The 144,179-nt window shown below is 41.3% G+C and overlaps 2 protein-coding genes and 1 pseudogene across 3 annotated transcripts; all 3 read right to left on the bottom strand.

Annotated features, from left to right (window-relative positions):
- Positions 1-9,153: 9,153 nt before the first annotated feature.
- On the bottom strand, positions 9,154-66,815 carry LOC145821294 (peroxidase 22.3-like; annotated as a pseudogene).
- Positions 66,816-75,048: 8,233 nt separating this feature from the next.
- Positions 75,049-79,621, bottom strand: LOC145822310 (uncharacterized). 2 transcript variants are annotated; one of them, XM_082918990.1, is made up of 6 exons: positions 79,120-79,286; positions 78,430-78,479; positions 78,100-78,330; positions 76,456-76,520; positions 76,289-76,339; positions 75,049-75,495 (listed from the first exon to the last, which is right to left on the bottom strand). In XM_082918990.1, exons 3-5 carry the CDS (start codon positions 78,301-78,303, stop codon positions 76,309-76,311), a joined length of 300 nt encoding a protein of 99 aa, XP_082775116.1. In that variant the 5' UTR covers positions 78,304-78,330; positions 78,430-78,479; positions 79,120-79,286; the 3' UTR covers positions 75,049-75,495; positions 76,289-76,308. The 2 variants fall into 2 exon arrangements, with proteins under 2 accessions (XP_082775116.1, XP_082775115.1); XM_082918989.1 differs by lacking the exon at positions 78,430-78,479 and having other exon boundaries at positions 79,120-79,621.
- A 47,835-nt stretch (positions 79,622-127,456) lies between these two features.
- LOC145820910 (uncharacterized) lies at positions 127,457-128,399 on the bottom strand. Its single transcript, XM_082917587.1, has 3 exons — positions 128,196-128,399; positions 128,016-128,114; positions 127,457-127,800 (listed from the first exon to the last, which is right to left on the bottom strand). Exons 1-3 carry the CDS (start codon positions 128,298-128,300, stop codon positions 127,462-127,464), a joined length of 543 nt encoding a protein of 180 aa, XP_082773713.1. The 5' UTR covers positions 128,301-128,399; the 3' UTR covers positions 127,457-127,461.
- Positions 128,400-144,179: the final 15,780 nt, after the last annotated feature.

Here is a 144,179-nt window from a genome sequence, read left to right on the forward strand (position 1 = left end):
GTCAGCGCTAAGTCAGTATACCTCATGAACAAACTCCAGCACATCCCTGGGATGGGACTAGGAAGAAGTGGCTGGAAGGGCATTGCAGTATCGGCCGAAGTGTCGCACAACCCATATATCTTTGGTTTGGGTTATCTGCGCACCAAAGAGGACTGGATAAGGAAAGACAAGGAGATGGCTGGGAGTGCCAAAGCAAAGTAGGCGGGAAAACCTTATGAGTTAATGCACCGACCCATCAGGGTACCCTAAACGGACGCTTTGTCCGGGAGGGGGAGGATTTTCCATTCTGCGGCTTCCCAGAGCCATGGTTGAACGCGGAGAAGCGTCGCTTGCCAGGGTTTGAGATCTTCTTTGACCTGCAGTTATCCGGGGATGATGTTATCGAGGAGCAGACAGACCCACCAGCTGAGGTTGAGTAGTGGATTCTGAGAACACTGAGATGGAAATGAGGGCAGCACTGGCTTGTCTACTTTCAGATCCTCCGATCGTACAGAAGTGCTTGGGGGATAACTTCTCGGTGTCTATGATAGGGAATGAAACGGCTGCGAGCCCACCTTCAAACATTTTGGATGCATCCATCGCACCCTCCCTTATCTGGCAATATGAGGAGGGATTTTTATCAAGCAGCACCGGGTCAAGTAGTGAGCCAGAATCTGATTCCACCGAATCTGTGGAGTCGAAATTAGGTTCCAGCTCGTCTGAGTCTGAGTCCGATATTCCTGGGGGTGACAACCCAGATGCCACAGTCCTGTCTAGGTCGTCTTTTTCTTTCTCTTTTGAGTCTGTTGTAACAGAGGAATCAGACAATTTAGAAGTGATTAATGAGAATAGAATGGCTGTGATTTCTGAGTACTTTTATGTGCCTTTGATTTATTGTATTAATCAGGACTTTCAAAATTTTGATGAAAACGACGAGGAAGAAATTCCTCCGGTTTTACAACGATTAATTGATCAAGAACATGAGAGATTTATTAAACCCTTGGTTGATGAAATCACTACAGTTAATGTTCGTACTGAGAAGGACCCGCGGCTGGTCCAGATCGGGTCCACGTTGTCTTCGGAGGATCACGAGCACTTAGTCGCTTCATTAAAAGATTTCAAAGATGTTTTCGCGTGGTCCTACGAAGACATGCCTGGAATCGATCCTGAGATTGTACAGCACCGGATCCCTCTTGACCCAGAGGCCCGACCGGTTAAACAGAAACTCAAAAGGATTCGTCTGGACTGGGTCCTCAAGATTAAAGAAGAGGTCACCAAGCAAATTGACGCAGGGTTCCTGCTGGTATCTGAGTACCCAACTTGGTTGGCCAACATCGTTCCAGTGCCAAAGAAGGATATCAGAATCTGGGTATGTGTGGATTTTAGAGATTTGAACAAAGCCAGTCCGAAGGACGACTTTCCTTTGCCGCATATCGATGAGTTAGTGGACTTCACAGCGGGGCGAGCATTGCTCTCATTTATGGATGGCTTTTCAGGCTACAACTAGATTGTAATGGCACCAGAAGACCGGGAGAAGACTGCTTTTACCACCCCGTGGGGGACCTACTATTATAGAGTGATGCCATTTGGGCTGAAGAATGCTAGAGCTACATATCAACGGGTCGCGACAATATTGCACGACATGATCCACAAGGAGGTTGAGGTGTACGTGGACGACATGATTGTCAAGTCCAAAGAAAAAGAGGGCCACTACACCGCCTTGCAAAAGTTTTTCCAAAGGATCAAGGAATTTCGGTTGCGGTTGAATCCTCAGAAATGTACTTTTGGTGTTACAGCAGGGAAAATACTGGGGTTCTTGATCGCACAGAGAGGTATCGAAGTCGACCCTTCCAAAATCAAGGCCATCTTAGAAATGCCACCACCAAGGACTGAAAAGGAGGTGCAAGGCTTTCTGGGTAAAGTGCAATTCATAAGACGGTTCATCGCAAAATTAACCTTGACTTGTGAATCACTTTTTGGTCTCCTGAAGAAAGGAACGAAGTTCTAATGGGACGGTCGATGCCAAGCTGCTTTTGAACAGATCAAGCAATACTTATAGAACCCACCTATGTTGTCACCACCTGAGCCAGGGAAACCGTTGATTTTGTACCTTTCAGTAACTGAAACTACAATGGGCTGCATGCTCGCACAAGAGTCCGAGGACAAAGTGGAAAAAGCTATCTACTACCTGAGCAAGAAGATGTTGGATTACGAGACCAGCTACACTCCACTCGAGAAGGCTTGCTTGGCCTTGGTATGGGCTACCAAGAAGCTGTGACACCACCTGTTAGCTCACTCTGTAATGTTGGTTTCAAGATTAGATCCCATCAAATATCTCTTCGAGAAACCAACACTTATGGGTAGGCTAGCCCGTTGGTTGCTTCTGCTTTCCGAATTTGATCTAAAGTATGTGACTCGCAAGTTAGTAAAGAGGAGAGCGGTAGCAGAGTTCCTAGCCGATCACCCAGTTGAGGGGGATGAAGCAGTTGAGTACTTACTCCCAGACGAGGCTATCTTGCATATCGAAGATGAGTTTTGGACGATGTACTTTAACGGAGTGTCAAACCAGTACGGGTATGGGATAGGAGTGTTGCTGATAGCGCCCAGCAATTCCTGTATACCTCTAGCATTCAAACTCCGGTTCAAAGTCTCGAACAATGAGGCAGAGTATGAAGCATGCATTGCTGGTTTAGAAGCCGCCCTAGTACTAGGGGCAAAACGGTTAGACGTCATCGGGGACTCGAACCTTGTTGTGTCTCAAGGAAAAGGAGATTGGAAAGTCAAAGAAGAAAAGATGAGAATCTACCACCAGACCTTGGACTTGCTGATTCCTCGGTTTGAGAAACTGAACTTCGCTCATCTGTTAAGAGAAAACAACAGGTTCGCGGATTCATTAGCGACTCTATCTTCTATGATAGACATACCTTTTAGAGTCCGGATGCGTCCGATCATCATTGACCAGAAGTTTGCACCGGCCTATGAGTCGATTGCTGCCATAAAAGAGGTTCAAGATGAGAATCCCTGGTATTACGATGTCTGGAACTTCTTGGAGAAAGAAGCGTATCCACCAGGGGCAAATGCCAAAGACAAGAGGGCAATTCGAAGAATGGCTGCTCAGTTCATCATCTGCGGAGGAAAACTGTATAAGAGAGGTTATCTGGGAATGCATAGGCTGTGTGTTGAGGCTGAAGAGTCGAAGCGCCTAATGGAGGCCATCCATGGAGGAGAGTGCGGAGAGCATATGAACGGGGTGATACTAGCCCAAAAAATCCTCAGACATGGTTACTACTGGTCAACCATGGAGGAGGATTGTATTAGTTTGGTCCGACGATGCCACAAGTGTCAGGTCCATGCAAACCGCATGAACATCCCGTCGTCGAAGCTGTACAATATGACTTCGCCATGGCCATTTTCAGTTTAGGGAATCGATGTGATCGGGGCTGTCACTCCGAAGGGGTCTAATGGGCATGAGTTCATTCTGGTCGCGATAGACTATTTCATAAATTGGGTTGAGGCCCAATCTTATGCGGTGTTGAAGGCTTCACATGTTGCGAAGTTCATCTGGAACAACATCATTTGTCGCTATGGGGTCCCAAACGAGATTATTTCAGATAACGGTTCCCACTTCAATAAAGAAGTGATTGACTTGTTAGAAAAATACAACGTGGCTTTTCGTAAGTCATCCACATATCGGCCACAGACCAATGGAGCAGTTGAGGCTGCCAACAAGAACATCAAACACATTTTGCAGAAGATGGTGGAAACCTACCGGGACTGGCCAGATAAGTTGCCATTTGCTCTATGGGGCTACCGGACTTCAATTTGAACTTCTACTGGGGTGACTCCGTATTCTTTGGTTTATGGGATGGAGGCCGTTCTACCTATCGAAATTGAGGTTCCGTCATTATGAGTACTGGCTGAGTGCCAGATAGCTGAGGCAGATTGGCAGCAGAGCAGGTTTGAAGAACTCATGCTCTTTGATGAGAGAAGGTTAAAAGCACTGTACCATGTTCAAGGTTATCAACGACGAATTGCCAGGGCTTTCAACAAGAAGGTTAAGTCTAGGAATTTGAAGGAAGGAGATTTGGTGCTTAAAGACAACCGAGCTCCCATCCATGACCCCAAGGGCAAGTTCAGACCCAATTGGACTGGTCCCTACATCATTAAGTCTATTTGGTCGGGTGGAGCTGTCGTTCTGATGGACCTAGATGGCCTAGAGTTCTCCCAACCGATCAACATGGACAAGTTGAAGAAATATTTTCCCTGAGTGACTCGCTAGGCCGAAAACCCGAAAGGGCGACCTAGGCAAAAGTTAGAGCACATAAAATTTGAAATTATAAAAACTGAGCTTGCAAGGCTGAAAACCTGCAAAGGGCGGCCTTAGCAAAAGTTAGAGCATAAAAGGTGAGGGTTAATACACGAGAGAACCGAAGCCGAACTACGTAAGGCTTGATTCCCATCTTTGGGATACGTAGGCAACTTCATTCCGAAGTCCAGCCATAAACACTTCCCTGATCAACTTTGTCTATGAGATCGCCTTGGTCATCTTTGTCTATTCAGTATTCAAAAGCTCGGTCGTGATCTCCAGTTGCTGGGATCTGGGGTTGTGCATCTCAATGACAGATCTCAGGCGCGTCCAGTTCTGATCCATATCGAAAATGGTTTTGAAAAGTTTTAATAAAAGTTGATTTTGTTTAAATTAATCTTTTTACAACTTAGACCATTTTTGGACCAAACGGAAAATTTTCAGTACCCACAACCTTCAATTTTATTTATTTCAATACAGAGTCCTCCTACTCTTGATTACAAAATTGAAGTTACTTTTTATTACATTCATAAAGAATACTTGAAAGTTCTGATTAAAAGCAAATAAATTCGGGGCATTGTCAGGTGTTCTTGCGTCCCCTCCCAGAGCTGATCGAAGCTGGTCGAAGCCTCTGATGCCAAGCTGGGCCCGATCTGTGCCTCTTCATTGAGCCAATCTAAGCACTCATCAGAGAGGGTGCACCTGAAAGTGGAAGTAGGGGCCTGAAGCTCTCTCATCCTCCATGCCGTGGCATACCGAGCAAGCAGTGCGCCTCGGATCGGAAATGCAGCTGGGTACTCTATCCCCTCCGCCGGGCGAATCTGATCATAGACAAACTGGCGCTGGAACCGGAAAGGAAAATAGAACACGTAGTGTGTCAGGCCAATCAACTGAATCCCGGGTTGGCGAGACATACTGTAGCTCATTGCCGATAGATTGAGCCAAGGACAACGCCAAGCAGCACGGTCTGCGGACAAACTGCACATCCAGTCGAACCACCATCCCTCATCAAGGGCACCGACTAGACGTCACCGGAAGAAGTAGCCGTGAGCTGAGTATGCTGGGCAAGTGTCTGCAACCTGTAACTTGTCCATCAACCACACCTGGGGAGGGATGGAAAATGAGAGAATAAAGAATAGAGAGGTGTACGTTGAGAGAAAAGTGAGAAAAGGGTTTTGAGAGAAAAATCGAGCCCGAGAGCCGAGTTATGTGAGCAATATATATCTAAGATAGGGTGGGAAACATTACCTGCAGTAGTAGTGGACTCCCCGCGAATCTGGTCGTCTCCCGGCAATGGAAAGTGTCCAAGCCCATCAATGTCTCGGCCAGTGTCATGGCAATGCAGCTCTTGCCCTCTTTTAGGCCTTGGGTAACTTCGATCAAACGAGTACTAAACCCTTCCAAGCCTGGGGCAAGCAAGAAATGGGACAGCATGCACAAGCAGAGCGCATGTCACTGAAAGCCCTGCCAATGATGGTCACCACGGTCACCGGTATCGGGAAATCGACAAATCAAACTCGGAATGTCTAGCATTCCCTCACAAATCAATGACCGAGCGTCATGCATAGTGAGCCCACACATTCGTCCTAAGGCTTGTGCATGGCCGAAGCGAAGCTGGGGGCAAGACTTCTTCGTTGCGCTCGGATTCCATCAAAGCTTGGAAGTCTTCAAAGGTAAGACACATCTCTTGCCCGCCAAAACTAAAGACATGTGTTACTGGGTTCCAAAACCTTGCCGCAACATGGAGAAACGGAAGGTGCAGCGGAGTGCGACTCAGCATGAATAGTGCATTTATGCCGAAGCCTCGGAAGTTCAAATTTTCCGAGCCGTCTAAGGTAGCAATCCAAGTTGTGAAATTTTGGATGCGAAATACCTCCATTTTGATGTAAAACTGAGATGGAATGAGAGAATCACGAAGCTGGAACTTTTATGGAGGATAAGGCACTGTTTGGGGGACAAGTGTCAAAAATCTGGAGGTCATCATGCCAACTGGTCGGCCGACCACTTTTTCTGGTCGGCCAGCCAGTTTTTCTGGTCGGTTGACCATATAACTGGTTTACTGAGCAAAAAACTGGTTGGCCAGCCACTTTTGGTGGTCGGCCATGGAGAAAAACTGGTTTTTGGCCTTTTCCTAGTCTCTAGAAGAGAGCTCCTAGCCTTTCCACATGTTGGGAGTGTTGAAGGTCCGAGTTTACCTCTGTTTCGGATACGTTTTGTCGCCCCGTTTGTCCGAAATGCATTTGCTTATCGAGTTGTTAAGTTTTTCTTATCGAGTTGTTAAGTTTTACCGAGTTGTCGAGTTTTGTTCATCGAATTGTTGCCCTATGTTTATCAATAATTGTTGAAGTTTGCTTATCGAGTTGTAAACTTGCTAAGGTTTTGTTGTTTCTTAGTGAGTTAAGCTGTTTAGTTTGCTATGTTGGCTCATTACCTGACTTGGCGATGTATAATGCTCCATTTCCATTCAATCTCATTTTTGTGCAAAATGATGCGATGCGATGCTAAGAATGCAAAACACAATACTTTTTGAACAAAAAACTTTTCATTCCGTCATAGCTTCTTTTGTTACAACATTTTTACAACAGGGTACAAGTTTTAAAGAAAATAAAACTACCTAAAGCTGATGTGCTACAACTACTAGTAAAAATAAAATAAAATAAAATAAACCAAGAACATCTGCATCAGTGCTGTCAGGCTCAAGATCGGGAGACTCTCTCCATCCTCTTTGGCTGAGCAGCCTCTGCACCACCTCCACTAGCACCATCATCCGAATTAGAGCTGTCGTCCTTGGAACCCTCCCTGACATCACCTCCACTCTCAGAACCGGGGCTAGAGTTCTCCTCTCTGCCTGCGGATGTCTCCAACTGAGGAAGCGCAGACTCCTTATCCTCGCTAGACTCCTCATCATCTCTGATAGGCACTCCATGCCTGCCTCGGCTGCAAGTCAAGTCCCCTCTCCCAGCTCCTCGAGAAGGCTTGGATGGCCCAGCCTATAGCGGTGCATCTAAAAAAAAAAAAAAACAACAACAACAACAAAAGAGGGCAATTTGAATACATCAGCCAAAGTATGTATATCAGATGCAGATGCGGGAATGCTATGTCGGGTGCGTGCTTGTAGATATAGTATGTGAATGTGGTGTGTTAGATGTGCTCTACATATGCAGTCAACCAATGTAATGAAATGTTCAATTGCAGTCTGTCACTAGAAGTATGATAAATGCAAGGAAATTGAAAAGTACCGAGACGCCGGTGATGAACAACTGTGTCTCCCTCCGCGGGACCATGCTCTCGAGTGAGGCCACCACTCCGAGTAACCCCTTAGTGTACCCTCTGGGAGGCCGCAGATGTAAGTGCAAGTCATCAGTGAATGAATGAATGTCTAAACAGCTGAGTGATAAATCAAAACTGTAAAGCATACTGGTGGCGAGTCAGGGTCATTGGCGTATCAATGATCAGGCAATGGAGGCTCCATTGGAATCGGGTAGGATGTCCCATACCGCCAGCCTGTCAGCTCGGTCGAAAGATCCGGCCACCCAGCACACTGATAATTCGGGGGGATCTCTCTAGCCCCACTCCTCGATGTGTCGGCCCTGCTAGTCGAAGGGGTATCTGCAGCCCGGACTCGACTCGATGATGGCACGCCAGCAGCCCTCCTCGTGGAAACATAGACACCTGTCAGTGGAGGCATCAAGTATGTATGGTGGTAGGTCGCGTAATCTCCCTCCTCCAACAACAGAACTGCATCAGTACCCAACATAAGCTCCTCGACCTCCCGGGGAGTGAGTCTCTCAGTGGAGCGCATGTCCTCTAGAGGTGCTGAGGGGATACCCTGATCAGGGTTGCCCATCGTCTGACGCATGAAGCGATCCCCCAGAAACCAGGCCCTACCAACGGGCCCCTCAAATAAAGTCCTGTATCGAGAAGAGGCCCACACCCCAGGGAATCGGAACCGGGCATTTCCTGAAAAGGGTGCCTAGGGCTGCCAAGAGATCTGCAGATAACAAGTGCATAAACTGATTAGATGTCGTAAATATCCAAGATGAACCAAAACTGAAAACATAACGAACTGAGAGTTTTGGATTACCTCTGTCGGCCATACATTATCAAAGAACTGTCGGAGATAGGGCAAAGTCTCCCGAGCCCTCGGCCGACACCGACCCTCAAATCTGTGAGAGTAGAGGATCTTAAGAGGTGCCTCCACCTCGAGCTCAGGGGCCAGCGTCGGGAAGTATGCATAAACCTATAGCTGTGAAAGGCAAGACAGCGACTATCAAAACACAGAATATATTGAAAATACTGAATGCCGAGTACAGAATGTGAATACAGAAAATACAGAATGTTGAGTGTAGAATGCAGAGTACAGAATGTAATGTGTGCCGTGTGTGCAGTGTATAGATAATGAAAAGTGAAAATGTAAATCAAGAGGACAGAATGTACCTCCCAAGCTCTCCAGTAGCTACCTACTATGTTCCCTCGCCCGCGGGAGGTCGCGCTCATATAACAGTAAAGGGTAGTGAGGCCGGTGCCAACCCAATCATACTGGTTGACCTGTGATAGGTCTACCAAAGCACTGAGCAATTAAAGTCCAACTGTGTTCCCCCTGTCGGAGAACAAAGTGGTCCCGATAAGGAACATCAAAAAACCCCGGGCATACTACTCTATCTCCTCAACAGTCTCGGGCAAAGTCCTCCTAAATCGCTCGAAAAACCAAGTGTACCTAACCCTACCTGATGATCTGTCTCTCGGCGAGCGGGCTCCCAGCAGATGAATCCAAGCCGCCTCCCACTCGCCCATGTCTACGTCATAAGGGACCGGTCGGCCGGCCACGTCAAGGCCCGTCAACATAGAGAAGTCATGTGGGGTCATCGTCATGTCCCAGTAGCTGAAAAGTGGAATGAGTTGGTGGTGTCCCACCATCTCTCCACAAGTGCTCCTATGAGGGTCCTACTCGCCGGATAACGTGATATCCCCGCGAAGAAAGGCCCAAATCCTGCCTCATCCACGATGTGACGTACAGCATCTAGGAGCTCCGTATACCACTCTCTAGCAAGGATTGACCCATAGCCCCGTGTGGAACGGGAAGATGCCTGCATTCAGAATGGACAGATGTATTCAGATTCAGGATGAAATGTATGAGCTGTGTACAAACGAAGTGAATGAGCTGTGGGTTCAGAAATGAAACGAGCTATGTGCCTGAGAATGAGCAGTGTACCCGGAAAAGAGCTGTGTGCCTAAAAATATGCTGTGCGCCTGAAAATGAGCTGTGCGCCCGAGAATGAGCTGTGTGCCCGAAAATGTGTTGTGTGCCTGAAAATGAGCTGCGTGCCCAAAGAATGAGCTATGTGCCCAAAAATGTGTTGTGTGCCCGAGATAAACTGTGTGGTCAAGATGAACCGTGTGTTCAGAGTGAGCTGTATGCCAAATTAATAGAATATTGTGCTGTGAGCTGTGTGCCAAGTCAACATCATATCCTAAGTAAACTGCGTGCCAAATCAATATTGTGCTATTTGTAAGCCATATGCCAGGATAAGCAGAAGTACTGTGCATATGAATGTGTTCAAAACGAGCAGATAAAATACATTGCAAAGGCATGAAATGCGCAGGAAATGCAGAATACATTACAGAAAACGTAAAAGGAAGTATGTACCTCTTGCGCGTGGTGAGATAGATGAGACTCTGGCTCCCGTAGCAGTAGGTCCGCGGGTGCTCGCCGTGTGAAGTCGGTAAAATGATAGAACGTGGTAGGAGGTAGGACGTGCTCCTGAGGGTGGTACCTCTCCGGGTCGAAAGACCGAATCCTCGGAGGCAATAACCTCTATCGTGATGAAAATGATCCGCCATCCGAAGGAATCTATAAAAAATGAGCAAAAATGAGCGAAATGAGCCAAAATTACAAATAGTCAACAAAAGGCAACTCTCGGGAAAGGAAAAAGTCAACAAAAGTCAACCCCCAAGAAAATGTGCCAAACTTCGAGACAAACATACCTCAAGTGGAAAAAATGGAGAAAGAAGCTCTGAGATTAAATTTTAATCGGTTCAAAGTGAAGAGAATCGAAAGTTTTCACGAAACAACTTCGCGTGGGGCATTGGAAAACGCGTATAAACAGCAGATCTGAGAGAGAAAAGGGTCTAGGGAGCAAGAGAAGCTGATTTTAGCATTGGAGGTGTGAGCAAAAGTGTTTTGGACAAGTGAACTTAAAAATCCGGCCTTAAAAGACTAAACTGCCCCGAATTTCTGTAAATTGGTCGGCCTACCAGTTTTTCTGGTCGGCCAACTACTTTGGCGAGAAAAAGTTGATCGGCCACTAGCCTAGGTGGTCGGCCATCCTCCTGGATGGTCTCCAAGGTCCCTTTGTTCTCCCTGTGTATTTTGGTGATGATTGGAGTTCTTGGCTCCCGAGAAAGTACAAGAAAAGTACACTTTCCGATGCGAAATTGTCTCCGTGGGAACTTCAAATTCAATTCTTCGATGCGTGGTCCATCGTTACTCGTCAAGAACAAGGTGTATCCTTTTTGAATACTTTGTGACCACTCCGGGAGGTAAATCGGAGGTTCCGGTTAAATCGCTCGCGTTAAGGCTTGTATTTCCTTATTCAGCATTATGTTTCGAGCATACTATTGAAGTGGCACTTCTCTCACATTGTCAGGCACCCTTTCCTCTCTGGCATTTGTTATGCAAACTTTAAGCGTGTAGTTATGCACGTCTCGTTGCATTGTTACGCACACCATTCGTCGCACTGTTATGCATGTTTCTCTCGTATTGATAGACAGGCTTTGTTTGTGTTGTCACGTACATTGTCTCGCATAGTTATGCGTCACACTTAGGTTGCATTGTCATGCACCCCTTCTCGTATTGTTATGTGTCACACTTAGGTTGCATTGTCATGCACCCCTTCTCGCATTGTTATGCGTCACACTTAGGTTGGATTGTCATGCACCCCTTCTCGCATTGTTATGCGTCACACTTAGGTTGCATTGTCATGCACCCCTTCTCGCATTGTTATGCGTCACATTTAGGTTGCATTGTCATACACCCCTTCTCGTATTGTTATGCGTCACACTTAGGTCGCATTGTCATGCACCCCTTCTCGCATTGTTATGCGTCACACTTAGGTTCCATTGTCATGCACCCCTTCACGCATTGTTATGCGTCACACTTAGGTGGTATTGTCATGCACCCTTTCTCGCATTGTTATGCGTCACACTTAGGTCGCATTGTCATGCACCCCTTCTCGCATTGTTATGCGTCACACTTAAGTTGCGTTGTCATGCATCCCTTCTCGCATTGTTATGCGTCACACTTAGGTCGCATTGTCATGCACCCCTTCTCGCATTGTCATACACCCCTTCTCGCATTGTTATGCATCACACTTAGGTTGCATTGTCATGCATCCCTTCTCGTATTGTTATGCGTCACACTTAGGTTGCATTGTCATGCACCCCTTCTCACATTGTTATGCGTCACACTTAGGTGGCATTGTCATGAACCCCTTTCTCGCATTGTTATGCGTCACACTTTGGTCGCATTGTCATGCATCCTTTCTCGCATTGTTATGTGTCCCACTTAGGTTGCATTGTCATGCACCCCTTCTCGCATTGTTATGCATCGCACTTAGGTTGCATTGTCATGCACCCCTTCTCGCATTGTTATGCGTCCCACTTAGGTTGCATTGTCATGCACCCCTTTCTCGCATTGTTATGCGTCACACTTAGGTCGCATTGTCATGCACCCCTTCTCGCATTGTTATGCGTCACACTTAGGTCGCATGGTCATGCACCCCTTCTCGCATTGTTTTGCATCACACTTAGGTTGCATTGTCTTGCATCCCTTCTGCATTGTTATGCGTCACACTTAGGTTGCATTATGATGCACCCCTTCCGCATTGATATGCGTCACACTTAGGTTGCATTGTCCCGCATCCCTTTCGCGTTGTTATGCGTCACACCTTGGTTACATTGTCTTGCATCCCTTCCGCATTGTGATGCGTCACACCTAGGTTGCATTGTCTTGCATCTCTACCGCATTGTTATGCGTCACATTTAGGTTGCATTGTTATGCACCCCTTCCGCATTGTTATGCGTCACACCTAGGTTGCATTGTCTTGCATCCCTTCCGCATTGTTACGCGTCATACTTAGGTCGCATTGTCATGCACCCCTTCTCGCATTGTTATGCGTCACACTTAGGTTGCTTTGTCATGCACCCCTTCTCGCAATGTTATGCGTCACACTTAGGTTGCATTGTCATGCACCCCTTCCCGTATTGTTATGTGTCACACTTAGGTTGCACTGTCATGCACCCACACTTCGCTTGCGTCGTCACATACTTTTCTTTTGCATTGCCATGCATATCTCTACCGAATATTGTACCTGTTGAGTTTCTTTCTTTTACAGGCATGATATTGTATTTACGGTTCATTTGAAGCTGGTGCGACCAGACGAACCGGATGGTATTGTATTCTCTGTGTGAAATGTAGCGAGAATTGCGTAATTCTCTTACATTCTTTTCTGCATTTAATGTAGTTCGATTTGTTTTTGTTTGCTTAAGCTATCGCATTTATTGTGTATAATTGCTTCATTACAATTTTCTTTGCATGATCATAAGTTATGTTCGGCCTTATGCATGTCTCTTGCATTTTGCCCCTGCATGCGGGCACATCTCTTTTCTTATCTCGCCTGTTAGTCCAAGTGTTCGGCCTTGTCAAAAATGGGTCGTCTCTGGGTTTTAACATTCACTCCCGTCACTTATAACTTTCGAGTTCTGTCAAAGAGGGGCAACTGTAGACACCCCATTTTGACCGACCTTAAGACTCAGACATCATCGATTGAGTGCTCGGTGATCGTGCATGTTGTGCTCGTTTCGAGGTTTCAGAGTTCTTGGCTGGGAGCCTCACCTTCAGATCTTGGGACCCTTTGTACTTTAACTCGGTCCGCGGACCAAGTTTTGTTTTCTCTTCCTGGAGGGAGGGAGAGGTCTTGTAGACCATCTCTCAGTGGTCGTAGACTACTTTTCATGGTCGTAGGCCACTGTTCCCGTTTGGATACTAGTTTCCGGTTTTCAGAGCCGTCGGCCATGTGCCTCGGTTTGGGACTGCTTAACATTCTCCGTTTGGCACGTTTTTTGGAACACACCTTGTTTCCTCTGTCTAGAGGGACACTGTGGTCTGGGAGACCACTTTTGTAGTCATACGTCACTTTTTGTGCTCAACAGCCAAATTTCGAGGCCTCCGGCCGCACGTCTTGCCTCATGAACTCTCGTTTTGCATCCATGCTGGTTCGTTCTTGGCACGAACCTTGTTTTCCTTGTTTGGAAGTGGTACAAGGGTGGGAAACTAGCTTTTTTTCTTGGAGACCACTTTTCTCCCCACTAGCCAATTTTCTGGTCGGGAAACTGGTTTTCTTGGTCTTTGGGCCACATTTTTTGGTTTTTCATCCCACCATTGGCTTGTTTTCAGTGTGAAGACCACCATATCCCCTAGCCGACCACTTTTTTTTTGGGAAACAACATTGGGTGGTCGGCCCCTTTCCCCCTGTTTTGTCAGACTGTGTGGATGCCAGCTGTGCCAGCTGGAGGGCACAGACAGTATCCTCTATATACATCTATAGAGGGATTGCATCCATGTTTAGCTTCTCCAACAAGCTTGAACCTTTGTTTTTTCTATAAGAGAGGGGCTCCCTTTCCATTCCAGAGGTTCTGAAAATTTCCTAAGGCACAAACACATATCTCTCTCTATATCTTTATATTTTGAGCCAAAAGTGTGTATTGTTCTTGACGTTAACACCCCAACTCTTAGCCATACATCCTTACCATTGAACTGAGGTTCCCAGAGGTTATTTTTGGAGGTTAAAAGGGTGGTTTTTTGCTGAGGAACTTACTGGTTTTGCTGAGCTTCAAGGGTAATCTCTTTTCTCTCTTTTCAAGTTTTGTCTTGATCACACTCTTAGCCATACTTGCATGCTTATTTGAGCTTTGTTGTCAACTGAAAAAAGCTCCATATTTAAGTTTTTTTCATGTTTGTTTAAGGCCCTTTTGGTGCTAAGGGTCATCTTCCCTCTTACATGCCCTATTTGGCCTTGTTTTGTGCCATGCCATAAGGCCTTTGAGTTAACCCTTGCATGACATTTTAGCCACTGAAATCCAATGGATTTTCAGTGGTTGGTATGTGGTTTTGAGGCCCTAAATCAGAGAGGGGTGACCCTCTCTCTCTTGGTCTTGTTTTCTTGCATTTTTGGCCTATCAAAGGAGCATACGTTTTCATACTTTCAAGGCTCGGTTCAGGCACTTTTTGGTGACTTTTAGGGCCTGCCTAGACTCTGTCTATGGCTGGTTTGGTCACCATGGGTTTGCTTCTTGCATGTGTAAAGTAATCCCTTTTGTGGTTTATCAAAGTAGCATGTCATTCTTGCATGTATTGGTCATATTTCAGTGGGTTTTTGGTCATCATTTGGCATGCCATGACTCTGTTTTCAGCTGGTTTGGTAGCCTCTCACATGCTTCATATGCTTGTAGTGTAAATCATGCTTACTAGCTTAGAATGCATGATGTTTTGGCCCTCTATTCTAGCATATTTTGGCCATGCTCCAACCTGGTTTTGTTTATATTTTGGGCTGCCTTAGCTCTGTTTTCAGGCCTCTTGGTCGAAAGATATTTGCCATGCATACTTGTAATGTAATAGCCTTGACTAGCTTCGAGTTTTGAAGTCCCTTGCATGCTTAACTTGAGGTATTTTCATGTTTTGGCATCATTGAGCATGACATTTCAGAGCATATAGGGCTGTCATACTTCCATGTTTTCCACTCTATAAGTGCCCTCGAGAGTTGTGCTTTTATACCCTATTTTGTGAGCCATTGCATGAGCTTCATTTTTGTGCCTTTCAAGCCATCATCTCAACTTATTTTGCTACTGTTTTGGGCCTGCATATGGTCTACTTGGAGTTGGTTTGGCCATTTGAGCATTGCCTTGCATGCCTATAGTGTAATACACTTCACTAGTTTCGATGCTTAAGCCATTCAACATGCATTACATGAGTTGTTTGCATAATTCGAAGTCATTTTGTATGCCATTTCAGAGCTGAAACATGTGTCATTGCACTCCATATTTCATCCTTTCAAAGCGTTTGGAAAGTTGTGTTTTGTGCCTTAGACTTGGGGCCGTTGCATTGTGCATGATCGTATGTGTTTTGATGCCTTATTTCCATCATCTATTGGCCACTGATTTGGATGTGGCTAGAGCCCATCCATTTTGGTTTAAGTCCATTTTGCATTGAGTATGCCATTATAATTCATAGCATTGAGTATGCCATGTTGTCGCATGATTGATCATTGCCTTGTGCATGCCTTGTTCATCTCATTGTGTATGTTAGTTTCTACGTGCATTGTGTATGCTAAGTGTCATGTGCATTGAGTATGCCATTGTTGGTTCATAGCATTGTGTATGCTAGTTGCATGTTTTCATGTTATCCCTTGCATGTTTGCATGACTTAGTTGCATTACATTAAGATTGCATGCTAAAGTTGCATTGGTGCATGCCTTGTTTGTTGCATTGTGTTTGGAATAGGCGTTAGTCCAAACACGGGAAAGGAGGCACGTTTTATACTCGAAGTGATGAAATGTACCTTGATTCCCGGTCGCCGACACTCTTGACTACCCATGACGGAGTTATTGGCTTTAGGTGCTTGTATGTGCATTCATTTCACATTGAGTCGTGCAATTCGACTCCTCAGCCATCATGCATCGAGTTACGTGATTGGTGGCCCGAGGGTCAAAGACTACACTCCCTTGAGCCTATGCAATAATGGGGAGAGTGGTCGTGCACACATGTGTTGCGAATACTTTGACATCTCTCTCTCTCTCTTGCCTTCTGTTGCAGAAAACCAGAAACCAGGGACAGAAACTGGTCGGCCGACCAGATAAAGTGGCAGGCCGACCACTTTTTCTGGTTTTCACCACAAAAGGTGGTCGACCGGTGGTCTCCAAGGCCAATATCTGGTCGGCAGCCTTCCCACAGGTCCCCTTGGTGGAGTTTCAGCCTTCTGGAGCTTTGTGCAGTGTTCTGAGGTCAATTGCAAAAAGAGGCAAGTCGGGGCATCCCGAGGGATTTCCGAACAAGGCAATTCAAGCATGCACGCATCCTTTGTCATTCAAAGCAGAGCTGGGGCAGTCCATATTCATTTAGTTCGCATGCTCATTTAGATTGCTTACTTAGTTAATGTTGTGTAATAAGTAGTTATAACTTGTTATTCCTTTCGTCGTGTAATAACTAGTTTAATTAGATTAGTTTAGACTAGCTAGCTGGTTCTGTATTATTTATTCGGACCCTCCGTCGAGAGGGCAAATTTTGTAATAAGTATGCGTGTATGTGATGCATGTCTTCCAACCCTCATTTCTTTCTCCCTTTTATTTACCAGCTTACGATGGTTAGTTTTAGGGCATGTTTCAATTAGCATCCTTATGCTCGCATGTTTGCATCCATTTATCTGTCTTGCATGCACCGGGCTTGGCGCATCATACTAACTGCATTGTATTTCAATTCCTATTTGAATACATGTATCAAATTGCATTTCACATGACATTTTAGAATAGCCGATCCTATCTTAGTTGCATTTTGTATGTGTTGCATTAGGCATTCTTGACATAGCTAGGATTATGCATTGATTTCTAACATAACTTTTGTTTTGGCTCGGAGTACTCTGTAAGTGTTTATGCTTTAGCATCCTTGCATGTGTGTGAGTGACTACCATGATAGCATGCTTGCCATGAGGCTAACTGCTTATGTGTTAAACTGCCTGAATGCCTTTGGGTGAAGGTTGGATTGCTTGAATTGAAACAATTCATTGATGCGAGTTTTAACCCCACTTGAGAGTGGCAAATCATGTTTTCTAAGCCCACTCGAGGGTGGCAAATTCACGTCTTAGCCTACTTGCGAGTAGCACCTTCAAACCATTTTCAAACAAACAAACATGAAATGTTTTGTTCCAATTTAGGCGATCTAGTCTATACTTGTGTGTTGTGCGCATCACATAGTAATTATGGGCTAATAACCAGAATAAGAACGCATGCGTTTTCAAAAACAAGATATCATGTCAGTAAAGGCCGATCTTTGATCGGGCGAGCGGGGGTGCTCATTGCATGACCTTCCTCTCTCATACCCAAGTTCCCGAGCTGAGGCAACTTTGGTGATGATGGACATGTGGCCTTAGGCACAAGTCAGGGTTTCCTAAATTTCCCCAAAATAAAACATTTAGGTGGCAGCTCTGTATCTGGCAAAGCAGTCCATGTTTGGCACTTCTTTACGAAAATCAGTTTTCCAAAATGATTTTCCGAATTTGGACTTTTTGGTGATTTATCGGTCTTGCATTGCACTTTGCAGGATTAGATTCAGAACCGTGACATTTGAGTCCGAACTATAGTGAGTCCAATAAACAAAACGGGATTTTGCCGGGACGTTCAGGGACGTCTACTCTCTTCCAGTCATTTCTTTGCCTTTCCTCACCCAGTCCTCTTTGGTGGGCAGATAACCCAAGCCAAAGGTATGCGGGTTGTGCGGCACTTCAGCCGATACAGTAATGCCCTTTCGGCCACTTCTTCCTAGTCCCATCCCAGGGATGTGCTAAAGCTTGTTCATGAGGTATACTGACTGTGCCCTGACATACAACACCTCATCAACAGCCAAGATATTCTGAACAACCCGGGCCTCGGCTAGGGTAAATCCCGACAGGAACACATCCTCCGTGCTGTGCTCGATTTCCAAAACCGGTGTAGACACCTCTAGCGCCGGATGGATTGAAGAATTCTCAAAAACAATAGCCACCCCCTTCCCGTGGGGGTACTTCAACATTTGATGCAGGGTGGAAGAGACCGCCTTCACCTGATGCAGCCACGGCCGCCCTAGGAGTGGATTAAAGGTTGCAGGAACGTCCAAGACGTGAAAGTCAATTTCGTGTTGTCCTGGACCAACCTGAGTCCGAATCTTAACAGTCCCCATCACCTCTCTGCTAGTGTTATCGTAGGCCCTTATCACCTGGGCAGTAGGCACAAAGTCTGAGGGCTTCAAGCCGATTGCATATGCCGTCCTCGATGGGCACATGTTAATGGCGGATCCTATGTCAACAAGAACTACCGGTATCCATTTGTCTCTACACTCAACCGAGATGTAGAGAGGTTTGTTGTGGTTTGCGCCCTCAGGCGGTAGCTCCCTTATCAGTGAAGGTCAACGTCGGGGAAGCTCCTCCCGGAAAAACCAGTCCTACCAGCTGCTCAGGCGTGGTATCTATTGAAAGATTAGCTTTGCCAATAGCAGAAAGGACAGCCTGTCAATGAACTCTTGAAGCCATAAGCAGTCCCTAGATAGAGATGTTTGCTTATATCTTCTTTAGTTGTTTCAGCACAGCCTCCTCTTCGAGTAATTTATCTTTCTGCTTGTCTACCTCCTTGTCCTTTCCAGACGCCTCTGGTTGATCTAAGTGTGGGGACTTAAAATACCGCCCACTCCTAGTCATGTGGTCTACTTCGCTAATGTACCAGGTATCATCCGGCTGATTTTGCCCCCAGTCTTCATCTGTGTGGGCAAGACATAGGTCGTCATCTTCCCACCACATGCCATAGGCAGCCGACAGACACCTGTCCGGTTCCGTTACAACTATTCCTGTGCCCACAACACTTTTCATTCCTATGCTCACAGCACGCTCTGTTCCTGTGAACACAGTACGTTCTGTCCCCGTAGGGGCTTTGTCCTTTCTGACCCTCTCAGAATCTTCGATCCTTTGCCGCTCAAACTGCTTCAGTACAGCTTGCTGTTCGACATCTCCTGTATTCAAATTGCCCGTGTCCCGAGCGAAATTCTTAATACCGGCGCTTTTTGGCGATGTATTCTGATTCCCGGCCCTTCCGGCCACTGTTGATGTCCTTGACCCTAACGGACTCTGCTCTAGCTGGTCGTCAAGCCACCCTGTAGACTCTGTTGACCCATCCAAATCAAACCAGTTGACTATCACATCTCCCAGATCTTGTTCGTTGAAAAACTGAAGGTTAGCAATGTCCGCCACTAATTCTGCCAGGTCATCCAGCCCTTGATTAGGTCCATCCTCCCGTATTACACAGATCTCTGCCCTCACTGGCAATTTCACTCTCGGCCTAGCCTGGCCTACTGATATAATGTAACCGCTCGGGTTGTACATGAAGCTTGTAGACCCCTCCGGCTCTGACTGATCACTCCCATCTATTCCCACAATCGACCCAATTCCATCTTCGATAGCCACCACCACTGTTTCAGGTTGGGTTTGGGACATGTCCAACATGCACAAGTCAGTGCTGTCAGGAATGAACACCTCCGGCTTGGGTAGGTGAGAATGGGTGATATATATGCTAGGGTCGTATGACACAACCCCAGTTTGGATCATATTGATGCGTTTGAGAGGTGGAGCTTGGTTATGTGGTGGAAGAGGATTGGTTGTGACGTTCGGTTTCTCCGGAGGCACAATCACCCTGTTGTCAACGAGATCCTGAATCTCGTGACGCAATCTAAAGCAAAGGTCAGTTTCATGACCATGTTGCTGGTGAAAGGCGCAATACTTGGTTAGGTTATGGGAAGCAGGGAGTCAATCTGGTAGTGGCCGCGGCTCTAGGGGCTTCGAGTGCCCTTTCCTGATCAAAACCCCAAAGCCTTAGACAAAGACATGTATAGTGGGGTGAAGGTTCTTTGGCCTCTGGGTGGAAACTTGGTTGTTTGTGAGCTACTTCCGGACGCGCCGGTGAATGGTGTAGCTGAAAGGGTTCTTGGGGTGGTGGTGGTGACCATACTCACATCTGAAGCTCTGGCAGCTGCAGCACTGCTTGTGCCTGCATTCGTATTGCGGTTGAATTCCCTCTTGGGTTGCTCGCTCTCATGATCAATGAGGCCATGTTTCATAGCGTCCTCGATTTGCACCCCTATCTCATGTAGATCTGCAAAGGTGGGGAGGGGGAGAACGATCATCTTCTGCATAAGCTTGGGCTGAAGGTTGCGCACAACCATCCGAATCTGATCTTTGTCTACAGGCCTGATGGTCTTCATCGAGGCCTTGGCCCTCCATTGGGTCACAAAATCGGAGAAGTTCTCCTTCGGCTCTTGCCTAGTTGTCTCGAGATCATGAGTTGTGACCTCGATCTGTGTATTGTAGGAGTATTGAGCTATGAAGGCCTCGGCCATCTCCTTCCAATTCCTTTTGACGAAGTCCTCCAGTTTTGCATACCAAATAGCCGCTACACCTAACAGGGTCCAGCCAAACAGAGAAAACTTCTGCAATCTGGAGAGGCCTATCGGCCTTAGTATGTCCGAGAACAGCCGCAAATGCACCATAGGATCTCCAAACCCGTCGAAACGGTCTATGTGCGGCATTTTAAACCGATCTGGCAGAGTCACAGCCGAGTCAATGTACCCGTCCTCAATATCTGGAATGGACTTCACACCCTGAGACTTCTTGAACAGCTTTTCAAGCTTGCTCACTTTTAGCGCTGTGGGGTCCACCTCAAACTCAAAGGCGGAATCTGGTAGGTTGGTTGGTGCTTTGGATAGCTGGGGTAGGATTGGGGGCGGAGCCGACCCCGTTGGATCGTTCGTATTATCCTGGATGTTAGCGATCTCCCTGAGTATCGGAACTCTTGGTGGGAAAGGAACCTGGTGCGAAGCAGATGCTCCGGCTTGCTGCGGTGGTTGTTGTTGCTGCAATCTAGCAATCAACTCTGCCTGTTGGGCCATAACCTCGGCCTGGCTTGTGGCAAATTCTGCTTGACGGGCAGCGTCTTGCTGCATGGCTTTCATACTTTCCTGAAGCTGACGCATCATCTCTTCTATTCCTGTCATAGGATGTTGGTCTATCTGAACAACCGGTATATCTGTCCCTGTAGCAGAAACTGAGACCTCAGCCTGACTGTCCACTGGTGGGGTAGACCACTGATCCGACGACCGCTGTACCGATACACTACGCCTTTTTAACCTCCGTCTGGTAACCAGGGGTAAAGAAAGGAGCACTGCTTGTCCGTCTACTAGATCCCTGGATCGATTAAGTCTACGACCTCTAACCCAGAGTGCTCGGGGGATATCTGCTTGGTCAGATGCAATGGTGCTAAACTACCTTACAAAAAGATAAATAAAGCCTAAGAAGGAAATAATGAACAGAAAAACAGACAGCATAATAGCTTAAATAAAGACAACACATAGTTAAAAAATACAAGCTGGACGAACTGTTCTCAACCACTGATCACTGTTCCTAAATCACTGCCCCAAATCTGAATCTGATACCCGCAGGTAAAACTGATTCTTCGAATCTGATGCCCGCAGGCCTAATACCCAGACTTGCAAACTGATACGTGTATTCCTGTAGAGGCCAACTCTAAACGCACATAGCAAGCAAGAGAGACCCAAAACACCCCTATAGAGGGGTAGGGTTTCCCTGTCCTATTTTGTCAGGAGCTAGGGTTTCACTACGTACGCAGCGGTTTCAAACAACCTATACTCGGGTAAGCAACCTGTCCTAGCTTGGAATGGTCACTACAGTTTCCGATAGGCACTAGGTCGAATGGTCAAAAAGGGTGCCCCGGTAAAATCGGGGTTTGTGTTCCCGTCGTGGCAGAGCCCGCAACCGGTCAGCCTTATGGCATGCTTCTCAAAGCAAGCCTCCGGCAAACCGTTCAGGAATAGCATACGTCAAACACGGTGTCCGAGGAGCACCAATGCACATGCAATGCAAAGAAACACATAAGTGTAATCAAAACAAGATATCATGAGTTCAAGTCAAGTTCTCTAAGTCCCCAGTAGAGTCACCAGAAACTGTAGACGTGCCTGAATGTCCCGGGCTCCGGGCACGAAGTGGCGCGAAATCCGTTTTGTTCATTAGGCTTACTATAGTTCGGACTCAAATGTCACGGTTCTGAATCTAGTCTCGCAAAGTGCAATGCAAGACCGATAAATTACCAAAGAGTCCAAATCTGGCAAATCGTTTTGGAAAACTAATTTTTATAAAGAAGTGCCAAACATGGACTGCTTTGCCAGATACAGAGTCGTCACCTAAATATTTTGTTTTTGGGGGAATTTAGGAAACCCTGACTCGTGCCTAAGGCCACGTGTCCGCCATCACCAAAGTTGCCTTAGCTCAGGAACTTGGGTACGAGAGGGGAAGGTCATGCAATGAGCACCCCTGCTTGCCCGATCAAAGATCGGCCTGTACTAAGCATGGTATCTTGTTTTTGAAAACACATGTGTTCTTATTCCTAGTTATTAGCTAGAATTACTATGTGATGCGCACAACACACAAGTATAGACTAGATCGTCTAAGTTGGAACAAAACATCTCACGTTTGTTTGAAAATGGTTTGAAGATGCTACCCGCAAGTAGGCTAAGACGTGGATTTGCCACCCTCAAGTGGGCATGGAAAACATGATTTTGTCACCCTCAAGGGGGCTTAAAACGCACATTCTGATGAATTGTTTCAATTCAAGTAATCCAACCTTCACCCACAGACATTCAGACAGTTATATCACATAAGCAGTTAGCCTCATGGTAAGCATGCTATCTTGGCAACACTCACACTCATGCAAGATGCTAAAGCATAAAAGCTTACCTAGTACTCCGAGCCAAAACAATAGCTAGTTAGTAATTAATGCATAATCCTAGCTATGTTAAGATGGCTAATCCAACACATGTAAAATACAACTAAAAATAGGCTCGGCTATTCTAAAATGGCACATGAAATGCAACTTGATACTTATGTATTCAAATCGGTATTAAAATACAATGCAGTTAGTATGATGCGCCGAGCCCGGACATGCAATACAAATGAATGAATGCAAACATGCTATCATAAGCATGCTAATCAAAACATGACCTAGAACTAACCATCGTAAGTGGTTAAGTAAAAGGGAGAAAGACGTAGGATTGGAAGACATTCACAGACTCACGCACACTTATTACAACAGTTGGCCCTCTCGACGGAGGGTCCGAATAACTAATACAAATCAACTAATTAATTAACTACCCTAGCTAATTAACTATTACAAAACCTTAACTAATTAAGCAAATTAATTAAGTTACAAAACAGACTAAGTATGAAACTAAAGAGGCTGTCACAGCTCCGCCTCCGAATGATTGAATGATGTATGCTCGATCGCCTCGCTCGGAAACCCGTTGCCATGCCTCATGTTGCCTCTGTTTGCACTGTTATGCAACCCTGAAAACTATTCCAACTTCTGTGATGCCTCTGAACCACTCCATGGACACTCTGAGAGTCCATCGGCCAAATGGTATGGCCATCGGCTAGAGAACAATGGCCATTGGCCAATTTTGATGATATCGACCAAAAATATCTAGCCGATCGGCACTTAAGATAGTCGATCGGCCATTTATTCCTGTGGACTGCTCCTTTTGCTGCAGCAGAGGGCAAACAAGGGCATGGCAATACATTTATAAGAAAATGTTGTGCAACTGCACCCCTTCTCATGTTTGGAACTCAAAGGAGTGTAGTGTCCGACCCTCGGGCCATCAATCACGCATTTCGATGCATGATGGCCAAAGAGGCCGAATTGCACAAATCAATATGGGATGAATGCACAAGAAACACATGGATGCCTCACACTCTATCATGTTGGATCAAGAGTGTCAGCGACCGAGGATTGAGCCACGTTTCGTCACTTCAAGTACGAAACGTCCCTCGGTCCTCGTGTTTAGTTTGACACCCCAAACCAAACACAATGCAATGCATGCACACATGGAAAGGCTATGCAATGCATCAAGGCTAATGGCATGCAAACAAACCCAATGCAATATGAGTATGCAAGCAACCATGCAAACAACTCAAGCATGCAACAAGCATTCATCCACGTCATGCAATGCAACTAATATGCAATAGACATGCAACCTAAACATGCAAACATATAATGTGCCAAGCATGCAAAATACAATGCCACCTAAACATGCAAACATGTAACACAATAGGCATGCAACAACATGCAATGCGATAAGCATGCGACAACACACAAACCGCATGACTTATGGACTTATACTGAAAATGGATAGACCTCAGCCGTACCAAAAATAGTGGCCACTAGTGATGAAACAAGATGGAATGAAATGCAAAACAAGCATGCACATGTAATGGCCTATCACCTAGGCATAAGGACATAACTCTCAAACATGAACAAGGAGCGACAAACATGATAATGTGGCAATGCAATAAGCTTTGAAATTATGTGAAAAATGATGCCAAATCAACCAAACAATGCAAGTATAGCATGCAAGAAAACTTAAAACTCGAAACTAGCCAAAGGACTTAAACCAAGGCTATACAAAGCAAGCCCCAAAGGGCTGAGGGCAATCAAAACAGTCCCAAGGCAAGTCAAGATGAGGCCAAAAACAAGCTTGAACCTAGCCCAGACGAGCTAGAACAAGGGTCCAAAAGGCATAAGGCCTGCAGGGTTTACAAGGGGTGTTATACTACACCTATTAAGACCAAACATGGCATGACTTAACTAATAAAAATCAAAGTTATGGCATGTCAAAATAAGTCCAATAATCCACTTAGATGGCATCCCAAAGACCTAAACATCGAGGCATGCACAATGACCCCCTCTTAAGGCATAAAACACAAACCTCCCAATGCATGAAAAAGGTGACAAATGTGAATGCATGGCCACACCATATAGACTGAAATAACATTTCAAATGATGCCAAATCATGGAAAAGGTCCAAGCAATGCATACTAGTGGTTTGGAAACTCAAGGATAGTGAGCTAAAATGCACTATGGCTATACAAAGCATGGCATATATGATCAAGACAACAAAAATCAGAGCTTAAGTATGCCAAAACAAGGCTAAAAGCTTCATGGAGTTGAGCCAAAACATGCAAGAATGATAGTCTAAATGCATGATTGATGTTAAGGCAAATGAGAGGATTACAAGACAAGTGTATGGTGCATGCAAGATGCTATTAAACCAACTTAAAACAGGGGTATATCATGGCATAATAAAACCAAATACTCACTGAAATGGAGCGAAAACAAGCTAAGCAAATATGCTACCATTATGAGCCATAAATACAAGCAAAAGAGAGACAAGGAGAGAGGGGTGTCCCTCTCCTATTCAAGACTCCAAAACCACTTCTCCACCACTAAAAATCCTCTGGATTTCAGTGGTGAGAAGTTCAAAGCAAGATGGTTCCAAAGCTCAAAAAGAAAGGCACCAAACAAGGCCAAACAAGGCCTAAGAGGGGGTAAACAACCCCCAACCAAAAAGTGACCTTAAACAATCATCTGAAGCATGAAAAATCAGAACTTATTGTAGTTTAGAGTTAAGCTTAAAACAATAGTCAAGAGGGTCTAAAAGCTTAAGCCAAAATGGGGTATTAAAAGGTAGAAACTCACCCTTGAAGAACACTTTCAAGAACACAAATCCAGCACCCTTCTCTGAGCTTAAACCACTCCAAGAACTCCAAAACCAACTCCCTAGTACCTCAGTAATAAAAGGATGGTATATTGCTAGGTGTTTGTGTGCAATAGTATGAAGAAATCACACTTTAAGGCACAAACACACACACAAATATAGAGAGAGAGGGAGATATATCTAGAGATATATATATATATATATATAACTTCTATCTCAATTTTGCTGAACCTTTGGAAAGGGAGGGGATGCTCCCCTCTTATAGAATTTCATTTCTCAAGCTTGTTGAACAAGCTTGAGTCTTGAAACAAATCCCTCCATACACGTGTATGGAGGATGGGAATTGTGCCCACCAGCTGTCACAGCTGGCAAAAAATATCTGCAAAAAGCAGATGGAAGGGTCTCGGCTCAAAAATATGGCCGATTGACCAAACAAAGTGTCGATCGACCAAAAGGATTGCCGATCAGCCAAAACTTTTGACCGATGGCAAGAAAACAAGGCCGATGGCATCATGCCTTAGTCGATGGGTAGAGGGGATGGCCGACAAGCCACCCTCTTCCCTCAGAAGCAAAACCACAAGTCCTTGGTCCACAACCAAGTACAAAACAGACAAGTTGAGAGATCCTAAGGCAAGGAGTGCAGCCGGGACCTTCGAGAACTCAAAACGAACACGAGCATGGATGATCATCAAGTGTTCAAACGATGACGTCCGAGTTTTGAGGACGGTCAAAAATGGGATGTCTACAGGGCTCTTTGGGTGGTTCTTGGTTCTGTCGAGGGTCTACTGCAGTGGTGGGTAGGGTACACCTGCAGGAAAAAATAGAGGAGAATTTGGCGTACCATACCACTGGTCACTCTTTGGTCCATTTGGAAGATTAGAAATGAGTGCTTCTTTCAAGCTTCCCAACTAGAGATACAGATGTTGCAGGAACTCATAATCGCAAGGCTTGTAATTTGGTCAAAGTCTTCCAAGGATTTCCACTTCTCCATTAATCAGGTGTGAGGCACTGTCTTCATTTATGAAGTGCATTTGTTGTGAGGTTTTTATAATATTCATGGTAGCAGTGGTTTGCACAGGTCTCATGCTCACATTACCCTCTAGCAGAGTTTTACACACTAAGCTTGGTGAATTGATCTGATCTGTTAGTCTTGGTCTGAATTGATCTGTTAGTCTGCTTTGCTGATGACTAACAATATGCTAAGGTATTGATAATGTTCATGGCAGCAATGGTTTGCACAGGTCTTATGCTCACATTACCCTCTAAGCAGCAGAGTTTTGCACATTGCACTTGGTGAATTGATCTGATCAGTTAGTCTTGGTTTGATCTGGTGAATTGATCTGATCTGTTAGTCTTGGTTGAATTAATCTATTAGTCTACTATGCTGATGACTAAGAATATGCTGATCAACACTATGGTGTGTGAAGAAGCTCTTCTTTTGGTCTGTTTTGCTTTGTTCTACTCAGCTGGGGCTACATTATGGTTGCTTTTTTTGTCAGTTTTGTTTCTTTTGTTTGCTTGTTCGTTTCTCACCAACTGGGGCATAGAGCTTGTGTTAGCACCAAGCTCCTTTTTATTGATGTATTTTACCATACTCTGTATGTTTCATCAATAAAGATTTCTTTTGCCAATCAAAAAAAAAAAAAAAAGAACTCCAAAAATAAAGAGATAGTTGATTTATATAGGTCTCTTCATGATTTTTAGAAAATATAATAAATATGATACGGTAAAATTGGGATTTAAAAAAAGTAAAAAAAAATATATGACATACTCTTCACACTTTTATAATATTAGTAGATAAAAGAGAGACGGTTTATTTATATTTATATAGGATTCTTGAAAGTAGATATATTATTTTTGAGTGTTTAACTCAAAAAATAAAAATATAGTTGGTTTATATAAGGCTCTTCATGATTTTTCAAAAAATATTATAAATTTGAGAAGCTAAAATTAAGATTTAAAAAAAGTAAAAAATATGGCAAACTCTTCACACTTTTATAATAGTAGTAGATAGTAGATAGTAGATAGTAGATAAAAGGGAGACGACTTGTTTATATTTATATAGGACTCTTAGAAGCAGATATATTATTTTTGAGTGTTCAAATCCAAAAATAAAGAGATAGTTGGTTTATACAGGACTCTTCATAATTTTTAAAAAATATAATAAATTTGAAAAGGTAAAATTGAGATTTAAAAAAAGTAAAAAATATGGTAAGCTTTTCATACTTTTATAGTAGTAGTAGATGTCGTACAAAATACTTTTTATACAAAAATCTTATCAATAATGCTAAAAGGACAAATTAATATACCAACAAATATATTAATTAAGATTCAAGAAATGTATTACAAAATCCACCATTTAAAATGAAACTCACTTAATATTGAGGGGAAATTTAGCCAAAATCTCCTAAGCCCAACATATTATTGTGTAAGGGACAGTTCAAAATGTTTTATTTCGTAAACCACTTGAGTAGGAAGCATGTCCTTCATGAATGATAGACTAATATTTTTTTCTTTTTTTCTGGATAATCTTGCCCTGAATATATATTATACAGCAAAAGATGAACGAAACCTTCTTCCCTTCACCGCCTGATCTGGTTGATGATTTCATTTCTAGAGGCTCTTCACTTAGGCCCCGTTTGTTTGGGATTATAGGGAGGAGATTGGGTTTGGTAGTGAGGAAAGGATTGAGAATGTGGTGTTTGTTTTGAGAGATAGGGAGAGGATTAGTAATCCCTTGGTATTAGTAAGGAGGAGGAAGGGGGATTGGTAAGGAGGAGGTAGAGATGGTATTAGAAAAATAGTGAGGGGATTAAAAAAAAAAATTATTTTTTTTATTTTTTATATATTGGGAATTTTTTTTAAACATAATGTTTAATTTTTTATATTTTTTATTTGTTTTATTATTTTATATAAAAAATAATTTAACAGTGAGAGGATTAATAGTGAGGGGATTGATAGTGAACTCACTAACAATCCTCTCACTATGAATCCATTTACTATGAATTTCCTCAATTCTACCTTCTGAAAATAAACGGCCCTTAAATCATACATTTCCTGTCAGGCTTCCACTTACGTTTTGGTGGATAAATAACCTGGTACTCTTCTTTAGCATTTTTAATTCTATCGGGCATCTGAACATGGAATCATGTTGGCCATAAAATAAGCCTGTGATAAACATTGAGATCTTATTGCTTTCATAGGCCGCTATGTACTCTTCTCTGTTGGATAACATTGCACATGTATCATTCTTGTTGATTTGTTGTTAAATTATTGTTAATTTATGTGTGAATTTGTAGTGAAAGAACTCGTAAAGTTTTCATCAATTCATACTCTATTTTTTTGTTACTAATACCTTATTCAAGAAGACAGTAAAATGTTACTCTGACAGTCAGTAGCATTTGATTGTGAAATAAAACAAAATATTACTGTCAAACGGAGTAAAATTTTATTTTAAATCAGAGTAATATTTTACTATAAAACAAAGTAAAAATTTATTATTTAATTCAATTTTGATGGTAAATATTTCTTTAAAGAATTTCATAGTCAATTTGGATATTGTTTGACAAATCTTGATGAAATAATTTTTAAAATACTAATTTTATTAAAAATCGACATGTAGATAAAAAGTTATATCGTTTTTAAGTTTAAAATATTAAATTAGTCATTAAGGATATTTTGGTAATCATAGTATATGCTTGACTTTTCAAGAAATTTTTTTTATTATTATTCTTAATGTATTAAAATTTTATTATGGAGGATTTGATCAAATTTTAGTATGTTTGTTCATTTCATTCTGGATAAGTTTTATGTATAATCAATTTGTTTATGTATCATTTTCTAATTTATTTGTCAAACGGAAGAGTATGTTAAAAAAATGAAAATATTTTTAATTAGGGGAATTTTTTTGTTTTTTACTTTTTTTTTTTTTTTTTGAAAATTATTTTGGATTCCCTCCTCCCTTTCTCATCTGTTTTGATCACCTCTTTTGATTAGCAGCCACGGGCAACTCTCTACCTACAGAGCATTCTCTTTCCCATTCATTAAATGTGTTTTATTAAATGTGTTTTATTTATTTTTTATATATGTTGCAGTGTGTACTAAATATTTTTTTGGGGACAAATTACCAACACTCCATCGAGATTTAATTAAAATACGAATTTCTCTTTTGAAGTTTAAAAAATTATATCCCATTCCTTGAGATTTATATTTACATAACAATTGCACCATCATTTGTCATGTAAATATAATCTTCAGGGACAATTTGTAATTTTCTAAACTTTAGGAAAAAATTCGTATTTTAGTCAAATCTCGAGAGGTGTTGATAATTTACCCATTTTTTTTCCATGTTTAGAGAGAGAGAAAAAAAATGAACAAATCCTAACAATCTTATTAAGAATTAAGAAAAATTATAAATATTTGATACAATTGTTCATCACGTACATTCATTACAAACATTGCCTTGAACAAACAAATCCTCGTAAAAAAAAACAGCGACAATGCTACGTAACTCAAATTTTGTGGCTCAAAAGTGGCTCAAATGATCAAAACGACGTCGTTTTGAGTACAGAACAACATAAAAATGGCCAAAACGACGTCATTTTGGCCATTTGAGCCACTTTTGAGCAACAAAATTTGAACTACGAGACATTTTTCAAACAGTTACATACACCATCTCTTCCTTCTACTTTCTCATGGAAGAGAGAAAGAAATAGAAAAAGAAAAAAAACTTATCCTTTTTTTTGGTTACATCGAAGAAAAGAAAAAAAACCTTATCACCCAACAAATTGTTTTCTTAAATATTTAATGCTATACCATCTAAAAAAAATATTTAATGCTATTTGAAACCCCCCCCCCAAAATAAAAATAATAATAAACACAACTGACTCTAAAAAACTAGTTGACCCATCTGCAGTTTGATCTAATATGGCCTTTCTTCCCAGTTAATGGCTTTATATTACCCATCTTAACCATAGACTTAGCAAAATCATTCCAGAATGACCAAACATCAGTGCTATATCTCTTCACCAACTGATCTGTCTCACCACCATTATACAGTGCTTGATCAGAATGCAAAAGCCCCTTCTTCTTCACCAAGTTGGAGAAATACTTGGTGTCGAAAATGGCAGCTGTTGGGTCCAGAGGAGCTAGGCTTGAGTTCCCATCGTTTTTCGGGCATCTAGATTGGCGATCACGCGCAAAGGTATGGTCGATGTTGGATTCTTCGTAAATATGTTTTTTGAAGCCAAAACACTGTGCAAACCCAATGGAGTGGCCACCAGAGAGAGCTACGAGGTCCTTGGCGTCGAGGCCTTTATTTTTGAAGTTTTCGATGAGTGCGGGGAGGTCCATCAATGGTGAGGGGAGGTCCTTTTCGGCTTTAGTCCTACTGGCCGTGGTTGAGTCTTGTACGAGCAAGAAATAATATTCTCGTATAATTCTGTTGATTAAGTCTATACTCCTCCAAACGTCGTCGCTTTATTCCCTGAAAATACAAATGTGAGCTAGTCGTCGGGTATGTGCCAGATACCTCTCCGATGCCTAAGTCAGCAAAATAGACAAATAGACAAAAGTTCTGTATATTCAAGAATCAAAATTGTGTTACCTCTTCCATAGGTTCTGCTATGAGTTTTTTATAGGTTCCGTGTGGCACAATCCTAGTAGGACTCTTATTCCTCCATGTAGAGTCCTCCTAGGAATCACACTCTTGAAACATAATGCTTATCCTTTAACACCCCACTCACTGCTTAAACCAAGTGAGATGGTTTTACCTCGGTAGTATGACAAAATGACCGAGCTAACATGGCCATGCTAAAGGGGCAGAAATGACCAAGCTCCAACTAGCTCGGTTCTTCCCTTCATTGTTTGTACCTTGGTTTGGTCCATTGAGACTGAGATAACCGCAGTAAGCTTTGACTGAGCTAACGAGAGCAAGGTTCACCATAAGAAGCCCAAATACCTCGGTTTTGAATACCATGACCGAGCTTATTATTACCATACCGACCGTGGTAACCACAAACACAATTGGACCGAGCTATCTGCAAGGTCCTTTCACTCGGCCCTTTTTACCGCGGCCCACAGAACGGCCCACTACCACGCCTTGGCCTAGCTCGGCCCTAGTGCATATAAAAACTTCCCTCTCAATTGTCCCTTAATTCCATCTGCGCAGCATGATTGGGATTATCTATTACCAGCCGAGCTAAAACTTTTAACCTTTCAACCGAGCTAAACTGACACTGGGCTACTAATCCGTCCGGTCAAAACGTCTTTTCAGTCGCTGTAGCTGAATCGCTTTCTATTCCATGGACACATGGAAAACTCTCATTGGCCCAACGTAGTTGTCACGCCGTCTTCGTACTTCGAAAAATTTGAACAGTCCCTCATTTTCTCTTTACTTTATACAAAAGTTTCAAACCTACCATTTCCACTATTCATCTCCTCTCTCTGTTTTGCTTGAGCCTCCATTTTTTTAACCTCAGTACCTGTGAAGCTTGTGTTCTCATCACCATCTTCGTGGTTTCAGAACTGCATCCTTCCGTCTTCAATCCATAAGTAGCTCAATCCTTTATTTCTTTTTGTTTGTTTAGTTTCTGTAGTATATAGCATACTATTCGCATGTTTCTCAAAACATACTGCTTTGGTTTCCACTTTTCTGGGAGAAAACCATGTGATAGAACCACTGTATTCATGAATAAACTGAAGAACGATGCGTTAGATCCAAAATAGAATTCCAACTGAGCTAGGAACCTGTTTGTACTTAAGGTGTGCACCTTGCCGAACTAGATTAAGTTTCAATTCACAAAGAACCTTCTGTTTTGCTTTAACCGAGCTAGGAAACTAATAGGTGTGAGCACTTACCGAACTAGAAAACCTTAACCAAAGACCGGGCTACCACTTGGGCCCAAACCAGCTCTCTTACTTAGTAAAAATCGATCCAAGAATGCTACATCCTAAGCTTCAACTGGGCTACGAACCTCTCGCTCCACTGAACCGAGCTAACGTCCTTTGCTCTAACCGAGCTAAGGACGGATAGTATCCCATGTAGCCAAGCTAGGACTCCATTTATTTTACCTTTGTTTCTTGTAGCACAGTCCAACGATCTGTGCTTAATACTTTTCCTTTTTACTTTGCAGACTGACTTAGGTTAGCCAGGCACCTCTTTGCACGCTCAACCGAGATACTGAAGGTCATCTCAACACCGAACTAAATTATACATAACTTAAGTCCACATGGGGAAGTATAGATTTTTAGTAAACTTTCCAGGGGCTATCGCCGAATTCCGCAAGGACTACAACATCGCCGATGATGTCCACCTTAGTTTAGCCGAACTAGACACCATTCCCTGGAAAAAACCAGGCTTTGTCCTTTTCAACGTCATATCCATTGTAGAAGTCGGACTTTGATTCCCCGTTCAACCACTCCTTTGTGAATTCTTTAGGCAAACAAGAATTTGCCCTACCCAGCTTTCCACCAATTCTTACCGAATAATAAATGACATCGCCGAGCTAAATCGCCGGCTTGGTCTCAACCTCAGTTTAGCCGAGCTATTTCACCAGTACTCTCTAGCCCAAAATGAAGATGGCTGGGTTTATTGTTTAAGAATAAGACGCCGCCGAGAAAAGATAATAAAGAACACCCCAAACAAAGATGTAAATGATGACGATTTTTTCTGGGTTTCGGGCAACTTTGAAGACCAAGAGGCCCAGATCCCGGGCGACTGAATTAACTGGAATAAAGGAGTAGCCGGTATACATACCTCGGCTCACTTTGTGCATTCTTTACTCTGTTTGTAAGTTTTGAACCGCACTAACCGTCGTCTTTTTCTTTTATACAGATTTAAACCATCTAAAGTCGCAGTACAGTTACCCCAACCTAGACGCCCCTCGCGCCGCGCTACGGTACCACAAACGAGGTTGGGCCCAGCTACTCAATTTCGAGCCGACATACCGATACAGTAGTAGGAGGAAGACCAGATTGACAGACTTCTTATTGGAACCCTCACTAGAGCCAGATCCAACACATCCTCAAATCAATCTGATCCCGTTAACTGCAGAACAAGAAATGGCAAAAAAGACAGCAGTAAGGGCCCTCATCACTGAAACAAATCAGGCCGAGGTACCACAAGCCGGCCAGACTCAAGAGGCCGTGGTAGCCCTTCCAACCGCTCAGTCGTCCTCATTTCGGCCAAGCAAGCGTGCTCGCACTTCCTCTACCGTGTCACGCCTTGTCGATGAAAAAGACACTACCACACTTCCCCAATCCACCCAGCTAAGCCCAGAACCAGTACGTTCAAACCGGGCTAGCCCTTCAGAATGGATGCCCAAGGTCATGTACAAGAACCGAACTATCACTGATTCTGACTCAGTGGTCGCAGAAAAAGACAACTCGCTGCTTTTAACCTTGCCAAGAGTGTTTGCCTTCCAGCCGATATGGAGCACCACGACCATCTCACCGAGCTGAAGGCCATTCGCTCGGCAACAAAATCAATGGGGTTGGTAAATTCTCCATTTTCTTGTCCTAATTTGCACATCTATTTGCTCGGTCTTGCCCCAAATTGTTTCTCTCCTTTTGCAAGCCTTACAGAAGAACCACATCACTCATAAGCGCGTGTTGGAACTGCGCAAAACAACAAGGCAGGCCATGGCAGAGGCCAATGCTAAATCGGCTGAGCTAGAAAAGTCCAAGAAGTAAATAGTCGAGCTTCATACCGAGATGGCCCGTCTGACCGGTCTTGTCAGCTCGGCTAAAGCAGATAAGCAAAAGGCTGCGACCGTGCTAAAAGACAAATATCTGTGCGAGCTGGCCAAGCTTGAGAGAAAGAAGGACGCTGAGATCGCTCGGTTGGAGATGAGCGTGGAAGACGCCGAAGACCAGGGTTACAAGGAGGGGGAGGCCACTTACATCCAACAATGCGAAGCTGCGAAAGACATATTCTTCAAATGTGGATGGAAGGCGACTGTGGCGCAGCTCGGTCATAGCCAAGAGACCGAGGTCTTCCTCAACCCTCCTCCTCATTTCATACTGAGCTACATGGTGGAGAATGCTACTGCCATTCAGCAAAAATTTCTTCAAGAAGGGGAGGACGACGAGGATCCTGCTCCTGAAGACAACGTCCAGCTTGGTCGCCAGTCTATCTCTCCCACTCCGGTGGTCTCCATCCCGCCTTCCCCTACTATGACGAAGGCGGTGCCCTCGACCGACCTCAACGATGGTGTGCTTGCCATAACCGAGCTACTTTTGGGTGAAGCCCGGGTTAATTTGGACACCGATCTGGAAGTTCTCTTTGCCTGATTTTGTATTTTTCTTCTTTTGCTATCAATGAAGTTTGTAACCGAGCTAAAAGTCCCACTTCTTGTAACCGACTTGAACTTTGAATGAAATCTTCTTTTGTTCAACTGTTTGTTCAGTTAACTCTATGCTTGTTTTTCTTACTATAAATGCACGAAGTATAACATTTTCTGGCCGAGATACTTATCTCGGTTTTAATTTTGTAATCTGTTTTGCCATACCTGCCAACCTCTTCAGCCTAGATCTTTATTCCAGCTGAAGAGTACTTAAAGTTGGTTATTCTAGCCAACCACTCTTCAGCCTGGATCCTTATCTCAGCTAAGGAATACTTGAAGTTGGTTATTCCAGCCAACCACTCTTCAGCCTAGATCCTTATCTCGGTTGAAGAGTACTAAAAATTGTTTTTTCCAGTCAGCCACTCTTTAGCCTAGATCCTTATCTCGGCTGAAGAGTACTAAGTGTTGGTTTTTCCACCCAACCACTCTTTAGCCTAGATCCTTATCTTGGCTGAAGAGTACTAAGTGTTGATTTTTCCAGCCAACCACTCTTTAGCCTAGATCCTTATCTCGGTTGAAGAGTACTAAGTGTTGGTTTTTTCAGCCAACCTCTTTAACCTAGATCCTAATCGTGGCTGAAGAGAGCTCAAAGTTAGTTATTCCTGCCAACCTACAGTGAAGTGTTTGGTTATTCCTGCCAAACTTCCTACAACCCAGATCCTTATCTCGGCTTAGGAGAAGTAAGTGTTGGTTTTTCTAGCCAACCTCTTCAGCCTAGATCCTGATCGTGGCTGAAGAGAGCTCAAAGTTGGTTATTCCTGCCAACCTAGAGCGAAGTGTTTGGTTATTCCTGCCAAATGTCTTGCAGCCTAGATCCTTATCTCGGCTTAGGAGAAGTAAGTGTTGGTTTTTTCTTCAGCCTAGATCCTGATTGTGGCTGAAGAGAGCTCAAAGTTGGTTATTCATGCCAACCTAGAGCGAAGTATTTGGTTATTCTTGCCAAACGTCCTGCAGCCTAGATCCTTATCTTAGCTTAGGAGAAGTGCTGGTTTTTCCAGCCAACCTCTTCAGCCTTGATCCTGATCTCGGCTGAAGAGAGCTCAAAGTTGGTTATTCCAGCCAACTCTGATTTCATTACCCCTAGCTTACTAAACTACTCTTACAGAAGAAAACGATTTATGTTAAAAAGGAAACTACTTACTTTATTAAAAAAAGAAAAATTACAAATATTTAAAAAAAAGCTAAATATAAAATAGTTTGAGATTGACAGTGTTCTATGGCCTGAGAATGGCCTTGCTGTCTCCATCTTCCAAGTGGTATGCCCATTTTCTTGCTAATCCAACCACTTTGTAAGATCCTTCCCAATTAGGCCCTAACTTGCCATTTTCGGGTATCAAAGTGTTTCCCATTACTTTGCGTAACACCCAATCTCCAATCTTGAATTACCTCGGATGTACTGTCTTGTTATATTTTCTGGATAACTCCTGCTGGTATGAGGCAATGTGAACCAATGCTTTTTCTCTTCTTTCTTCCGCAAGGTCGAGTTCCAAGGCTATAGCTTCTTCATTTAAGTTTGGATCAAAATTTTCACTTCTAATTGTGGGGAGGCCGACTTCCAGTGGGATTACTGCTTCCATGCCATAGGCCAAGGAAAAATGTGTTTCTCCAGTAGACCGCTGAGGTGTGGTACGGTAAGCCCATAAAACATGAGGGAGCTCCTCCGTCCACTTGCCTTTTGCTTTCTCCATCCTTTTCTTCAATCCATCTAAGATGACTTTGTTTGATGCTTCCGCTTGGCCATTTGCTTGGGGGTATGCCGGTGTAGAGTTGTAGAATTCTATCTTGTATTCTTCACAAAAGCCTCTAAAAATTTTGCCATCGAACTGAGTGTCGTTGTCAGATATTAGAGCCTTGGGTATGCCGAACCGAGTGATGATATTCTGCTAGACGAACGTCTTCACATCTTTCTCCTTTATTGATGCGAGTGCTTCTGCCTCCACCCACTTTGTGAAGTAGTCTGTTGCTGCAAGAAAGAACTTTCTGTTGCCGGGTGCCATTGAAAGTGGTCCTACTATGTCCAAGCCCCATATTGCGAAGGACCATGGGCTAGTTAATGGTAGAAGCTCTCTAGCTGGTTGATGTATTTGGTGTGCGAACTTCTGACATTTCTCGCACTTCTTGACATACTTCTCAGAATCTGCTTGCATGTAAGGCCACCAATATCCCTGCGAAATTGCTCTATAGGTCAATAATCTTCCTCCTTGGTGGCTTCTGCATACGCCTTCGTGTATCTCGAACAAGAATGCCTTGACCTTGCTAGGATGGACACATTTCAAGTAGGGTCCTGTGAAGGATTTCTTGTACAAGGCCATTGATAGAGAGAGCCAAAATTGCTGTGACTTTGCTCTTATTTTGTTGGCCTTTTTCTTCTCTTCGGGTAAAATGCCGTCCTTTAAGAACACTATAATGGGATCCATCCATGAAGGGCCTAGTTCGGCACAACATACCTCTGCTACTTCGGGTTCTTCAATACTTGGTCTTGGTAGGAAGTCGATCAGTAATGGATGTGGAATGGATGTATCTGCCATCGAAGCGAAGCTTGCTAGTTCGTCTACTCTGCTGTTTTCTTCTCGGCCAATCTACTCTATTCTCAATACTTCGAACTTCATGATCTCCTTTCTGACTAACTCTTGGTACTTAGCCATCCTTTCATCCTTTGTCTCGTAGTCACCTGAAATTTGGTTTACAACTAGCTGAGAGTCACTGTAAACCATTAGCTCGGTTGTCTTCATGTAGAGTGCTGATTTCAGGCCTGCTAAAAGTGCTTCATATTCCGCCTCCTTGTTTGATGCTGGGAAGCCAAGGTTGACTGATTATTCCACTATTAGGCCATCTGGTGAGATGAGGACTATGCCAAGTCCTGCACCGTTGTAGACGTCCCCGAATGCCCCGGGAGGATGAAGTCCCGTTCTGTTCATTTTGGGGTCACTACAGCTCAGGACTCTAAAAATGTCACGGTTCTAAGTCTGAACCAAAGAGTCCAAATCCGGCACATTGTTTTAAGAAAACAGATTTTTGAAAGAAGTGCCAAACATGGACTGCTTTGCCAGATACAGAGTCGCCACCTAAATATTTTATTTTGGGAAATTTAGGAAACCCTGACTCGGTGCCAAAAGGCCACGTGTCCGTCATCACCAAAGTTGCCTCGGCTCGAGAACTTGGGTACGATTGGGGAAGGTCACTTCGTAAGCACCCCCGCTCGCCCGATCAAAGATCGGCCTCTACTAACCGTGATATCTATTTTTGAAAACTTTGTGTGTTCTTAATCCGGTTATTAGCCTAGGTTACTATGTGATGCACACAGCATATAAGTATAGACTGGGTCGCCCGAATTGGAACAAAACATTTCATGCTTGTTTATTTGAAAATGGTTTGATGATGCTACTCGCAAGTAGGCTAAGACGTGGATTTGCCACCCTCAGGTGGGCTTAGAAAAATGTGATTTTGCCACTATCTAGTGGGCTTAAAACTCACAGTCAATGATTTGTTCCAATTTAAACAACCCGACCTTCACCCACAGGCATTCAGGCAGTTATATCACATAAGCACATAGCCTCATGGTAAGCATGCTATTCATGGCATTCACTCACACGCATGCAAGGATGCTAAAGCATAGAACTTACCGAGTACTCCAAGCCAAAACAAAAACTGTATTAGAAATCATGCATGACCCTAAGTATACAGAAATGCCTAATGCAACACATGCAAAATGCAACTATAGCAGGCTCGACTATTCTAAACATGGCATATGGAATGCTACAGCTAACATGTATTCAATTTGGAATTGAAAGTACAATGCAGTTAGTATGATGCGCCGAGCCCAGTGCATGCAAAACAGATGAATGAATGCAAACATGCTATCATACTGTATGCTAATTGAAATATGCCCTAATCTAACCATCAAAAGCGGATAAATAAAAGGGAGAAAGACGTGGGGTTGGAAGACATACAACACACTCACGCACACTTATTACAGTTGTGCCCCCGCGCAGAGGGTCCGAATAAATATACAGTCCCGAATAAAAGAATATTACAGTCCAAAATATTACAGTCCGAATAATGTACAAATTCCTAATTAATTAATGAATTAACTAAGAAAGCAAGTAAAACTGGCATGCAAGCCAGGGACTGCCTTGCTTCTGATGGATGATGCATGTCCAGATTGTCTTGCGCGGAAATCCACCGGAATGCCCCAATTAGCCTCTGTTTACACCTGTTCTTGAAATGCGTGCCAAGCCCAAAAAGTTGCTGATTCTTCGTTTTGCTGCAACAGAGAGCAGGAAAGGGGCATAGCAATGTATTTGCACAGATATATGCATGTCTCGATCCTCGTGCCACCAATCACGCATACCAAGGCATGATGGCCGAGGAGTCGAAATGCACAACTCAATATAGGATGAATGCACATGAAACTACAGCTAAAACCTAACTCTGTCATGGATAATCCGAAGTGTCGGTGACTGGGGAATTGAGACACATTCCGTCACTCGGAGTACGAAATGTACCTCGTTTCCCATGCCCAGGCTAACTCTTATTCCGGACGTGATGCAATATGCATGATATGCATGAAATGCAACTAAGATACAATCCTAACATATACAATGCTATGGAAATGAAATGCCTCGAAATGCATGCACACGGGCACGCAAACCAAGAAAATGACAGAATGCACTGAAAATGAGATGCCTTGAAATGCGTGCACATGGGCACGTAAACCGAGGCGATGGCGAAATGCGATGAAATGACATGAAAACATGATATGGGCTTATACCAACATGAATGAGCCTCAGCCACACTCACATAGGATGCCGGCAGATAAAAATGGGATGCCTCGAAATGCGTGCACACGGGCACGCAAACCGAGGCGGTGGCAAAATGCGATGTAATGTCATGAAAACATGATATGGGCTTATACCAACATGAGTGAGCCTCAGCCACACTCACATAGGACGCCGGCAGATAAAAAAGGGGTGCCTCGAAATGCGTGCACACGGGCACGCAAACTGAGGCGGTGGCAAAATGCGATGTAATGTCATGAAATGGATAGCAATCATTCTAGTGGAATTTCAGCACTAAAATATGGAGGAAAACAGTCCCGAAATGAGGCGAAATGACATGAAATGCATGGAATTGTCCCTAAATGCGAATTTAGGCGCTCGAAATGGCCTATAGCTATGCCAAACATGCACAACATGGACATGCAATGCAAAGAAAGAAGCTAGACAGTCCCAAAAAAGGCACTTTCACAGTTATAAACATGGCCAAACAGCAAGCATAGGTATGGCAAAAATGGCATGCAAGAATAGGGGCCAAGAGAGGGGTAATGAAGCAAGTGATATAAGCAAAACCCAAAATGAAAAATTTCCTTCTATAACATTGAAGAGGGACTAAAAATATGAATATTTACAGTATATGGCAAACCTCAAATCAGCATACAAACATAATAGAAGTGTGATGCAAAATGAGGCTCAAAAGTGGCTATAACATGAGGTATGCAAAATATTCGCCAAACAGCCAAAGACCCTTAATAAAACATGTAGAATGGACCAAAATAAGCACTTTTTCAGAACTGTAAAATGGCCAAAAACAAAAGCATGATAGGCTAACTAAACATGCAAGAATGGGGAATAAAAGAGAGATATAACATGAAGTGACCTATGGAGGTCCCAAACCATGAAAGGACCTAAATGAAATATGAATAATGGACCAAAATAAGCACCTTTTCAGAACTGTAAAATGGCCAAAAACAAAAGCATGGTAGGCTGCCATTGCATGCAAGAATGGGGAAGAAAAGAGGAGTATAAAGGTAGGTACAACATGGAAGTCTCAAATGGTTTTGAGCCCTTCTTCAATGTTGAAGAGGGGCTCAAAATAAGCCTAATATCAGTTTACAACATGCTCAAAAACAGATTACTCATGGGTCGAAAATAGCATGCAAGATTATGACATATAAGATGATCAATGAAGCAAGTGCATCATGGAGGGCTCAAACAGGGTTGAGCCCTTAATGAAAAGTGAAGATGAGCTCAAAAGAGGGCCCCTTTCAGTTAGGGCCGGAGCTTGAAACAAAAAGAAAGTGGGGCTTACAAATGGATCAAGAAAAAGGGTCAAAAAGGAGAAATGTTACTTACCCTTGAAGACCAAAACTTTTGTTGCTTCTTGGATCAATTTGCAGCTCCTTTTGCCTTTGAGAAGCCTTCCTTGTTGCTGAAAATGAGGTGGTGGTGGTAGAGCTTGGTGGTGTAGAAGAAATGGAGCTTAGGGACTTAGGGTTTTTTTAAGAAAATGAGAGGGATAAAGATGGCTTTGTGTATGGATGCTTGAAGGTGAAGTTTTCTAACCCCAACAAAGGATATATCTTGCTTGCTATATAGGCCAACAAGGGGGTGTAAAGGTGGGGGAAAAGGAGACAAACTTTCCCCCACAAAATATCCCCCAGATAAAGATCTTTTCTGGGGGATAAAGCCCCACAGCTGTAAAGTGCACAGTGCCAAGATTTCGGCCGGCCAGTTACTTTTGCTGCAGGTGGCCGGCCGGCCACACCCCCTAGCCGGCCGGCTAGGGGTCAAAAGGGTCAATCAGATTTTCTGGCCGGCCACCAACTGATGGTGTCCTCCTATGTGTGTACAACACAACCCTGTGGTTAAAAGTCCAAGAAAGTGGGTCCAAGGGGTTCAACATTAGCTCGGAAAAGAGGGGTTCAAAAGGGTCAGGTGAAATTACTGGCCGGCCACCAACTTTTAGGGTCCTCTCATGTGTGTACATCACAAATATGTGGTTCAAAGTTCAGGAAAATGGGCCCAAGGGGTTCAACATTGGTCCGGAGGGAGAGGGTCAAAAGGGTCAAGTGGAATTACTGGCCGGCCATGAACTATTAGGGTCCTCTCATGTGTGTACATCACAAATATGTGGTTCAAAGTTCAGGAAAATGGGCTCAAGGTGTTCAACATTAGCCCGGAAGTGCGAAAAACGGGCGCCGGAGGGCGTCGGAGGATGTATAACTGGTTGCTGCAACAATTGCTAGCCTCCCACCCTTCAGTGACCTTCCTGGTGCTAAAACAGAGGTACCTGCCAAAAATGAACGAAAACCGTTGCAAAATGAAAGTTCCGGGGCCAAAACACGCAGTTCGGGGTCCCGAAAATGGGCTGTTAAGCACCGAAAGTGGCGTTCAGCCACGAAGTGGGTTTCTCAGCCCCCAGTGTCCCTAAAAAGGGAGTAAATAAGATGTATGCCAAAAACCGGAGCAATAGGAGATGGTTAAGCGGTCCCGAACCGAGGCACACGGCCTGACGGCTCCGAAAACCGGAAACCGGACTCCGAAATGGGCAAAATGGCCTACGGCCACCAAATGTAGCCTACGGACATTGAGAGATGGTCTACGGGACCTCTCCCTTCCCTCAAGAAAAGAAACAGAGAAAACCGAGTCTGGTTCGCAAACCGAGACAAGGCACAGAAGAGGGTTCGGAAATCCGGAGGCGGGGCTCGCAGCCAAGACTCTGAAACTTCTGAACGAGCACATTATGCAATATCACCAAGTGCTCAACTGGTGACGTCTGAGTCTCAAGGTCGGTCAAAAATGGGGTGTCTACAACTGTGCTTGTTGGATGCTCCATCCACGAAGAGCTTTCACATCTCTCATACGAATAGCTTCCAGTAAGTGGAGGGGTCGGATGATGTCTTGGGGTCGTGAGTATTGCTAACGTCTTCTTCCAATTCCACATCTATTGTTTACCCCTTACTATCTGATTGTACCAAGTTTTTACTTGTTAATGAGTCTTTTCTTGGTGTAGCATGGTTTGCCTCTTCTTTCCTTTCTTCAATCCGGTATGCCTTGGGATGTGGCTGGGCATCTTGTCTTGGGGGTTGCGCAGCTCCTGCGGCACTCTCCATCCCCTTTTCTGTTGTGCCAGTCAAATCCACTGGGCAAATATGATGATTTCCTGGTGTGAACTCAGCCACAAAGTCTGCCAAAGCTTGGGTTTTTATTGCGGTTCTGGGCTGAAACTTGATATCGAACTGTCCCAATTCTACCGCCTATTTCAAGATTCGCCTAGAAAAGTTCGCCCACTCAAACAAAGCTTTTAGGAGAAAAGCTGTTAGGACGATTACAGTGTGGGCGTGGAAGTAATGCGACAGCTTCCTAGAGGCCATCGTCAATACTAAGGCCAGTTTTTCCAATAGTAAGTACCTGGTTTCTGCGCCCAGCAAGGTCTTGCTAACATAAAAGATGAGCAGGTGTTGGATTCCTTCCGCTCTGACCAACACCGCGCTGACTGCGTGCTGTGAAACTGCCAGGTACAAAAAGAGTTTTTCTCCAGGTATTGGGGTTACTAGTAACGGTGGAGAAGACATGTACTTTTTCAGGTTTTCTAGGGCGCGGTCGCATTCTTCATCCCACTCAAACTTGGCCTTTAGTGTTTGGAAGAATAGTCGACATCTGTCTGACGACCGACTTATGAACCGGTTGAGCGCGGCCGCTAGGCCAGTGAGATGCTGCACTTCTTTGACTGTGTTAGGCCTCTCCAGATCCTAGATTGTTTTGATCTGAGAGGGGTCTGCTTCTATACCTTGGTTGGTCACCAGAAAGCGTAGGAATTTGCTCGATCCTACGCCGAATGCATACTTGGATGCATTTAGGCGTAACTTGTTCTTCTTCAGAATCTGGAACATCTCATCTAGGTCCCTAAGATGGCCCTTCTCATCCTTGCTCTTGACCACCATTTAGGCGTAACTTGTTCTTCTTCAGAATCTGGAACATCTCATCTAGGTCCCTAAGATGGCCCTTCTCATCCTTGCTCTTGACCACCATGTCGTCTATGTAAGCCTCCATTGTTCTGCCTGACAATGGTTCGAACATCTTGGTGAATATCCGCTGGAATGTTGCCCTTGCGTTTTTTAGGCCAAAAGGCATGACCTTGTAACAGTATAATCCTCTAGGCGTTGTAAAGGATGTGACTTCCTGATCTGGTTCATACTTTGCGATCTGATGGTAACCTCTGTACGCATCAAGGAAGCTAAGTCGATTGTGTCCTGCCATTAGGTCTACCAGTTGGTCTATCCGTGGTAGGGGAAAGTTGTCCTTTGGGCATGCCTTGTTGAAAGTTTTGTAGTCCACGCAAACACGCTATTTTCCATTCTTCTTTGGCACCACTACAGTATTGGAGATCCACCTGGGATAGTACACTTCTCTGATAGCTCCTGACTCCAGTAAATTTCCCACTTCTTCCGCCACTATCTCGGCGTGGTGGAGTGCTGATCTGCGAGTGCGCTGTATAATTGGTCTGGCAGTTGGGTGGACGTTCAGTTGGTGACAGATGAAGTTTGGGTCTATGCTAGTCATGTTATACGGTGTCCAGGCAAACACTTCGATGTTAGAGGTTAAGAATTCCATGACCTCTATCCTCTCAGTGTTGGACAAAGACAAGCCAAGCAAAAAGAACTTTTTTGGGTCTTTTTCATCTATACTTACATGTACCAAGTCTTCCACCGCCTTCTGTTCAGCCGCCTTGCCAACATCCACAAACAGTTCATTACTCTCAGGTTCCTCCACCATCTGTACATATCCTTTTGCAGCGCGGTTGCCATTTACTGTGACGAAGCATTGTTTTGACATGATTTGGTCTCCAAAGACCTCTTCAATTACTTCGGCTTCGTTGGGAAGCTGCAATACTTGATGGAAGGTTGAGGCTACTGATCGCATGGCGTGCAACCATATCCTCCCCAAGATTATGTTGTAAGTGGAAGGGACTTTCAACACCCAGAATTCCACCTGTTTTGTCATGGTTCCTACTTTGACTAGGAGGATTGTCTTGCCTACTGGCCATTCTGGCATCGAGTTGAATCCGATTAGGGGAGATGTTGCAAGTGCCAAGTCTTTGTCCTTCGGTTTCAGTTGTTTGAAGGTTTCATAATACATTATCTCACATGAGCTTCCTTGGTCAATCAAAATCCGCTTGACATCGAAACCCTTGACGCGTAGAGTAACAACCAGTGCATCATTGTGAGGGCAATATTTCCTTGCCAAATCTTTGTCTGAAAAAGATATTACATTAGTGGCCTCTGTTCTCCCCTTTTTGATGGTAGGTTGTGCACTTAATACCTCTCTTAAGTGCTCAGCCTTTTTTATCATTCCCCTGAGCTCACATACCTGCTCAGGTTCGAACACTTCATGTATTACGTTAATTACGCCTTGAAGTGGGGCGTCGACTGGCATTCCATCTGGGTAGTTGCGGTTCTGAGGGGCTGGCTGTGTTCTGTCTTCTATGTCTTGGTCCAGGTGGCCAGCTGCCACTAACTCCTCCAACTGTTGCCTCAATGGTGTACAATTTTCAGTGCGGTGCCCCTTTTCATCATAGAAGGTGCACCGTGACCTTTCGTCGTAGTCTTTTTGGGCTTCTCCCAATTTGGCTAGCCATCGGACAAAAGGTTCGTCGCGTATCTCACTAGAATTCGATAGATCGGTTTTTTAAACACCGTGGTAATGGCAGTGCGAACTCTCAACTTCCTTTTGTCTAGGTCCTCTCTGTTAGCTCGCCTGCCTTGCCCATTCTTGCTCGATTGTTCTACCGTGTTGACTTTTGCTGAAGTCTTTTTATCTGGTGTTGCTGTTGTGCCAGATTTCGCTTTAGCACAAGTGCCATCTTCCATCATCTGAATAAGCTGGTGCACTCTTTTTATCAAGGCCTCCATCGTGAAGGGTGGCGTCATAGTAATTGAGTTCCTCAACTTGTTGCCGAGTGGCAGGCCCCGTTTGTATTATGCAATGGCGAGATTTGTGGGACAATCTCCTATCTGGTTGAAAGTTTTCCAGTAACGACTGTTGTAGGATCTCAATGTTTCTTTGTCGCCCATGTCAATGGTGAGTAGCTGATCGATCTCCACTGGTGTTTTGTTGTTCGTTTTAAACCTTGTCACGACCGCCTCTGCCAGTTGTGCCCAGGAGGCGATGCTCCCTTCTGGTAGCCTTTCGAACCAAGTTAGACCTAGGTCGCCTAGGCTAGATGGAAACATGATGCACATTAAAGCCTCGTTTTGCCGGTATACTGCCATAACTTGGCGAAAGTGGCTCAAGTGCACGTAGAGGTCCGTCTTCCCCTCATAAGTGGTGAATTTGGGCTGGTGAAAGCCCGAAGGTTGTGGTGTGTTCTCAATTTCCGGAACGAACGGCGAGCTCTGTAACCTTGCTAACGCTTTATCTGTTGGTTCATAAGCAAGGTGCGGCATTGGCATTCCTACCTTGACGCTGCCATGCGTTCGAGGGGCCAATAGCTGTAGAGCTGAAACTCTGCGCGGGTCGCGTGCCTTGATATCCTTCTTCCATCGTGCCCTTTCTTCAAGCACAGTTCGCAAGTCAGATGATCTGGGCAACTCCATGTGCCTAGATGACGTCTGGTGCGTGCGCGAGGGTCGATGGGTGCTTCTCTCAGTATACGACCTCTCAGTTCTCGTTCTCTCAGACCTGGAGTAACGAGTCCTGGAAGTCCTTGATTGAGTGTCGCCTGTTCTCAGGCTCCTACTCTCTGCCTGCGATGGTGTGGTATGCCTAATACGATCTTCCGAGTGGCGAGGGGGCGTGTTGCTTTTGCGCCCCTCTCCTGTCGCCACCTTTTTTCCTTTTATCTGGGGCTGCATTGACTCCATGTCCGCCGCCATCCTTCGTATCAACTCATCCTGCTCCTTCACGCAATCTTCCAGAACTTGAGGGTCGATCCTCCGCTTCTGTCTTTCAGGACTTTGAGAGCGACGGGGGCCGTTGGCCCCACCTCCCCCACGCATCCCTCCGGGGGTTCTGTCGCTCGGGCTCTAAATCTGCCATGGGAGGGATAGAAGGCAAACCTTCGCACCTCCCACCCCTCTCTGGGGTTTGTCTGTCGATAGCTAATTATGGCAAGTCTTTATTGTGCGCCATTGCTTCCGACTAGAGAGGAAAAACTTGATCAAGAGGTTTTGTTCTTTCTGGAATTCCCACAGACGGCACCAATTGTACGAGCAAGAAATAATGTTCTCATATAATCCTGTTGATCAAGTCTGCGCTCCTCCAAACATTGTCGCTTTACTCCCTGAAAACACAAACGTGAGCTAGCCGGCTGGTGTGTGCTGGATACCTCTCCAATGTCTAAGTCAGCAAAATAGACAAATAGACAAAAGCTCTGTGTATTCGAGAATCAAAATTGTGTTACCTCTTCCATAGGTTCTACTATGAGCTTTTTATAGGTTCCGTGTGGCACAACCCTAGTAGGACTTTTATTTCTCCATGTAGAGTCCTCCTAGGAATCACACTCCTGAAACATAATGCTTATCCTTCAACACCCCCCTCACTGCTTAAACCAAGTGAGATGGTTTTACCTCGGTAGTATGACAAAACAACCGAGCTAACATGGCAATGCTAAAGTGGCAGAAATGACCGAGCTCCAACTAGCTCGGTTCTTTACTTCATTGCTTGTACCTTGGTTTGGTCCGTCGAGACCGAGATAACCACAGTAAGCTTTGACCAAGCTAACGAGAGAAAGGTTCACCATAAGAAGCCCACATACCTCGGTTTTGAATACCATGACCGAGCTTATTATTACCATACCGACCGTGGTAACCACAAACACAATTGGACCAAGCTATCTGCAAGGTCCTTTCACTTGGCCCTTTTTACCGCGACTCACAAAATGGCCCTAGTGCATATAAAAACTTCCCTCTCAAGTCTCTTCTCCCTAGTTGCACATTCCATGTTGGTCCCCCAAGCTGTTTGTAAAACACGACATGTTTTAGCACACAAATATCTTGATAAAAAAAAAATTAATCACAAAATTAGATACAATTCTCTTATATAAAATTGAATTTTGTGATCAGGATTATGTGTAGTTATAATTTTGTGATCACTATATTATTATTGTAAGCATATAATAACGTACCGCAACCACAAAGTCGCGAGCTGCAACTGCCAAAATATCAGCACACGATACCACAGGGCACCCACATGCCTTGTCAATCTCCGACTTGATTCTGTCAATGACTTCAAATCCTCTAGCAGAATTATTATTGACATCCCTTCAAAGGTAACAAAGCAAAAAGTCAAAAAAAGACCTCTCTCTCTTTCTGAAAACTTCCCTTTCTCTCTCTGAAAACCTCCTCCCCGGGTCTCATTTTGGGCTGGTCGGCCGCCGCCTTCGGCTATGGCAGTTGGCTGGCCCAGTTTCTTTTTTGTTTTTGTTCGTTAGTTTCCTTTTAATAAACTTGATTCCCCCATTATCTTCCCACATTGGAATGCTTTGTGGGCTACTGTAGGGAGAGTTCATCAGGGAATGCCTGGAACAAGGGTCATTTTAGAGGAGGAGGTTGGTGTTGGATTGGCTAGAGGACGTCCAAATTTGGTTAGGATCTTCATTCGTGCACTCTTTCGCGAGTAGGAGCATGAGGGGTGAACTATGGTTCAGATTTATGGAGTAGTATCGATGCTTTGTTTTGGGAGAAAAGGAAGTTTTCGGACATGGGTGTTGAACTTGATCCAGATCTGTCTTGTTTTCATTCGAGCGCTCCTCTTCGAATGGAAGTTTGAGGGGTGATCTTCGTCCAAATGTATGGAGATGTCTCAGCGGTTGATCGGTGATTGGATCGTCATCTTACGTGTTCTTGTAGCAGGTGTGTTAGTGGAGGCTTGATCAGAATTGTAACGGATTCCAGTTCTACTTCACACAGTGTGGTAGATTACTAGTAGGAGTGTACAGCAGGCGTGGGTCTTGGCATGGTATAGTGTTGTCAGGCGTGGGTCTTGTAGCAGAGGTTGATCAGAACTATTACCATGGAGGTTGTATGAGTAATGTTAGGCTACGTGGGTGAGCTTGCTGCAATAGTGGCAGAGGTGGGATTGGGAAAATCAATGGTTGGAGGTGTGTTCCGGCCATAGTTTTTTCGGTCAAGGGAGTTTTAGAGAGAGTGATTTTTCCAGGAGATTTTTTCCAGGTGATTTTTTCAGTGGCTTGTGATCATGGAGCTTTTTGCTATGGAGGTTTCTGGCCATAGAACATCCTCGGTCGGAACAGCGGAGCGTGCAGAAGGCGTGGGTCTTGGCATGGTATAGTGTTGTCAGGCGTGGGTCTTGTAGCAGCCTAGGTGAAGCAGGTGGGAGTGAAGCAGGCTGTTGAAAAGTTTTGGTTGGGTGGGCGTTGGGAGTGAAGCCTAGGTGAAAAGATTTAGTTTCAAAATTAGTAGGTGGGTGTTGTGTAATAACCCTCACCACTGCTAACCGATAAACATTCATTATCGTTAAACTGAACTGATTATAGCGTATAACTGAACTGATTATGACTGATAACTGAACTGATTAAAGTACCGAACTGACTGACTGAAAAACTGGAACTGAATTGACTGAGTATGTGTATTAATTTGTATTCTATCTGTTTGATTGATTATTTGATCTGTTCGTGTTTTAGTGTTTAAACTGCTAATTGAAGGCCTTATCGGCGGCCGAATCGGGAATTGATTGATGTTTTATGATCATCATAATTTATGTGATTTTATGGTGTAATTATCAAAAAACTGATTAGGTATGATTAAATTAGATTAAAATGAGTTAAATTGCAATGGTTGCCGTAATTACACAAATGCCACTCTAGTGGCCCACTACTTGGACCTTCTTGAGACTTGATTTCACTTAGGAGCAACATTTGATTAGCCTTTTCCTTGAGTTCCACCGAGTAGAGAGAGAGGTGAGAGCTTTAAGAGAGAATTGAGTTCATGTTTGTGAATTGGCTTGAGAGACTTGAAGGAAATTGAAGTGTATTTGCATATTTGAGCTCCCTCACTCCTAATTCTACACCTAAGGTAGATCATTCATCTTCTTAATTGTGTCTTTGAGTTGTTCTTGCATGGTTCATGTCTAATTGTAGAGCTAAGTCATGAATAGGTTCACAAATGGTGAATTGAAGCTCACTTCATGCATGCATGTTTGAATTAATGAGTTTTCGAGTTGAATTCATGGTAAAATGGTGCATGCATGTTCATAATTTTGTAATGGTCCATGTTTTCAACTTGTTTTGGGATCAAGTGGTTCCTTAGAACATCAAATTGGAGCTTCAAAATGATTTGAATTCATGCATGTTTGCATGTTCATATTGTTCATGAAATTGGTTTGAAATTGAGTTTGAATTAAACACCCTTGGGCTTTGATTTCTCAAAATTGAGCTTTGAACCGTGTTATTCTATATGTTTACAAGTGTTTTCTGGAAATTCAGCCCAAGAGGATCGGTTTTGATGCTTTTGAACCTGGGTTTTGGCTTGGAGGTGCAATCTGGAATTCCCAGATTTTGCATTTCTGCTCGAGCGGGGGAAGTTCCGCTCGAGCGTGGAATCCGAGCATCCAGTATCTCTGCACTGTTTTACAATCCGCTCGAGCGGAGGATTGGGCGCTCGAGCGGAGTCATGTGTCTCAAGCTCAAGCGGGCGTCAAGCGTCCGTCGAGCGGAGATTTCATCCATCCAGTACTTTTACAGTACGCTCGAGCGGGAAAGTTGACGCTCGAGCGTGTACCTTTGTTGCATGTCCGCTCGAGCGGGTAAACCTGCGCTCGAGCGGGAATCTATTTTTCTGAAAATTCTGAAACTGTTTTCTGATCACATCTTTGCATCCTCATCCCATTCTAGGCATTCTTAGGCCTAGTTTAAGGCATATTGTTGAGGATATAGATGTAGAACACACCGAGGCATTAGGGATTAAATTATGATATTTCCCAACTGTGTAGCTTAGTGTGTGTTCAACCTGTGAACTGTGTAGGGTTGGCGACTGGGGAGACACGCTCTAGCACACCGTAGCCCGAACACTGTGAGTAACAATTGTGTAAAGATATGTTCAACTGAGAATGTTTTCTGACTGTTTAACGAAACTGTTTTCTGAAGTACTTATTGTTAATTGTTGAATGTATGTCCTATATTCCGAAATGTATTGTGGCATCCTTAGCAACTGTTGTATACTGTTACTGCTACTGTTACAGAGATCTCTGTCGGTTCCCTCGCGGAACCACTACTGTTTACTGACTGATGGCCATCATTACTGTTTGGTCTTTAAGACCTACTGTTTACTGCTATGCTAGTGGATGTACCACATATGACTGAATAACTGTTCTGACTGAAAGACTGAAGTATTGTTTAATGAACTGTTTTCATTACTGTAAGGACATTTCATTTTTAACCTCTTTACGCATTATGTTATTCACTGGGCTTTAGCTCACTGTTTATATATATATATGTAGGTGCTCAGCCACCAGATCGAAGCTAGGAGCGCGGGTTAGACTCCAGTTTTGTCAAGACAGCCTTTGTGCCTCACCGCGAGGTTCCGAGTTGCCATGCTATGGCTTTGGGGTGTTTTATTTTTCCCCCGTCTGTCCCCACACTGTTCGACTACTGTATAGACTGTCAGCTTCTAACTGTACTGTTACCAAGGGATTAGGTCCCTATACTGTGTAACTGTAAATTTTGTATAGACTGTACTGCTTGTATATGTGAATGCATGAAAAATCTTTTTGGCATACAGACTGTCACAGCTCAATGGACATTATTTATTTACTGTATTGGCTTCCGCCAGGCCCTGTACTCTGTTTTACTGTGTTACTGTTCTGCAGGCCTTCGGTAATCTTGGATTACTGGCCGGTTACGGTGCTAAACCCATTGGGCCTGGTTTGGGTCGTGACAGAGTGGTATCAGAGCGATACTTAACCACGAGTCATACCGCACACACGTGTCCAAATGAGCTATAGGGTGTCCTAGAAAAGTGATTAGGGCATTTCATGACCTTGAAAAGCGTGTGGTTATGTTATAACTGAATATCTGCTAATGTGTTAAACTGTGAAACAAATGACTGCTTATGTTTAAAACTGTTATAACTGCTTATAGTGAAATGGACAATGCAAATGAACCTGAATCCTCCTCTACCGAGGCAAGAATGGAAAGAATGGAAAGAATGATGGAACTGATAACTGCTAGACTTGAACAACAACAGAACCAACAGCCCCCCACCTCCTCCTCCGGTACAGCCGGAACCTAATGTGAATATGAATGATGGGGATATTATTGCTCTGACCCAGAAGTTCAGCAAAATGAAACCGCCATCCTTTCAGGGAGGCCTTGAACCGTTAAAAGCTGAAGCTTGGGTTCTGGAAACAACAAAACTATTTGAAGTGTTTCCGTGCTCCGAAGCGAATAAAGTATTGTTAGCTACCTTCACCCTACAGGAAGAAGCTAGAAAGTGGTGGATGTTGATCCGCGATACAAATACTGTTATGACTCGGGCTCTGTTCAAGGAGTCCTTTTTTGAAAAGTACTTCCCACAGTGTGTCAGGGATAGGAAAGTGACTGAATTCGAACAACTGAGACAGGGTACGATGTCCGTTGCGGAATATGAAACAAAATTTACTGAACTTGCCAGATATGCACCACACATGGTGGACACTGACTATAAGAAGGCCAAAAAATTTGAGGGTGGCCTTAATGTTGTAATACTTGACCGAATAAATGTTTTGAAACTACCGACTTTTGTGGGTGTTCTCGACCGGGCATTGATGGCCGAGTCAAACATTGAAGCACTGAAAACTGAAACACCAACGTCGGAATGGCGTAGTAAGAGGCAGGGTTTTAAATTCAAGAAAGGCAAGCACAACCCGGCCAACAAGAAACAGAATACGGGGTCTACAACTAACCCCAGTCAAGGGAGTGGGTTCATTCCACCCTGCTCTGTATGTGGCAACAAGCACAAAGGGGTTTGTCACAAAATATCCGGAGCCTGTTACAGATGTGGCAAAGTGGGCCACATGGTTAGAGACTGTCCCTCTGCTTCGCAAGTTAGTAGCAACGCTACGCCAAGCGCAGCAGCGTCAACTGTAGCACCAAAGCCTAACCCCAAAGCTACCGGGAAGGAGCCCATGAGGCAGGGCCGAGTATTCGCCCTAGTACCGGGAGACGTGCAAAATACTGAAACCGTTGTGTCAGGTATCCTCTCTATTTGTACACAAAATGCATATGTATTGATTGATTCGGGGTCTACACATTCTTATGTATCGCATGCTTTCTCACGGAAATTGAATAGACCCTTAGAACCCATGAACTATCTATTAGCCGTATCATCACCCGTAGGAGGATCCATGACATGTGCTTATATGTACCCCACATGTGAAATCATTGTTGGGGATATGCATCTGTTTATTGATTTACTACCATTGAACATTGATCATTTTGATGTAATATTGGGGATGGATTGGTTACAAAAATATCATGCCACTATTGATTGTGTGACCAAGCAAGTTGTTTTCCGCCCACCTAGTTTGCCTGAATTTGTGTTTAATGGGAGTGGAGTAGTACCTCCTCCGTATTTGATTTCGTCAGTGAAAGCCGTTAAATTACTTAGAAAGGGGTGTAAAGGATATCTGTGTTCTGTGTTGACTGTGTCTACTGATGATAGTGTTAAAACTGATGTGAATTGTATTCCTATAGTCAGGGAATTCCCAGATATATTTCCAGATGATCTGCCAGGGAATTTGATTGATAGGGAGATTGAATTTACCGTCGATGTGATTCCGGGTACATAGCCGATATCGAAAGCTCCTTACAGAATGGCCCCAACTGAACTGAAGGAGCTGAAAGTGCAATTGCAAGAACTGCTAGACAAGAAGTTTATCAGGCCCAGTACTTCGCCATGGGGTGCACCGGTTTTGTTTGTAAAGAAGAAAGATGGCTCGCTGAGACTGTGCATTGATTACCGTGAATTGAACAAGGTAACTGTGAAAAATAAATACCCATTACCGCGCATTGATGATTTATTTGATCAGTTACAGGGTGCACAAGTGTTTTCTAAGATTGATCTCAGATCGGGGTATCATCAACTGAAGGTTAAACCGGAAGACATTGATAAAACTGCTTTTAGAACGAGGTATGGCCATTATGAATTTTTAGTTATGCCTTTCGGAGTCACGAATGCACCAGCTCCATTTATGGACCTCATGAATAGAATTTTTAAACCATACCTTGATGACTTCATTGTAGTATTTATTGATGACATATTGATTTACTCCAAGAGTATAGAACAACATGAACATCATCTGAGACTTACCCTGCAGACCCTAAGAGAACAGAAACTGTATGCTAAACTGTCTAAATGTGAATTTTGGCTTGACCATGTTATGTTTTTGGGGCATGTTGTTAGCAAAAATGGAATTTCTGTTGATCCACAGAAAATTGAAGCTGTAGTGAACTGGCCTAGACCAACAAACGTGACTGAAGTCCGAAGCTTTTTGGGATTGGCTGGATATTACAGAAGATTTGTCAGAGATTTCTCCAAAATTGCTTTACCGTTGACTCAACTGACTCAAAAGGGGATATCATTTGACTGGACTGACCAAAGAGAATCTGCTTTCCAGGAGTTGAAAACTCGATTAGTGACTGCACCGGTTCTTACCTTACCTTCAGGTACGGATGGTTATACTGTATTTAGTGACGCTTCTCATAAGGGTTTAGGGTGTGTGTTAATGCAGAATGGGAGAGTTATTGCTTATGCTTTCCGACAGTTGAGACCGCACGAAAAGAACTACCCGACCCATGATCTGGAACTTGCTGCCGTAGTATTTGCACTGAAAATTTGGCGTCACTATCTGTACGGGGTGACATGTGAAGTATACACCGACCACAAGAGCTTAAAATATTTCTTCACACAGAAGGAACTAAATATGAGACAGCGCAGATGGCTAGAACTGATCAAAGACTACGACCTACAGATTCTGTATCATCCGGGAAAAGCCAATACTGTTGCCGATGCATTTAGCCGAAAGTCAATTGCCAACTTAGCTTGTTTGCTCACCGGACAGAAAGAGCTGCTTGGTGACCTTGAAAAATTTGAAATTGAAGTTATTTTGAGAGAACAAGGTGGAACGCTAGCCGCTATTTCTGCTCAACCAGCCTTGATAGAAGAAATTAAAGAGAAACAGCAACAGGATGACTTCTTGAAAAAGATCATCGAAGAAAAAGAGTCTAAGCCGAGACCGGATTTCAAATTCGAGAACAATGTACTGAAATTTCAAGAAAGACTGTGTGTACCGAATGATACTGAACTGAAAAGAAGAGTTCTGCAAGAGGGCCACAATTCAAAATTGTCTATCCACCTGGGGAATACGAAAATGTACCAAGATCTGAAACAGAATTTCTGGTGGCCGGGAATGAAGAAAGAAATTGCCGACTTTGTGTCCAAATGTCTTCATTGCCAACAAGTCAAAGCTGAACATCAACAACCTGCCGGGTTATTGCAACCCCTACCCATACCAGAGTGGAAATGGGAGCATATCACGATGGACTTTATCGTTGGGTTACCTCGCTCCAGAAAAGGTATGGATTCAATTTGGGTTATTGTTGATAGACTAACCAAATCTGCTCACTTCTTACCTCTCAAGACAATCCATAATGCGGACAAACTGGCTGTTATCTATATTGATGAAATTGTGAGACTGCATGGAGTGCTTGTGTCTATTGTTTCTGACAAGGATTCGAAGTTTACATCGAGATTTTGGCAAAGTCTACAGACTGCATTGGGTACTGAATTGAGGCTGAGTAGTGCCTATCATCCTCAGACAGATGGACAGTCAGAAAGGACCATCCAAACTCTGGAAGATTTACTGAGAATGTGTGTCCTTGATTTTCAGGGAGATTGGGAAAGTCATCTGCCATTAGTTGAATTCGCCTACAACAACAGCTACCATTCGAGTATTGGTATGGCGCCTTTCGAGGCATTGTATGGCAGAAAATGTAGATCTCCGATTTGCTGGGCAGAAGTTGGAGACGGGCCTTTGCTTGGGCCCGAGATTGTTTATGAAACGACTGAGAAAGTGAAACTGATACAACAGAGAATGAAAACTGCACAGAGCCGACAGAAAAGTTATGCTGATGTCAGAAGACGAGACAGAGAGTATGAAGTGGGTGATCACGTATTTGTGAAAGTGACACCGATGAAAGGCCAGACTTGTTTTGGAGTCAAGGGCAAGTTAGCACCGAGATACGTCGGACCGTATGAGATTATTGAGAAAATTAATCCGGTGGCGTATCAAGTTGAGCTCCCTCCTAAAATGGAGCACATGCATAATGTTTTCCACATTTCGATGTTAAGAGATTATCTCCGGGATCCCTTCCATGTAATTGAGCCTACTCGGGTAGTGTTGAGTGATGACTACACTTACGAGGAACGGCCTATACAGATTGTAAACAGACGGATCAAGAAACTGAGAAACAAAGAGATCCCGCTAGTGAAAGTTGACTGGCAGAACCATGGTGGTGTGTATGCCACTTGGGAAAGGGAAGATGACATGGCTAAAAGATATCCTAAACTATTTCCACTGAATCCTGTTTTCTTCCGGAACGAAGGTAACTCGAGTTTAGAGGACTAAACTCTTTATAAGGAGGGGAGACTGTAATAACCCTCACCACTGCTAACCGATAAACACTGATTACCGTTAAACTGAACTGATTATGGCGTATAACTGAACTGATTATGACTAATAACTGAACTGATTAAAGTACCGAACTGACTGACTGAAAAACTGGAACTGAATTGACTGAGTATGTGTGTTAATTTGTATTCTATCTGTTTGATTGATTATTTGATCTGTTCGTGTTTTAGTGTTTAAACTGCTAATTGAACGCCTTATCGGCGACCGAATCGGGAATTGATTGATGTTTTATGATCATCATAATTTATGTGATTTTATGGTGTAATTATCAAAAAACTGATTAGGTATGATTAAATTAGATTAAAATGAGTTAAGTTGCAATGGTTGCCGTAATTACACAAATGCCACTCTAGTGGCCCACTACTTGGACCTTCTTGAGACTTGATTTCACTTAGGAGCAACATTTGATCAGCCTTTTCCTTGAGTTCCACCGAGTAGAGAGAGAGGTGAGAGCTTTAAGAGAGAATTGAGTTCATGTTTGTGAATTGGCTTGAGAGACTTGAAGGAAATTGAAATGTATTTGCATATTTGAGCTCCCTCACTCCTAATTCTACACCTAAGGTAGATCATTCAGCTTCTTAATTGTGTCTTTGAGTTGTTCTTGCATGGTTCATGTCTAATTGTAGAGCTAAGTCATGAATTGGTTCATTAATGGTGAATTGAAGCTCACTTCATGCATGCATGTTTGAATTAATGAGTTTTCGAGTTGAATTCATGGTAAAATGGTGCATACATGTTCATAATTTTGTAATGGTCCATGTTTTCAACTTGTTTTGGGATCAAGTGGCTCCTTAGAACATCAAATTGGAGCTTCAAAATGATTTGAATTCATGCATGTTTGCATGTTCATATTGTTCATGAAATTGGTTTGAAATTGAGTTTGAATTAAACACCCTTGGGCTTTGATTTCTCAAAATTGAGCTTTGAACCGTGTTATTCTATATGTTTACAAGTGTTTTCTGGAAATTCAGCCCAAGAGGATCGGTTTTGATGCTTTTGAACCTGGGTTTTGGCTTGGAGGTGCAATCTGGAATTCCCAGATTTTGCATTTCCGCTCGAGCAGGGGAAGTTCCGCTCGAGCGTGGAATCCGAGCATCCAGTATCTCTGCACTGTTTTACAGTCCGCTCGAGCGGAGGATTGGGCGCTCCAGCGGAGTCATGTGTCTCAAGCTCGAGCGGGCGTCGAGCGTCCGTTGAGCGGAGATTTCATCCATCCAGTACTTTTACAGTACGCTCGAGCGGGAAAGTTAACGCTCGAGCGTGTACCTTTGTTGCATGTCCGCTCGAGCGGGTAAACCTGCGCACGAGCGGGAATCTGTTTTTCTGAAAATTCCGAAACTGTTTTCTGATCACATCTTTGCATCCTCATCCCATTCTAGGCATTCTTAGGCCTAGTTTAAGGCATATTGTTGAGGATATAGATGTAGAACACACCGAGGCATTAGGGATTAAATTATGATATTTCCCAACTGTGTAGCTTAGTGTGTGTTCAACCTGTGAACTGTGTAGGGTTGGCGACTGGGGAGACACGCTCTAGCACACCGTAGCCCGAACACTGTGAGTAACAATTGTGTAAAGATATGTTCAACTGAGAATGTTTTCTGACTGTTTAACGAAACTGTTTTCTGAAGTACTTATTGTTAATTGTTGAATGTATGTCCTATATTCCGAAATGTATTGTGGCATCCTTAGGAACTGTTGTATACTGTTACTGCTACTGTTACAGAGATCTCTGTCGGTTCCCTCGCGGAACCACTACTGTTTACTGACTGATGGCCATCATTACTGTTTGGTCTTTAAGACCTACTGTTTTCTGCTATGCTAGTGGATGTACCACATATGACTGAATAACTGTTCTGACTGAAAGACTGAAGTATTGTTTAATGAACTGTTTTCATTACTGTAAGGACATTTCATTCTTAACCTCTTTACGCATTATGTTATTCACTGGGCTTTAGCTCACTGTTTATATATATATATGTAGGTGCTCAGCCACCAGATCGAAGCTAGGAGCGCGGGTTAGACTCCAGTTTTGTCAAGACAGCCTTTGTGCCTCACCGCGAGGTTCCGAGTTGCCATGCTATGGCTTTGGGGTGTTTTATTTTTCCCCCGTCTGTCCCCACACTGTTCGACTACTGTATAGACTGTCAGCTTCTAACTGTACTGTTACCAAGGGATTAGGTCCCTATACTGTGTAACTGTAAATTTTGTATAGACTGTACTGCTTGTATATGTGAATGCATGAAAAATCTTTTTGGCATACAGACTGTCACAGCTCAATGGACATTATTTATTTACTGTATTGGCTTCCGCCAGGCCCTGTACTCTGTTTTACTGTGTTACTGTTCTGCAGGCCTTCGGTAATCTTGGATTACTGGCCGGTTACGGTGCTAAACCCATTGGGCCTGGTTTGGGTCGTGACAGAGTGGTATCAGAGCGATACTTAACCACGAGTCATACCGCACACACGTGTCCAAATGAGCTATAGGGTGTCCTAGAAAAGTGATTAGGGCATTTCATGACCTTGAAAAGCGTGTGGTTATGTTATAACTGAATATCTGCTAATGTGTTAAACTGTGAAACAAATGACTGCTTATGTTTAAAACTGTTATAACTGCTTATAGTGAAATGGACAATGCAAATGAACCTGAATCCTCCTCTACCGAGGCAAGAATGGAAAGAATGGAAAGAATGATGGAACTGATAACTGCTAGACTTGAACAACAACAGAACCAACAGCCCCCCACCTCCTCCTCCGGTACAGCCGGAACCTAATGTGAATATGAATGATGGGGATATTATTGCTCTGACCCAGAAGTTCAGCAAAATGAAACCGCCATCCTTTCAGGGAGGCCTTGAACCGTTAAAAGCTGAAGCTTGGGTTCTGGAAACAACAAAACTATTTGAAGTGTTTCCGTGCTCCGAAGCGAATAAAGTATTGTTAGCTACCTTCACCCTACAGGAAGAAGCTAGAAAGTGGTGGATGTTGATCCGCGATACAAATACTGTTATGACTCGGGCTCTGTTCAAGGAGTCCTTTTTTGAAAAGTACTTCCCACAGTGTGTCAGGGATAGGAAAGTGACTGAATTCGAACAACTGAGACAGGGTACGATGTCCGTTGCGGAATATGAAACAAAATTTACTGAACTTGCCAGATATGCACCACACATGGTGGACACTGACTATAAGAAGGCCAAAAAATTTGAGGGTGGCCTTAATGTTGTAATACTTGACCGAATAAATGTTTTGAAACTACCGACTTTTGTGGGTGTTCTCGACCGGGCATTGATGGCCGAGTCAAACATTGAAGCACTGAAAACTGAAACACCAACGTCGGAATGGCGTAGTAAGAGGCAGGGTTTTAAATTCAAGAAAGGCAAGCACAACCCGGCCAACAAGAAACAGAATACGGGGTCTACAACTAACCCCAGTCAAGGGAGTGGGTTCATTCCACCCTGCTCTGTATGTGGCAACAAGCACAAAGGGGTTTGTCACAAAATATCCGGAGCCTGTTACAGATGTGGCAAAGTGGGCCACATGGTTAGAGACTGTCCCTCTGCTTCGCAAGTTAGTAGCAACGCTACGCCAAGCGCAGCAGCGTCAACTGTAGCACCAAAGCCTAACCCCAAAGCTACCGGGAAGGAGCCCATGAGGCAGGGCCGAGTATTCGCCCTAGTACCGGGAGACGTGCAAAATACTGAAACCGTTGTGTCAGGTATCCTCTCTATTTGTACACAAAATGCATATGTATTGATTGATTCGGGGTCTACACATTCTTATGTATCGCATGCTTTCTCACGGAAATTGAATAGACCCTTAGAACCCATGAACTATCTATTAGCCGTATCATCACCCGTAGGAGGATCCATGACATGTGCTTATATGTACCCCACATGTGAAATCATTGTTGGGGATATGCATCTGTTTATTGATTTACTACCATTGAACATTGATCATTTTGATGTAATATTGGGGATGGATTGGTTACAAAAATATCATGCCACTATTGATTGTGTGACCAAGCAAGTTGTTTTCCGCCCACCTAGTTTGCCTGAATTTGTGTTTAATGGGAGTGGAGTAGTACCTCCTCCGTATTTGATTTCGTCAGTGAAAGCCGTTAAATTACTTAGAAAGGGGTGTAAAGGATATCTGTGTTCTGTGTTGACTGTGTCTACTGATGATAGTGTTAAAACTGATGTGAATTGTATTCCTATAGTCAGGGAATTCCCAGATATATTTCCAGATGATCTGCCAGGGAATTTGATTGATAGGGAGATTGAATTTACCGTCGATGTGATTCCGGGTACATAGCCGATATCGAAAGCTCCTTACAGAATGGCCCCAACTGAACTGAAGGAGCTGAAAGTGCAATTGCAAGAACTGCTAGACAAGAAGTTTATCAGGCCCAGTACTTCGCCATGGGGTGCACCGGTTTTGTTTGTAAAGAAGAAAGATGGCTCGCTGAGACTGTGCATTGATTACCGTGAATTGAACAAGGTAACTGTGAAAAATAAATACCCATTACCGCGCATTGATGATTTATTTGATCAGTTACAGGGTGCACAAGTGTTTTCTAAGATTGATCTCAGATCGGGGTATCATCAACTGAAGGTTAAACCGGAAGACATTGATAAAACTGCTTTTAGAACGAGGTATGGCCATTATGAATTTTTAGTTATGCCTTTCGGAGTCACGAATGCACCAGCTCCATTTATGGACCTCATGAATAGAATTTTTAAACCATACCTTGATGACTTCATTGTAGTATTTATTGATGACATATTGATTTACTCCAAGAGTATAGAACAACATGAACATCATCTGAGACTTACCCTGCAGACCCTAAGAGAACAGAAACTGTATGCTAAACTGTCTAAATGTGAATTTTGGCTTGACCATGTTATGTTTTTGGGGCATGTTGTTAGCAAAAATGGAATTTCTGTTGATCCACAGAAAATTGAAGCTGTAGTGAACTGGCCTAGACCAACAAACGTGACTGAAGTCCGAAGCTTTTTGGGATTGGCTGGATATTACAGAAGATTTGTCAGAGATTTCTCCAAAATTGCTTTACCGTTGACTCAACTGACTCAAAAGGGGATATCATTTGACTGGACTGACCAAAGAGAATCTGCTTTCCAGGAGTTGAAAACTCGATTAGTGACTGCACCGGTTCTTACCTTACCTTCAGGTACGGATGGTTATACTGTATTTAGTGACGCTTCTCATAAGGGTTTAGGGTGTGTGTTAATGCAGAATGGGAGAGTTATTGCTTATGCTTTCCGACAGTTGAGACCGCACGAAAAGAACTACCCGACCCATGATCTGGAACTTGCTGCCGTAGTATTTGCACTGAAAATTTGGCGTCACTATCTGTACGGGGTGACATGTGAAGTATACACCGACCACAAGAGCTTAAAATATTTCTTCACACAGAAGGAACTAAATATGAGACAGCGCAGATGGCTAGAACTGATCAAAGACTACGACCTACAGATTCTGTATCATCCGGGAAAAGCCAATACTGTTGCCGATGCATTTAGCCGAAAGTCAATTGCCAACTTAGCTTGTTTGCTCACCGGACAGAAAGAGCTGCTTGGTGACCTTCAAAAATTTGAAATTGAAGTTATTTTGAGAGAACAAGGTGGAACGCTAGCCGCTATTTCTGCTCAACCAGCCTTGATAGAAGAAATTAAAGAGAAACAGCAACAGGATGACTTCTTGAAAAAGATCATCGAAGAAAAAGAGTCTAAGCCGAGACCGGATTTCAAATTCGAGAACAATGTACTGAAATTTCAAGAAAGACTGTGTGTACCGAATGATACTGAACTGAAAAGAAGAGTTCTGCAAGAGGGCCACAATTCAAAATTGTCTATCCACCTGGGGAATACGAAAATGTACCAAGATCTGAAACAGAATTTCTGGTGGCCGGGAATGAAGAAAGAAATTGCCGACTTTGTGTCCAAATGTCTTCATTGCCAACAAGTCAAAGCTGAACATCAACAACCTGCCGGGTTATTGCAACCCCTACCCATACCAGAGTGGAAATGGGAGCATATCACGATGGACTTTATCGTTGGGTTACCTCGCTCCAGAAAAGGTATGGATTCAATTTGGGTTATTGTTGATAGACTAACCAAATCTGCTCACTTCTTACCTCTCAAGACAATCCATAATGCGGACAAACTGGCTGTTATCTATATTGATGAAATTGTGAGACTGCATGGAGTGCCTGTGTCTATTGTTTCTGACAAGGATTCGAAGTTTACATCGAGATTTTGGCAAAGTCTACAGACTGCATTGGGTACTGAATTGAGGCTGAGTAGTGCCTATCATCCTCAGACAGATGGACAGTCAGAAAGGACCATCCAAACTCTGGAAGATTTACTGAGAATGTGTGTCCTTGATTTTCAGGGAGATTGGGAAAGTCATCTGCCATTAGTTGAATTCGCCTACAACAACAGCTACCATTCGAGTATTGGTATGGCGCCTTTCGAGGCATTGTATGGCAGAAAATGTAGATCTCCGATTTGCTGGGCAGAAGTTGGAGACGGGCCTTTGCTTGGGCCCGAGATTGTTTATGAAACGACTGAGAAAGTGAAACTGATACAACAGAGAATGAAAACTGCACAGAGCCGACAGAAAAGTTATGCTGATGTCAGAAGACGAGACAGAGAGTATGAAGTGGGTGATCACGTATTTGTGAAAGTGACACCGATGAAAGGCCAGACTTGTTTTGGAGTCAAGGGCAAGTTAGCACCGAGATACGTCGGACCGTATGAGATTATTGAGAAAATTAATCCGGTGGCGTATCAAGTTGAGCTCCCTCCTAAAATGGAGCACATGCATAATGTTTTCCACATTTCGATGTTAAGAGATTATCTCCGGGATCCCTTCCATGTAATTGAGCCTACTCGGGTAGTGTTGAGTGATGACTACACTTACGAGGAACGGCCTATACAGATTGTAAACAGACGGATCAAGAAACTGAGAAACAAAGAGATCCCGCTAGTGAAAGTTGACTGGCAGAACCATGGTGGTGTGTATGCCACTTGGGAAAGGGAAGATGACATGGCTAAAAGATATCCTAAACTATTTCCACTGAATCCTGTTTTCTTCCGGAACGAAGGTAACTCGAGTTTAGAGGACTAAACTCTTTATAAGGAGGGGAGACTGTAATAACCCTCACCACTGCTAACCGATAAACACTGATTACCGTTAAACTGAACTGATTATGGCGTATAACTGAACTGATTATGACTAATAACTGAACTGATTAAAGTACCGAACTGACTGACTGAAAAACTGGAACTGAATTGACTGAGTATGTGTGTTAATTTGTATTCTATCTGTTTGATTGATTATTTGATCTGTTCGTGTTTTAGTGTTTAAACTGCTAATTGAACGCCTTATCGGCGACCGAATCGGGAATTGATTGATGTTTTATGATCATCATAATTTATGTGATTTTATGGTGTAATTATCAAAAAACTGATTAGGTATGATTAAATTAGATTAAAATGAGTTAAGTTGCAATGGTTGCCGTAATTACACAAATGCCACTCTAGTGGCCCACTACTTGGACCTTCTTGAGACTTGATTTCACTTAGGAGCAACATTTGATCAGCCTTTTCCTTGAGTTCCACCGAGTAGAGAGAGAGGTGAGAGCTTTAAGAGAGAATTGAGTTCATGTTTGTGAATTGGCTTGAGAGACTTGAAGGAAATTGAAATGTATTTGCATATTTGAGCTCCCTCACTCCTAATTCTACACCTAAGGTAGATCATTCAGCTTCTTAATTGTGTCTTTGAGTTGTTCTTGCATGGTTCATGTCTAATTGTAGAGCTAAGTCATGAATTGGTTCATTAATGGTGAATTGAAGCTCACTTCATGCATGCATGTTTGAATTAATGAGTTTTCGAGTTGAATTCATGGTAAAATGGTGCATACATGTTCATAATTTTGTAATGGTCCATGTTTTCAACTTGTTTTGGGATCAAGTGGCTCCTTAGAACATCAAATTGGAGCTTCAAAATGATTTGAATTCATGCATGTTTGCATGTTCATATTGTTCATGAAATTGGTTTGAAATTGAGTTTGAATTAAACACCCTTGGGCTTTGATTTCTCAAAATTGAGCTTTGAACCGTGTTATTCTATATGTTTACAAGTGTTTTCTGGAAATTCAGCCCAAGAGGATCGGTTTTGATGCTTTTGAACCTGGGTTTTGGCTTGGAGGTGCAATCTGGAATTCCCAGATTTTGCATTTCCGCTCGAGCAGGGGAAGTTCCGCTCGAGCGTGGAATCCGAGCATCCAGTATCTCTGCACTGTTTTACAGTCCGCTCGAGCGGAGGATTGGGCGCTCCAGCGGAGTCATGTGTCTCAAGCTCGAGCGGGCGTCGAGCGTCCGTTGAGCGGAGATTTCATCCATCCAGTACTTTTACAGTACGCTCGAGCGGGAAAGTTAACGCTCGAGCGTGTACCTTTGTTGCATGTCCGCTCGAGCGGGTAAACCTGCGCACGAGCGGGAATCTGTTTTTCTGAAAATTCCGAAACTGTTTTCTGATCACATCTTTGCATCCTCATCCCATTCTAGGCATTCTTAGGCCTAGTTTAAGGCATATTGTTGAGGATATAGATGTAGAACACACCGAGGCATTAGGGATTAAATTATGATATTTCCCAACTGTGTAGCTTAGTGTGTGTTCAACCTGTGAACTGTGTAGGGTTGGCGACTGGGGAGACACGCTCTAGCACACCGTAGCCCGAACACTGTGAGTAACAATTGTGTAAAGATATGTTCAACTGAGAATGTTTTCTGACTGTTTAACGAAACTGTTTTCTGAAGTACTTATTGTTAATTGTTGAATGTATGTCCTATATTCCGAAATGTATTGTGGCATCCTTAGGAACTGTTGTATACTGTTACTGCTACTGTTACAGAGATCTCTATCGGTTCCCTCGCGGAACCACTACTGTTTACTGACTGATGGCCATCATTACTGTTTGGTCTTTAAGACCTACTGTTTTCTGCTATGCTAGTGGATGTACCACATATGACTGAATAACTGTTCTGACTGAAAGACTGAAGTATTGTTTAATGAACTGTTTTCATTACTGTAAGGACATTTCATTCTTAACCTCTTTACGCATTATGTTATTCACTGGGCTTTAGCTCACTGTTTATATATATATGTAGGTGCTCAGCTACCAGACCGGAGCTAGGAGCGCGGGTTAGACTCCAGTTTTGTCAAGCCAGCCTTTGTGCCTCACCGCGAGGTTCCGAGTTGCCATGCTATGGCTTTGGGGTGTTTTATTTTTCCCCCGTCTGTCCCCACACTGTTGGACTACTGTATAGACTGTCAGCTGCTAACTGTACTGTTACCAAGGGATTAGGTCCCTATACTGTGTAACTGTAAATTTTGTATAGACTGTACTGCTTGTATATGTGAATGCATGAAAAATCTTTTTGGCATACAGACTGTCACAGCTCAATGGACATTATTTATTTACTGTATTGGCTTCCGCCAGGCCCTGTACTCTGTTTTACTGTGTTACTGTTCTGCAGGCCTTCGGTAATCTTGGATTACTGGCCGGTTACGGTGCTAAACCCATAGGGCCGGGTTTGGGTCGTGACATGTTGGGAGTTGTAGCAGCCTAGGTGAATAGTTTTAGTTTCAAAAATAGTGAAGCAGCTTGGATTTGGTGTGGAGTTTTGGCTTTGGCTTTGTGTTTTGTGGGCTGATTTTGTGGGGATTCATGTATTTTATTTTTTAGTTAAGTTCTTCTTAACTTTTTTTTGTTAAAAAAAAAATAAAATTGTGAGGCCAAGGAGTTGATTGTAGGGATGTGAGTAGCAGTAGTAGGGGTATTTTGTACTTTCCGAATCTCTCTCGATGCATGTCATCTTTCTGTATCTTTAATTTCATGCTGTTAATGGAATTTTTCTTTGCTGATCAAAAAATAAAAAAAGGTAACAACGCAAAAAAAAAAAAGTAATTAAATTATTTATTTTATGTGTTGAATGAAATTTTTATTTTGCTCAAAAAAAAAAAAAAAAGCAACTGAACAAAATCTTGAAAAGAAAAGAGTTGGATAGTCATACTTGAACGAAACAATCGTGGAAGTGTAGGCGGAGCAAAGAAGCGCCCATGCGGCGCTCTTGCCTTACAGCATCCTCCACAACTCTTCTGATGGTGGGTAAAGCTTGGGGACATGTTTTGTAGTAGTAATAAGGTGAAAGTGTTGACGAGAAAGCTGTTGTTGCAAGAGAAAGCAAGGGAAAGCTGGCAAGGAGAGAGAAGCTGCGAGAACCCATAACTCTTTTGGTAGTAATAAAAGTAGTGATTATGATCTGTTGTATGTTTTTCGGGTGATATTTATAGGTGAGATATCTTGGACTCAGGCAACAAGAATGAGGGCTTAGACATGGCCAGGAAGACCAGTTCTAGGATGCTAACATCAACATGTAGTTATCAACTTAGACTTTGGAAAACCTATGCATGCTAGAAAGAGAATTAGTACAGAAAATATTGAAGTAGTCATGCACAACTGCACCTTGCAGGTATCTTAATCACAAACCTTGTTCTTTTTTTGGTTCTTCTTTTTTCATTTTTTTTTTTAATCTTTTAAATTTATGTAAAAAGCTCAATCTCATGATGACATTCTTAAAGAGGTTTTGATTTTGTTTGATGCATCTTGAAAAAGTCTTTTATGGGCTTTTTTTTTTTTTTTTTTTTTTTTTTTTTTTTTTTTTTTTTTTTTTGTGATCTTGTGTTAGACCATTCGTTGTAAATCTGCCTATAACTTAAACAATACAAGTAGATTAAATAAGGTAAAATGAAATGATTATCATGAAGATGAGGAAGTACTGGTTTAGATTGTGATTATAAATTATTAAAAGGGCAATTCAGCTAAACCACCCATGTAGATATTCTTATATATGTAGCGAGTTATAAGTTCCCACAAACATTTACCTTGTTTGGCGTTTTTTAAAATCTATTTTCTGTTTTTTTCTTTTTTTCCCCTCAAAAAATTAAAAATTAGACTAGTTACAAAAATATTCATAATTTTTACATAAATTTTTTTTTGGGTAAAAATATTTTTTGACAATAATTTTAGTGAGGACATTCGAGTCATTAATGACGATAGAGACTAAGACAATTTAAAAAAAAATAATAATAATAAAAACACTCCTAATTCAAAACTTCATCCATAAAGATTTAGTCAATAAAATTTATTAACATGGAACAAATTTATTCCTTGCTTTGTTTTGTATCAGATGAAATATTAAAAAAAAAAACAAAAAAAAATTAATGAAATATCTCTTTCTAACTTTTGATAGTAGGAGAGGTTCAATATATTTTTTCTTATTAGTTAAAATCCCTTAATAATATTTTTAGACAAATTTTAACTTGTCATAGAGAAATTTCAAAATTTCTCTATGACAAATTTTTTTGTGACGAGCTAAATTTTTTCTTTAAAGAACTAAAATTTCTCTTTGTTAAAATTTTTTTATGCTAAAATTTCTCAATGAAAATGTTGAGGAATCCAAATTATTATAAAAATATTATATAGTTTTTATTTTATAAAATCTTAATAGTAAAGATATTTTTTGACAATAATTTTAATGAGGACATTCGAGTCATTAATGACGGTAGAGAATAAGACAATTTATATATATATATATATATATATAAAACTCCTAATTCAAAACTTCATCCATAAAGATTTAGTCAATAAAATTTATTAACATGGAGCATATTTATTCCTTGCTTTGTTTTGTATCAGGTTAAAAAAAAAATAAATAAATAAAAAAAAATAAAATTAATGAAATATCTCTCTAACTTTTGATAGGACAGGTTCAATATATTTTTTTCTATTAGTTAAGATACCTTAATAATATTATTAAAGAAATTTTAACTTGTTATAGAGAAATTTTAAATTTCTTTGTAACAAATTTTTCTATGACGAGATAAAAATTTCTTTTGAAAATTTGAAATTTCTTTTTGTTGAAATTTCTCTATGTCGAAATTTCTCTGTAAAAATGTTGAGGAATCCGAACTATTATAAAAATATTATATATTTTTTATCTTATAAAATCTTAATATTAAAGATTTTAAACTAAACCACCCCCCACCCCAAATCTAAACTTTCACCACTACAACATATAAGAGTTTTAGAGATTAATGTTTTGATCTCTAAAAGTGAAAATTTTGTTACAAAAAATATTTAGAAACCAATTTCCATCGTCATGAAGATAGTCGCTAAAAGGTCGTCCCAAAAAGTCAAAAATAAGGCTTTTAGCGATAAAATTTTGGAAACTGTCACTAATAAATAGACTTTTAAGGACAAAATAATTTGGTCTCGAAATGGTTTATTTTTTGAGATAAAAAATTTGATCCCAAAAGGACAGTAATTCATCATTAATGTTCAATTTTTGTTACTAAGAATATAATAACGACATTTTTCGCAACAAAATTTTTTAGTAAAAAATAATTTTATCCCTAATTTTTAGTCTCTAAAACCTTAATTTTTTGTAATCCACCTTTTTTACGGCAATAAATAAATATGTCAATTGGCTAACTTACAAAAACGGATGCTTTGGAACTAATAGTCAACCATATAGTAATAATATATATAAGAAATAAATTATTAATGCTACACCTGAATATCTCTCTCATTTTCTGGTTAGTCTTGCCTTGCTGTCAATAGAAGAAAATTGATGCCAATTTTGTACCAAATCACCCAGAATTTTCTCATTTCTCTACAGTGAGTTCTAATACCTGTGAATTATTGAGGTTGTGTTTTGGATCAAGAATTCAAGAACAAACTTGTAGAGGTAAAAAAAAAAAAAATGAATAAAATATAAGTTGGTTTTTTATATAATTTTTTTCTTTCACAATATATACGCTTTTTAAAATTTTTAATTCATATCACAATCTAACAAAAATTCAACAAAGGAATCTCTAGATTTTTTACCCAACATTATGCCACATGAGTGGAAAAAATATTTGAAAAAAGATATCGCATCGATAGAGGCAAATATATTGACTGAGATTTTCATTAATCGTAGCATTATTGTAGAGATATGTACAAAAATTAATGTGTATTTCAAATTCATTCTAAATTTATTTTTAGCATACCCAAATTAAATTCAGGCCTCTCATTAATTTTTCAAATGTTGTGATTATCAAATTTACTTACTATTTGATGTGTCAGAACTGCATTACCAATACATGAATAATATGTAAGTTTTCATGAACATTAATGCACTTATGACACATCAAAATAATAAATGAATTTGATACAAAAATTTAATAATATTAACAGTGCAAGGATCCTCTGTCTCCAAATAACCATATTCTCTTGTTCTAATTCACTCACATCCATTGGATCATGTGAGAATCTCAAGATGTGAAAATCTCAAGACATATTACTACAAAAAATTAAGATTTTAGAGACAAAAATTTAGGGACAAAAATATTTTTTAGTGACCAAATATTTTGTTGTGAAAAGTATTGTTATTATATTTTTAGTAACGAAAATTAGACATTAGTAATTAATTATTATCCTTTTGGACCAAATTTTTTGTCTCAAAAAATAAATCATTTTGAGATCAAATTATTTTATTGCTAAAAGTTTATTTATTAGTGACATTTTCAAAATTTTGTTGTTAAAAACTTTATTTTTGACTTTTCGAGACTTCCTTTTAGCGGCTATCTTTATGACCATAGAAATTGGTCGCTAAATGTCTTTTGTAACAAAATTTTCACTTTTAATGACCAAAGTATTTGATTTCTAAAACTCTTATTCACTGTAATGTATTCAATAATTATAAGTAAATTAGAATAAAGAGATAAAATTATTTAGAGATAGAGAATCCCTCGCACATATTAACATTACTCATTAACAAGTTTAGGATTTGTTAGGTTTGGTTAATTTGATTGGTATAGTGGGCTGAAAGGTTTGACAATGTGCAAGGCCATATTCTATACACTTTCCGTATATCAATTTTGTACGGAATCCAGGATTTTTATTAGAGAAGTGATTGGTAGCTTGACTTTGAGCCCCCCGAATCCCTCCGAATTCAAAAACGACGTCGTTTTCGTCGTTTTTGAGAAGGAAGAAGAAGAAGAAGAAGAGAATGAGAAAGAAGAAGAAGAAGAAGAAGAAGAAGAAGAAGAAGAACTGGACTGGAGGGACCAACAAAATCGGGCTAGAGACGGAGGCAGAGGCAGGGGGCGGAGGCGGAGGCAGAAGCGGGGGCTGCGAGGCAGAGGCGGAGGCGACGGCGGGGCTGCGACAAGGCGATGGCGGAGCGACGATCGGGCAGAGGCGACGGCGAGTGGGGGGGCTGCCATCTCTTTCCCTCTCTTCCTCCTCTTTCCCTCTCTTCTCTTTCTCTCTTCTCTTCTATCTGATTCGGGGGGGCTCAAATTCGGGGGAAAAAATATTTTCCTTTTTATTATTATGTATTTGGTATTTTTTGAAAATGTTTCACACGTCTACTTGTGTTTGAAAAAATAACATAACATAATGAATCCCATTATTTAATTTTAAATCAATAAAATTAAAAAGTCAGTCTAATATACACACGTAAGGAAAAGTGCACATGATATGCAATACTATTCTGAATATTATTAGATTATGAGCAATAAACTGGGACATTACATGTAGCAATAAATTGTTCATTTTGAGCAACACTTTAAAATTTTTGTCACAAAAAATGTCACTAATTATAAGTTTTAACAGCAGTTTAAAAAAATATCACCAAAAAAAAATTTCACTAATTTTCAAATTTCAGGGACAGATTGAAAATTTCATCACAAAAAAATATTACTAATTGTAAGTTTTAGCAACAATTTATAAAAATTGTGACAAAAAAGTCACTAGTTATTAATTTTTAGCGACATGAAAAAATAGTCAAAAAAAATTATTTTTAGCAACAATTTTACTAAGATTTATTTTCAATAAGATTTGATAAGAATTAAATTCAACTATTAATACATATTGATAGTTTATCCTTAATTGTCTGATGCTGGATTGGAGTGAACCTAGTTGCTAATGTTGCTTGCTGCTAATGGGTGTTGTTATTCTTGGTATCGGGCAAATGCTAGATGCTGTTATTTTTTGTTGCTGCAGAGTTACTGTTGGGGTTGTTTTGTTCTGTTTATTGGTTGCGGAGCCTTGGTTTGATAACAGAGGTTCTGAGCTGCTGATGAAGATAAAGCTGTTGCTGTGGGTATGCTCATTGTTGGTTGATCGAGTTATTGCTGTGGCTGATTTTGGTCTGGGAAGATTGCTCCAGTTTGCATAGTCTTGATGTTATGTTGCCACTGGTTTGTTATGCTGTTTGGGCCTGCTGGTATATGCTATGGTTAGCTGCTAGTCTGTTGCATGGCATTGGAGGTCTGTTGGTGTATGAGGATGAGTGGAGGTTGCAAATGGATAGGCTGTATGTTGTAGTTCAGAGGTCAGCTGATATAGGAAGCTGGTCTGCTCTATGCAACTGGATGCTAATGCTGTTGGATGCTGGTGGTATGTTGCTCATACAAGGCCTCAGTAAGCAAGTCTGCTTTTGGCCTGTTGCTGTAATGTTGCTGGTTAGGGATTGTTAAGGTTGCTAAGTGTGTTGCTCTAATTGGTGTTGGTTCTCTGTTGTTTTTTCCCTTTTCTTTTTGGTTCTTTTGATTGGTTCCTTACCAATCATGGGTTAAGTGCTAGCAAAGGATTGTGCTACCTTATCGGTGCCAACTTACTAGGGGTGTGCGCGGTGCGGGTCGGTTCGGTTTGAGAGAAAAATAGAAACCGTATGGCGGGTGGCGGATTGATAAAAGTATCACTAGAATTTGCCATTTTCCTTATCAAAAACCGGCGGTTCGGTTGGCAAATACTGACGGATTTGCCTTAGCGGTTCGAGTGGATTGGCGGTTTATAAAAAATATAATTCAAGTTACAAAACTTAAATCAAAGAGTAAAAAAAAGACGAGAGATACCGTGATTTTAAGCATCTTGCGAAGCTTTCTTCTAATGTAACAAGTGTAGCAACAACATGATAATATCAATAACTATGCCATCAGTTCATTACAAGCATCTATGGAAGGTACAATGATCAAATACAATACATAAAATTAATATCATTCAGGGTTTACAATAGATTGAAACTGTTTACTGTTGCAGAGTATTTAGAATGAAAAGTGAGCTGATACAAGTTTGCAACATGGCCAAAAAAAAAAAAGATTGAAAAGTGAATTGCAATCCAACTTTATTTTGGATTACTGACATCTTGAATTCCCTTCGTGCAGTAATGTAATATTATATTCTAAGGTATAGAACAACAAGCAAACTTAAGTAAAAAAGAATTTTTAGAATCTTATAAAACATGATTTAATAGCGGTGCGGGTCGGTGCAGTTTGGAAGAAAAATAGAAGCTGGCAAATTGATAAAAGTGTCACTAGAATTTGCCATTTTTCTTACCAAAAATCAGCGGTTCGATTGGCAAATAATAACGAATTTGCCTTGACGGTGCGGTTCGGTGTGGTTTTGGCGGTTTCGGCGGTATTATGCACACCCCTACAACCTAGTTGGGATTGGTAAGGTTAATTTTGATGTTTTTACACTTTCCTTCTTTATTGATATAAATTTCTACATGTGTCTTACTTTATTCATTAATAAAGTTTTCTTTTTGCTGATAAAAAAAAAAATCGTTTATCCTTAATTAATGCAATTATGCACACATGCTCGTTTTGTCTTGCATAGGAGGTCATCATATGCATGCATGTACTTATCTTTAAAAGGAAATAATGGATTTCTGAATATTCTTTAATCTCCCGGCCATCCACGCAACATGAGAGTTGAATTTTGTTTACATATATTTTTTTTTTCCAGTAAATTTTTTTTATTATTAATAAAATCAAATATACAAAATATATGAATTATATCAATAAAGAAAAAGAAAGTATAAAAAGCATCACGGTATAACCTTAAAATCTCAATTAAATTAGCACCAAAAAAACATATACAATTATTTACCAGCACAAGTCACAACTCACAAGCCAAAAAAAGAACAGCAAACACAAAATAACACCCAAGACAATACGTAAATCACTAGCGGCAGCCCAACTTCAACAGAACCAGCAGTCCACCTCGTCCACCTGCGGAAAGTTTACATTGCATGAATGTGCCCACTTGACCAACCGTACGACGGCATTGTTGACTTCTTCGTATAGGTGTTAGAATCACCACATCTATGTACTATATTTTATATATCATTTCGTGTTAAAATTATATTAGTTTAATTATATTTGTTATTAATTTAATAATGATATTTGATATGTTAGATGAATGTGCAAAATAAGTTTGTTGACACATTTGGAAGTATGTGAACAAAACATAAAACTTGATTGGTTCAAAAATGTAAACCTCACATTTAAAAGGTGTATTAATTTTTTTTTTTAAATTATAAAATTTGTTAAATAAAACTTATATTCTGTTTGAACATTTTGACAAGTGCGAATAAAATTGAACTCATAAATGTGCTCAAATATTATTTGAGACAGTAGGGGCAGCCGCCTCAACCTTCACATTTTAAACATGTTTTCAAATATTTTAAAGTCCTTTGATTTGTGGATGTGGATGCATCATCACGATCTCGAAATAATTTATTCTAACCAAGGGATTTTTTCAAAATTTGTAATAAAATTATGACATATTAATAAAAAAAAATTATGATTTTAATTATTAATTTTTATAATATTTACTATTTTTTTGTATTTTTTTTTTCTGATATCACTGAATTGTAGTTTCCCTCCAAAAAAAGACGACATACATTATTATTTTTACTTTCTCACTTTTCACTTCTAGAAATTTTCTTAAATGTTTTTTTTATCCAAATACAGGACAAGGGGTACGTGTGGCAAAACAGGGGCTCCTATCACTACAAAAAATTGACTTTTTGCGACGGTAAAATACCGTCGCTAATACTCGTAATGCCGTCGCTAATACTTTTTGCGACGGCAAAATGACTTTTTGCGACGGCAAGAGGAGGGTCGCAACTGCAGGGGTTGCAAAAGAGTTTTTGCGAAGGTAAGTGCCGTCGCTAATATTTTGCGACGGCATTTTTACCTTTTTGCGACGGCACCGTGCAGTCGCTAATAACGTTTGAAATTTCTTAACTTTTTTGCGACGGTCCTATTTTACCGTCGCTAAAAATGTTATTTGAGACGGCAAAAAATACCGTCGCTAATAGTCTTTTTTTAAAAAAAACACTATTTTTTGCGACGGTGTGTGCCGTCGCAGAAAGTATAAAAAATATGAAATTTTTTATTTTTTGCGACTGTTAATGCCGTCGCAAAAAATATTAAAAAAATAATAAAATTTTTATTTTAAATAATAAAATTTCTATTTTTTGTGACAGTATAATGTCGTCGCAAAAAGTAAAACCTATAACAAAATTAATAAAATATTAAAATTTTCTATTTTTTTCCTCTAAGAGCTGATTATTTACATTCCATTCACAAAAACATCATAACATAAAATAAAAATAAAAATTGATCAAACCATCAAATTCAATATTTTACAAAGAATAATTAAACTGTACATGTTCATAAAAGCATATTTAAATTATAAAATTCACCCAAATCCTAAAAAAAAAAATAATAATAAAATAAAATCTAAAATTCAGCATTATTTTCCATTATTTAAAAAGGCCTACAATGAGAACTTTCGGTTTTGGAGATTATAGGGCAGCCCAAATCCAAGCATTCAAAACAAACAATAAGTCTTTCGAAAGGGAAAAATATAAACATGTAGAAGATATTGCATTAGACAAATTGATTTCAACTGCTCCAGTGACGTCTTCCAAGTAGAAATGGCCATCCTCTAACTGAGATATAATGCCCATGACCCATCCTCTAAAGAAGGAAGACAAGAACCTTTTAGATGAACAGCCAGTAGAAACAACAGCAGTGCTTTTCCCGGAAAAACCAACATCAAGTCTGTTGAAAAATGCATAAGCACCAAATCAGTTCCATAGAAAAGGTTTCAGTGTGGACACAATTATGGCTCTACTGTTAACTACCAGGTACATAAAACTTGAAAAAAGGGCAAGGGCTCAGTATGCGTTGCCTTTGGGTTCCAATATGTAACAAAATCTCATTCCTACAGTCATGTTTTACGCACTCAAGCGTCATGCAGCTTATTTCACAAATTTCCACTGGGTTACGTAATTAATGTCGATGCTAGTTTATGTAAAGGTTAATTAAAGAATTGACCTCTAAGAGTAACTGAAATGGTGGCTAATAAAAATTGATAGCAAAGACATGAGTTATATAAGAAAATTTTAATAGGGAATATATGAAATGATAGAACCACAGTTATCCCTGCAAGACTACCTAGAACCAACACAAAATTACTTTTGCCTTCTATGCTATATAGGCTTTTTCACACCACCATTTCCGTGTTTAAAAGAAGAGATGACCACTTTTAAGTAGACAGAAGGGATAGACAGTTACCTAAATTGGGTCTGGAATTGCATATATGTGAACAGACAGTTACCTAAATTGCTTTCATAATTGGATTTTAATGTGCAATTTGGTGTTTCATAAATCAAAATGGGTTGGCCCAGGCAGTATTGGGATGGAGAATAAATAGGTTTTTTAACGGACAAACAAACAAATAAATAGGTTTTTTATTACTCGAATTCATTACAAATTCGTTATATTATTATCAATTTTAATGATATCATACACATGCCACACAGACACAGAAATCAGAGAAATGAATGGTTACCTCAAGGTGGAACTTGTACTTTATACCAAAGGGGCTTGAAGATTTAAATTTCTGAACCCAAAAACAGAAATAATCCCTAATTGTCAGATAGTGTCTCCAATGGTAAAATGAAAATGATAATGACTAATACCCCAAAGATCTACATGTATGAGGCAAAAAAAAATTACCTTCTGAGAAAATTCTTCATCAAAACGTATCCAGTAAACACTATTACGAAAAACCAGTCCTTCGGCTGCATACTCACAGAGAAAATCACATCAACCAGAAATTGAAAAAACTGGTGTAACTTGCCAACAGTTTCAACACTCGTATTCTAAAAATCAAGTAAAGATCTTTTGGTTCACACATGCATATTATCTTGTTCAGAAAACAAAAAGTTCATAATGATTAGGCCTTTTTTAAATTAATCAAATTACTTGGCATCAAAAAATTGAAGGGAGAAGACAATCGATGATTATGAGTGACAGGTCACCTCATATTAAATTGGAAAACGAATTACAGTAGCTGGTCAGATATTTTTTTTTTTGATCTGTCAACATATTTTCAAGAATAAAGCTGTCTTATGCATGTTAAGAAGAAGAGGATGTCTACAAGAATAAACATGTTAAATAACATGTTAAATAAATAAACAAAAATGAAGAAGAAGAGGATGTTTACAAGAGACAAACACTCTTATGTAAGAAAGCTGCCTTAATCAGTGTATCACATCCAAAATCATCACAAAACTACAGATTCATTTTGAAGAAACAAATATATAGGACTCTAGGCAAATACTTCAATAAGAAAATCCAACAAAAAAGACAACACCTAAATATTTATAGTTTTTCTACTTCATGAAGGCTATACAAATTGACCATAAGAAAAACACGGGAAGAAAAAAAAGAGTGCATCGAAAGAAAAAATTCATCCAAAATCATCCTCTATATAAGAAAACTCCTTTGACTAAGGAAGTATACAACCATGTGACCCCCAACATCTAGCAAAATAAAAGGCCTCACTGAAGGCACAAATGTATTAAAATATCAAAACGGTGACATTACCTTCATTGTCAATCTCATTCATCAGCCATTAACAATGTCGAGGTCCCAGCATATTCTCAATTTAAGGGGGTGCAAAGTCATAAACCTGAAGGAGAATTTTTCGAATTCCAACAAGTGATGTTTCATCAGAATTACGCCATCCCACACATATGCATTCCCGCAAAGTTATTTCTACCATCTCTCAGGCAATTACAATTATCCGACATAGGATCATTATTTCACTTCCTTTTCTCTTGGCAATCATTATTCAATTTTTTAAAAAAAAGAAAAGAGAAAAAAGAAAATCCAAACATTAAGGCCTTGTTTATTTTGCTTTTGAGAACAAAACATCAAATCATCCCAAACTCCCATACTCCAAAACTATTTCCAAAATATACAACCAAACAAATCAAAAAAAATTCTAAACTCTCCCCAAAATCTTTTTTAAAAATTTATCTACCAAAACCAAACCAAACACACCGTAAAACTCCAAGAAGATTGCCTTCAAAAATTCCTTTTGAGAAGTAACATTTGGACAAAGGGTTTTTTTAATTTTATTTTGATTTTTGAGAAGAGAGACCAAATTCTTTGTCTCAATTGGAAAAAGGGTTCCCCCCCCCCTTGATAAGTAACATTTGTAATGTCACATCTAGAACATTAAAACCCCTAAAAAAGAAACAAGAAACTATGTTCACTTTTCTGATAGAATTTTTAAACCAAAACTACTGATGGAATGCCCCAAAAGAACTAAAAAATGAAAATGAATAACTACGAGGAGAGATCTTGACATACCACATTCTGCTCATAAATCAAACGCAATGCATCTCCAGCACTAACAGAATTGTGAGATTCTATTGTCTTGATCGTAAAGTTTGGTTGACCGAACCACTTGGAATTATTTAAATAATCAATCACTTGCCTGGAATGAGCACAGCAAAAGACAAAAACTTCTTCAACACCAGCTGATTCAAGCCATGCTAAGGTGTAATCAATCATAGGGATGTTGACCAATGGTAATAGTACCTTCAATGGCAAAAATTGTATGTCAATGAAGAATTGGCATTATAAGAAAGATTACCATCAGCAGGAATAAACAAGTCCAAAAGAATGCATTGTTAATACCACATGTCAATCTAATCAACCATAGGGGTGTCCACAAATGCAAATGGTACCTTCAACACGGAAAAACAGTCAAGTAACGCAATAATTGTCGCCACAAAATGATAAAAGTTTTTAAACATGAATTGCAATATTCAAAAAAGTCAAGTATGCATCCTTGATTTTATTCTTTTTTTTTTTTTTTTTTTTTTTGGGATAAGCACACTGATACAAGGAACCAAAATATCTACATTTGTAAGGAAGGAAGAAACAAAATTTAAAAAATTAAACGAGAAAACAAAATTGGTAAAAATATCAGAAGGAATAAGGTAGTATAATTTTCCAAAACTAGAGTAAAAATAAGTGAAATTTCACCATAATATGAGCGCCACCATGAAAATAAATAGCTTAAAATTCTTGAATAAATTTGCCACACATAAATTTAAGCAATACCAGCATAATTAGCAACAGTAACCAATTCTTCAATTATTTAAGAAATAATGTTGGAAAATTCTACAAACCCATTACTTACTACAATTTTTCTATTCATTAAAAGACCTAAAAGAAAATTGATTAAATCAGAGCTCAACATCACTATCCAAAAATTACAATCACAATCACAATGGTATAGTAATAGTTCAACATAAATCTGCATATACAGATATACATACATGCATATATATATGTATATGTAGAGAGGGAGAGAGAGATTACTTTGGGGGCGTTCGAGGGTGATGGGGCGGAACTTCTGGGCGAAGCTATCGGCCAAGAGGACGGCCTGTAAGGGTGCTCGAGCCAACTCTTCTTCTGCATCTTCAGAAACCCTACTTGCTCCCTTCTTCTGTACCATTGCTGTGCTAGCTTCTTCTTCTTCGATGTATCTTGAGATGAAGTGAGAGAGAGACTGATGAGATGAGAGAGAGAGAGAGAGAAGCTTACCTATGAGATCGATCGGTGCAATGAGAGAGTGAGGTCGATCGGTGAGGAGTCGATCTTGCGAGTTTGATCGGTGTGGAGTCGATCTGTGCAGATGAAAATGAGTGTGAGAAAGAGACTGATGAGATGAGATGAAATGAGAGGAATGAGAGAGCTGTGTGCATATTAGGGTTTTTTTTTGGGGATTTTTGGTTGAGGGGGGAAAAACCAGCGGGAATGGAAAAGGGGGAAGGGATTAGGGATTTTTGACATTGGGGATTTTGGGTTTGGGGTAGGAGAACCCGAGTGGGAATGGAAAAAGGGGGGGGGGGGTAGGAGAACCCGAGTGGGAATGGAAAAAGGGGGAGGGGGAGAATGATTTTTTTTTTTTTTTTTTGGCAACGGAAGAATTGTTAAAAAAACTATTTTTTATTAAAATAAAATTTTTTTATAGTTGATGAATTTTATTTTTTTTTACATTTAGTAAGGTTGAAAATTTATTTGTTTCATATTTATTTTAATGAATAAAAATTTTTTTTTTTTTATTTGGTAGAAGTAGGGATAATATTTTCCATTAAAATAAAGTTAATTTTTTGTGGTCAATCATTTTTTTGTGACTCATTTTTTTTTTATACTAAAAATCAAGAACTAATTTTTTATGGTAGAAAATAGAAATGGCAGTAGTGGTGAAAGTGGTGGATAAGAGGTGATAGTGGTGGTGGTAGTGATGGTGAATGAGATAAGTGGTGAAGTTGTGGTAGTGGTAGAGGAGATAGAATAGCGGTGGTAGATGAGAGGTAATGGTAGTAGTAGTGGTGGTAGTGGAGTGGTAGCGATGATGGTAGTAATGATAGTTGTAGAGATGGAGTGACAACAGTGGTAGTAATGGAATGGCATTTGCAGTAGTGGTGAATATGGTAGAGAAGATGGGTGGTGAGAGAGAGATAAGTGAGAGACAGACACAGAAAGAGAGAGAGAGACATAGAGAGAAGAGAGACAGATAGACAAACAGACAGAGAGAGAAAGAGAAGAGAGAAAGGAAGATGAAAAAATGGATGAAAAGATATAGACAAAGAGAGAAAGAGCGAAAAGAGATAAATGAGAAAGAGACAGAGAGAGATGAGCGAGAGAGATAAAGAGAAGAGAGATGAGTGAGAGAGGCAGAGAGAGAAGACAGATGAGAGAGATAGAGAGAAGAGATATGAGCGAGAGACAACGAGAGAAAGAGAGAAACAGAGAGACAGAGACAGACAGACAGACAAACAGAGAAGAGTGATGAGTCAGAGAGAGAAAGAGAGAAAAAAATAGAGAGTGAGAGACAGAAAAAGAGACAGAGAGAGAAGAGAGATGAACGAGAGAGATAGAAAGAAGAGAGATGAACGAAAGAGACAGAGAGAGAAAAGAGATAAGAGAAGAGATAGATAAATAGAGAATATGAGAAGGAGAGAGTGAGCAAGGCGAACATAATGAGGGAGAAATAGACAAATAGACAAGCATAGAGAGAGAGAGATGAGTGATGAGTGAGAGAGAGTGAGAGTGAGAGAGAGACAAAGAGAAAGAGATAGACAGAAAAAGAGACAGAGAGAGAAAGAGAGAGAGAGAGAGAGAGATAGAAGGAGAGATAGAAAATGAGAGAGAAACAAGAGATGAGCGAAAGATAGACAAAAAGATAGAGAAATAAGGCGAAAAGAGATGAGCGAGAGAGAGACACAGAAAAAGAGAGAGACATAGAGAGAAGAGAGACAGATAGACAAACAGACAGAGAGAGAATAGTGATGAGTGAGAGAGAGAAAGAGAAGAGAGAAAGGAAGATGAAAAAATGGATGAAAAGATATAGACAAAGAGAGAAAGAGCGAAAAGAGATAAATGAGAAAGAGACAGAGAGAGATGAGCGAGAGAGATAAAGAGAAGAGAGATGAGTGAGAGAGGCAGAGAGAGAAGACAGATGAGAGAGATAGAGAGAAGAGATATGAGCGAGAGAAAGAGAGAAAGAGAGAGACAGAGACAGACAGACAGACAAACAGAGAAGAGTGATGAGTTAGAGAGAGAGAGAGAGAGACAAAGAGAGAAACAGATAGAGAGTGAGAGACAGAAAAAGAGACAGAGAGAGAAAAGAGATTAACGAGAGAGATAGAGAGATAGAGAGATGAATGAAAGAGACAGAGACAGAAAAGAGATGAGAGAAAAGATAGATAAATCGAGGAGAAGCTCAATAAATAGAGAATATGAGACGGAGAGAGTGAGCAAGACGAATATAATGAGGGAGAAATACACAAATAGACAAGCATACAGAGAGAGAGATGAGTGATGAGTGAGAGAGAGTGAGAGTGAGAGAGAGACAGAGAGAGAGAGATAAACAGAAAAAGAGACAGAGAGAGAGAGAGAGAGAGAATGAGAGATAGAAAAAGAGAGAGAAACAAGAGATGAGCGAAAGATAGACAAAAAGAGAGAAATAGAGCGAAAAAGAGATGAACAAGAGAGGGACACAGAAAAAGAGAGATGGGCGAGAGAGATAGAGAGAGATATAAATAAGAGAGAGAGAAAAAAAAAATAAATGAGAGAGATAGAGAGAAGAAAGATGAGCGAGAGAGATAAAGAGAGAAGACATAAGAGATAGAGAGAAGAAAGATATGCGAGAGACACAGAGAGAAAATGAGAGAGATACACAGACAGACAGAAAAAGAAGAGCGATGAGTGAAAGAGATAAAGAGAACAGAGAGAGATAAATACAGAGAGACAGGAAGATGAAAAAATGAAAGAAAAGAGATGTTATATTAAAAGAGTAAGACAACATCATTTTTTTTATTTTTTTTGTGACAGAAAAATACCATTGAATTTATTCAAACTATTTTGTGACTGTATATATATGAAGCTGTCTCAAAACCACAATCACTATGTTAGGTTAGAGTTTTTCAAAAACTCTTTTGAGAAAATTATACTTTCTTATTTTCCGTATTATATTATTTTTACTGAATTTTTTTAATATTTAATTTTTTTAATTTTTAGACACACCTAACATAAAAACACCTAAAAAGTAAAAAAATCTTTTAAAAATTCACTAAATACCAAAAATACAAAAGAAATACAATAATTCAATACATTTTTTTTTTTATATTTGTATGTATTTATTAATTTTTAAAAATATTTTTTCATAATTTTTTTTTTTAGATACATTTAAGTAAAGTGCATCTAAAAAAAATATTTAAAAATTTAAAAATATTCACTTTTAAAAAAAAACCACAAAAGTGACTTTTTGCGACGGTAAAAAATACCGTCTCAAAAAACAGAGTATTTGCGACGGTAAAAAATGCCGTCTCAAAAAACAGAGTATTTGCGACGGTAGAAAAATACCGTCTCAAAAAAGAATAGTACTTGCGACGGCAGAAAATACCGTCGCAAATACTCTCTTTTTTTGCGACGGTATTTTTCTACCGTCGCAAATACTCTGTTTTTTGAGACGGTATTTTTTACCGTCACAAAAAGTCACTTTTTGCGACGGCAAGTGTACCGTCGCAAATAGTTCCGTCTTTTAAGCCCCATTTTCTTGTAGTGTATGCCTTTTCTTGGGCTCACTCATGGCCACATTTTCGTTCTCTCAACAGTTTAGTTTTGTAGATTTGATTGAATAAATTATTCATGCAACAAAATAAACTAATCAAATATAAATTAGTTTTAAAATCACATTGTCTGTTCATATTTTCATATTTTAAAGACTAATATGATCCAATATATGGTTACTGATTTCTATTGAACTTAATTTTTTATAAAAATAATTTATTTAAAAAATTATATAAAATAAATGTTTCAGATTATAAAAATAATCTCAAGATCGTCCGCAACAGCTTCTAGTATGACCATAGGTACAATTGGTACCCGAACTTTATTATTTAACAGGGAGAAATGTTGTTGTTAGATTTTTGTTATTGACAATCCCGTTTAACAAAACCTTTTTCAGTTGTAATTTTATTCGATCTTTTATTTCAGTGAGACTATGAGTTTTAGATGCGAATTCAATTCGAATTGTGCCTTGTAGAGAAGTTTCAGAAGTTAATTCTTTCTTATTTGCCACTTCACTGATTATGTCGGGGATCGAGCGACACTTTCGTGGCTGGAGCGAAGAATCTTTGGTCCCAGAAGTTTACACTGATTGTAAAAATACTAAGAAGATGCTTTTCTCACTTGAGCAACACATTAGTGGCTCGAGCGAAGACACTTGGAAAAACACGCGTTTTAGTCTCCTCGCTCGAACGAGAGATCCTTCTCTCAAGCGACCATCACAGCCTTATTTTCTATAAATATGTGTTTCAGTCCATTTTTAGGGTTTTGGCTTTCAGATCTTCTTCTTGGGTATTAGGGTTTTATCTGCAGCTTCTTTACTTGTTTCTTTTGATATCTGTGAGAGATTAATCATGAATTGAGTGGATTACATCAAAAGGTTTGTTTGTTTTGTTTTATAAACAAAAAAGAGATTTGTTCTTCGGTGGATTTTGTGGAACGTAAGACTGAAGCTTTGGTGGATTCCAGAATGGTTCATAGTCGTGGATTCGATGTCGGTGTTGTGGATTCAACGTTGAAAAAGACAATTCCGAGGTGAAGACGAGGCTGGAAGAGGCACATATGGGTCGATTCGATTCCGGCATAAATTCACTAGGTAATTAAGTGTACATGTGTGTAATTCCTTTATGTTTTCTTAATAGATTGTTTTGTGGCTTTTGCTCGTAATTTTTTTTTTGTCACAATTGGAGGTGCTCCAGTTGTAGTTTTTCCATGTAAAATTGTTGTGTCGATGTATCTTTGATTGTTTGCTTTGCTATTTACTGGTTAAAATTTATATATAATCACAAATCAATATTTAGAGAATTTTGAGATTTTTCAATTGTTATTATCAAATTTACATTGGTACAATGAATCTTGACTTCCACATCTCGTTCCAACACTTGAATGGCATAAGGTGTCATCCATTGCATTAATCTAATTATAACATGTCATATGAAAAACAAATTTGATAAAAAAAAAATTAGTCATTTTAATGTTACTCATTATCAAGTTTGTAATTTATGAAACCCCTATGATAGGGAAGAAACAAACTCAATACAACAAAATCCTTTAATAGAAAAGAAATAATCAATATTTTATTTTGGCAAAAATTGACAAGAGTATATACACAACAAGAAAAAGCACTTTTGGTGACTAAATTTTTAGTCGCCAAAAGTCGGTTTTTACTCGCCGAAAGTCGAAATTTTACTTTCCTCGACAAAATTTTTTAGTCGCCACATTTGTCGCGTATACGTGGTCGGCGTAGGTATTGGCGACTAATAATTTTTTAGTCGCCAAAATACAGGTCTTTAGCGACCAAAGTGTTAGTCGCCAATAGTGTTTTACATTTTTGAAAATGATACATTTACCGACTAATAATTTAGTCGCCAACACTCACTGAATCGCCGACTAAACGGCTTAGTCGCCAAAATAAAGACTTTTGGCGACTAATAATTTTAGTCGCCAAAGGTGTTTCCGTCGAAAAAAAAAACCCACTTTTTTTGCTTTTTCTGAGTTTCGAACCGTGCCAACCGTCCCACATTCCAAACCTTTTTGCAACACACTCCCTCCACTATGCCACTACAACATCACATGAATATATATGAAATATATATTATTTATATAGTATATTGACCGGTATTAATATAAAACAATACATATAAATATAATTATTTTAATTCAATATAATTTATGTAAAAAATAAATTATTTACTAAAAAAAATTTAGGCCCCTTTTGGCGACTAAATTAAATTTTTAGTCGCCAATTCTATCATTTTCGGCTACTAACTATTATTTAGTCGCTAAAAAATTAAGTTCCGCCTAAAAATAAGCAGTTTTGGCGACTAAACCTGTTTTTAGTTGCCAAAGACGTCCCTTTTGGCTACTAAACTGAATTTTAGTCGGCAATTGACTGTTTTTAGCTACTAATTTTTTTTTGTAGCCAAAAAGCTTCACTTTCAACGATCAAACAGTTTTTAGTCAGCAAAACACCTAGAATCGGCGACGAAACCGTTTTTTAGTCGCCAAAATCATCACTTTTGGCTACTAAATCATTTTAGTAGCCAAAAACCGTGACTTTTGGCTACTAAACAACCTTTAATCGCTAAAACCCCTACAGTCCGCGACTAAACTGCTTTTTAGTCGCTAAAACCCTTATATTTGGCAACTAAACTCTTTTAGTCGGCAAAAGTGATCAATTTTGGCGACTAATTTCATTTTAGTCGCCAATTCTACTACTTTCAGCGACGAAAAATGCAGTTTTAGTAGCCAAAAGTGCTTTTTGTTGTAGTGATAAGAGTGGCCAGCAGAGCTATTATAATTGGTTGCACCTAACTTTATTTGAATGTTCTTCTACTAATGCTTTACAATATTTATTTTGCGACATTGAACTAATTCGCTATAAAAAATTAAGGTTTTAAAAATCAAAATTTAGAAACAAAATTATTTTTTAGAGACCAAATATTTTTGTTGCAAAAAGTGTCGTTATTATATTTTTAACAACGAAAATTAAAGATTAGTGATGAATTATTATGCTTTTGAGATCAAATTTTTTGTCTCAAAAAATAAACCATTTTAAGATCAAATTATTTTGTCCCTAAAAGTCTATTTATTAGTGACATTTTCAAAATTTTGTAGGTAAAAGCCTTATTTTTTACTTTTCAGGAAGACCTTTTAACAACTATCCTTACAACGATAGAAATTGGTCCCTAAATGTTTTTTGCAACAAAATTCTCACTTTTAGAGACTAAAACATTTGGTCTTTAAAATTTTTATATATTTGTCTCTCAAAAAATAATATAAAAATAATTAATCTATTTAAATCAATAAAAATTAAATTGAGATGTTGTTTAAAAAATACTAAATAATTTTTTCATTTGCATTTCAACATAATTTAATTTTTAAGATTATTCTGATATGAAAATACAAGACATTTCCAAATTATTTAAAAGGGTAAAGGAGCATAAAGGTAAAGTAAGTCTAATCAAATTTGCTTTGTTTATTTATTTACTAATATAATACTCCTACTATGTACGGGTATAAATAAATAATCAAAAAATATTTTTTTAATTAACTAATAATATAGAAAAATTAATAAAACAACCCTCTCCAACTTTGAGTAATAGGAGAGATGCAATATATTTTTTATTATTAGTTAAGGTCCCTTAATAATATTACCAGAGAAATTTCAGCTTGTCATAGATAAATTTATCTAATTTCAACTTGTCATAGAGAAATTTCTTTGTGAAATAAAAAATTCTCTGTGAAAATTTTGAGGGATCCCAACTATTATGAAAATGTTACATGTCATTTACCTTCTAAAATTCTAATATCATGTGATAGAGAGTACACGTATTCACTGTGTAATCCCGTTACCAGATTCAATTAGAATGTGTAACCTCCCAGATTTAGTTAGAAGATATGTTTGTTAGAAGAGTTAGTTGATTTATTAGTTAGATAGATATATCGTATAGCTGTATAACCATTGCAAGTTCTTGTAGATATCATACACTGATGTACTATCAATTCATTCAATGAAATAATTCAGAAGTTCATCATGGTATCAGAGCCACTCTAAGCTCCAACGAGCAATCCATGGGTTCATCTATAGAGTCTTCTTCTTCCTCCATTCCACCAAATCTAAATATGTTGATTTCAAATCTAAGTTCTCTTATAACAGTGAAACTCGATGGTACAAATTTCAGAATCTGGAAAAACCAGATGCAGAATATTCTGCGAGCTACAAACCTATTGAAGATTGTTGATGGATCATTTCCTTGTCCAGATAATTTCATACTCAATTCTTCTGGAATAGAAGTGTGTAATCCAGAGGCTGTTTAATGGAGAATGATCGATGTCGCCTCTTAAGCTGTCTCACAGCCACTCTCTCTCCTGCGATTTTTACAACAATTCTTCATCATCAATCTAGTTCTGAAGTTTGGTTTGCTCTCGAAAAACGTTTGACATCTCTTTCTAGATCTCATATTCATCAACTTAAGAACAAGTTGAACTCAATTTCAAATGGTTCTGAATCAATGGAGGTATATTTGACTAACATCAAGTCAGTTGTTGATCAACTTAGCATTGCATTTTCGTTTCTTGATAATGAAGATCTTGTTCTTATCACTCTCAATGGTCTACCTGCTGAGTATGACTCTCTTAAAATTGCAATTCGTACTCGATCTGAAACCATATCTATGGAAGATCTGTCTTCTCTCCTCTGTTCGGAGGCTCTACATATTGAAGGCAAAATCAAAAAGCATTCTGATCTCACTATGGCTTATGCAACACAGAAGGATTCTAATTTTTCCAAAGGATTTCTTTTTATATCATGATCGTGATTTTTCTCGCACCAATACCAGAGGCAATTTTTGTAACAGATATTCATCTTGTGGTCGATCTCAAACTCGTCCTAGGACAAAATTTGAAACTGTTTGTCAGATTTGTGGCAAAACTAATCACACAGCTTTTGAGTGTTGGCATCGACTTGACCCTCACTTTCAGCAGCAATCACAGCATGCTTTTCAGCCACAATCATAACAATCTCTATCCAGTTCTTCTGTTCCGCATCTTTCCAAAGCTTATCTCACTAACATCTCAGACGCTGATACTTCTCAGACGTTAGGTCCATGGTTTCTTGATTCTGCTGCTTCTGAGCACATCACTAATGATCTTCATCATCTGAATTCTTATCAACCTTATACTGGTTCTGATCAAGTTACCATAGGCAATGGTTCATCTCTTCCCATTCATCACACAGGGAAAGGTATTCTTCCCACTCCACATCATTCCTTTAAGCTTAACAAAGTTCTTCATGTTCCTTCCATAAACGCCAATTTGCTATCAGTTCACCATTTGGCTCGAGATAATGATTGTTCCATTATTTTTGACAAATCTTTATTTCTCGTTCAGGACAATCATTCTAAGGAAGTTCTTCATCAAGGCTTTCATGCTAATGGCCTATATCATTTTCCTGTGTATTCTTGCTCTTCTCCCCATGTTTTTTCCACTACTTCAACTTCTGCTGCGTCATCTTTGTTATCACCTAATACTTGGCATAAACAATTAGGTCACCCTTCATTAGCAAAATTTCATTTACTACAATCTCAATTGCATTTGCCTTCATCTGTTAATAAAACTGATTTGTCTTGTATCACTTGTTCTATTTCTAAAAGCCAACGGCTTCCTTTTGTACTTTCTAATTCAAAGGTTGATACACCTTTAGCCTTAATTCACACAGATGTTTAGGGCCCTTTTCATTGTTCCTTAAGTAACTATAGATATTATGTGTTGTTTGTGGATGATCATAGTAGATTTACATGGATTTATCCACTTACTTACAAAAGTGAAGTTTGTTCCAAATTCATGATTTTCAAAGCTTTTGTGGAAAAACAATTTGGTTTTCCTCTTAAAATACTTCGCTTAGATAGGGGTGGTGAATTTATTAACAATCAAATACAAGCTTTTATGCAATCCCATAGCATTCATCATGATAATTCTTGTCCACACACTCCTTCTCAAAATGGTGTTGCCGAGAGGAAGCATTTACATATTCCTGAGACAGCTATAGCACTTTTACATCAGTCCTCTATGCCTTTAACCTATTCGTTTGATGCCATTGCTACAACCACTTGTCTTATCAATAGGCTTCCTAGCTCCTCTCTTTCTAATTTCTCTCCTTTTGAGCTCTTACATCACATTAAACGAACTTATGATCATCTTAAGGTTTTTGGCTGCTTATGCTTCCTTTGGTTTCATCCTTATTCTTCCCATAAGTTGGCTCCTAAATCTGAGTCTTGTGTGTTTTTAGGATATCATCCTTCTGTCAAAGGCTACAGATGCCTCAATCTCAAAACTAACAAAATTATTCTATCCAGGCATGTTCGATTTCAAGAATCTCTTTTCCCATTTTCCATTCTTCCCCCTACCTCCCCTTCTCCTCTGTGTGGCATGACCATTAAATTTGATTTTGAATCCTTATCCAAATAGGTTTTGATTTTGAAATCAAACCTATTTAGGATAACCACTCTTGAAACAGACGTTATCAGTTTGAACTGATATAGATAGATATAATATATATTAGATATTATCTGTATCTTAACTGATATGGATAGATATTATAATATATTAAATATTTGTTATATGGTTATGGGTAATCCAAGAGAAACAACGTTGAGTCTGTTTTCTACCCATATACTGACTCTCTCCCAAAATAACGATAAAAGTCATTTTGCACTGTGGTTTGTGTGGGTGATATTCACCATTGTAATATCACCTCACTGCTGGGATTGATTGATTGAGTATGGAAGCACGTGATTTATCCACGAGGTTTTAGATCAAACGAGGTATGATCTAAACATTTTATTCCGCTGCATGTTTTGTGTTTTGATTTACACTGGTATCAGAGCCATTGATGGATATTTTCGTGCTTTCTTTTATCATATGTATATTTATAAAAGATAGTGAGATCCAAAATATTTCATTTTCATGATCATTAATGTCATTTTTAAGAGCATAAATGATTTTATTTTGGAAAAAGGAGTCCGGCAGTACAAAAATCGGAACAGTCAGTACCCTGGAAGGCGGCGCGTGGCATTCACGTGCCACTACGCCGAAGCCACGCGCGCCCACGCGCTTCCACGCGCCTACACGCGCCGGATGCCCTTCTGACGCGCCTGCACGCGCCATCACGCGCGCGTCGGCGGTGCTGTCCACGCACGCACACCGTCCGCGCCCGCACGCGCGCCGCGTGCGGAGCCGAGCGCCGAGCCGAGGGCTGGAGCCGAGCGCCGAGCCGCGGCTGAGCCGCGCGCAGAGCCGCTCCTTGAGCCGACTCGCGCCGAGTTGCGCCGAGCGGCGCCGAGCCGAGCCGAGCCGTTTTTCCCGCCTGGCTTGGCTCTAAGGCTCTGTTTGTTTGTTTTTTTAATTATGAATTACGTTAATTGGCCATAATTTATTCGTTATAGCTTTGTTTTTAGCATGGTTGGTACCCTTAGACTCAGAATTAATTTTTCTATATTCTGTAAAATTTTGAAAATTTTACGAAAATATGTAATATTTTTCCTGTGTTAATAATGCATTTTTTTTGCTTTAAAATGCATCTGGTGTTGCATGATTAATTTTCTGGGGTTGAAATTTTTATTGTGGACTTCTGAAATGTTTTAATATCTACTGGTAATATTGTCTCATTTTATCAGTTTCTGGATTTTTTTATTTCTAATTTTATGTGTATTTATTAGTCATTTAAAATTCCAGAATATTTCAGAAAAATTTCAGAAGATTTCAGAACAATGTACATTTTAATTATGGCATAATCTGAATATTGTTTCTGTTTACTAGTTTCTGGATTTTTTATTTCTAATTTTATGTGTGTTTAATTAGTTATTTAAAATTCCAGAAAATTCCAGAAAATTTCAGGATGATGTACTTTCTGTTATGGCATAATTTAAATATTGAATACAGCATATTTTTTTGGGTTTGTAATATGTTGTAATTAGAAGAGCATGATTATTTATTTATTTATTAGAATTCCATTATTAAATAAAAATAGCATGAGTTATTTGTAGATTTACATTAAAATGCTATTGTATGGAATTTATCATGCTTTGTATATGCCATAGTCAGTGGGAGGTTATTCGGTTGAGAGAAATCTTTGTAGATTAACTCCCGAAAACCAATATTTTGCGCATAAATTAAACTAAATTTTGGATAATTGTCACTTGTGGCGCAAGAGATGATTACGAGCATAGCGGATTTTCGATCTTGCGACTTGTGTAATATTGTCACTATTTAATTTAGATTTTTGCGGCAAAATTATATTATGCTAATCAAATTAATCCCAATGCGAATTTCTCTCTAAATTGATTTAGCTTATGGAAGTTAATTTGGTTGACCTAAACTTAGTAGAGATGTTCAAATGTGAACAAACTAATCCCATTCTTTAGATGAGAAAAAGTCTTGGAGACTTTAGGTCAAACCTTAATTGAGCCAAAGTAAGGAAACATGACTCAAAGTCGCCGTGTTTTTGTTGCCTTGTTTGGCACAATAAAAACTAATGTGTGCGCTATAGTTAGCGGCACGCTACATAGTTTTGGTTGGCGAGTTTTGGAGTTATGAAATTAGTAAGCCCTCAATAGATCTGTATATGATCTTGACTAATGAGCTGCGCGGATTGACTTTGTAATTTGACTTGTAAATAATGTTACATCATTGGATGAAGTAACATTCAAGAGTCACGTCATCCAAGAAATGCGAGCTTAAATAAATTAGTCATTAAGTGTAAGACGAGTAGCCAGTACGAGCAGTGTTTTGCTCTTTACCCAATTATTGGGAGTGGATTGAGCGAAATTTCATGCACTATATAGTGTGCGTTGAAATATCACGTGAAGTTAAAAGATTAGCGCTTAGAAGCTGCAAAATCTATTAACACTGAGTGAAAAGATTAGCGCTTAGTGGCTGAAAAATCTATTAGCATTGCCAACTTGTCTAAGTGTGGACACTTACTGTTTCCACACTTGAGTGTGAAACATGGATGAGGTGCTTCTTTGTGTGATTCCTTTACTAGGCTAACGTTTTGAATAACATTTACCACTAAGCGCAAACGTTGCAGTATAGTAATGAAAAGGTTAAGGCTGACAAGGTTGTTATGACTCTAAGAATTTAACGCATCGCTTGTAAGAGCATTGTGTTGAATTAGACTCTTTAGCCTAATTCGCGCTTAAGTTACTTCAGGAGCTATCATAGTTGATAGCTTATTCTCTCCTTCTTGTGGATAGTAGAATTAATTGCAAGTAACTATGAAGCGAGAAATAGAGATAGCAACAGGAGTATCGCCATCTTTCAACTAGATGTATTAAAGTGTATGGAGAATAAAATTGACTTGAAGATGCAGGGGATTAGCACTTACTAGTTAAATTTGCGACGTAGGCGCAGTTGATATCTCCATGACATCCTTTTTATGATCTAGTGAATATGACTTAGTCGTGAGTCATTACCTAGTTGGGCCTAAACCTTTAAAACTTGTCTTCGAGAACTCACACATTAAGATGATTGGAATTAGTTTATGACATTGGTCATGAACCAGTGGCTTATTATACTTAATCACATTAATGAGATGATGACACGATGGTTTGAGTAGGCCTTCTCGGGCCCACTCGCTTATGACATCCTGCTCTCATGTGAAAGTGTAACTTTGTTCGCAATAGGTGCGCACAAGTAAGTAGGAAAGCCGCAGAAGGTCATTTGTTTTGGCGCATTTAGTCCACTATGATATTTTGTGACTAGATATGTGTGAGGGTATGATAGCTAAGCCTCAATCTCGACACATTTATAGATTACGATACGCATCTGAGTCAAGACTATTTGATCTCCCATAAGTCAAAAATTTTTGAGATGATTTTTGACATTGCACATATAAGGTCGAGATCAATTAGATAAGAGTTTTTTGTGCTTTTAGTTTTGACCAAGGTGGCGAGTATCTATTTGAGTTATTTTTTCAGAAAAACTCTGTGAAGAGAGATGGATGCTTAGAACATTGATTATTCCTAGTACTCAACAACACACTGGTGTAGTAGAGATAAGGAATTAAATATTGTTAATGTTAGGCAGATAATGGCGCAAAATGTTTCCCAATTGGGAATTGCACTAGTTTGTTGCCTATATCCCTAACTAAGTGCCGTCCATATCAGTTTTTACACTCCATTTTGAGTAATGGGTTAGCAGAGAGCCATCTATGGGCGATCTGTAACCATTAAGCAGCTTATCTTTATTCTACTTCTCATAAGATTGCGAAGTTAAGACCTAGGGTTCTATAGCGCATTATTGTATGCTGTCTTGTAAACACAAAGGGTCGTGTGGCGCATTATTGTATGCGGTCATGCAAACCCTCCGGGTCATGTGCATATAGGTAAGCAGCTTTGTGGTAGTGTAACTAAGTCACATAAAGTTTTATTAGTAAAGGTGACGTGAATAGAGTTTTCGGAACTCTATAAGATGGAGAATTCCAAGCATAGCGCTCTATGTAGCCTAGTTGAGAATGGAAAGAAATTTCCAATATCCTAGGGACAGTGGGAGCGATGTGTCTACTAATGGATTACTCCATTAGAACAGAATACTCTACATTCTTAGTTGCGTGGTAGCAAATGTGAAAATTTTCCACGTCATCACTGGGTGATTGAGAGGGAAACATTCATGATTGCTCCGCAAGATGATAAAGAGCCTAGGATAATGCCAAAGGCTCTAGTCTCCTGTTTTTAGAAAGTGGATCAATGTTGCGCAGTTTAAGACAAAGTCTTTGAGGATTAACCATTTTTATAATTTGGTTGACTTTCCATTATGACGCAAAACTGTTATAAAGTTATGCGTAATTTGGATAGTCATTGTTGAGGCATAAGGCTCGCTAGATACCGAATGGTCGCACCATTGAGGAAAGTGTAGACCATGAGAAGACTTCCTCCTGGGGAGTGAGGTTATTTTGACTTAGGCTATAATTGACATAAGTTCGGAACATTGATTTGTGGACATTGTGACCTGATTTCTCATTAGAGAATTGGATAAGTAGATCCGTAAGGATTTACCTTCTGCTTTTATAGTGAAAAGTTAGGAGCGCAAAAAAAAGGTTGCTGGTTCCAATAAATCTTTTACAGCCTAAAGTAGTTATCCAAACAGTGGTTCTTAGATTTCGTCAAGCCATGATAGGGCAACGATGATCGATGAAGACCACTGAGGCATGATCAATGGTCCAAAAGAAGTTTTTCCTTACTTAGTCATTATGAGCCAGGAATTTATAAGGTTGTCGCCACCTAGGGTGGGCAGTCCTCCATTTTAGATATGATGGACATGGGTGATGTAATTCATATGCTCGGATGTACGATCCTTAGGGATTGTTTTAGGAAAATTCTCGGTTTGTCTTCGATGACTTACATAAGGAATATCCTAGAACGATTCTAGATGCAAAATTGCAAACCCATTGACTTACCTATCGGTAAAAGCCAGAGCCTTAGCTATTGAGTGAATCCTCAGATTGTCTTTGGGAGAAACAGATGACCTATATTCCTTGATCTTTTCTTTGTTGTGGGAGCCTAAAGTACGCTATGTGGGCGTATTCGGCATGATAAGTGTTATCTTTGATAAATGGTTAACTGAGTTGTTCAGACATTGACCTTGCTCATTAGACTGTGGATAAAATGCTTTATTAGAAGCATATTAATTTGCTCCTTGTAAAATTCAATGCGCTAGTTGGGCGCATTAAGAATGAACGCAAATTGGTCACCAAAAATATCTTTAGAGAGGTTATTGCGCAAGAGGTAGTGATCTTAAATCATTTCATGTGAGGCGCACATGGTGGATTCCGTTGTATATACTTATCGCAAGAGGTGCTGATAAGGCTTATGTTTGGAATCTATAATTGCGCAAGCTGTGGTCAATTTTTTTTAAAATCGATCACTTATTTTGAGATGATGGGATGTTGACACTATTACGGTTTGTGTCATAATGATTAGCAAATGATGATGTCAGCAGGCAAGATTGGCTCACTCACACGAGCAATCGCCCTTGACGCTTGGGAGCGAGCAAGGATGAGACTGGTGGTTTATTTTTATTCGGAGCCAAGAGAGGCTTAAATCATCCACTATGTATGTCGCCTTGGTTATAACCAAGATGAGGTCGTGTTAAGGACCAAACATGGATGTTAGTACCCACTTTCCATGTTGTGCCTGTTATGATTAGCCAGATGCGAGATCTCATTTGACGCCTAGAAGGCGAGCAAATAGAGAATTCGGGTTAAGCGCTAGAAAGAGACTAGACTAATATCTGTACGGTGTATCGAGTATGACGTCACTCTTTATGGAAGAGTTACTCCACCGTAGCATGTATTCATACTATATGTGCTTGGCGACCGAGTAATGAGGTGAGAGAATGGATCCCTGCTTCCTCACCGTGTGAGTCTTACGTGTCATTATTGATATGACTTTCATTTATGTACCCTTTTGTGACTTTTGACTATGTCAAAAGGTAAGGGGTTGATGTTCTGCTACTTTGGTGTGTTGCCTGCGGTCATGCATGATTCGGCCTTAAGGGACATCACTGGGAAAGCGGTCAATCCTAAACTAAATGGCATGAGTGCAAAGGGAAGATCATCTAGTATTACACCACTGTTGTATATTCACTGCCGGCAACTCACATCGCTCTGTATGAGAGGCGAATTGAGTGTGAATATATTGCAAGAATTGAGAGGGTCAAACATGCTCTTTTTGAGGGATTAGAGATATTTTTTGGACCGGTGTAATTAGATGGGTCTGGGGTATATGAGACACTATTTCTTTTCTTTTTGGGTTGATGTCTCTATGCTGGCTCATTTTGAGTTTCTAGTATAGAGCTCCCACATGCAGGTGTTCTCAGCAGTCGCACGGTGCAGTGGCTAGTATGAGATTGTTCGTTTTTGGGGAGATTGAGATAGAGATGTGGTAGTGTCATGCCAACTCATGTGCGAGTGGGAGATGTTAGTAATGGGCGCCCATGTGGCATGACCATTAAATTTGATTTTGAATCCTTATCCAAATAGGTTTTGATTTTGAAATCAAACCTATTTAGGATAACCACTCTTGAAACAGACGTTATCAGTTTGAACTGATATAGATAGATATAATATATATTAGATATTATCTGTATCTTAACTGATATGGATAGATATTATAATATATTAAATATTTGTTATATGGTTATGGGTAATCCAAGAGAAACAACGTTGAGTCTGTTTTCTACCCATATACTGACTCTCTCCCAAAATAACGATAAAAGTCATTTTGCACTGTGGTTTGTGTGGGTGATATTCACCATTGTAATATCACCTCACTGCTGGGATTGATTGATTGAGTATGGAAGCACGTGATTTATCCACGAGGTTTTAGATCAAACGAGGTATGATCTAAACATTTTATTTCGCTGCATGTTTTGTGTTTTGATTTACAGTCCACTATCCAATCCTTCTTTTGGTCTCCCTCTCAGCCTATTTCTGTGGTGCCTACCTCCTGTTCTCCTTCCATTTCTACCCCTGTTCTACCACAACCTGTTTCTGCTGCTGATGTGCCATAACCTGCACCTACTGCTGCTGTTGTGCCCCAACCTGCTGTTGTTCTGCCCCAGTCTGTCATTGTTGCTGTTCTGCCCCAGTTTGCCCCTCCTGCTCCTATTCACCAGTCTCCAGCTGCTCCTCTGCTGCAGTCTACTCCTTCCTCTAATTCTGTTATTCCCATTGACTCTATTTCTGTCATTCTTCCTCTTCCTCTCCCTTCTACTAATATCCATCCCATGACTACTAGATCCAAATCGCATGCTCTTTGCCACTCTGCTTCTCCTTCCTCTTCTGCTGTCTCCACTGAACCTACTTCTTATAAAACAACTATTACCTCACTAGTTTGGTTTCAAGCCATGTTAGATGAGTATAATGCTCTTCAACATCAAGGCACTTGGTCTCTTGTTTCTTTACCTCATTTCAAGCACTCAATTGGCTATAAGTGGGTTTTTAAAATCAAACGTAACTCTGATGGCACTGTGGCTCGGCATAAGGCCCGTTTGGTTGCTAAAGGGTTCTTTCAACAACATGGAGTGGATTTTCAGGATACTTTCAGTCCAGTGGTTAAACAACCTACTATTCATATTCTGTTTTGTTTGGCTCTTCATCACCACTGGCCCCTCAAACAATTGGATATTAGTAATGCTTTTCTTCATGGTCACCTTGATGGGGAGGTTTACATGGACCAACCTCTAGGTTTTTTTGATCCTCAGCAGCCCACTTTGGTGTGCAAACTTTATAAGGCGCTTTATGGTTTAAAACAAGCACCCCGGGCTTAGTTCTCCACTTTTTCTTCCTTTCTCCTTTCTCAAGGATTTATTTAGAGTAAATGTGATTCTTCTTTATTTGTTCACAAGACTTCTTCTTCTCTTACCTACCTTCTTATCTGTGTGGATTACATAATTCTCACTAGTACTGATCAAGGGTACATTCAATCCTTGTTATCTCATATGCATAAAGCTTTTTCAATGAAAGAATTAGGGGATATCTCTTATTTGCTTGGTATCTCTTTTCAATCTACTTCTGATGGGTACTTCCTTTCTTAACACAAATATGCCTCTGAACTTTTGATCAAGGCTGGTATGGTTGATTGTAAGCCATGTGCTACACCCGGTTCTATTTAACATACCTCTACTGTGGCAAATTCTCCTCCTTTTTCTCTGTCTTTTCTCTATCGCAGCATTGTTTGGGCTCTGCAGTATCTTGCCATTACTCGACCCGAGATTTCTTTTGTTATTAATCAAGCCTGCCAGTTCATGCATTCCCCGACCGTGGGCCATTTCTATTCGGTTAAACGCATTTTGTGCTACATCAAGGGAACCATAGCTCATGGTCTTCACTTTATTCCCAATGATTTTCACTTGCAAGCTTATAGTGACTCGAATTGGGCTGGTGATCCCTCCGACCGCCGATCCACTTCTGGGTATTGTGTTTATTTGGGCAAGAATCTTATCTCTTGGTCTTCTAAAAAGCAGTCAACTATCTCTCATTCTTCTACTGAGGCGGCATATCGTTCTTTGGCTCATACCTCCGCTGAACTCACTTGGTTACAAATGTTACTTACTGATTTTTCTATTCCTCCCACTTCTCCTCCAATTTTATGGTACGATAATATTTCCTCTATGTCCTTGGCTGCTAATCCTGTGTTTCACAGTCGCTCCAAACACATTGAAGTCGATTGCCATTTCGTTCGTGACAAAGTTGCTGCCCGTCAGCTCATCTTGAAGTATGTTCCTACCTCTGACCAGTTGGCTAACATCTTCACCAAGCCCCTTTCCACTGCTCGGTTTGCTTATCTCACTAGCAAGCTTATGGTCTCCTCCTTGCCCTTCGCTTGAGGGAGGATGATAGAGAGTACACGTATTCACTGTGTAATCCCTTTACAAGATTCAGTTAGAATGTGTAACCTCCCAGATTCAGTTAGAAGATATGTTTGTTAGAAGAGTTAGTTGGTTTATTAGTTAGATAGATATATTTTATAGTTGTATAACCATTGTAAGTTCTTGTATATATACATACACTGATGTACTATCAATTCATTCAATGAAATAATTCAGAAGTTCATCATCATGAACCTTAAGCTAAAAATCCGTAATAATATAAAATTTATCCAAAGTATTTAGTGAAAATGATTTAAAATCAATTAAATCTTATTCATTTTTATCAAAGTTACACATAAGAGAAGTTTTATTTATGGAAAATGTCTCGTAGCTCAAATTTTGTGGCTCAAAAGTGGCTCAAATGGCCAAAACGACGTCGTTTTGGCCATTTTTATGTTGTTCTGTACTCAAAATGACGTCGTTTTGGCCATTTGAGCCACTTTTGAGCCACAAAATTTGAGCTACGTAGCATTGTCGTTTATTTATTTATTTATTCATTCTTATGTCATTAATTGTGTGTTCCAAATTCTTAATAAAAATACATATCATAATTTTAATTGGTAAAAATTAAATAATAAATTACAAAAATTGTATTTGCAATAAAATATAAATACATTTCGTATTATGAGTTTGTAATTTTAATTTATCATATGATAGTCATAAATTATATTTGTTAATATACTAATTTGTTCATGTTTTGTAAAACCTATTTATCACCGATTTTCTCTAAAATATATTATAATTTCTTTGAATATTTTTATTATTATTTTTTTTTTGTGTGTAACACAAGATTTTTGCAATTTGTATTTGTATTTTTTATTTTTTTTTGGCGGTGAAAATAAGAGATACAAAAAATTATTGTACAGAAAAATTATGTGTATAAAAAGATGGATTTATATGTTCACAAGAAGTCAATCTTTGAATATTTGAAATTTGAAATCTTTATTTTCCTATTATGGTTAACTACTTACTATATTTAATAGAAAAACAAATATGCATTCTGAAAAGAATTAGTATAACAAATATGTATTTTTTTTAATTGTTTAAAAATTAGAAATTGAAGAAAATTAGGATGAGGTTTTTGAGCTCCACATGACTCCCTTGGTTTAAACCTCCATTTTCGTATATATATAGATATAGGTTGATTTGTATTTTCTTTCTTTGCTTTTTCTTAGTAATTAGTTTAATCATTAAGACGCCTAAGATAGTCAAGTTGGACCATTCTTTTGATAATTAAATAGCCCAACTAGATTAATTAATGCAATTGGATAAGAACTCCATTTTATTTTGTATATCATTATTTGTAAAAAAAATTAGGTGTATGGAATTAGTGTTGATTATTTATTTGCCACTAATTTTTGTGTAGTAGCAAACCAAGTTCAGTTTTTTTTTGAATAATGTTATACAAAATAATTTTTAAACAAAAATCTTTTTTTTTTATCAGCAAAAAAAAGAATTTTATTGATGAGAAATCATACATTACATATGGGAAAACATCAATAAAGAGAGGAGGTGCAAAAAACATCAAAGTACACCCCCCAATCCCAACTAGGTTGGCACCAAGGATGATACCCAATCATTTGCTAGCACCACCGAAAAGTTGGTGAGAAACCAACAGGAAAAGGGAGAAAAAACACCAAAAGCACCAAGGCCAAGGTGATGAACTATTATTCACCCAAAAAAAAGGTGATGAACTAAGACAAAAACACCAGAAGCAGCAGAACCATACCAGCAACAATTGCCATACCAGCAGCTGCAGATACCAACAGATGATTCTAACTGGCTAAAGGTGAAGAACTAAGACAAAAACAACACCAACTAGATGAACTAAGGCCATCAGATTGTAATGCAAGAGCTGCAGATTCTAATTCAAGAACACCAAACAACTGCAGATTCTAATTTAACAAATACCATGCCAGCAGCAATTGCCATACCAAAACAGCACCAACCAGATGAACTACGGCCATCAGATTCTACTGAAGAGCTGCAGATTGTAACTCAACAGCATCCAACAGCTGCAGATTCATACCAGAAGCATCAGAACCATACCAGTAGCAGAAGCAAAAACAGTAGCCACTCAAAAGCCAATCCTAAGACAAAAACACCAGAAGTAGCAGAACCATACCAGCAACAATTACCATACCAGCAGCTGCAGAAACCAACTCAAGACCCACTCCTAATGCAGATTCTAACTTGCTGAAGGCGATGTACTAAGTCAATAACAGAGTAATTGATGGAAGGGCAAGAAGATTTAACCCACAAAGCGATCCTAACCTTAATGGATTCACATAGTTCATCAAGATCCACCTGAGCATTACCGAAGATACACTCATTTCTCCGTTTCCAAACTGACCATAGCACTGCTAGGGGGATTGCTTTCCAGATCATCTTCTCCTGCTTTTGAAGCTTAATACCAATGCACCAGTTAAATAGACAATTGATAGACCCAGGAAAAACCCACTGAATACCCCACCATTGTAAGATTCTAGACCAAATCCTCCAAGTGAAGGGACAAAATAATAACACATGATTAATATTCTCCACCTCACCTTTACAGAAAATACAACGAGGATCAAACCCATCACTGAGAACTCCAATTCTTTGGAGATAGCAAGAAGTCTTAATCCTACCTTTCCAAGCTAACCAACCAAAAAATTGAACTTTAGGTGGAGAGACATTCTTCCAAATGAAATATGCTATTTTACTATTGTTAACAAGACTCAACTCACACCCCTTATAGGCAGAGGCAACAGAGAAGAGCCTTGATGAATCAGTAGCCCATGATAATCTATCAGGAGCCCCTTCTACAAGAGCAGGTGCATTGGAGAGCATCTCATATAACCTCCTCAAGTCCTCACCCTCCCACTGGTACAGAACTCGTCTGAAGCATAGATTATCCTCTACCAAACCAACCCACCTACTAAGCACCAAATGCACAGATTCAGCTTTGTCCACTGATAAGGAGTACAATCTAGGAAATTCCTCTTTTAAGCAGACATTGCCAATCCAGATATCCTCCCAAAATTGTGCTCTTCTCCCATCCCCAATAACTAAGCTTAACTTGCTCTTGAAGAAGCCAACCAGGTCAGGATTATGCCAGGCAACACCCATAATACCCTTCCATATCTAGGAAGACTTGGAATTTACCACAGGTAATGGCCACCAGCCCCTACCAGCCTCGCTGTATTTGCTACAGATCACCTGTTTCCATAAGGCATCATTTTCATAACCAAACCTCCACCACCACTTCAAAAGAAGACAATCATTTATAAGTGTAAGTCTCTTGATTCCAAGGCCTCCTTGGCTTTTCCTCTGTGAAATCTCCTTCCAACTGATCAAATGAACTTTCCTTCTAAGCTCATCACCACCCCATAAAAATCTAGATTGAATTTTGACTATTTCCTTTGCAACACCCGCTGGCATCTTAAACAAAGATAAGAAAAAGATTGGTAAACTAGACAGCACAGATTTTATAAGTGTCAATCTACCAGCAAAGGATAGGAACCTTCTCTTCCAAATAGCCAATTTCTGTTTGCATTTGTCAATCACTGGTTTCCATGTCCTTCTTCTTCTTGGACTAGCTCCTAAAGGCAAACCCAAGTATTTAAGAGGCAGACTTTGTTGAAGGCAATTCAATTTGGTGGCAAACTCCTTAGTAAGTTCATCATCTAACCCAACCCCACATACCACACTCCTATGATAGTTAATCTTCAGCTCGGATAGTACTTCAAAACACCTCAAAATCCTTTTGATTGCAACTATCTCTCCCCAATCAGCCTCACAAAATAGAATTGTGTCGTCTGCAAACTGAAGATGGGTGATCCTAACATCATTTGCTCCTACCACTGCCCCTTTAATCAATCCCCTTTAGAGAGCTCTCAGTAACAGAATATTGAGACCCCCAGCCACAATATTAAATAGAAATGGTGATAATGGGTCCCCTTGACGCAGTCCCCTCTCCGGAGTAAACTCAGATGTGGGAAATCCATTTACCAAGATAGAAATTTTTGCTGATGTTAAGCATTCTTGAATCCAACTAATCCATTTATTACCAAACCCAAAGTTAGATAGCATAGAAAGGAGGAAAGCCCAGTTAATGGAGTCAAAGGCTTTCTAAAAATCAAGTTTTAGTACAATGCCCTTCTTCTGATTCTTCTTCCATCCATCCACTATTTCATTCGCAATCAATATACCATCCAAAATATTCCTACCTCCAACGAATGCTGATTGAGTTTCACTAATAATGCATGGCATTACCTTCTTCATCCTGTTTGACAGAATTTTGGCAAGAATTTTATACAAAGAACCTATTAGACTAATAGGCCTGAAATCATTAAGGCAAGAAGGATTGTCAGATTTTGGAATTAAAGTCATAAAGGAACTGTTAAGACCTTGAACCAATTTAGAATTCTTATGGAATTCCTTAACAAACTTTATCACTTCACCTTTAACTGTCGACCAACATTTTTGAAACAACATCATATTGAATCCATCAGGCCCAAGGGCCTTGTTCCCTGCACAACCCTTTACAGCTGCTATTATTTCTGCTTCAGTAAATTCAGCTTCTAATGTAGCTCTAGCATCAGCTCCCCCAATGGACTTAAAAGGGCCAGATAAGCTTGGTCTACTTGGCCAATATTCAGCAAATTAATTTTTAAAGTGCTGCAGAACTTCAGCCCTAACATCTTCAGGATCTTCCTTAATAACCCCATCCACAGTTATTGAACTTAATGCACTTTTGTTGCTCCTAGAAGAAGCCAAAATATGGAAAAATTTAGTATTTCTATCCCCTTTTAATGCCCAATTAGTTCTGGATTTTTGCATCCAAATCCAATCAACCATTCTACTCAATTTCCAGGCTTCCTCTTTAGCCAACCTTCTTCTAGATAACCCTGAATCAGTCAAGGGTCTAACCTCAGCTGCCAGATCAAGACTATGAAGTTCCTCCTCTAGAAGCTTAAGATTGTATTCCACATTACCAAAGACATCATTATTCCACTTTTTGAAGGCCAGTTTGAGTGTTTGGAATTTCTTTAGACATTGGAAACTAGCCCAGCCCACCACAGTGGTTTCAGCCTAGGTTTTTTCCACAAAAGCTAAGAAAGTTGGGTGCAAGAGCCAGGCATTAAGAAATCTAAAAGGCTTTGGACCCCAATCTCGCTCATCTTCTATGAGCAAGATAGGGCAGTGGTCTAAGATTCTTCTTGGTAACCCCCAAAGTTTAAAATTAAACTTATGCATCCACTCCGGACTGAGCAAGAACCTGTCAGTCCTACTTCACTTCTCTCCATCCTGTGAATTACACCAGGCGAATTTCCTTCCCATCATTGGCAGATCACACACTTCCAGGTTGTCAATTAGACCATTAAACTCCCTGATACCCCAATCTCTCCTAGAACAACCTTTCCTTTCGGATATACATCTGATTTCGTTAAAATCGCCCCCTAGACACCAAGGTTTGTCATAAACTTGATTTAGTCTAATTAAACTATCCCACACCTTTTTCCTTCTAGCACTATCATTGGGGCCATAAATGTTAAGGAAAACACATTCAAAGTTAAAAAAGAGAGTACCTGACAAGATAATGAAATTTTTGTTTGCACAATAGTCCAGCATCTGAAAGACATCTGGATTCGAAATGCAAAGTAACCCGCCAGCTGCTCCATCCGAATCCACTACCATGAATTCCATCTTATCTACAGGCCAAATTTGACGCACAAACTCCTTATCAATGGAAGACTTCTTTGTTTCCTATAGCAGAACCATATCAATCTTTCTATCCAAGAATATCTTTCTGATTTTATTTCTTTTAGTAGGCTTGCCAAGCTCCCTTACATTCCAAGATAAGATCTTCATAGTAACTAATTCAAAACACCAACCACTTGGGATTGCAAATCAAACTATAGCTTTACCCCTACTCTTCATCATTTCTTTATCTTGCACTTCCATCTCCATTACTTTACTCATAACTTCATCCTCATTACCTTCGCAATTCAGCCCCAAAACCTTACCAATTTGAAGTGTTGCTTCTGCTTCGTTCAACAACTGCTGACCACTACCCGATTTATTTGCCATGGACAAAGAGATTACTGCAACAGCAGACCTAAAAATGGCTGTCTTTCTCAGATTCGGAGAGGGTTTACCACCAATTTGGATAGGACCTTTTTTACTTCCAAAAGATCTTGCAATACCTTTACCTTTCACCTTCTTAGGCATCTTCATTTTTGGGGCAATTGTAGCAGACATACCCACAACCAAGCCTTGATTCCTTTCAACCAATCTGATCTGAAGACCGTCACCCCTCTTTGGTTGTTCTAATTGCTCATTGTTGGGCTGGGACTCCAACTCACTTCATTTAGAAAATCTTTGGCTCGTCACATGGGCCTTATTTAAGACTACTTTAATATTTAGCCCAAGTCTGTTAATCTCAGAGCCACTAATACTCCTCATGAAGCCTGGGGTGATAATTTGGTCCACATTATTTCGGTTGCCTTTATTTTGAAAATGCATAGGACTCAACACTCCTGCAGCTGTTCTTTCCACCCATCTGCCGCCGGAATTTGTCATTCCCAAATTAATGTCAGACTCTTGAACCTCAGACGTGCACAACCACCTATTATGCTCTGCCATGCCTTTGTGCTCATCATGCCTTGCTGCAGAATCACTAGCCTCCATATCAACATCTTTGTCCACCTCACCTCCAACCTGTCCCACCACATCAGACCCACCATCTTCCTGCTTGCTCTCTACCTCCGACGCCTGGTTATCACCATTGCTATCTAGAATGCAGCACTTGCATTGTTGATAGACCGCCTTCGAGATAACCACCTGCTCTTCACAAACCTTAACTTGGTAGCTCACACCTTTACAGTTCAGGTTAATAGTCATATTAATGGATTCCATACACTTCGTGGCTATCCTCACCTTCCCACAATGCAAGGATTGCATGCTAACTGTATCATCATCTATACCCACAATTTCCCATCACAGTTCTCCTATCCTTCTAAATGTTATGCTAATCCAAAGGTTCATAGGCACTCCATAACAAGCAAGCCAAGTAACCCTTTCTTGTTCAATGACCATACCTTTTTCCCATTTTTTTATCGACTCACACCATTCATGAATCCAATCCTTCATCGACTTCAATTTCTCTTTCATGATTTCCACTGTTGCAAAAGAGATAACTATGTCCCTACCTCCTCCATCTCTCACCTGAATGTCTCCCAGTCCTCTGTTATTCAGTTCCTGTTTAAACTCCGCCACATAACGTAATGGCTTAAGTCTAACAATCACACTGGTATATAACCAGCCATTACCTACTTCAGCAACGTTTATTGTTAAACTAGCGTTGGATAGCATTCTTCTCCCACTGAATGCCTGCGCATAGGATTTTCCCCCTTGTGCCAGAGCAGGTGCTACACTTCTACTGACCACTGTCCTTTTTCCATTCCATGCCACTCTAGGCCCCTGGTTTGTGTGTTGCTCTTTGGCAAAGTCTGCAACTTTCACTTTCAATGCTTTGTTATCACACCAGAGACCATGTGCTTTCTGGACGGCCATTTGAACTGCCACCGGGTAATCATATCGGACAAAGCCAAACCTTGATCGCGTCATTTGCCTCTGTTTGTTGGGGATGAACACATCCCTCACAATGCCAAAGTTGGAGAATAGCGCATATAGCCCTTTTGGATCCATAGATTCAGGAATCTCATCCACGAAAATCGTATGAATACCCTGTTCTACACTTTGTTCCATTGGCTTGAGCCCCCATGTTTGCGTAACACCGGCCTCCAACCTCCTCCATCACCTCTTCCTCCATCTGTAGCTCTTCCTCCATCTCTAGCCCTCCTAGCTCTCTCCATTCCCCTTTTTTAAACAAAAATCTTATAAATAATTAAAATGATAAATTAATATACTAATAAACATACTAACTAATATTCAGACATGTATTACAGAATCACCACTTAAAATGAAACTCACTTAATATTGTGTCTACTTAGTATACTTGTTATAATTTCATTATGGATAAGTTCTATGTATAATCAATTTGTTTATGTATCATTTTCTAATTTATTTGTCATCAAACAAAGGAGCATGTTAAAAAAATGTAAATATTTTTCAAAATTCGTGAAAACTAGGGGGATTTTTTTTTTATAACTTTTTTTGAAAATAATTTTCAATTCTCTCCTCCCTTTCTCATTGATTTCGATCACCTCTTTTGATTAGCAACTATCTTTCGAACATTCTCTTTGCCATTCATTAAATATATTTTTTTATTTTGTTTTATATATGTCGAAATGTGTACTAATTTTTTTTTTCATGTTAGAGAGAAAAAAAATGAACAAATCCTAACAATCTTATTAAGGAATAAGAAAAATATATATAATTGATACAATTGTTTATCACGTATGAGAGGGAATAAAAATAACCACAGGAATTATGTGGGTCAAGGCATTGCCACATGGCTTGGTTATAGATTATCATGTATATGACAGTTATCGAATTCTTATCAAACACTGCATTAGTGTTTTACGTTATGCAAATCTCATCAGGATATGAAATCTTATTATTATAGAAGTTCTGAACAACCTAAGATTGTTTGAGATAGGACTTCTGGAATATTCAAATTACTTGAGAGGTAAGTCATTGGATATTATAAATAGACAACACCCTCATGGGTTGAGGTACACAATTTCTCTCTATGAATTACTCCATTAAATATTTTGATAATATTGGAGGACTGACTTGGGTGTCGGAGGACCCCCGGCTATGGCTGGGGGTGTTTTGTCTTGCAGATAGCGATTGTGTGGTGGTGCTATTCGACTTCTTCGTTAGATTTCTTTATCAATAAGTATGTGATTTTTCTTTACCCGTATAATTGGCATCGTCTGTGGGAAATGATGAAATTCAACAAAGATAATTAATAAACCACGGTAAACTTTCTTGGAGGGCTTTGTTCATGATATTGGCTGTGTTTTTATTGAATACATACTTTTACGTTGGAGTTCATCAACAACAAAAACAAAAACAAAAACAAATACAGTGTTCGTGTATAAATATGCTTTCAAATCTACATGGATTTAAGCCACTGCTTTTATAATGGTCATCATTCATAAGGCTCTATCAAAGATTTGCTATTTCCATATATATAGAAGTATAATGTGTGTATGCGGATATGACGAAAAGCAACATTAGCAAAGTCACATGCAACCAGTTTCAAGATTTTGTCTGTACACACTCGTTTTTGTTTTCTGGAGTTGCTTCTAGGCTTGGTGTAAAGTTAATCGTACACATAAGAGGATTGACACAACTCAACGGAGGAAAAAGAAATAGATGAGTTGCAATATGGTTACATCAATCAAAGTATAAATCATGGCAAAAAGACAGTAGCTTCCTAGCCAAGATATATTGAATTTTCATTATTTACGGAGTATTGATTTTATGCATTATTACTTTCATCTATGGAGCACGGAGTTTATCCATTATTATTCAGACCACGAATACATGGAAGGTCAAATTATTATATCAGATTTTTATTATCTGAAAATATGAGTTTTTATACCAAACGTGGATGAAGACTATTAGTTGGGTCAAATATGTAGAGAAGAAGTTCGCGTTTTATGGATCATGTGGGCAATATGAATTACACTGCCTTTTGGTTATAAATTTTATCTCTTTGCCAAGTTGATTTGGGCAAGAGATAAGTTGGCAGGTTTGATCAACTTGAAAAATCTTTATTGAGCGGGTTTTACTTGGTGAAGTAGATTAGCAAGTTTGACCAATTTGAAAAATCTTTATCAAGCAGGTTTTGCTTTGTGAAGTAGATTGGCAGGTTTGACCAATTTTGAAAATCTTTGTTGAGCGGGTTTTGCTTGGCGAAGTAGGTTGGCAGGTTTGACCAACTTGAAAAATCTTTATCGAGCGGGTTTTGCTTGGTGAAGTAGATTGGCAGGTTTAACCAATTTTGAAAAATCTTTATCGAGCGGGTTTTGCTTGATGAAGTAGATTGGCAGGTTTAACCAGTTTTGAAAATCTTTGTTGAGAGGGTTTTGCTTGGCAAAGTAGGTTGGCAGGTTTGACCAACTTAAAAAATCTTTGTCGAGTGGGTTTTGTTTGGCGAAGTAGGTTGGCAGGTTTGACCAACTTTGAAAATCTTTGTAGAGTGGGTTTTGCTCAGCAAAGTAGGTTGGCAAGTTTGACCAACTTGAAAAATCTTTGTCAAGCGGGTTTTGCTTGGCAAAGTGGTTTGGCAGGTTCGACCAACTTTGAAAATTTTTGTAGAACACGTTGGTGGTTTGTCCAACAGTGGGATTCCTTGCCGAGCAGGTTTTGCTTGCCAATAAGCAAGTTGGTGTTTTGGTAGTTCTTAAAAAGATTAGGCATTCTTGGAATAAGTCTTAACAAGGCATTTTTGGAATAAGTCCTAACTAGGTTAGGCATTCTTGGAATAAGTCCTAGCAAGGCTGGTGTTTTCGGAATAAGTCCTAACGAGGTTAGGCATTCTTGGAATAAGTCCTAATAAGGCATTTTTGGAATAAGTCCTAACTAGGTTAGGCATTCTTGGAATAAGTCCTAGCAAGGCTAGGCATTTTCGGAATAGGTCCTAACGAGGATAGGCGTTCTTGGAATAAGTTTCAGCAAGGCTAGGCATTTTTGAAATAAGTCCTAATAAAGTTATGCATTTTGGAATAAGCCCTAGCACCTTTGTATGGTTTTAGCTAGGCATTATTACACGGCTATTTTTATTATAACAACAAAAAGTTTCCGCTCTTTCACTGGGTTCAAAGAGAATGAAAGCTTGGGGGCAATTGAGAGAGAATAAAAATAACCACAAGAATTATGTGAGTCCTGGTTATGGATTATCATGTATATGACAGTTATCAAATTCTTATCAAACACTGGATTAGTGTTTTATGTTATGCAAATCTCATCAGGATATGAAATCTTATTGATATAGAAGACCTGAACAACCCGAGATTGTTTGAGATCTACAACAAATTTGGGATTTAAAGACGAAACAAATTTGTCCCAAAATGTATATATTTCGTCACTCAAACTAATTGCGATGAAAATTTTTTGTCACCCATTTTGTCGCCAAAGCGTCGTCGCTAAAGGGTCTTAGAGACGAAAAAACAAATTCATCATTGAAAATGATAAATTTGTGACGAATTTTTTTGTCTCCAATACACTCTATTGGGAATATACTTGTAAGTAATTAGTGACAAAACATTTTGTCATTAAAGGAAGAAATTAAAGACAAAAGTATTTTGTCATAAATATAAGAAATAGAGACGAAATAATTTTGTCACGTTTAATATAAACGAAGACACAATTTTTTTGTCAAAGAAGCTACCAATAGAGACAAAAACAAATTCATCATTAAAAATGATAAATTTGTAACGAATTTTTTTTATCTCCAATAGACTCTGTTGGGAACATACTTGTAAGTAATTAGCGACAAAATATTTTGTCATTAATGAAAGAAATTAGAGACGAAAGTATTTTGTCATAAATATAAGAAATAGAGATGAAATAATTTTGTCATGTTTAATATAAACGAAGACGAAAATTTTTTTGTCAAAGAAGCTACCAATAGAGACAAAAATAAATTTATCATTAAAAATGTGAAAAAAATCGTCACACATTGAGGGTAATAGTGACAAAATGTGACAATACTTTTCGTCATTACAAATTCATTTAGCGACGAAATAAAGAATTCATGACAAAATTAATCTTCCACCTAAGCCAAGTAAGAGACGAAAAAACCTTCTTTAGGGATGGAAAATTTTGTCACTAATTTCATAATATTTTTTCCACATTATATACCTATTTTATTAAAATCTGAATTTTAGTTCAACAAATAAAACCCTGTTCATGTTGAAACCTGTTGAATATAACAATTCCATCACAACTTAACCTAACCTGTCATCAACACATTTACGAATTAACAAAATAAAAATATTCATTCATCATTACAAATAATTTCATCATAATACAATAAAATAGTGCAATATCCACAAAATATCCAAAAGTTATAACTTGTACAATTCTACCAAACATCCAACAATAATTAGTTCAACTCCACAAAGTATGTGTATCCTTATCAAACAAAAATAAACATTCAAGTAAATTACATCATTGTTGCACGTCAAAAATGCCACCCCAATCCAATCTGCAAAAAAATAAATTAAAAACTTTAGTAATTAATTAATTATACAAAAGATTAAAAACATTAGTAACTCATCAATTTACAATTAGATCAATTATACAATGTATCCCTCTAACATACTTTTTTTCGAGATTATGAGAACAAAAAATTAATTTTAAGGCTAATTCACAAATGGTGCATCCCATTAATATGTCGTAAGTTCATACAACTTATATTGGTCCCTCCTAAGGTGTTTCTGTTGGTTCCTATACAAATCTATGGTTGTGTGATAATTTAGCCTTTCAACGGCCTTTTTTGAAGCTTTAAGTATAGAGAAAAGGAAATATTTTTTAGACTAATTCACAATTTATACATCCCGTGCACCTGTACAAATTGGATGTCCTATGCATGTTTCCATTACTTTCTAATTCTTCAAACATATATTCTTTTATAAATTTTATTATATTAAAGTTAAAATACTTTACCAAGAAGTATGTCCACTTGTGGATGAGTCCCCTCCACTTCCAAAGTGTCTAGTGAATCCTTTGGTCCTCAAAAAGTTGACAAGATCAGCCATTATCTCCCCTTGCTTCTTCCTACCTTCTTCAAAATCTTCTATTTTATTGTTCTACATTTGTATTTGTTCCTTTTGTGTCTCTATTTGCATCTCAAGGCGCTTCACATAATCGTTTGTTTCAGCATATTTGGTAGTGGTCCTCCTAATAGAGGATGAAGGTCTCATGCCGAGTCCCTTCACATAGCCAGACCTTGGCTTTAGGACTTCGATTGACAGCTCTTTTGCAGTCAAAGGGGTTGATCCTAGTTGTGAGAGGTGATCAGCCTGTGTTTGTATCATATTTTCTTATCAAATATTAAAAAATTAAATAATTATTAGAAAAGTAGTGTGCACATAATATAAAACATGTCTACATACATATACATGTATGCATACATGTGCATATCACACCTAATTATTTAAGTCTTAAGTTTGGCTCAGAAGGGTGCAGATTTTAAATGAATCATTGTGAGTGGGAGATGCCAAACTTCTGGCCAACCTAAAAATAAAAAGTTATAGATCCCAAAAAATGCCCATAAATAAAGCAAATTGTGTAGATTCAAATAGTGTGATGTGGGACACACACATAGTAAATTAGGTTCATACATTCCTTTTTGGGAATACTTTTTCTATTACCAAGTGCTGCTGCTACCTAAAATTGACTGCTAGGGAAAATAACCAAAATTTTTGTAAAGTCTCTATACTAGCATAAGGAGTGCTTCTCATGCCCACACCTAACAAATAATGAATTTGCTACACCTAATCAAAGCGGAGACCATAAATCACATTTCATAATTACTTTGCAAGGCAATGCAAAACATAAACAAAAGTAGCAGATTTGATGTAAAAATTCAAAATTGCAAAATAGTTGTAGACACCCCATTTTTGACCGACCTTAAGACTCAGACGTCACCAGTTGAGTGCTCGGTGATATTGCATATTGTGCTCGTTCAGAAGTTTCAGAGTCCCGGCTGCAAGCCTTGCCTCTGGACTTCCGGACTCTTTCGTGCCTTGCCTCAATTTGCGAACCAGGCTCTGTTTTCTCTGTTTTCTCTTCCCAAAGGGAGGGAGAGGTCTTGTAGACCATCTCTCAGTGGCCGTAGGCTACGTTTCGTAGTCGTAGGCCATTTTTCCCATTTGGAGCCCGGTTTCTGATTTTTTCCGAGCCGACGGCCGTGTGCCTCTGTTCGGGACCGCCTAACCACCTCCGTTTGCTCCGGTTTTTGGTATACACCTTATTTCCTCCCTTTTGAGGAACACTGTGGCCGAGAGACCAACTTCGTGGTCGAATGCCACCTCCGGTGCTTAACAGCCCATTTCTGGGGCCTCGAGCCGCGCGTTTCGGCCCCCGAACCTCCGTTTTGCATCCGTTTTGGTTCATTTTTGGTGGAGACCTTATTTTCATAGTTAGGAAGCTTGTAGGAGGGCGGGAGGCCAGCAATTGTTCTGAAAAGCTAGCTTTATTTCTTCATCGCTCTCCGTCGCCCGTTTTCCTCACTAAAAAACCAATGTTGACCACCCCGGGGCCACTTTCTTGAACCCTAAACCCCATATTTGTGTTGTACACACCTGGGAGGCCACCAATATTTGGTGGTCGACCAGTAATTGTGCCTGACCCTTTTGAACCCCTCTAAAAATGGGTTTTTCTCTCTCCTGGTTCACATTCTCTGGGTTTCAACCACAGTTGTGTTGTGCAGACATGGGAGGCCACCAATATGAGGTGGCCGACCAGCAATTGTCATTGACCCTTTTGACCCTTGGTCGGCCGGCCAGGGGAGGTGGCCAACCGGGCACCTGAACCCTCAAAACCTGGCCGGCCATGACCCCCTCACCTGGCTCCTTACAGATATGCCCTATTTTTCCCCCCAGATCCTGTATCCGAGGGGGGGTCTTTTGGGGGGGAAATTTGAATTTGATTTCCCCCCCTTTCCTTGCCTCTCTCCCTCTATAAGACCAGCACCTCTCCATCATTTCTAAAGGTTGAAACCAATTGGAGCCTTGCATACAAACATCCTCCATCTCTCTCATTCAACCATCAAATACCTTTGTTCTTGGACCATTTCTACACCACCTCATAGCACCACACCTCCATACTCCATTCCAGAAACTTGGAGGTTATTTCCAGAGGTTAGGAGCACCATTTCTTCAACCAAAAGCTGCTGGTTCATTGGTCTTCAAGGGTGAGTCCTCTTTCTCTCTTTTCTAGTCTTTTCTTGCTCTATATCTAAGCCTTGCTTTCAAGCATTTTTTGGGCTCCGACCCAAATTGTAAATAGTCATATTTTGAGCCCCTTTTCATGTTTGATCAAGGACCTCCTGCTGTTTGAGGTCCCCTACTACCACTTGCCTCTTTATCTCTCTTTTAGGCCAATTTTTGCATAGTATTTTAGGCTTATTTGTGAGTTGTTTTGGACTTGATCATAAACTGTAAAATAACGTTTTGAGCCCCTCTTCAACATTGTTGAAGGACTCTCCTCTGTTTGAGGTCTCCTACTATCACTTGCCTTTTTATCTCTCTTTTAGGCCAATTTTTGCATAGTATTTTAGGCTTATTTGTGGGCTGTTTTGGACTTTTCCATAAACTGTGAAATATCTTGTTTTGAGGCCCTCTTCAACTTTGTCGAAGGGCTCTCCTCTGTTTGAGAACAGAAGCTACCACTTGTCTCTTTACCCCTCTTTTAGGCCTTTTCTTGCATGTTAGTTTGGCCTTATTTGTGATCATTTTCGTGGATTGATGTATACTGTAAAGTGCCTTGTTTTAAGCCCCTCTTCAACTTTTTTGAAGGGTTCTTTGCTATTTGGGGCCAGCTTCTGTCCCTTTGTGTTTAATCTCTCTTTTAGGGCCATTTTTGCATGATAGATTAGCCCTATTTGTGTTCATTTTTGAGACTTGTTATAAACTGGAAATTGCATGTTTTGGGACTGTCTTGCATCTGTCTTCATGCTTCATGATCAAATAATGCATTCTTTTTATAGCTGTAAGTCATTCCATGTGCCTAGTTTCGAATTTCGGGGTTCATTCCATGCATCGGGTGCCATGTTTCCATGTTTTGGGGCTGTTTTGTATCATATTTCAGCGCTGAAATTTGCATGTTTTCATATCATGTTCCATGCCTTGCCATGCTTTGGGTAGAGTGGCATTTGATGCCTTGGGCTGGGTCCTCGGTTTGTGTGCATGTGTGCACGCATTTCGAGCATCTCATTTTTCATCTAATGGCTACTGATGTGAGTGTGGCTGAGGTCCACTCATGTTGGTATAAGTCCATTATGCATTGTGTATGCCATTTCGATTCATAGCATTGCGTATGCTAGGTTGTATGTTAGAGCATTGTTTATGCCTTGTTACATCGTGCATCGTATATGCCATTTCATAGCATTGCGTATGCTAGGTTGCATGTTAGAATTGCATTCATGCATGTCATGCATATTGCATTGTGTTTGGAATAGGAGTTAGCCCGAGCATGAGAAACGAGAGACGTTTCGTACTTCGAGTGACGGAACGTGTCTCAATTCCCAGTCACCGACACTCTGGATTATCCATGATGGAGTTTAGGCCTTGTCGTGTTTATATGTGCATTCATTTCATATTGAGTCGTGCAATTCGACTCCTCGGCCATCATGCATCGATATGCGTGATTAGTGGCATGAGGATCGAGGACTACACTCCCCGAAGAGTAGTCATGCATACATATGTGAAAATACTTTGCTATGTCCCTTTGTTGCTCTCTGTTGTAGCAAATCAGAAATCGGCAGCCTTCCGGAGCTTGGCACGCATTCCAAGAACAATTACAAACAGAGGCAAACTGGGGCATCACAAGGGATTTTCCGACAAAGGCAACCGGAGCATGCATCATTCATCATCCGGAGCAGATTTGAGGCAGTCCCTGGCTTGCATGCCAATTTATTGCTTTCCTAATTTAATTTGTTAAATAATTAGGGTTTTGTACATATTTGGACTGTAATTATTCATTTCGGACTGTATATTATTTATTCGGACCCTCTGCGCGAGAGCAATGTTGTAATAAGTGTGCGTGTGTGTGATGTATGTCTTCCAACCCCACGTCTTTCTCCCTTTTATTTACCCGCTTATGATGGTTAGAATAGGGCATGTTTCAATTAGCATACAGTATGACAGCATATTTGCATTCATTCATCTGTTTTGCATGCACCGGGCTCGGCGCATCATACAAACTGCATTGTATTTTTAATTCCAAGTTGAATACATGTTAGCTGTAGCATTTCATATGTAGCCGAGCCTGCTATAGTTGCACTTTTGCATGTGTTGCATTAGGCATTTCTGTATAATTAGGATTATGCATGGATTTCTAATTAGCTTCTGTTTTGGCTTGGAGTACTCGGTAAGTTTTATGCTTTAGCACTCTTGCATGCGTGCGAGTGACTGCCATGAATAGCATGCTTACCATGAGGCTATATGCTTATGTGATATAACTGCCTGAATGCCTGTGGGTGAAGGCTGGGTTATTTGGATTGGAACAATTCATCAATTGTGAGTTTTAAGCCCACTAGATAGTGGCAAAACCGTGTTTTCTAAGCCCACCCGAGGGTGGCAAAATCTGCATTTTAAGCCTACTTGCGAGTAACAAACCACTTTTAAATAAACAAACACGAGATGTTTTGTTCCAATATAGGCGACCTAGTCTATACTTGTATGCTGTGCACATCACATAGTAAATCTAGGCTAATAACCGAAATAAGAACTCATAATGTTTTCAAAAATAGATACCATGGTTAGTAAAGGCCGATCTTTGATCGGGCGAGCGGGGGTGCTCACGAAGTGACCTTCCCCAATCGTACCCAAGTTCCCAAGCCGAGGCAACTTTGGTGATGACGGACACGTGGCCTTAGGCAAACGAGTCAGGGTTTCCTAAATTTCTCCAAAATAAAACATTTAGGTGGCGACTCTGTATCTGGCAAAGCAGTCCATGTTTGGCACTTCTTTCAAAATCTATTTTCTCAAAACGATTTGCCGGATTTGGACTCTTTGGTTCAGATTTAGAACCGTGGCAATTTGAGAGTCCGAGCTGTAGTGACCCCAATACGAACGGAACGGGACTCATCCTCCCGAGGCGTTCGGGGACGTCTATAGTTTCTGGCGACTCCGCTGGGGAGTTAGAGAACTTGACTCGAACTCATGATATCTATTTTTGACTACACTTATGTGTTTCTTTGCATTACATGTGCATTGGTGCGCCTAGGACACCGTGTTTGCCATCTGCTATTGCTGAACGGTTTGCCGGAGGCTTGTCTTGTCAAGGCATGACCATAAGGCTAACCAGTTATGGGCTCTACCAGTATGGGAACACAAACCCCGGTTTTACCGAGGCACCCTTTTTGACCATTCGACCTAGTGCATATTCAGAATCCATAGTGACCATTCCAAACTAGGACAGGTTGCTTACCCGATATAGGTTGTTTGAAACCGCTGCGTGCGTAGTGAAACCCTAGCTCCTGACAAAATAGGACAGGGAAAACCCTACCCTAACATAGGGGTGTTTTGGCTCTCACTTATCTGCTATGTGCTTTTAGAATGCGTCTCTACAGGGAAATGCGTGTATCAGTTTATGAGTTTGGGCATCAGGCCTATGGGCATCAGTCAGTGTTTGAGAATCAGTTATCCGTGGGTATCAGATTCAGTCTTGGAGAACAGTGATTCAGGGACGATGATCAGTGTTTGAGGACAATGTGTATTCAGCTTATCGACCGTGTGTTGTTATGCCCAGCTGTGTGTTATGTATTTATTTTAAGCTGTTATGCTGTTCGTTTATCTGGTTATTTATTTCCTTATTGCTTTATTTATCTTTTGCTAGGACAGTTTTAGCACAATTGCTTCTGGCCAAATAGATATTCCCCAAGCACTTTGGACAAGAGGTCGTTGGCTCCATTGATCCGAGGATCTGGTTGACGGACAGCCAGTGTTTCATTCTCTACCCCCAATTGTCAGAAGAAGGCCAAGAAAACACAGTGTGTCTGAGTAGAGGTTACCAGAATAGTGGTCTACCTTAGCAGTGAACAGTCGGGCTGAGGTTTTAGTTTCTGCCATAGAAATACACATACCAGTCAGTCAGCAGGATCAGCAGAGCGTAGCCGGAATGGAGGAAATGATGCGTCAGCTCTAAGAGAGCATGAAGCAAATACAGGAGGACGCTGTCCGCCAAGCGGAATTCTCTAAACAGCAGGCCACAATCATGGCCCAACAGGCGGAGCTAATTACCTGGCTCCAGCAGCAAGCCGGAGCGTCAGCCTCACATCCAGTTCCTCCCCCACCAGGGATCCCGTTACCAGAGCAGGCACCAACTGTCCAGAATGTCCTGCCAAATGCCTAGAACACCTTGCCAAATGTCCAGAACGTCTAGGAGGACACAGACCTTCCAATGGGGCCGGCTCTGCCCCCACTTCTGCCTCAACTATCTAAGGCGCCTACGCCTATCAACCACCCGGACTCTCCCTTCGAGTTCGAAATAGACCCAACAGCACTGAAATTGAGCATGCTCGAGAAGCTTTTTAAAAAATCACAAGGGGTAAAGGCTATTCCGGATATCGAAGACGGATATACCGATGTGGCCGTGACGCTACCGGATAGATTTAAAATGCCGCAGATCGATCACTTCGACGGGTCTGGGGATCCCATGGTCCACCTCCGGCTATTCTCAGATATACTGCGGCCAATGGGCCTAACTAGACCCTAGAAGCTTTCACTATTTGGCCGGACCCTATCGGGTGTAGCCGCCATCTGGTATGCAAAGTTGGAGGATGATGTCAAGCGGAGTTGGGATGAAATAGCTGAAGCCTTTGTTGCGCAATACTCTTACAACACCCAAATTGAGATTACAACTCGTGATCTCGAAACAACAAGGCAGGAGCCCAAGGAGAGTTTCTCGGATTTCGTAACCTGGTGGAGGGCGAAGGCCTCGATGATGACTTTAAGGCCCACCGATAAAGACCAGATCAGGATGATTGTGCGTAATCTCCAGCCAAAATTGATGCAAAAGATGATTATACTCCCCTTCCCCACTTTTTCAGATCTGCACGAGATGGGGGTACAGATTGAAGATGCAATGAAATAGGGTCTGATCGACCAAGATAGAGAGCAACCAAGGAGGACTTTCAACCGTAACAACAATACAGGCCCGAGTGGCGCTGCAACTGCAAGAGCTTCAGAGGTGAGCATGGTTACCACCATTCCCCCTCCCCTTCCAAGACCCATGGCAGCCATGCCCTTCTCCGGTGCATCCGGAAGCAACACACAGACCACCAAATACCAACCCAGAGGCCAAAGAACCTTCACACCCTTATACATGCCCCTGTCTAAAGCCCTAGGGGTATTAATCAGGAAAAAGCATTTGAAGCCCCTGGAGCCGAGGCCACTACCAAATCCACTCCTTCCCTCTCATGACCCAGCAAAATACTGCGCGTATCACCAACAGCACGGTCACGACACCGACCGTTGTTTTAGATTGCGTCATGAGATCCAGGATCTTATTGACAAGCAGGTGATTGCGCCTCCCGACAAACCCAATGTCACAACCAATCCTCTCCTACCGCATAACCAAGCTCCCCCTCCCAATAGAATCAATTTTATCCAAACTGGGGTAGCATCTTACGATCCTAGTATCTATATCACCCCATCCCACCTACCCAAGCCGGAGGTGCTCCTTCCTGACTACACCGACTCTTTGTGCATGTTGGACATCTCCACAACCCAACCAGAGCCGACGGTAGCGACCATCGAAGATGGGGCAGGCAGACTTCAGAAAAGAATGGAATTGTTGAGTCTGGGATTGAACAGTCTGAGAGTTTTGCTGGGGAAGTCTATGATCCGAGTGAGTACATCTTGTCAACAGGCCAGATTGGGCTGGGTATAGAATTGCCAGAGAAGGAAGAGCTGTGTGTGATCCAGGGGGATGGATTTGAGCAAGGGGCCAATGATTTGACGGTTGTGGAGGAGGACTTTGCCAACCTACAGTTTTTCGATGACCAAAAATCAAGGGGCACGGCAGTCAACTGGTTTGATTATGAGGAATCGGCAGAGGCCACTGGATGGCTGGATGATCAACCGGATGTGGTGGAAGAGTCCTAACTAGAACAGAGCCCAGCAAGGGCAGGAATATTAGCTGTGGCCATAAGGGTCGGAAGTCAGATTACATTGTTGGAGAGCGCCAGTACGAAGAATTTCGCTCAGAACAGGAGCATTGTGAATGCAGGGAAAGCTGAACAACAAACTACGCTAACGCAGGTAGAACAAGAAAGGATTTGGGATTCTGAGAGAATCCGGAAAGCCAAAGTCCATGAGGGGACTGAAAGTGCTGTGTGCACAAAGACAGAAGATGCTGCAGGCATGTGGGCTGAAAGTACTGAGAGTACAAACATACCGGAGCCAGACAGGTGTCTGCCGGCGGCCGATGGAATGTGGTGGGAGGACGATGATTTATGTCTTGCCCACACAGATGAAGATTGGGGAAACCATCAGCCAGACGACACCTGGTATGTCGGAGAGGTCGACCATATGACGAGAAGCGGGCGGTATTTCAAGCCCCCGCACCAGGACCAGCCAGAGGCATCTGGGAAGGATAAAGAAGCTAAGAAACAGAAGGAGAAACAGCTTGAAGAAGAGGCTGTACTCAAACAGTTAAAGAAGATACAAGCAGACATCTCCATCTGGGGACTGCTTATGGCTTCACGAGTGCACAGACAGGCTGTCCTATCTGCTATGGACAAGGCCAAACTCTCTATAGATACCACACCAGAGCAGCTGGTTGGACTGGTCTTTCCGGGAGGAGGTTCCCCGACACTAACCTTTTCAGATAAAGAGCTGCCGCCTGAGGGCGCAAATCATAACAAACCCCTTTACGTCTCCGTGGAATGTAGAGGCAAGTGGGTGCCAGTGGTTCTTATCGATACGGGATCCACCATTAATGTATGCCCGTCAAGGACGACATATGCGATCGGGTTGAAGCCCGCGGACTTCGCGCCGACCACTTAAGTGATCAGAGCCTATGATAACACCAGCAGAGAGGTGATGGGGACTGTCAAAATTCAGACCCAAGTTGGTCCAGGACAACACAACATTGAATTCCATGTCTTGGACGTTCCCGCAACCATCAATCTACTCTTGGGGCGGCCGTGGTTGCACCAAGTAAAGGCAGTCTCTTCCACTTTGCATCAAATGCTGAAGTACCCTCACGGGAAGGGGGTGGCCATTGTTTTCAGGAATTCATCAATCCATCCACCGCCAGAAGTGTCTACACCAGTCTTGGAAATCGAGCACGGCATGGAGGATGTGTTCTTATCAGGGTTTACTCTGGCTGAGGCCCGGGTTGTGCAGAATATCATGGCCGTTAATGAGGGAGTATATGTCAATGCTCAATCTGTATACCTCACGAACAAGCTACAACACATCCCCGTGATGGGATTAGGAAGGAGTGGCCGGAAGGGCGTCGCATCATTGGCCGAAGTGCCACACAACCCTCATACCTTTGGCTTGGGATATCTGCCCACCAAAGAGGACTGGGTAAGAAAGGGAAAGGAAATGGCTGGAAGAGCCAGAGCAAAGCAGGCTGGGAAGCCTTTTGAGCTGATGCATAGGCCCATTCAGGGTACCCTGAACGGACGCTTTGTTCGGGAAGGGGAAGATTTTCCATTTTGTGGCTTCCCAGAGCCATGGCCAAACGCGGAAAAGAAGTGCGTGCCTGGTTTTGAAATCTTTTTCGACCAGCAACTATCCGGGGACGACGTTGCCGAAGAGCAGACAGACCCATCAGCTGAGGTTGAACAGAGTAAGAAAGTGCAGTCTGAGGACACCGAACTTGAAATAGGGGTAGCATTGGCGTGTCTACTTTCAGATCCTTCGATCGACCAGGAGTGCCTGGGGGATAACTTCTCGGTATGTGTGATAGGAAATGGAACGGCCGCGGGCCCACAAGCAACTATTTTCGATGCATCTATCGCACCCTCTCTCATTTGGCAGTATGAAGAGGGATTTTTGTCCAGCAGCACCGAGTCAGGTAGTGAGCCGGAATCTGATTCCACCGAGTCTTGTGAGTCGGAATCAGGTTCCAGCTCGACTGAGTCTGAGTCTGGTAATCCTGGGGATGATAACCCGGATGCCACAGTCTTGTCCAGGTCATTTTTTTCTTTCTCTTTTGAGTCTATTGTAACCGAAGAATCGGACTATTTGGATGTGCTTAATGAGAATCAAGTAGCTGTGGTTTCTGAGTACTTTTCTATGCCCTTAATTTATTGCATTAACTCAGACTTTCAAAATTTTGATGAAAACGATGAGGACGAAGTTCCTCCGGTTTTGCAACGCTTAATTGAACAAGAGTAGGAAAGATTTGTTAAACCCTTGGTTGATGAAATCACTACAGTAAATATTGGTACTGAGGAGGACCCGCGACTGGTCCAGATCGGGTCCACGTTGTCTTTAGAGGAATGCGAGTGCTTAGTCGCTTTATTAAAAGATTTCAAAGATGTTTTCGCGTGGTCCTACGAAGACATGCCTGGAATCGATCCTGAGATTGTACAGCACCGGATCCCTCTTGACCTTGAGGCCCGACCTGTTAAGCAGAAACTTAGGAGGATCCGCCCCGACTGGGCTCTCAAGATTAAGGAAGAGGTCACCAAGCAAATCGACGCAGGCTTCCTGCTGGTATCCGAATACCCGACTTGGTTGGCCAACATCGTCCCAGTGCCGAAGAAGGATGGCAGGATCCGAGTGTGCGTGGATTTCAGGGATTTGAATAGAGCTAGTCCGAAGGACGACTTTCCCTTGCCGCATATTGATGAGTTGGTGGATTTCATAGCGGGGCATGCTTTGCTTTCGTTCATGGATGGCTTCTCAGGTTACAATCAGATAGTGATGGTGCCAAAAGACAGGGAAAAGACTGCTTTCACCACCCCATGGGGGACCTACTGCTACAGAGTGATGCCGTTTGGATTAAAGAATGCTGGAGCTACATATCAACGGGCCACGACTACAATATTGCATGATATGATCCACAAAGAGGTTGAGGTGTACGTGGACGACATGATTGTCAAGTCCAAAGAAAGAGAGGGCCACTACACCGCCTTGCAAAAGTTCTTTCAAAGGATCAGAGAATTTCGGTTGCGGCTAAATCTTCAGAAGTGTACGTTCGGTGTTACAGCGGGAAAAATGCTGGGATTTCTGATTACACAAAAGGGTATCGAGGTCGACCCTTCAAAGATCAAGGCCATCTTAGAAATGCCACCACCAAGAACTGAAAAGGAGGTGCGAGGCTTTCTGGGTAAAGTGCAATTCATAAGACGGTTTATCTCAAAATTAACCTTGACTTGTGAACCACTTTTTGGTCTCCTGAAGAAAGGCAAGAAATTCCAATGGGACGGCCGATGCCAAGCTTCTTTTGAACAGATCAAGGAATATTTACAGAACCCGCTCGTGTCGTCACCGCCAGAGCCGGGGAGACCGTTGATATTGTACCTTTCAGTGACCGAGACCACAATGGGTTGTATGCTCACACAAGAGTCAGAGGACAAGGTGGAGAGAGCCATCTACTATTTGAGCAAGAAGACGCTAGAGTATGAGACTCGCTATACGCCGTTGGAGAAGGCTTGCTTAGCTTTGGTATGGGCTACCAGGAAGCTGCGGCACTACCTGTTAGCTCACTCCGTAATGTTGGTTTCACGACTCGATCCCATCAAATATCTTTTCGAGAAATCGGCACTTACGAGTAGGCTAGCTCGTTGGTTGTTGTTGATCTCCGAATTCGACCTGAAATATGTGACACACAAGTCAGTCAAGGGAAGAGCACTAGCAGAATTCTTAGCCGATCATCCAGTGGAAGGAGGTGAAGCAGTTGAATACTTATTCCCAGATGAAGCCATTTTACACATCGACGACGAGTATTGGACGATGTACTTTGACGGAGCGTCAAATCAGTACGGGTATGGGATAGGAGTGTTGCTGATAGCACCCGACAATTCTCATATCCCTCTAGCCTTCAAACTCCGGTTCAAAGTCTGGAACAACGAAGTAGAATATGAGGCATGCATTGCCGGTCTAGAAGCAGCCCTGGAACTAGGAGCAAGACGGTTGGACATCATCGGGGATTCAAACCTTGTTGTGTCTCAAGCAAAAGGAGACTGGAAAGTCAAAGAAGAAAAGATGATGATGTATCACCAGACCTTGGACTTGTTAATTCCTCGGTTTGAAAAGCTAAACTTTGCTCATCTTGCAAGAGAGAACAACAGGTTCACAGATTCTTTAGCAACTCTATCTTCCATGATAGACATCCCGTTTGGAATCCGGATGCGTCCAGTCGTCATTGACTAGAAATTTGCGCCAGCCTATGAGTCGATCGCTGCTATAGATGAGGTTCAGGACGAAAACCCCTGGTATTATGACATTTGGAATTTCTTGGAGAAGGAAGCATACCCGCCAGGGGTAAATGCCAAGGATAAAAGGGTGATCAGAAGAATGGCCGTTCAGTTCATCATCTGTGGGGGTAAGCTGTATAAAAAAGGTCATCTGGGAATGCATAAGCTATGTGTTGAAACCGGGGAATCGAAGCGCCTAATGGAGGCCATCCATGGAGGAGAATGCGGCGCGCATATGAACAGAGTAATGCTAGCACGGAAGATCCTCAGATAGGGTTACTACTAGTCCACCATGGAGGAGGATTGTATCGGTTTTGTCCGGCGATGCCATAAGTGTCAAATTCATGCAAACCGCATGAATATCCCGCCGTCGAAGCTGTACAACAGGACTTCGCCATGGCCATTTTCAGTTTGGGGAATCGATATGATCGGGGCTGTCACTCCGAAGGGGTCGAATGGGCATGAGTTCATCCTGGTCGCGATAGATTATTTCACGAAGTGGGTCGAGGCCCAATCGTATGTGGTGTTGAAGGTGTCGCACGTTGTAAAATTTATCAGAAACAACATCATTTGCCGCTACGGGGTCCCAAACGAGGTCATTTCAGATAATGGTTCCCACTTTAAGAAGGAAGTGATTGACTTGTTGGAAAAATACAACGTGGCTTTCCATAAGTCATCCACATACCGGCCGCAAACCAACGGAGCGGTCGAGGCTGCCAACAAGAATATCAAACACATACTACAGAAGATGGTGGAAACCTACCGGGATTGGCTAGATAAGCTGCCATTTGCTCTGTGGGGCTACAGGACTTCAATTAGAACTTCTACCGAAGCGACTCCGTATTCATTGGTTTATGGGATGGAGGCCATTCTACCTATCGAGATTGAGGTTCCGTCATTGCGAGTGTTGGCTGAGTGTCAAATAGCTGAAGCAGATTGGCAGCAGAGCAGGTTTGAGGAACTCATGCTCTTTGATGAGAGAAAACTGAAAGCACTGTACCATGTTCAAGGTTATCAGCGCAGAATTGCCCAGGCTTTCAACAAGAAAGTTAAGTCCAGGAATCTAAAGGAAGGAGATTTGGTGCTCAAGGATAACCGAGCTCCCATCCACGACCCAAGGGGCAAGTTCAAACCCAATTGGACTGGTCTTTACATCATCAAAGCTATCTGGTCAGGTGGAGCTGTGGTTCTGATGGACCTAGATGGCCTAGAGTTCTCCCAACCGATCAATATGGACAGGTTGAAGAAATATTATCCCTGAGAGGCTCGTTAGGCCGAAAAGCCGAAAGGGCGACCTAGGCAAAAGTTAGAGCATAAAAAAATTGGAAAATATAAAAACAGAGCTCGCAAGGTTGAAAACCCGCAAAGGGCGGCCTTGGCAAAAGTTAGAGCGTAAAAGGAGAGTGAAAATACCCGAGTGAACCTAAGCCTGAACTACGTAAGGCTTAATTCCCATCTTCGGGATACGTAGGCAACTTCATCCTGAAGTTTAGCCATAAACTCTTCCCCGATCAACTTTGTCCATTTGATCATCTCAGTCATCTTTGTCTATCAGCATTCAAGGGCTTCCATTGGAATCTCTGGTGCAGTGCTATTCAGACTAGGGGCAACTTTCTGTTGCCATGCAGTGCCGCGGTACTCTCCAAACTAGGGGAAACTTTCCAGTTGCAGGGATCCGGGGTTGTGCATCTCAGTGACAGATCTCAAGCGTGTCCAGTTCTGATCCATATCGAAAATGGTTTTGAAAAGTTTTAATAAAAAGTTTACTTTGTTCAAATTAATCTTTTTACAACTATGACCATTTTTGGACCAAAGCGGAAAATTTTCAGTACCACAACCTTCAATTTCATTGATTTCAAAACAGAGTTCTCCTGCTCTGGCATACAATCGAAGTTGCTTTTTATTACATTTATAAAGAAAACTTGAAAGTACTAATAAAGCAATAAATCCGGGGCATAGTCAAGTCAGGTGTCCCTGCGCCCCCTCCCAGAGCTGGTCGAAGCCTCTGATGCCAAGCTGGGCCCGATCTGTGCCTCTTCATTGAGCCAATCCAAGCACTCATCAGACAAAGTGCAACTGAAAGTAGGAGCGGGGGCCAGGAGTTCTCTCATCCTCCATGTTGTGGCATATCGGGCAAGCTGTGCACCTTGAACTGGGAAGGCAGCCGGATACTCTATCCCCTCTGGCGGGCAAGTCTGATCGTGACCAAACTGGCGTTGGAACCGGAACGGAAAGTAGAATACACAGTGAGTCAGACCAACGAACTGGATCCCAGCCTGCCGGAACATACTATAGCTCATTGCCGGGAGATTGAGCCAAGGGCAGCGCCAGGCGATGCAATCTGCAGACAAATTGCACATCCAGTCGAACCACCACCCCTCATCAAAGGCATCGACTAGGCGTTGTCGAAAGAAGTAGACGCGAGCTGAGTAGGCTGGGCAAGAGTCCACGACTTGTAATTTATCCATCAACCACACCTGGGAAGGGATGAAAAATGAGAGAATAAAGAATAGAGAGATGTACGATGAGAGAAAAGTAAGACAAGGGTTTTGTGAGAAAAACCGAGCCTGAGGGCCGAGCGACGTGAGCATTACATATGTGAGATTGGGTGGAAAACATTACCTGCAGCAGTAGTGGACTCCCCGCAAATCTGGTCGTCACCCAGCGATGGAAAGCATCCAAGCCCACAAGCGTCTCAGCCAGTGTCATCGCAATACAACTCTTTCCATTTTTCAAGCCTTGAGAAACTTCAATCAGGCGAATGCTAGATCCACCAAAGCCCGACACAAGCAGAAAGTGAGATAGCATACACAAGCAAAGGGCATGTTGTCGGAAACCTTGCCAATGATTGTCGCCACGGTCACCAGCGTCAGAAAAGCGGTAAATCAATCCGAGGATGTCCAGTTCCCCATTACAGGTCAGAGACCGAGCGTCATGCGTGGTGAGTCCACACATCCGCCCTAAAGCTTGGACGTGACCAAAGTGAAACTGAGGCAAGATCTCTTCACGACTTTCGGATTCCGCCAAAGCTTGAAAATCTTCGAAAGTTGGACATACCTCTTGCCCGCCGAAGCTAAAGACATGCATTACCGGGTTCCAAAACCTTGCCGCGACATGAAGGAAAGTAAGGTGCAGCGGAGTACGGCTCAGCGTGAATAGTGCATTCAAGCCAAAGCCCCGGAAGTTCAACTTTTTCGAGCCGTCTAAAGAAGCAATCCAAGCTGTGAGATTTTCGACGAGAAACGCTTCCATCTTGGTGCAAAACTGAGATGAAATGAATGAGCCACCGAGCTAGGACTTTTAAAGGGGATAAGGCACTGTTCGAGGAGACACGTGTCGAAAATTTGGTGGTGGCTAGACTAAGTGGCCGGCCGGCCACCTTTTCTAGCAGGCCGACCACCTCTCCCTCCCTCAAATGAAAAAAGCTGGTCATCCAGCTCCCAAAAGTGGCCGGCCATGCTGCAATCTGCGTATTTGGCCCTGTTTACTCTCCAGAAGAAAGTTCCTAGCATTTCCATGCATCGGGAGTGTCAAAAGCCTCCATCTCTCTCTGTTTCAGATGCGTTTCGTCGCCCAAATCATCCGAAATACACTTTGTCTATAGAGTTGTTGTTAAATCTTGCTTATCGAGTTGTTATTTTGTTGGTTGAGCTGTTTCATTTACCGAGTCTTGTTTAATCGAGTCGCCGAGTCTTGTGCATTTGAGTTATTACTCTTTGTTTATCAAATTTGTTGTGTTTTGCTTATCGAGTTGTAAACTTGCTGAGGTTTTTGTTGTTGTTTCTTAGTAAGATTAGGTTGTTTAGTTTGTCATGTCGGTTCGCTGCCTGACTTGGCACATACACAATGCACATTTACCGTTCAATCTCTTTACTTGCAAAACGATGCGATGCGATGCTGAGAACATAAAGTATAACACTTTTTCAAAAAAGCTGTTTCATTCCATCATGCTTCCTTTGTTACAACATTTTACAGCAGAGGTACAAGTTTTACAGAAAATAAAACTGCCTAATAATGTACAATGTGCTACAACTACTAGTAAAAAAAGATAAATAAAGTAGGAAACAGCTGCACCAATGCTCTCAAGAGCATGAATAAGAGGCCCTCTTCGTCCTCTTCTGCGGAACAGGCTCTGCACCACCGGCACCATCTGAGTCGGAACTGTCAGCCTCAGGATCCTCCTCAGCCTCCTCTCCACTCCCAGAACCAGGGTCGGAACCCTCCTCTCTGTCAGCAGAGGTCTCTGACTGACGATCTGTAGCCTCCTCCTCCTCCTCGTCCTCATCGGGCTCCTCTTCTACGATGTGTGCCCTGCGTCTACGGGACAACTCCCCTCTCCCGGCCCCGCGAGAAGGCCGAGATGGCCCGGCTCCCCGAGAAGGTCGAGATGTCCCGGTCTGTGGCGGATATACTGGAGGCATCTGAAAATAAAAAGTGCAATTTGAATACATCAGCTCAAAATGTGTGTATCAGATACATATGCAAGCAAACTACATGAAATAAGGGTGTATACAGATACAGTATATGAATGTGGTATGTCAGATGTGCTCTACACATACAATTAATCAAAGCAGTAAAATGTCCAAGGTCAACATGTCGTCAGAAGTACGATAAATGTGAGAAAACTAAAGAGTACCTGGAAACCCATGATGGACAGCTGCGCCTCTCTCCGCAAGACCATGCCCTCGAGTGAGGCCACCAATCCGATCACCCCCTCCATGTACTCTCTGGGTGGCTGCAGATACAAGCTCAAATCATCAATGAATAAAGAAATGACTAAGTATTTGAATGATAGATGAAAAGCAGTAGGGCATACCGGCGGTGAGTCGGGATCAATGACATATCGATGATCAGGCATGGGAGGCTCTATCAGAATCGGGTAGGAGGTCCCGTGTCGCCATCCTGTCAACTCGGTCGGCATGTCTGGCCATCCGACATGATGATGAGTTGGAGGAATCGGGGGGACCAGTCCAACCCCTCCTCTCGATGTGCCAGCCCTGCTAGTAGAAGGGGCGCCTGCAGCCTGAGCTCGCCTCAAAGACGGCATGTCAGTAGACCTCATCGAGGGAGTACGGACACCTGTCAATGGAGGCATCAAGTAGATGTGACGGTAGGTCACGTACTCCCTGTCCTCTATATGCAGCAGTGCATCAGTACCCAGTCTAGGGTCAATGACACCCTGGGGAGCAAGCCTATCAGCGAGCCGTATATCGTCCGGAGGTGCTGAGGGAACACTCGGCTCAGGAAAGCCCATAGTCTGATGAAGGAAGCGTTCCCCCAGGAACCAGGCCCTACCGACTGGCCCCTCGAACAAGATCCTATACCGGGAAGAGCCCCATCCTCCGGCAAACTGAAATCGAAGGTCCCCACCCAAAGGCAACCAGGGCTGCCAGGTAATCTGCGGGTAACCAATGCATAGGCCGATAAGAAATCGTAGATGTACGGAATAAACCGAAGATGAAAACATTGGGAATTGGGAGTTTTGGATTACCTCTGACGGCCACACCGTGTCGAAGTACTGCCGTAGGTAGAGAAGAGTCTCCCGAGGCCGCGGCCGGTACTGGCCCTCGAAAACAAGCGAGTAAGGGGTCACAAAGGGCGCCTCCACCTCCAGCTCTAGCGCTAGTACGGGAAAATATGCGAAAACCCATAGCTACGGAAAACGGGGCAGAAGCCATCAGAATACAGAATGCTGAGTGCAGGATGTCAGGACAGAGTATAAAGTGTGACGTGTGTGCAATATACATGCATTAAAAAGCAGAAATGTAAATCAAGAGGGCAGAAGGTACCTCCCAGGCTCTCCAATAGCCGCCAACTATGTTCCCCCGTCTGCGGAAGGTCGCGCTCATATAGCAATAAAGGGTAGCCAAGCTGGCGCCACCCCAATCATACCGACTAACTTGTGTGAGGTCTGCCAGGGCACCCAGCAGATATAGCCCAACGGTGTTCCCCCTGTCGGAGAACAGAGTAGTCCTGAAGAGGAACATCAGAAACCCGCGGGCGTACTGTGTAATCTCCTCCAGAGTCTCAGGCTCAGTATGTCTAAAATGTGAAGAAAACCAAGTGTACCGGACTCGGCCCGAGGATCGGTCGACCGGTGGATGAGCTCCCAGTAAGTAGATCCAAGCGGCCTCTCACTGGCCCATGTCCTCGTCATATGGGATCGCCCAGCCTCCCACGTCAAGGCCGGTCAATACGGCAAAGTCAAATGGGGTCATGGTCATATCCCCGGCAGATGAGAAATGAAAGGAGTTGGTGGTGTCCCACCACCTCTCCACCAGGGCACCCATCAATGTCCTGCTAGCTGGATAACGAGATATCCCGGCACAAAAGGGCCCGAATCCTGCTAGATCAACCCAATCGCGGACGGCCTCTGGGAGCTCCGCGTACCAATCTCTCGCAACAATGGAGCTGTATCCCCGTGTAACACGGGAGGACACCTGCATTCACGGTGAATACATATATTTAGTTTCAGAATGAAATAAACAAGCTGCGTGCAAATGAGATATACAAGCTGCGTGCAAACGAAATGTATAAGCTATATGCAAAATCAAATCAGAATTCAAATGTTTGGGCTGTGTGTTCAGATTTCAAAACCAGTGGGCTGTGTGTTCACCTCAAGGTTCGAGCCGAGTGTTCAACATCAAAGTGTTTGGGCTGTGTGTTCAGATTTCAAAGTCAGTGTGGGCTGTGTGTTCACCTCAACAATGGGCTGCGTGTTCAGAAATTCAGAGTGTGTGCTGTGTGCTCACCTTCAACTTGGGCTGCGTATTCAGAAATTCAGAGTTTGGGCTGTGTGTTCTACTCTCAACAAGTGTGTGCTGTGTGCTCACCTTCAACTTGGGCTGCGTGTTCAGAAATTCAGAGTTTGGGCTGTGTATTCTACTCTCAACAAGTGTGTGTTGTGTGCTCACCTTCAACTTGGGCTATGTGTTCAGAAATTTAGAGTTTGGGCTGTGCGTTCTACTCTCAACAAGTGTGGGCTATGTGTTCACTTTCAACTTGGGCTGCGTGTTTAGAAATTCAGAGTTTGGGCTGTGTGTTCTACTCTCAACAAGTGTGTGCTGCGTGCTCACCTTCAACTTGGGCAGCGCGTTCAGAAATTCAGAGTTTGGGCTGTGTGTTCTACTCTCAACAAGTGTGTGTTGTGTGCTCACCTTCAACTTGGGCTGCGTGTTCAGAAATTCAAAGTTTGGGCTGTGTGTTCTACTCTCAACAAGTGTGTGCTGTGTGTTCACCTTCAACTTGGGCTGAGTGTTCAACTGTCAACATATATGTGTGCTGTGTGTTCACCATCAGGTTATGGGCTACGTGATCAGAAATTCAAGCGTTCAAAACGCAAACAAAATACTGTATCATGGGCTTAGCGTCAGAACAAGCTACGTGCTAAAAAGAGCAGATATGCATAACAAGAGGCATGAAACGTACAAAAATGCAGAATACGTTGCAGAAATGTAAAATAGGCGAAGTAAATACCTCTCGTGCCTCATGAGAGAGGTGAGACTCCGGCTCTCACAAAAGCAGATCCCCAGGCGCTCGATCATCAAAATCAGTGAAGTGATAAAAAATAGCCCGCGGAAGGATATGTGCTCGAGGGGCGTATCTCTCGGGTATGAAAGGTCGAACCGTCGGAGGCAAAGCCATAATATCGGGATCATCCCCGGCACCCGGAGGACCTCCACCGTAAGGAAAATGACCGGCCATTTCAGAAAATCTGCAAAAAGGAGCAAAATGAGCCAAAATTAGAAAAAGTCAACAAAAGTCAACCCTCGGGAAATAAAAAAGTCAACAAAAGTCAACCCCCGAGGAAATCTTCCAGATGTTGAGACAAACTTACCTCAAGTGGTGAAAATGAGAAAAGAGGCACCGAAATCAAAATTTAATCGGTCCAAAGTGATGAAAACTGAAAGATTTCGCGAAAACAACTTACGTGGGGCGTTGGAAAACGCGTATAGAGCTCAAATCTGAAGAGGAAAATGGTCTAGGAAGGTAGAGAAGGTGTTTTCAGAGCTGAAGTTGTGAGGAATGAGGCTTTGGTCGAGTGTATTTAAAGAAATGAGAGCAAAATGACCGAACTGCCCCGAATTTGGGCCAAGGGGTCGGCCGACCACCTTTTGTGGCAGGCCGACCACCTCCTTTGCAAAATGCTGGTCGATGACCTCTCCCTGGGACGAGACCTGGTCGGTGGTGTTCCCCAAGTGCCCACCAAGCTCTCTGCAAATTTTGGGAAGGATTGGAGTCCCCGGGACCTGAAAAGTACAAGAGAAGTGCACTTTCCGTCGCGAAATCGCTCTACCGGAACTTTAGCTCCAACTTTCGATGCATTTTTCATCGTTACTCGTCAAAAGTGAGATGTATCCTTTTCGAACATGTTGCGACCCCTCCGGGAGGTAAACCGGAGGTCGCAATTGAGTCACTCTCATCGAAAACTCACATTTCTTTGCTCGTCGTTCTACGACAAATTCGCATTCGAATTCACATTTATTCTGCATTGTTATGCACGTCACTTGCATTCTCATGCACACCACTCATACTATTGTGCACGTTTCACAGGTGTTGTCAAATCCTCGTGCTTAACCCGCGTTGTCACGCGCGTTACTCCTCGCATTGCGATGCACTTTTCCATCGACGCCGCGATTGTCTGCATTCAATATTGCTTTGAACATGTGTTGCTGATTATGTTGTGCTTGTCGAGTTTCTTTCTTTTCCAAGCATGATATTGTATGTACGGTTCATTTGAGGCTGGTGCAACCAGATGAACTACGCAAGTATTGTATCTTCTCCGTGTGAGACGTGGCGAGAATTGAATAATTCTCCGCATTCTTAACTGCATGAAATGTAGTTGTTGCTTTGCATTCTTGCTTAAAACTGTTGCATCTATTGTGAATATGTGCTTCATTACAGCTTGCTGCATTTGCATGATCTTTGAGATACCTTTGGCTTCTTGCATTGTCGGTTGCATTTTCGCAGGCACATCTCTGTTTGTCTTGCTTGTTTGTCTAAGTCTTCAGCCTTGTCAAAAATGGGTCGTCTCTGGGCTTTGACATTCACTCCCGTCACATATGACTTCTGAGTTCTGTCAAAGAGGGGCAACTGTAGACACCCCATTTTTGACCGACCTTAAGACTCAGACGTCACCAGTTGAGCGCTCGGTGATATTGCATATTGTGCTCGTTCAGAAGTTTCAGAGTCCCGACTGCAAGCCTTGCCTCCGGACTTCCGAACTCTTTCGTGCCTTGCCTCGGTTTGCGAACCAGGCTCTGTTTTCTCTGTTTTCTCTTCCCAAAGGGAGGGAGAGGTCTCGTAGGCCATCTCTAGGTGGCCATAGGCTAAGTTTCGTGGTCGTAAGCCATTTTTCGCATTTGGAGCCCGGTTTCCGATTTTTTCAGAGCCGACGGCCGTGTGCCTCGGTTCGGGACCGCCTAACCACTTCCGTTTGCTCCGGTTTTTGGTATACACCTTATTTCCTCCCTTTTGAGGAACACTATGGCCCGAGAGACCAACTTCGTGGTCGAATGCCACCTCCAGTGCTTAACAGCCCATTTTCGGGGCCTCGGGCCGCACGTTTCGGTCCCAAACCTCCGTTTTGCGTCCGTTTTGGTTCATTTTTGGTGGAGACCTTATTTTCATAGTTAGGAAGCTTGTAGGAGGGTGGGAGGCCAGCAATTGTTCTGAAAAGCCAGCTTTATTTCTTCATCGCTCTCCGTCGCCCGTTTTTCTTACTAAAAAGCTAATGTTGACCACCCCGGGGCCACTTTCTTGAACCCTAAACCCCATATTTGTGTTGTACACACCTGGGAGGCCACCAATATTTGGTGGCCGACCAGTAATTGTGCCTGACCCTTTTGAACCCCTCTAAAAAATGGGTTTTTCTCTCTCCTGGTTCACATTCTCCGGGTTTCAACCACATAGTTGTGTTGTCCAGACATAGGAGGCCACCAATACGAGGTGGCTGACCAGCAATTGTCATTGACCCTTTTGACCCTTGGTCGACCGGCCAGGGGAGGTGGCCGGCCGGGCACCTGAACCCTCAAAACCTGGTTGGCCATGACCCCCTCACCTGGTTCCTTACAGATATGCCCTCCTTTTCTCCTCAGATCCTGTATCCGAGGGGAGGTCTTTTGGGGGGGAAATTTGAATTTGATTTCCCCCCCCCCCTTTCCTTGCCTCTCTCCCTCTACAAGACCATCACCTCTCCATCATTTCTAAAGGTTGACAAAAACCAATTGGAGCCTTGTATACATACATCCTCCATCTCTCTCATTCAACCATCAAATACCTTTGTTCTTAGACCATTTCTACACCACCTCATAGCACCACATCTCCATACTCCATTCCAGCAACTTTGAGGTTATTTCCAGAGGTTAGGAGCACCATTTCTTCAACCAAAAGCTTCTGGTTCATTGGTCTTCTAGGGTGAGTCCTCTTTCTCCCTTTTCTAGTCTTTTCTTGCTCTATATCTAAGCCTTGCTTTCAAGCATTTTTTGGGCTCCGACCCAAATTGTAAATAGTCATTTTTTGAGCCCTTTTTTCATGTTTGATCAAGGACCTCCTGCTGTTTGAGGTCCCCTACTACCACTTGCCTCTTTATCTCTCTTTTAGGCCAATTTTTACATAGTATTTTAGGATTATTTTTGAGTTGTTTTGGACTTGATCATAAACTGTAAAATAACTTTTTTTGATCCTCTCTTCAACATTGTTGAAGGGCTCTCCTCTGTTTGAGGTCTCCTACTATCACTTGCCTTTTTATCTCTCTTTTTGGCCAATTTTTGCATAGTATTTTAGGCTTATTTGTGAGCTATTTTGGACTTTTCCATAAACTGTGAAATATATTTTTTTGAGCCTCTCTTCAACTTTGTTGAAGGGCTCTCCTCTGTTTGAGAACAGAAGCTACCACTTGTCTCTTTACCCCTCTTTTAGGCCTTTTCTTGCATGTTAGTTTGGACTTATTTTTGATCATTTTCGTGGCTTGATGTAAACTGTAAAGTGCCTTGTTTTGAGCCCTTATTCAACTTTGTTGAAGGGCTCTTTGCCATTTGGGGCAAGATGCTCTCCCTTTGTGTTTAATCTCTCTTTTAGGGCCATTTTTGCATGATAGATTAGCCCTATTTGTGTTCACTTTTGAGACTTGTTATAAACTGGAAATATGTATTTTTTGGGACTTTCTTGCATCTTTCTTCATGCTTCATGATCAAATAATGCATGCTTTGTATAGCTGTAAGTCATTCCATGTGCCTAGTTTCGAATTTCGGGGTTCATTCCATGCATCGGGTGCCATGTTTCCATGTTTTGGGGCTGTTTTGTATCATATTTCAGCACTGAAATTTGCATGTTTGCATATCATGTTCCATGCCTTGCCATGCTTTGGGTAGAGTGGCATTTGATGCCTTAGGCTGGGTCCTCGGTTTGCGTGCATGTGTGCACGCATTTCGAGCATCTCATTTTTCATCTAATGGCTACTGATGTGAGTGTGGCTGAGGTCCACTCATGTTGGTATAAGTCCATTATGCATTGTGTATGCCATTTCGATTCATAGCATTGCGTATGCTAGGTTGTATGTTAGAGCATTGTGTATGCCTTGTTACATCGTGCATCGTGTATGCCATTTCATAGCATTGCGTATGCTAGGTTGCATGTTATAATTGCATTCATGCATGTCATGCATATTGCATTGTGTTTGGGATAGGAGTTAGCCCGAGCACGGAAAACGAGGGACGTTTCGTACTTCGAGTGACGGAACGTGTCTCAATTCCCAGTCACCGACACTCCGGATTATCCATGATGGAGTTTAGGTCTTGTTGTGTTTATATGTGCATTCATTTCATATTGAGTTGTGCAATTCGACTCCTCGGCCATCATGCATCGATATGCGTGATTGGTGACACGAGGATCGAGGACTACACTCCCCGAAGAGTAGTCATGCATACATATGTGAAAACACTTTGCCATGCCCCTTTGTTGCTCTCTGTTGCAGCAAATCAGAAATCCGCAGCCTTTCGGAGCTTGGCACGCATTCCAAGAACAATTGCAAACAAAGGCAAACCGTGGCATCACAAGGGATTTTCCGACAAAGGCAACCGGAGCATGCATCATTCATCATCCGGAGCAGATTTGAGGCAGTCCCTGGCTTGCATGCCAATTTATTGCTTTCCTAATTTAATTTGTTAAATAATTAGGGTTTTGTACATATTTAGACTGTAATTATTCATTTGGGACTATATATTATTTATTCGGACCCTCTGCGCGAGGGCAATGTTGTAATAAGTGTGCGTGTGTGTGATGTATGTCTTCCAACCCCATGTCTTTCTCCCTTTTATTTACCCGCTTATGATGGTTAGATTAGGGCATGTTTCAATTAGCATACAGTATGACAGCAAGTTTGCCTTCATTCATCTGTTTTGCATGCACCGGGCTCGGCGCATCATACAAACTGCATTGTATTTTCAATTCCAAGTTAAATACATGTTAGCTGTAGCATTTCATATGTCATGTTTAGAATAGCCGAGCCTGCTATAGTTGCATTTTTGCATGTGTTGCATTAGGCATTTCTATATAATTAGGATCATGCATGGATTTCTAATTAGCTTCTGTTTTGGCTTGGAGTACTCGGTAAGTTTTATGCTTTAGCATGCTTACCATGAGGCTATATGCTTATGTGATATAACTGCCTGAATGCCTGTGGGTGAAGGTTGGGTTATTTGGATTGGAACAATTCATCAATTGTGAGTTTTAAGCCCACTGGATAGTGGCAAAACCATATTTTCTAAGCCCACCCGAGGGTGGCAAAATCTGCATTTTAAGCCTACTTGCGAGTAGCAAACCACTTTCAAATAAACAAACACGAGATGTTTTGTTCCAATTCAGGCGACCCAGTCTATACGCGTATGCTGTGCGCATCACATAGTAAATCTAGGCTAATAACCGGAATAAGAACGCATAATGTTTTCAAAAATAGGTATCATGGTTAGTAGAGGCCGATCTTTGATTGGGCGAGCGGGGGTGCTCACGAAGTGACCTTCCCCAATCGTACCCAAGTTCCCGAGCCGAGGCAACTTTGGTGTTGACGGACACGTGGCCTTAGGCAAACAAGTCAGGGTTTCCTAAATTTCCCCAAAATAAAATATTTAGGTAGCGACTCTGTATCTGGCAAAGCAGTCCATGTTTGGCACTTCTTTCAAAATTTGTTTTCTCAAAATGATTTGCCGGATTTGGACTCTTTGGTTTAGATTTAGAACCATGACAATTTGAGAGTCCGAGCTATAGTGACCTCAATACAAACGGAACGGGACTCATCCTCCCGGGGCATTCGGGGACATCTACAATAGTAAACACATTAAAAATAGACAACATAAAATACATTGATCAAAGTATATCAAATTAGCTTTCACTTAACTCATGACTAGTGCTCTCTAAATCTACAAAATACCTTGATAAAAATTTGCCACAAATTTAGAGAGTTTCCTTTCCCATTACTGATCAACTAGCATAACACTCGTGCTATGCACGGATTATGTTTACAATTATCTATATATGTGAATTGTGATTTTTAAATATTTTTTTTATTATAAATGTCTTTTTTTCTTTTTTATATTATATTAAAGTTTAATATTTTGATAATAATCATATGTATTAGACTTTTTAAGGAATTAAATGTCTTCTCTTTTTTTATATTATATTAAAGTTTAATATTTTGATAATAATCATATGTGTTGGACTTTTCAAGGAATTCATATGTGTTGGACTTTTCAAGAATTTTTTTTTATGCATGTTTTTAATGCATTAAAGTGTTATTATGAGGGTAAGGCTTGGGGGTTGGGAGGAATTTAAAAATTAGCCGTCAAATCATGATTAAATATATATATTTGTGTATGGCACTACTAAAAAAAATACTTTTTGCAACCGCTACAAGCCGTCGCAAATAATAGAAAAACAGTTGTAAAAGACTTTTTGCGACGACCCTTGCGACGGCAAATGAGGATCGCAAATGCGGGGGTAGCAAATACTTTTTGCGATCGTGTAGACACCCCATTTTTGACCGACCTTAAGACTCAGACGTCACTGATTGAGCGCTCGGTGATATTGCATATCGTGCTCGTTCAGAAGTTTCAGAGTCTCGGTTGCGAGCCTTGCCTCCGGACTTCCGGACTCTTTCGTGCCTTGCCTCGGTTTGCGAACCAAGCTCTGTTTTCTCTATTTTCTCTTCCCAAATGGAGGGAGAGGTCTCGTAGATCATCTCTCAATGGCCGTAGGCTACGTTTTGTGATCGTAGGCCATTTTTCCTGTTTGGAGCCCGGTTTCCGGTTTTTCGGAGCCGACGGCCGTGTGGCTCGGTTCGGGATCGCCTAACCACCTCCGTTTGCTCCGATTTTTGGCACACACCTTGGTTCCTCCCTTTTGAGGAACACTGTGGCCCGAGAGACTAACTTCGTGGTCGAATGCCACCTCTGGTGCTTAACAGCCCATTTTCGGGGCCTCGGGCCGCGCGTTTTGGTCCCCGAACCTCCGTTTTGCATCCGTTTTGGTTTATTTTTGGTGGAGACCTTCTTTTCATTGTTAGGAAGCTTGTAGGAGGGTGGAAGGCCAGCAATTGTTCTTAAAAGCCAGTTTATTTCTTCATCGCTCTCCGTCGCTCGTTTTCCTCACTAAGAAGCTAATGTTGACCACCCCGGGGCCACTTTCTTTTGCCCTAAACCCCATATTTGTGTTGTACACACCTGTGAGGCCACCAATATGTATAGGCCGGCTATTAATTGTCCTTGACCCTTTTGAACCCCTCTAAAAAGTTGGTTTTTCTCTCTTCTGGTTCACATTTTCTGAGTTTTGACCACATATTTATGTTGTGCACACATGGGAGGCCACCTTTTTGGGGTGGCCGGCCAGCAATTCTAATTGACCCTTTGACCCCTGGCCAGCCGGCCATGGGGGGTGGCCGGCCGGCCACTTGAACCTTTTGAACCTGGCCGGCCATGATCCTCTCTCCAAGTGTGTTCCAGCTGTGCAATCTGTTTTCTCCCAGATTCTGTATTCGAGGGGCTACCTTTTGGGGGGGAAATTTGAATTTATTTCCCCCCCCCTTTCCTTGGCCTCTCTCCCTCTTTATAACCAGCACCCTACCTCATTTCTAAGGGTTAGAAAAACCAGCTGGGATTCATATATACACCCTTCCATATATCTCTCTCATTCAAGCCTCCAAACATCCTTGTTCTTGACCTTTACACGACACCTCCAAGCCTACTACCTCCACACCCAATTCTAGCACCTTGGAGGCCATTTGCAAAGGTTAAAAGCTCAGAAATTTGGACCAAAAGCTGCTGGAAAGCTTCTCTTCAAGGGTGAGTCCCTATTTCCCATTTTCTTGCCTTATTTTGCATGATTGGTTAGCCTTATTTTCAAGTATTTTTGGAATCTGACCTGAACTGAAAATAGTCATATTTTGAGTTCCTTTTCATTTTTGTTCAAGGGTCTTTCTCTGTTTGAGGTCTCCTCCTCCCCCTTTGTGTTTAAACTCTCTTTTAGGCCTATCTTTGCATGATATTTTAGGCTTATTTGTGAGCTGTTTTGGACTTGGTAATAAACTGTGAAAAATCTTTTTTTGAGCCCCTCTTCAACTTTGTTGAAGGGCTCTTTTCCATTTTAGGTCATCTGCTACCACTTGTCTCTTTATCCCTCTTTTAGGCCTTTTTTTTGCATGATAGTTTAGACCTATTTGTGATCATTTTCGTGGATTAATGTAAATTGTAAAGTGCTTCATTTTGAGGCCCTCTTCAACTTTGTTGAAGGGCTCTTCACTGTTTGGGGCCAGCTACTGTCCCTTGTCTCTATTCCCTTTTTTAGGGCCATTTTTGCATGATAGATTAGCCCTATTTGTGTTCATTTTTGAGATTTTTTATAAACTGGAAAAAGGCTTGTTTTGACATCATCTTCATTTTTTATTAAGGGAATTTTCTTATTTGAGTTCTCATGCTTCCTTTTATGCTTGATTGTCTCTTGTTTTGAGCCTTACACCTAAGCTCTTGTTGCATGATTTGTTTGGACTTCTAGCCACTAAAATCCAGTGGATTTTCAGTGGCTAGCACACTATTTTGAGCCTCCAATCAGAGGGGGGTGACCCCCTCTCTCCTTGACTTGTTTGGTGGTCATTTTGGCCTTCCAAAGAGACCCAATCTTGCATGCTTTGAAGTCACTTTCCAGGGTCAATTTGGTGAGTTTTAGGACTACCATATTTGATTTTCATAGTTGTTTATGCCATGATAAATGTCTACCTTGCATGTGCTTAATAACTCCTTGCATGGCCCTCCAAAGTAACTCATTATTTTTGCATACCATGGCTTCATTTCAGTGGTTATTTGGGCCTATTTTCACATGTTTTGTTCACTGATTTTTTCTGGTTTGGTGAGATTACATTTTCTTCATATACTTGCCATGTAAACCATGTTTGCTAGTCAAGATTGCATGCTATTTTTGTCCACCATGCTAGCATCTTTTGGCCATGATTTAAACTAGAAATGTTCATATTTTGGGGCTTCCTTGGCTCTATCTTCATGCTTCATGATCAAATAATGCATGCTTTGTATAGCTATAAGTCATTCCATGTGCCTAGTTTCGAGCTTCGAGTTTCATCTCATGCATCGGGTGCCATTTTTCCATGTTTCGGGGCTGTTTAGCATCATATTTCAGTGCTGAAATTTGTGAGTTTGCATGCCATCTTGCATCCCTTGCCATGCCTTGTTAGAGTTACATGTTATGCCTTAGGTTCGGTCCTCGATTTGCGTGCATGCGTGCACGCATTTCGAGAGTCTCATTTTTACCTACTGGCTACTGATATGAGTGTGGCTGAGGTCCACTCATGTTGGTGTAAATCCATCGTGCATTGTGTATGCCATTTCATTTCGCAGCATTGTGTATGCTAGGTTGTATGTTAGAGCATTGTGTATGCCTCGTTACATCGTGCATTGTGTATGCTAGGTTGCATGTTAGGGTTGCATTCATGCATATCATGCATATTGCATTGCGCTTAGGGATAGGAGTTAGCCCAAGCATGGGAAACGAGGGACGTTTCGTACTCCGAGTGACGGAACGTGTCTCCATTCTCGGTCGCCGACACTCCAGATTATCCATGATGGAGTCTAGGCCTTGTTGTGTCCATATGTGCATTCATTTCATATTGAGTCATGCAATTCGACTTCTCGGCCATCATGCATCGAGATGCGTGATTGGTGGCACGAGGATCGAGGACTACACTCCTTGAAGAGTTGTCATGCATACATATGTGAAAATACTTTGCCATGCCCCTTTGTTGCTCTCTGTTGCAGCAAATCAAAAATCAGCAACCTTCCGGAGCCTGGCACGCATCCCAAGGATAATTGCAAATAGAGGCAAACCGGGGCATCACAAGGGATTTTCGCGCAAGGCAACTGAGCATGCATCATTCATCATTTGGAACAGAGCTGAGGCAGTCCATGGATTTGCGTGCCAATTTACTGCTTTCCTAGATTAATTTGTTAATTAATTAGGATTCTGTATTTATTCGGGACTGTATTATTTATTCATTTGGGACTGTATTATTCTTTCAGACCCTCTGCGCGAGGGCACAACTGTAATAAGTGTGCGTGTGTATGATGTATGTCTTCCAACCTCACGTCTTTCTCCCTTTTATTTACTCGCTTATGATGGTTAGATTAGGGCATGTTTCAATTAGCATACAGTATGATAGCATGTTTGCATTCATTCATCTGTTTTGCATGCACCGGGCTCGGCGGATCATACTAACTGCATTATATTTCAATTCCAAGTTGAATACTTGTCAGTTATAGCATTTCGCATGCCATCTTTAGAATAGCCGAGCCTTCTATAGTTGCATTTTTGCATGTGTTGCATTAGGCATTTCTGTATAGTTAGGATCATGCGTGGATTTCTAATTAGCTTCTGTTTTGGCTTGGAGTACTCGGTAAGTTTTATGCTTTAGCATCCTTGCATGCGTGTGAGTGACTGCCATGATAGCATGCTTACCATGAGGCTATGTGCTTATATGATATAACTGCCTGAATGCCTGTGGGTGAAGGTTGGGTTATTTGAATTGGAATAAATGCATTGACTGTGAGTTTTAAGCCCACTAGATAGTGGCAAAATCATGTTTTTCTAAGCCCACCCGAGGGTGGCAAATCCACGTCTTAGCCTACTTGCGGGTAGCACCATCAAACCACTTTCAAAAATAAACATGAAATGTTTTGTTTCAATTCAGACGATCCAGTCTATACTTGTATGTTGTGCGCATCACATAGTAAATCTAGGCTAATAACCGGAATAAGAACGCATAAAGTTTTCAAAACTAGATATCATGGTTAGTAGAGGCCGATCTTTAATCGGGCGAGCGGGGGTGCTCACGAAGTGACCTTCCCCAATCGTACCCAAGTTCCCGAGCCGAGGCAACTTTGGTGATGACGGACACGTGGCCTTAGGCAAACGAGTCAGGGTTTCCTAAATTTCCCCAAAATAAAACATTTAGATGGCGACTCTGTATCTGGCAAAGCAGTCCATGTTTGGCACTTCTTTCAAAAAATCTGTTTTCTCAAAACGATTTGCCAGATTTGGACTCTTTGGTTCAGATTAAGAACCGTGACAATTTGAGAGTCCGAACTTGTAGTGAGTCCAATACGAACAGAACGGGACTCATCCTCCCGGGGCGTTCGGGGACGTCTACAGTTTCTGGCGACTCTGCTGGGGACTTAGAGAACTTGACTCGAACTCATGATGTCTCTTTTTGATTACACTTATGTGTTTCTTTGCATTGCATTTGCATTGGTGCGCCTAGGACACCGTGTTTTCCATCTGCTATTCCTGAACGGTGTGCCGGAGGCTTGTCTTGTCAAGGCATGACCATAAGGCTGACCGGTTGTGGGCTCTACCAGTATGGAAACACAAACCCCGATTTTTACCGGGGCACCCTTTTCGACCATTCGACCTAGTGCATATTCGGAATCCATAGTGACCATTCCAAACTAGGACAGGCTTCTTACCCGATATTAGGTTGTTTGAAACCGCTGTGTGCGTAGTGAAACCCTAGCTCCTGACAAAATAGGACAGGGAAACCCTACCCCAACATAGGGGTGTTTTGGCTCTCACTTATCTGTTATGTGCTTTAGAGTTGGCCTCTACAGGATTGCATATATCAGTTTGCAAGTTTGAGTATCAGGCCTGTGGGCATCAGAATCAGTATTTGGGGAATCAGTTTTACCTGAGGGTATCAGTTTACAGGCAGAATTCTGGGGCAGAATTCAGTAGGAGGCACAGTCATCCTAGTATGCTCATATCTGTTTTGGTGAAATCGGGTTGAGATGCTGTCTGTTTTCTCTTTTGCTAGGGGTAGTCTGGGAACCATAGCTTCAGAAGGCTCCGATATCCCCCGAGTACATTGGACTAGTGCTGATAGACTTTGTTAGGTCAGAAATTCAATTTAAGGGCAACCAGTGTTCTTTCGCTGAGGCAAGGCAAAGAAAGGCCAGTCGGGGCTCACCAGTTCATCTGATCCGTCAGTCGCCAGTCACATCACCTTTGTTCGAACTCAGCAGACCGTGATGGCACAGGGTTCGGAAGAATTTGTGGCTGTGATAGCAGCGTTAAATCAGGGAACTACCATGCAGGCCGAGACCAGTATTGAAACGCAGTGCCCATCTGGGGCATCTGCCATCCAGCTTTGGGACCCCAGCCGAACTTTGACCCACTTCCGCCAGCTGAAGATTTACAGGGTCCAGATCCTCGAGAAGGGTTGGCTCAAGCCCGAGTTTTCAGACCCCTGGTGCAGCCTAATGAGAGGCTTTATCCCCTTGATGTTAATGAGCTCGATCTGACCGCAGTGAAAATTGCAAACCTTGAGAAGCAATTCAAAAAGGTACATGGCCTTAACTCCATTCCCGACATTGAGGATGGGTACACCGAGGTTTCCGTACGGCTCCCAGACAGATTCAAAATGCCACATATTGACCGTTTCGATGGGTCTGGAGACCCTATTGTACATATCCGGCTTTTCTTGGATATCCTGAAGCCGATGGATCTGACTAAGCCACAGAAACTCTCTCTGTATGGAAGAACCCTGTCGGGTGTAGCAGCCACTTGGTATGCCAAATTGTAGGATACAGTGAAGCAAAACTGGGAAGAACTGGTTGAGGCCTTTGTCGATCAGTATTCCTACAATACCCAAGTTGAAATGACCATCCAAGAGCTTGAAGCAACTTGCCACAACCCAACAGAGCCTTTTGTGGAATTCGTTGCGAGGTGGAGAGCAAAGGCAGCACAAATGACAGATCATCGCCCTTCTGAGAGGGATCAAGTGCAGATGATGGTGCGAAACCTCGAGCATGATATGTTGCAAAAGTTAATAGTCGCTCCGCTATTCACTTTCAAAAGTTTGCATGAACTGGGGGTTCAGATCGAGAATGCGTTCAACAGTGGGATCATTCCTAGAACAAGTGAAGCGACAAGGAGGGTGATTTCAGGGAGTGCCAATGCTGGTAGTAGTGCTGTTCCCAAACCCACAGAAATCAATACAGTCGCCACAGCTAACCCTTTTGCCAATCCAAGCCTACAAACCGCCGGCCCAGGCCGAGCTCAGGGCAGAACTTTCACCCCTCTCTATATGAGCCTGACTAGTGCACTAAAAGTCTTGATGGAAAGAGGGTATCTCAAACCCCTCGATCCTCAACCTCTGCCTGACCCACTCCCAGCCAGACAATTCCCCTCCAAGTACTGTGTGTACCATCAGCAGCGCGGTCATGGCACCGACCGTAGCTACCGCCTTCGTCAC

Source organism: Camellia sinensis, chromosome 3 (assembly GCF_055761805.1).
Source record: "Camellia sinensis isolate YWXY chromosome 3, ASM5576180v1, whole genome shotgun sequence".
In the NCBI taxonomy this organism is placed as follows: Eukaryota; Viridiplantae; Streptophyta; class Magnoliopsida; order Ericales; family Theaceae; genus Camellia; species Camellia sinensis.

Excerpts from the sequence above, each read along its gene's own strand:
- LOC145822310 (XM_082918989.1), bottom strand. The coding sequence starts at position 79,218 with ATGCAGAAGAAGAGTTGGCTCGAGCACCCTTACAGGCCGTCCTCTTGG. Across the intron at positions 76,521-78,099 it reads TGATTTATGAGCAGAATGTG|CCGAAGGACTGGTTTTTCGT; the intron begins GTATGTCAAGAT and ends GTGAGTATGCAG. Across the intron at positions 76,340-76,455 it reads ATGAAGAATTTTCTCAGAAG|AAATTTAAATCTTCAAGCCC; the intron begins GTAATTTTTTTT and ends TTTTGGGTTCAG.
- LOC145820910 (XM_082917587.1), bottom strand. The coding sequence starts at position 128,300 with ATGCCGACCGAGTTGACAGGATGGCGACACGGGACCTCCTACCCGATT. Across the intron at positions 128,115-128,195 it reads TTGATCCCGACTCACCGCCG|CCACCCAGAGAGTACATGGA; the intron begins GTATGCCCTACT and ends TTGTATCTGCAG. Across the intron at positions 127,801-128,015 it reads TGTCCATCATGGGTTTCCAG|ATGCCTCCAGTATATCCGCC; the intron begins GTACTCTTTAGT and ends TTTTATTTTCAG.